This window comes from Cervus elaphus, chromosome 20, assembly GCF_910594005.1.
Source record: "Cervus elaphus chromosome 20, mCerEla1.1, whole genome shotgun sequence".
Taxonomy (NCBI): domain Eukaryota; kingdom Metazoa; phylum Chordata; class Mammalia; order Artiodactyla; family Cervidae; genus Cervus; species Cervus elaphus.
The window spans coordinates 33,014,532-33,137,779 of record NC_057834.1 but is presented as its reverse complement, the minus strand read 5'-3'; the positions used below and the strand labels follow the sequence as shown (position 1 = coordinate 33,137,779).

Sequence of the window (123,248 nt, the reverse complement as noted above, 5' to 3'; positions counted from 1 at the left end):
GTGGCTCCCAGCCAGCGGTGAGCTCAGCGGACTGCCAGAGACAGGCCACACGTGCCTGATGGGGAGCGTCGCTGTCGGGTTCCCCATCAGCCTCGCCTCCCCTCACCTCCTCCCACAGGCGTCACAACTACATTACAACGGCTCTCCTCTACTCCTGCCCCCTCCCCTTTATCCATCGAAGGTGTGGCATTTCCCCCAGTGACTCTCCTGCACGGGGACTTCTGTCGTGGTCTCTGCTTCTCATAACCAATCTCATTGCCCCGGTCTCCCTTCCCTCCAGCCAACCTCCACACTGCTAGACTCCTCCTTCCCTTCAAATTCAAACCTTGCCCCACTCTCTGCTTTCATCCTTTCCTGGATGCCTGGTCACTTACAAGATGAAATGAAAGGATTTAAGCCTCTCTCGATTCAGCCTGCAGTTGACTGTCCATTCTCAGACTCCCTACTCCAAGTCCCCCTCCCGACAGCCACAGTAACTCTCTGCACTTTTCTGAACTCCAGTTCATTTAACATCAAGACTTTTGGTCATATAATTCCTTCCTCCGGGAACATTCTCCTCCATTCCCAGCATACCAGCACCAGCACCCCCAGTATACAAACACATCCTACATGGTGACTTTTGAATTCCTATCAAGACCCACCTCAAATGTCCTGGACACACCCAAGCAGAGGAAATCATGGCTCTCTTTGCGCTGCTTTTATACCCAATACCAACATCTCTTATGGCATTTATCAAACTGTCCTGCAATTCCTTGTCTCTTAGGAAAAAGTTGAAGGTAGAATAAAGTCATTCTGTATCCTCAGTATCAGCACAATACCTAACACATAGTAGGTGCCCAAAGTTTATGTAATGCTCAGTAAATCTATATGTGTATATAAGCACAATATTAAATATAACACATGAAAGCAAATGTCTTGGTCAGTCGTCTGCACCCTGGCCAGGCTCCTCTCTTACTGACTTACCCTCCCACCAAGGGTCTTCCTCCCAGGGCCATCACAGGCTTGTGATTCTTCATCTCAGGGGGAGTGAGGTGCATGTGGGTGTTGAAGGAGCCATGGGCTGAATATTGCAATCACTGAATATGTGCTGGGAGTCAGAGAAGGACAGGGGAAAGTTCCCTTTCCCAGAGAAGGAACCCTCAGATTGCCAAGAAAAACAAGATCATCTCAAGAAAAGATTTTCTGGCCACTTTTTCTTTATTCCCTTAAGTTCATTCAAGTCAGTTTCTATGACTTGCAAGCAAAGGAATTTCATGAATTTACTTGAAAAGCATTACTGGGAAGGAAATGACTGGCTTGAGAGGTTGAGTTGGGGTGGAAAGTCAGTGTTGGCTAGTGGAGCAGGGTGGTGGGAGGGCAGGGGTGGGGTAGCAAAGCTTGAAGAGCTTTCAGGGCCCTTGTAAAAGGACAGAGGTGCCTCCTCTGGTTAGTGACTTTGGTCAGTCTCCTCCCTCCACCCCCCCAAATGAGAAGCTTTGCAGTAAGAAGGGCTCACAGATCACCAGCTTCCTCAGAGGAAGAGACGCACGGAAGTCCCAGCAGGGCCATTCACAGCAGCAAGCGGCCCGGGAGCTGGAGAAGGACGTCTACCCCTGTCCCAGCAGCAGCCAGTACTTCAGGCTTGCTGGAGTGAAGGAGTTGGTCTCCTCTAGGAGCAGAGTGGGCCAATACACAGACGGTGTGAAGAGGAAGTAGAAGATGTGTGGTCTTGGGGCAGTATTTTCCCTACTTGACTATGAAAACAAACTTCCCTCTGTGTGGGCTGAAGGGTGTTCCCTAAGATGCCCAAACCCTAACCCTGGAACCTGTGTTACTTTATATGGCAAAAGAGACTTTACAGACATGATTAAATTAAGAATCTTGAGATGGGGAGGTTATCCTGGATGACTGGATGGACCTGAGATAATCACTAGAGTCCTTGTGGAAGGGACTCAGGAGAAGCCAGAGTCAGAAGAAGGCCATCTGATGGTGTGATGAGAAGTTGATCAGAGACAGAAGATGTTATGAAAATGAAAGTCTCTCAGTCGTGTCCAACTCTTTGTGACGCGATGGACTGTAACCACCAGACTCCTCTGTCCATGGAATTCTCCAGGCAAGAATACTGGCGTGGAAGGCCATTCCCTTCTCCAGGGGATCTTTCCAACCCAGGGATCAAACCAAGGTCTCCCAAATTGCAAGCGGACTCTTTACCATCTGAGCCACCAGGAAAGCACGCTATACCATCAGCTTTTTAACCATGCGGGAAGTGGGCCTTATTTGTATGCTTTAGTAGAGAGCAACTACCTCAGAGTATCGCTATGAGATTTGAATGATTTAATATATAGAATAGTAGTTGCACAATGAACACAGGTCTCTTATGTCTCTAGCATTGGCAGGCTGGTTCTTTACCACTAGTACCACCTGGGAAGCACAATAAATGCTCCCTATTATAAACATCCTTGGATCTCTCAGAGCTGTACTATCCAATGAAAGTGAAATTGTTAGTCCCTCAGTTGTGTCCAACTGTTTGGGACCCCCATGGACTATAGCTCATAGCCTTCCAGGCTCCTCTGTCCATGGAATTCTCCAGGCAAGAATACTGGAATGGGGACTTCCCTGGTGGTCCAGTGGCTAAGACTCCAAGCTCCCAGTGAAAGGGGCCAGGGTTCAATCCCTGGTCAGGGAACTAGATCCCATTTGTCACAACTAAGACCCAGTGCAGCCAAATCATAAATAAATAAAATTATTTTTTTAAAAAAGAAAGAATACTGGAATGGGTAGCTGGAATACTGGAACCCCTTCTCCAGGGGTTCTTCCTGATCTGGGGATTGAACCCGTCTCCTGCATGACAGGCAGTTTCTTTACCATCTGAGCCTCCAGGGAAGCCAAAAACCACATGTGACAACTAAGAACTTGGAATGTGGCTGGTCTGAATTGAGTTATGACACAAGTGTAAAATATACCCAAATTTCAAAGACATGGTACCAAAAACAAAAAAAGTAAAATAATTAAATAATTTTGATATTGATTACAGATTTAAAATGATAATATTATGGATATAGTGGATAAATATAATGTATTATTAAAATTAAATTCACCCATTTCCCTTTCTCTTTACATTCCCTTTATCAAAGTGGCTCTTTGAGACTTTAAATCTCTGTGTGTGGCTTGCATTATGTTTCTACCAAGCAGAGCTCTCTGATTCTCTGAGCCTTGCTGAATGGAACACACAAAAGCAAGCCCGGAACATTCAGGGAAGCCAGTCAAACACACTGACTCCCTGATGAATGCCCCTGGCATTCATCTGCTCCTTCTCTTTTGTATCTTTAGGATGCCGCCCAAGAGACATTCCTGGGAGCATCTTTAATTCTTGACTGCCAGGTCCAGCTAAGCCAACAGAGTAAGTTCAGTTGACCTCAGATGGCTCAGGTCCCTGCCCCAGGGCAGAAGAATGTAACCATCACTTTCTCTTTGAGGCATCCAATGGGCTCAGAGCACCATCTTCCAAAGTGGCTCAGCAGGAGTCTGCTCCCCCCATACCATACACTATTTTTTAATCCCTGCCATCTGTTCCACAGTGTTTCAAGGGGTCATCATTTAGGTGTCTCTTTTGGATAGAAAGTTCAACTCTGTCCAGAAATGGTGCATGGGCCTTACAGCTATTACACCTCAGCAGCCATCAGGAATTCAGCTTGCTTTCCTCTCCTCACCCTCTCCCCAAGAGTGACCCTAGACCAGAAAAAGACCTTCTAGCTCCCTTCTTCAACTGTCCCCAAAAACACACACAGCTGGCTCCCACCTTAGAGGCTCGACTGCCAATCTTTACAGTGATGCTGACGACCTTATCAGTTGCAATTAAGCAACTGAGCTTAGTTGCTCAGTCGTGTCCGACTCTCTGCAACTCTTTGGACTTGTAGCCTGTCCGGCTCCTCTGTCCATGAGATTTTTTAGGCAAGAATACTGGAGTGGGTTACCATTTTCCTCCTCTAAGGAGTCTTCCCAACCCAGGGATCAAACCTGCATCTCCTGTGCCTCCTGCATTGCAGGCAGATTCTTTGCCCACTGAGCCATCGGGGAAAGGATGGCAAAAATAGCAAAACTTAGCAAGCTGCAAGGGCTCCAGAATTTTACTCAGGTCCCACAGCCAGGCCCTGGGTGATGGGGACTCAGGTTGACTCCAGGCCCTGCCCTCATTCCTGAGCATGGAGCTCACCACCCACACCCCACAGGCTCCTTTCCTCAATAAGCTCCTAGCCCACTTCATGGGCCTGCAGAGGCTGCAGGGGCAGATACACAGGGCTACGAGGACAATTTCCCCCAAGAGGTCTCCAGACTCGGTGATGCATGCCTCACAGGTTCTCTGCCCATACCTCGGGATGCTCCTCACAATCCTTATCAAATAGAATGACCATATACCTAGCAATTCTCCTTCTGGGTATATACCCCAAAGAATTGAAAGCAGGGACTCAAACAGATCTTTGTTCACCCACGTTTAGAGCAACTGTGGCATTGTTCACAAGAGCCAAAAGGTAAAAGAAACCCAAATGTCCACCAATAATGAATAGCTAAGCAAAATGTGGTCTGTACACATGATGGAACATTAGTCTTTAAAAAGGAAGCATATTCTGATACTTTCCACAACGTGAATGAAACTTGAGGACATTATGCTAAGTGAAAAAAGCTGGTTATAAGAAGACAGAGACTGTGATTCCACTTATATGGCTAATGTACTTAATGTACAGTAATGTCACTGAACTCTACACTTTAAAAATGATTAAATTCATAAATTTTAAGGTATAGATATCTTGCTACAATCTAAAAATAATACCTCCAACTAAGAGAAAAAATAATCTGTGTTTCTACAACATCTCTAACCAGAGCCAGGTTGTGATCAACATACCCCCAAATTTCCTCACCTTCCCTGGTGAAGAAACCTCCACCAGGGGGCCGCCCAGGCCCCTCTCAGCACTCCCAGGCACTGAGCCCAAGGGTGGGCTTCACTCAGATGTTTTCTCTGTCTCTCACTGGAATTTGTGGGCTGCTTGAGAACACAGATTTTCATGAATACACAGGGGAAGTCTGAAGCTTGGGGCAAGAAGTCTGGGTCAAGGGATGTTTGCAAACACATTTGACTGCACAGTTGACAACAGAGACTTTGTTAGTAATAAAGCTGATATTTTGGGGGTCTTCCTTGGTTGTCCAGTGGTTAAGACTTTGTGTTCCCAATTCCAGGACTGTGGGTTCAATCCCTATTAAGGGAACTAAGATCCCACATGCCACAGGGCACAGCCAAAGTATGCATAGTTGTTGTTGTCTACTTACTAAGTTGTGTCCCCAGGGACTGTAGCCTGCCAGGCTCTTCTGTCCATGCGATTTCCCAGGCAAGCATACTGGAATGACTTGCCATTTCCTTCTCTGGGAATCTTCCTGACCCAGGGATCACACCCACATCTCCTGCATTGCAGGCAGATTCTTTACCACTGAGCCACCAGGGAAGCCTACATAGATCTAGATCTAGATTAGATATGGAGATGGAGATAGAGATATCTATAGATATAGACATAGATAGACACAAAGCTGATTTTTTAATCTTCATCTTCTAGCCACTGATACTCTGACTTGGTTGGTTCAGAACACAAACAGGAAAGAGAGTAATGCTACTCACTGACCACCTAAAATCCCAGCACTGCCAGGATTAGACAGGAGGCCAAGGGGAGCGTTTTCTACAGGATCTAGATTTCAGCAGTCTTAGCTAAGGAAGCTGTATGCTGGTTATCAAGCTATTGTCTCTAGGTTCCAAATCTACCCTTTCGTATTGTGTTGTGATGATGGATACAGGACTTTGGAAATTACGTTCCCTTTGCTGGCTTGCAGCTGTTAGGTTCTGCCAGGAAGGATGCTAGAGAGAGACTGGAAGGCAGGAGTGAGCAAAATGTTCTTCTGATCTGCTCATTCCTCCTGGCAGGTGAGCCCAGCAACAACCCTTCATCCTGGTAGCGGGTCAACCTGTTACAGCTTCTTTCCACACCTCAGAAGTACCAGCCCCAGCCAGACAGCGCCCCTCCTCAGAGGTCTGAACTAGCTCTGCTGCGTCCTTGAAAAACAGGGGTAGTCACGGGGGGGCCTTACTCCAAGGTTAAGGCTCAGCTGTGTGGGCTTCTCCAAGCTTACGGGTCCTGATGACCCTGACCTCATCCCTTATCCCCCAGCAATAGAGGCAGCTGCTTCTGGCACTTGTTTTCTTTCTTACCTCACTGTTTCTGTTTTAAGATATTTATCTATTTATTTTTGGCTGTGCTGGGTCTTCATTGCCGCACACAGACTCTCTCTGGTTGTAACGATCAGGACTACTCTCTAGCCACAGTGCTTGGGCTTCTCATTGTGGTGTCTTCTCTTGTTGTGGAGCGGGAGCTCTAGGGTGCACAGACCTCAGTATCTGCAACTCCTGAGCTCCAGAGCACAGGCTCAATAGTTGTGGTTCACAGGCTCAGGTGCTTCACGGGCTTAGGTGCTTCACAGCACGGGGGATCTTCCCAGATCAGAGATCGAACCTGTGTTCCTGCATTGGCAGATGAGTTCTTTACCACTGAGCCACCAGGGAAGCCCTCATTATTATTGTTTTTTAAACGTTTTTAGTTGTCTAACAACTATTGGAACAATTTCCTATATTTTCTGTTAGAATACCTAGTGTGATTACTGTTTTCCTGACTGGGCCCTGATTGTTTTGGGGGTCAGGGTCTGTGAAGATAGACCTTTAGGGTGACCCTCATGACCCCTGCCCTCTGGTGTCCAGGTCCTGTATAATCTCCTTTTGAGTGTAGGTGGGATGTATGGCTTGCTTCCAATCTGTAGAATATGGCAAATTGAAGGAATTTTTCAGAGGTGATTAAGGTCCTCAAACAGTCGACTTGAGTAAATAAAAAGAGTGACCATCTGAGACGGGCCTAACCTAATCAGGTGAGAGGACCTAAGAGAGGACTAAGCTTCCTCTGAGGTCAGAGAGACTCTCCTGGTTGACTGGATGCAAGTGAAAGTCGCTCAGTTGTGTCCAACTCTTTGCGACCCCATGGACTATATAGTCCATGGAATTCTCCAAGCCAGAATACTGGAGTTCCCTTTTCCAGGGGATCTTCCCAACCCAGGGATTGAACCCAGGTATCCTGCATTGCAGCAGATTCTTTACCAGCTGAGCCAACTGGGAAACCCAAGAATACTGGAGTGGGTAGCCTATCCCTTCTCCAGAGGATCTTCCTGACCCAGGAATTGAGCCAGGGTCTCCTGCATTGCAGGTGGATTCTTTACCAGCTGAGCTACTAGGGAAGCCCTAACTTGATGAAGTCAGAGCTATCTTGAGGCGGCCCATGTGGCAAAGGGCCACTCAGAATGGGGCCCTCAGTCTTACAACCACAAGGCAATGAAATCTGCCAACAAGCGGAATGAGATCAGAAAGTAGCTTTCCATGGTTGACCCTTCAGATGAAAATGCAGCCCAGCTGAAACCTTGATTGCAATCGCGGGAAACCCTGAGCAGAGAACTCTGCTAAGCCACACTTGGACTCCTGACCCACAGAAACCGTGAGCTAATAAATGTATATGTTTTCTTCAGCTGTTCAGAGTATGGCAATCCTTTATGAAGCCTTAGAAAACTAATGCCATGTCTACAGACTCTGTATGAGACAAATTAAACATAGTGTTAAAATTACCCATGAAAATCTTTTAAGAGAGCTGACACTGATAGCTAGATATTTTCTTCTACGTTGGAACTTATGGTACCAGTTGAAGTAGGTGGCTTTCACTTAGGGACCATGTGGTTCCAAAACACATATGCTTTTAAACATGAGAATCACACTCGGCATACTAAGACGCTCACACAAGGAAACAGATTGATGAAAATGAAGCCAGTCTGTGTGTCCCTCTCACCCTCATTCAGTGGTACATATTCATTAAGTAAAAGAGCAGGTGGAAATTGCCTTGCTATGTAAAGTGTTTTCTGGCTCAGTTTACTGTTGAACTTAAGTTCAACAAGTATATAATGTAATTCTCCTTTATTTGAGCTTCTGTGTTTGCATTTTTAACTTAATAAGACATTTGTGTTAAATTTTGGAGAAGCTTTCTTTATAATTTAAGATCCCTCATTTAGCCAAGAGTCTATTGAGTCTGCCAATAACCCATTATTAAGAGAAGTGAAAACCTCTCAAGATGCAGCTGCAGTAGAACAGGAGATGTTTCTTTGGGTCCTCTATGTAAGATGGCCATAAAAGCACTGAGAATGTCCTCTACCTCTACTGGGTCCAGAAATAATGCCAGTAAAAAGTGAAAAAACAGCACCTCTGTTGCAAAAACAATCTGTAGATCTGGGAACTAGGCAAAAGAGATTTTTCGTGTGTTCTTTTAGTGTAGTGCTGAGTGTGGTTTCTATTGATGAGGTTATTTTACAATACTTATGAAGTTAACTTGTAGCTTTTGGTCCACTAAAAATAATGTGAATAGTTGACTGCATAATGGAACAGATGACCCCAAGATTACAGTTTAAAATGTTTTGTATCTAGAACTAATCCAGCAATCTTACCCTAATATTTCTTTATTTAATTGCATATCTTGGAGATCCAAACAGCCCATCCTAAAAGAAATCAGTCCTGAATATTCATTGGAAGGACTGATGCTAAAGCTGAAACTCCAATACTTGGATGCAAAGAACTGACTTGTTTGAAAAGACCCTGATGCTGGGAAAGATTGAAGGTGGGAGGAGAAGGGGATGACAGAGGATGACTTGGTTGGATGGCATCACCGACTCAATGGACATGAGTTTGAGTAAACTCTGGGAGTTGGTGATGGACAGGGAGGCCTGGCGTGCTGCAGTCCATGGGGTCACAAAGAGTTGGACACAACTGAGCAACTGAACGGAACTGAACTGATCTTGGGTTTTTCCTGGTGGTCCAGTGGATAAGACTCCACACTCCCAATGCAAAGAGATCAGGTTTGATCCCTGGTCGGGGAACTAGATCCCACACGTGACAATTAAGCCTGTGTGCCACAACAAAAACCCAGCACAGCCATAATAAATACTAAAATTTTTTTAATTAAAACATTTTATAAAAAATAAATTGAATAGCTATATCTCTATATCATGAGCTCATCTCCTCCTGTGAGAACTCCAAAATTACAGCTCACTGCTAAACAACCATTGACAAAAGAATGTTGGATCCCACACACAAAAAAAAATAACCCATGTCCGAGGACAAAGGAGCCACCCCAGCAAGATGGTAGAATCAAACCCCATACCCGCCAGGGATGCTCAGAGGGCTCAAACAAACCTTGTGCACACCAGAGATCCCACAAAGACCCCACAGACACTGAGACAGAACTGTGTCTGAGTGTCTCCTGCAGAGGTATGGGTCAGGGGCTCTGGGTGCAGCAGACCTGGGTGTGGCATAAGCCCTCTTGGAGGAGGTCACCATTAATCCCACCATAGAGCCACCAGAACTTACACAGGACTGGGGAAACAGACTCTTGGAGGGCACACACAGAACCTTGTGCACCAGGACCCAGGAGGAAGGAGCAGGGACCCCACAAGAGACTGACCCAGACAGGCCCGTGCGGGTCCAGGAGTCCCAGGCAGAGGCGTGGGTTGGCGGCGGCCTGCTGCCGGGTCAGGGGCCCTGAGTGAGGCAGTGTTTACACAGGACACTTTGAAGGAGGTCGCCATTATCTTCATCACCTCCACCATAGTTTGGCCTCAGGTCAAACAACAGGGAGGGGACATAGCCCCACCCATCAACAGAAAATTGGATTAAAGATTTACCGAGCATGGCCCCACCCATCAGAACAAGACCCAGTTTCCCCCTCAGTCAGTCTCTCCCATCAGGAAGCTTCCATAAGCCTCTCATCCTTCTCCATCAGAAGGCAGACAGAAATGAAGACCTGTCTGCAGATTGGTCTGAAGATTGCCTGAAGACAATCACAGAAAACTAACAAATCTGATCACAGGGACCACAGCCTTGTCTAACTCAGTGAAACGATGAGTGATGCCATGTAGGGGCACCCAGGATGGACACATCATGATGGAGAGTTCTGACAAAATGTGGTCCACTGGAGAAGGGGATGGCAAATCACTTCAGTATTCTTGCTTGAGAAACCAATGAGCAGTATGAAAAGGCAAAAAGATAGGACACTAAAAGATGAACTCCCAAGGTTGGTAGGTGCCCGATATACTACTGGAGAGCAGTGGAGAGATAACTCCAGAAAGAATGAAGAGACAGAGTCATAGTGAAAACAACACCCAGTTGTGTATGTGACTGGTGGTGGAAGCAAGGTCCGATGCTGTACAGAGCAATACTGCATAGGAACCTGGAATGTTAGGTCCATGAATCAAGGCAAATTGGAAGTGGTCAAACAGGAGATGGCAAGAGTGAACACCGACATTTTAGGAATCAGCAAACTAAAATGGACTGGAAAGGGTGAATTTAACTCAGCTGACTATTATATCTACTACTATGGGCAAGAATCCCTTAGAAGAAATGGAGCAGTCATCATAGTCAATAAAAGGGTCCAAAATGCAGTACTTGGATGCAATCTCAAAAATGACAAAATGATCTCTATTCGTTTCCAATGCAAACCATTCAATATCACAGTAATCCAAATCTATGTCCCAACCAGTAAAGCTGAGGAAGCTGAAGCTGACCAGTTCTATGAAGACCAACAAGACCTTCTGGAAATAACACCCAAAAAAGATATCCTTTTCATTATAGGGGACTGGAATGCAAAAGTAGGCAGTCAAGAGATACCCAGAGTAACAGGCAAATCTTTCCCAGCATCAGGGTCTTTTCCAATGAGTCAGTTCACATGAGGTGACCAAAGTGTTGGAGTTTCAGCTTCAACATCAGTTCTTCCAATGAATATCCAGGATTGATTTCCTTTAGGACTGACTGGTTTGATCCCCTTGCTGTCCAAGGGACTCTCAAGAGTCTTCTCCAACACCACAGTTCAAAAGCAATTCTTTGGTGCTCAGCTTTCCTTATAGTCCACCTCTCACATCCATCCATGACTACTGGAGAAACCATAGCTTTGACTAGACAGACCTTTGTTGGCAAAGTAATGTCTCTGCTTTTTAATATGCTGTCTAGGTTGGTCATAGCTTTTCTTCCAAGGAGCAAGCATCTTTTAACTTCATGGCTGCAGTCACCATCTGCAGTGATTTTGGAGCCCCAAGAAAATAAAGTCTCACTGTTTCCATTGTTTCCCCATCTATTTGCCATGAAGTGATGGAACCAGATGCCATGATCTTAGTTTTCTGAATGTTGAGCTTTAAGACAACTTTTTCACTCTCCTCTTTCACTTTCATCAAGAGGCTCTTTAGTTCTTCTTCGTTTTCTGCCATGAGGGTGGTGTCATCTGCATATCTGAGGTTATTGATATTTCTCCCGGCAATCTTGATTCCAGCTTGTGCTTCATCCAGCCCAGCGTTTCTCATGATGTACTCTGCATATAAGTTAAATAAGCAGGGTGACAATACACAGCCTTGACATACTCCTTTCCCAATCTGGAACCAGTCTGTTGTTCCATGTCCAGTTCTAACTATTGCTTCTTGACCAGCATACAGATTTCTCAGGAGGCAGGTAAGGTGGTCTGGTATTTCCATCTCTTGGAGAATTTTCCACAGTTTGTTGTGATCCACACAGTCAAAGGCTTTGGCATAGTCAATAAAGCAGAAGTAGATGTTTTTCTGGAACTCTCTTGCTTTTTTGATGATCCAGTGGATGTTGACAATTTGACCTCTGGTTCCTCTTCCTTTTCTAAATCCAGCTTGAACATCTGGAAGTTCACGGTTCACATACTGTTGAGGCCTGGCTTGCAGAATTTTGAGCATTACTTTGCTAGTGTGTGAGATGAGTGCAATTGTGCGGTAGTTTGAACATTCTTTGGAATTGCCTTTCTTTAGGATTGGAGTGAAAACTGACCTTTTCCAGTCCTGTGGCCACTGCTGAGTTTTCCAAATTTGCTGGCATATTGAGTGCAGCACTTACACAGCATCATCTTTTAGGATTTGAAATAGTTCAACTGGAATTCCATCACCTCCACCAGCTTTATTCGTAGTGGTGCTTTCTAAGGCCCACTTGACTTCACATTCCAGGATGTCTGGCTCTAGGTGAGTGGTTTGCCATTCCCTTCTCCAGTGGACCACATTTCGTCAGACCTCTTCACCATGACCCATTTGTCTTGGGTGGCCCTACATGGCATGGCTCATAGTTTCATTGAGTTAAACAAGGCTGTGGTCCATGTGATCAGTTTGATTAGTTTTCTGTGATTGTGGTCTTCATTCTCTCTGGCCTCTGATGGATAAGGATGAGAGGCTTATGGAAGCCTCCTGATGGGAGAGACTGACTGAGGGGGAAACTGGGTCTTGTTCTGATGGAAGGGGCCATGCTCGGTAAATCTTTAATACAGTTTTCTGGTGATGGGGGTGGGATGCTGTGTTCCCTCCTTGTTGTTTGATCTGAGGCCAAACTATGGTGGGGTGATGAACATAATGGCAACCCCTTTCAAAAGGCCCCGTGCACGCATTGCCTCACTCACTGCCCCCGACCCTGCAGCAGGCCACTGCTGACCCAAGCCTCCTCCCATATCCATAAAGGGAAAAAATGCCACCAAATTAAAAATGGGATTTTATAGCCATAGATTAAAACTAAAGATCCAAGATTAACACAGAGAGATTAATATTTTTTTTTTAATCTATGTAAAACCTCATGTCAACTTATTTGCAAATCTAAACAAAATGGTAAATTTATGGGAAAATAAAAAGTATCAAAATTGACTTAAGAGAATGTAGAAGGTCTGAAAAGACTAACAAACAGGGAATAAATTGGGAATCATTGCCAAAGAATCCATCCTCCAAATATGGTAAGTCTAGGTGTAATCCCCAGTGTGAAAAACCGTGTATTTCAAACCAACAGCCAGTTGTTAATGCTAACCAAAAAAATCTACAATATTAATAGTAGATGAAATAGATTTCAAGTCAAAAATCTGACTAAAATAGCACCCAAAAGAGAAAATTACAGACTAGCTTGACTTATGAATATAGATGCAAAAATTCTGAATAAAATATTAGCCAATTAAACGCAGCAGTGTGTTAAAAGAATAATGCACTGTGATCAAGTAGGTTTATTTTTATAAGACTACAAGGACTAAAATTAGAAAATCTATTAATATGTTATTACCCATAGGGAGAAAAATAAAAAGATCAACTCAATAGACACTAAAAAGATCATTTTCTGATATTAGTAGAGAAAAACCTAAATAAACTGGAAATGAAAATAGACTTATTTAATAGAAGGAATATTCATTTCAAACCATTAGCCAATATTGTATTTAAAGGCAAAACTTTAGACTTTCCCAATAAAGTAAGGAATAAGATAATGATAGTTGTTATTGCCATTGTTACAAGACATTGTTGTGGTAGTTTCAACTCTATGCAACAAGACAGAAAAAGTGCATAAATGTGTAAGTATTGAAAAAAGAGAAGTCTTTATTGCAGTTCACATAGTTGTCTACCTGTAAAACCCAAGAATATTGTGGAAATGAACAAAGGCTACCCAAGTGAAAACAATTAGGAGGCTATTTACTCAGAACTTGCCGTAGGAGGGGAATAAATCGCATTCACTCAATTTGGTGGAACTCAAATGCAAGCAGGAAAGATTTATAGTCAAAAAGAGGTGGGAAGGTTTCAAATATGCTTTTATAGAAGATTGTTGGAGTGGGGATGTTGGCTAACTAGCTACATCCTATGTGATTGTTTTGGGGACTGTATTTGTTGGTTGGTCTTTCTCTGGTTGGTCTTGAGCTGGAATTGTAACAGAAATTTGGCCTCTGTACACTGGTACCAAATTAAATTTCGGAGACAGAGTTTTGGGTGAAGTAGAAAAGAATAGCTTTATTGCTTTCCCAGGCAAAGGGGGACACAGTGGACTATGCCCTCAAAACTGTATGTCCTGACCTAGAGGAGGTAGTAATGGTTACAAGAGGAGGGCATGGTCAACTCATGAACATTCTTCTGATTGGTTGGTGATGAGCTAAGTGTGAGTCAGCATCTTCAACCTTCTTGTTCCAACCAGTCTAGGGTCTATGCGCTTGTGGGCAGCATATATTTAAGTTCAGTATCTGCAAAACAGCTCAAAGATACTGCTGTGAGTATTTCTTGAGGGGGAACCAGGACCCTGGCTCATGGTTGCACTATTGTTTCTTTTCTTTTCTTTCTTTTTTTTTGGGGGGGGGTGGGGCACTGTGCAGGGTCTTCATTGCAGGTGCCTGGGAACTTTTCTAGTTGCTGAGTGTGACTTAGTTGCCCCACAGAATGTGGGTGTTAGTTCCCCATGGTGGCAGGTGGTAGTTTAGTCGCTAAGTTGAGTTCGACTCTTTGCAATCCCATGGACTGTAGCTTGCCAGGCTCCTCTGTCCATGGGATTTCCCAGGCAGGAATACTGGAGTGGGTTGCCATTTCCTCCTCCAGGGGATCTTTCTGACCCAGGGCTTAGAACTTGGGTCTCCTACTTGGCAGACAGATTCCTTACCACTGAGCCACCTGGGAAGCCCAAGGATCAAACCATCATCCTCAGCATTGGAAGGTGGATTCTTAACCACTGAACCACCAGGGAAGTCCCATACTATTGTTTCTTGGCTGCTTCTCCCATATCTCTGCATCCCCTCCTTCCCTGAGTAGCAACTGTATGAACGTGCCCTTTGGAACTCACGGAAGGTCATGAAGGCTGAATGAAGCCTATTTCCCACAAACAAGCAACAGGAACACAGAAAATCTTTTGTGTCCAGGAGCCCCACAGGGTCCTGCTCGGTTCAGAATCAGGAGCAAAAATTGGAGGAACTGATCACCACTGATCAAGTCCTGACTGTTCTGGTTTGATTGTTGCAGAGAGTCTGGTTTGACTTCCCAGGTTTCTTGCTACAAAGATCTCGGGTCATAGTGCTGTGATCATACATGGTCTGACCATTTCCACTTGTATACTTAGTTTCTTAATGTGCTCAGTTGCTCAGGCATGTCCAACTCTTTGTGACTCTATAGACTGTAGCCCGCCAGGCTCCTCTGTCCATGGGATTTCCCAGGCAAGAATACTGGAGTGGGTGGCCATTTCTTCCTCCAGGGGGTCTTCCCAACTCCAGGGTCAAACTCACATCTCCTGCATCTTCTGCATTAGCAGGTGGATGCTTTACCATCTAGGAAGCCCTGTTTCTTAATATCAACCAAAAAAATAAATGAAAACTAACCACAAAAGAAGGTAACAAAGTATAGATGGAATCTAGATTTCTGCAACTAGAGTCTCTTGAAGTCAGCAGGCTTCTTGGCTATGTTTCTCTACAATTCAAACAAAACAGTTTGATTCTCCATCCCATGTGGAAAATCCAGCATCCTTCCAATTAAACAATATTGTATTTCTCCTGGTTATGTCTTGCTATAATTCCTAGACTAAACCAGGTTCTTAGTCTCTGCTCTTAACTTGTCTCTCACAACAATTTCGTTTTTTCATCATCTCTTAGCCCCACACTGGACTTTGCCCCTATTTCTTCATTCATCAAAACACTGTAATCCAAGCCTGTTATATACAACAGATTTTTCATCAAAGCAACTGAGAAAATAAGAGGTTTTTTATTGCAGAACAGTGTAAGTGAAAATATTGAAGGCAAGTCTCCATTGTCCTAAAAATGCATTTCCATTCCTCAACGTGGGGATGCTCCTGCTAGCCCTATTCTTCCTTGGGCACCAAGCTATGCTTGTGTCTCCACTGCTTTCTCTCCAGTCCTGCTCCCATTCTGTCTCTAGGCATTCCTCACACTCCTCTCACTTTCCTGTTCTTGGCCCCTCAACTCTTCTTCCAGCCTCCCTGCAGACCCTTGAAATTCTTCCCACTTTGTAATAATGCATTCAGGCCTCTTTGAGTCTAGCCAACCCAAATGATTGGATGGCATCACTGACTCAATAGACATAAGTTTGATCAAACTCCAGGAGATAGTGAAGGAGAGGGAAGCCTGACACGCTGCAGCCCATGGGGTCACAAAGAGCCAGACACGACTCAGTGACTGAACAACAAAACCCAAATTTTTTGTTTGCTATAATTGACTTTCTCAACCAGAAATGCCCATAGAGGCATTTTCTTAAGACATACAACCATGAACCCCAGAGATGAGTTATGACGTTCCCCTAGGAAGCAGAAGTAGCTGAGTTGAATTTTTTAGTCTGTTTTTTTCCTACTCTCTACACAATATAAATTTGCAAAAATCAACTACATTTTAGAATAATAATCCATGGGGTAAGTTCCATTTGCAATGTAAACAGTAAACAAAAAATCAGTAATAAATATAAGAAGTATATGGCAACTCAGCTCATGAACTACAACTACTGAGCCCAAGCTTTAGAGCCTGTAACCCACAACAAGAGAAGCTGCTGCAGTGAGAAGCCTGCACACCACAACTAGAGAGTAGCCGCCCTCACTGCAACTAGAGACGGCCTGTGCGCATCAACAAAGACCCATCAGAGCCAGAAATAAACTAATTAACTTAAAAAGTGTATGAACTGATAGAAGGAAAAATTGTATTGAGGAATATAATAAAAACTTTGAGAGAAATGTACTATATTCCTGGATGGTAAAATCATAAAGGTAACAGTAATTTTACACTAACTTATAAATTTAATGCAATTTTAATCAAAATTCCAAAGGAAATTTTTGCTTTTGAACTGATTTACTTATCAAAAAATGTACCAAGAAGAATAACAGATAAGAATAATTAACAAAATATTTTAAGAGAAGTATCTGCATTGTCACATATTAAAATATGTCACAATGTTAAAATCTAATTTCATAGCCTTGTTACATGAATATGGAGATACCAGTGGAGCCTAATGGAAAGACTCATCAGTTAGAATTAGGTTCACCTGCAATGACCAGTAAAAACAATATAACAACGATGTATACACAACAGAAATTTATTTTTCTCTCCTTTATTAGAAGTCTAAGGGTGAGCAATCCACAGCTGATAGAAAGTCATTAAGATCTCCTCAGACACCAAGACTTTTTCTGTTTTGCTATAATGCTCAACATGTAGCTTCTACTTAAGGTCCAAAATGGCTGCCAGAGCGCTTGTCATCACATTTAGGTTACAGGTGTCAGAAATGAGGAGGAGACCTAAAGAAGAGCATGGCCCTTCTTACTCGGGACATACCCTGAAACTTACAAATAACAGTCCCAGTGTGTCTCAGTGAGCAGAATAAGCCACATGACCACACCCATCAGCAAAGGAGGCTGGGAAACATAGTTTTGATTTAGGGCAATCAGGTATCCAGCTAAATTAGAAAGTTTTATTACAAAAGATGAAGGGGAGAAGGGATATTGGGATGTCTCTTGTAGTGAAGCCCAGACTGACGTACACATGAGCATCTAACATAATCCCTGGAGGAGGGTATGGCAACCCACTCCAGTATTCTTGCCTGGAGAATCCCCAGGGACAGAGGAGCCTGGCGGGCTACAGTCCATGGGGTCACAAAGAGTCGGACACAACTGAGGATTGAGCACAGCACAATGTAGATGTGGCATTTACATCAGGAGAAAAAGATGGATTATTTGATAAAGGGTGCTGAGATATTTGGATAGCCTTTAGGAGAAAAGTTAAACTAAAGTTTCACCTCATTCCTCAAATTCCAAAAGGAATAAAGAATTGAACATTTTAAAAAAATGAAATCATAAAAAGACTAGACAAAAACCTATAATCGTGGGTTTTGAAAAAGTTTAAAAGAACTATAACATCAAATGTAGAATCCATAAAGGAGTAGACAGATTTGACTGCATGAAAATTTAAAATATCACTTGGTCCCAAAGCACTAAAAGTGTTTTAGCCAAAAGTAAAAGCAAGTGACAAATTAGGACAAAATGCCTGCAATATATTAACCAACAAAGAGTTAATATTCTTATTTTATGGGGTCACAAAAATCAATAAAAAAAAGATGAACCCTCTAATAGGCAAAGGATAGAAACAGACAATTCATAAAGGAAAAAAGCAGATGGGCAGAAAAGTGTACAACCTCACAAGTAGTGATCAAAAATGAAAATAAAAATTGTCGTGTGCTCTTTTTTAAAGCTATAAACTGTGAAAAAATATGAAATAATGTTGATACTCAGATTGCAGAAAGATAGTTGGTTTTTTAAAGTAGCATTGCTATTGGAAGTCCACTCATCTCCTCCCGCGAGAGCATCAAAATTTCAACTAGCTATTGAACAAGCATCGACAGGAGGATGCTGGACCCACCAAAAAAAAGGTCCCCCACCTCCAAAGACAAAAAGAAGCTGCAGCAAGATAGTAGGAGGGACATAGTCATGATAAAACCAAATCCAATACCCACTGGGTGGGTGACCCACCAGCTGGAAAACAATAGTACCGAAGAAGTTCTCCCACTGTTGTGAAGGTTTTGAACCCCATGTCAGGCTTCCTCAGCCTGGCGACTGGACAAAGGGAGTGGGAATCCCCGGGGAATCTGCCCTGAAAGGTCAGAGGGCTGGGAGAAACAGAGACACAAACAAAACCTTGCCTGTACCAAGACCCAGAGGAAAGGAGCAGTGACCCCACAGGAGACTGAACCAAAACTACCTCCTGTGGAGCGGGGGCTGGCAGGGAGGGGCTCACCACAGGGATGGGGGCACTGGCAGCGGCCGGCTGGGACGGTCCCCCTTGGTATAAACCCTCTTGGAGTTTGACTTTAACCCTGCCATAGAGCCCACAGACCCCGGAGCCGGGTCACTTCAGACCAGACAACTACCAGGGAAGGAGTGCAACCCCACCAATCAGCAGATAATTGAGTTAAAGCTTTACTGAATAAGGCCTGCCCCCCAGAGCAAGACCCAGTTTGTCCCATCACCAGTCCCTCCCATCAGGAAGCTTACAGAAGCCTCTTAGCCTCATCCATCAGAAGGCAGACAAAAGAAGCAAGAAGCAGCACAGTCTCACATTGGCTAAAATAAAAACCGTATTACAGAAAGGTAATCATGATGAAAAAGCAGAAAGCTGTGTCCCAGATGAAGGGACAAGATAAACCCCCAGAAAAATAACTAAATGACGTGGAGATAGGCAACCTTCCAGAAAAAGAATTCAGAAAAATGATAGTAAAGATGATCCAGGATCTCAGAAAAACAATGGAGAAGATGTAAGAAATGTTTACCAAAGACCTCCAGGAACTAAAGAACAAACAAACAGCGATGAGCAATACACTAGAAGGAATCAATAACAGAATAACTAAGGCAGAAGAACAGATAAATGAGCTGGAGGACAGAATGGTGGAAATCACTGCTGCAGAACAGAATATAGAAAAAAGAATGAAAAAAAAATGAAGATAACCTAAGAGACCTCTGGGACAACATTAGACACACCAACAGTCACATTATAGGGGCCTCAGTAGGAGAAGAGAGAGTGAAAGAACCTGAGAAAACATTTGAAGAGACAATAGCTGAAAACTTCCCTAACATGGGAAAGGAAACAGTCAAACAAGTCCAGGAAGCGCAAAGAGTCCCAGACAGGATAAACCCAAGCAGGAACACACTGATACAGACAGTAATCAAACTGACAAAAATTAAAGGTAAAGATAAAATATTAAAGGCAACAAGAGAAAAATGACAAATAACATACAAGGGAACTCTCATCAGGCTATCAGCTGATGTCTCAACAGAAACTCTACAAACCAGAAAGGAATGGCATGGTATATTTAAAGTGATGAGAGGGAAGAACCTACAACCAAGAATACTCTACCCAGCAAGATTCTCATTTGGATTTGATGGAGAAGTCAAAAGCTTTCAAGGCAAACAAAAGTTAAGAGAATTCAGCAGCACCAAACCAGCTGTACATCAAATGCTAAAGAAACTTCTCTAGGCAGAAAACACTAGAGTAGGAAAAGATCTACAGAAAATAAACCCAAAACCATTAAGAAAACGGTAATAGGATCATACATATCAATCATTACCTTAAATGTAAATGGATTAAATGCAAGAATCAAAAGGCACAGACTGGTTGGGAGGATGAAAACTTGTGCATGTGTGCACTCACCACATCACTCTGCTTAACCCCCCAAATTGTATGTAATTATTTTATGTTGTTAAGTTAATCATTTTCCCATTATGGCTTGCAATTATAATTATCTTTTATTTTGTGTCTGACTATTGATTGTAAAAACTGATAAACATCTTTTACTATTGTGATTATGTAACTATTACTCAGCACAATTGTATCATGATTGGTCAACAACAAAAAAATAATAGAAATCTATATCACCAAAACTGTCATTTAACAGAAAAACCTGTAATCACTTTAAAATCCAGATGGATATCAAAAGTATCTTGAAATTTTTTGAAAAATACAAATGACCAGGTATTGCTTTTTTTTCCTCCAGAGCTCCAGATATATTTCTAATGAACAGTCATGTTTAAAAACAACTGGACTATATGATGATCTTTTATCTAGTTTATCTCACTTTTTCTATTTCATATTCAGTGCTCCCATTTCATTTAGCTTATATTTTCCACTTTCTCCCCCTCTTCTTTTTTTATATTACTTCTCAAGCCTTTATCAAATGTAGTATAAAGCCTCTGTATACATATATGTATAAATAATATGTATAATATATATATTTCAGAAAATAAGAATTTTTGCTTAACTAAAAAATGTATGACATTTTGATTCCAGTTGTTTGACTTAGCATGAATAGAAAGCTAGATTTCTAATTAAAAAATAGATATGCAACAAGCAACAAAGATTTACTGTATAGCACAGGGAACTATAGTCAGTATTTTATAATAACCTATAATGAAAAATAATATCAAAAATAACATGTATATGTATAACTGAATCACCTTGCTATGCACCTGAAACATTGTAAGTCAACTATACGTCAAGAAAATATATATATTAAGAAAAAGAATAAAGTAACATCACTACCTCTTTTGGGGAAGACAATAATGCCAGTCAAATGTTCTGAAATACTTCTCTGGCCCTTGTAAAATCCACTTCTGGGATATAAAGGGGAATGATTAGAGATGTGGTGATGCTGTGGGTACAAGGATGTTTATTACAGGTTATGTATATAGCTTCGGAACAGGGTGTCTACCTAGACCCTGGGGGAATAAACTGTAAGCGCTATTTCACTGCATTCCCGATTGTACCATAATTACTGTGGATTTATTAAATGTTGTCTTGAGTCTTGTCCTTCTTTCAACTGTGCAGCTAATTCTAAAGGGTGCTATAAATATGAGGTTGAGTACCTGGTGATGTGAAAGAGTAATGATATGCAGGCATGCTGTTCAAGTTTTTTGCTCAACGAATAAAGCTGACTACAAAATTCCTCGGGCACAGTATATCCCGGGTCTCCCTAACGTCTGCTCCCAGCCTCCACTCCCAGCTTCTTGGCTCCCTTGCGGCCCCACTTTCCTCCATGCTTCATTTCAACCGAAGCAACCAAACCCCAGGGTGTTGTTAATAGCATGCTTTTACTGGAGGGTTGAGTCATGGAGTACAATTACAGCACAAGGCAAGCAGGAAATCGCTCCACATTTAACATCAGACACTGTCTGCCCCAGGGAATCCCTCACGAGTGTTCCTTCACAGAGTCTACCTTTCTATGCTTTCTGTTCCTCCCCAGCTGCCCTCCTCACACTCCGCAGGCTCACCCCCGCCCCTCACCCTAGTCTCTAACTGCTAGCTTAAGCTTTCCTCCTGTTAGGAGTAATTTATTTGTCTTGCCCTGGAAGGGAGTAGGGTTTAGAGGTGTCCACCACTCACACTTTATACAGACCATTAGGAATGCTTCTAAGTTAAAATAAATCTCCCTTGAATGAAATACCACTTGCAGCAACATGCATGGACCTAGAAAGTGTCATTCTGAGTGAAGAAGGGAGGCAGAGAAGGAGAAATATTGTGTGATCTCCCTTATACACGGAATCTAAGAAGAAATGATGTAAATGAACTTACCTGCAAAATATAGAAAGAGACTCACAGACTTAGAAAATGAATTTATAGTTGCCACAGGAAAGGGATAGTTAGGGAGTCTGGAAAGGTCATGTACACACGACTATATTCAAAATAGATAACCAACAAGGACCTATTGTATAGCACAGGGGACTCTGCTCAATATTATGTGCCAGCATGGATGGGAGGAGAGTTTGGGGGAGAATGGATACGTATGGCTGAGTCCCCACACCGCTCACCTGAAGCTACCACGTCATTGTTAATCGGCCATACCCTAATACAAAATTAAAACTTTTAAGTTTGGGAAAAAAGAAATCTTACTTGAGATGAATTCTATCATCCTTCTAAAGGCAGAAGCAGCTGCAGTCTGTGAATGTATATATATAAATACATGTCTCTTTTTCTAGACACATCCTATTTACATGTGCATATGGTTAGAAAGAAAGACCGAAAAAGTATACTCCAAAATGTTAACAATAGTTCATTCTGATTGTTGGAACTACAAGAGCATTTTCTTTCTTTTTATTTTTACGTTTCGGCTGCGCTGAGTCTTCCTTGCTGTTCGTGGGCTTTCTCTGGTTGTGGCGAGTGGAGGCGCTCCTCTCCAGCAGTGAGCAAGCCCCTCGTGGTGGTGGCTTCTTTCATTGCTGAACACTAGCTCTAGGCCTTCAGTAGTTCATGCTGATGTATTTTTCTAAGTCAGAATTCTGCAATGTATGCATACATTCATTTTATATGTATGAACCTTGTGTTTTTAAATAATCATCTGAAGCAACAAAAAGAATCTTTTGTTACAAAATTTTACTTTTCAAATGTAAATGCCTTCCACATTATCTTAACTTCCTTCAACCTCAATGCTCACCAGTACATTTAAGGGGAAAACAGGTTTATAGACAGCTATTGTTACAGTGTAAACTGTGTATCCCAAAGATGTGAACAGGAAAAGATGAAATAAAAAGCAACCATGAACTGATTTGCAACATTGATCCTTAGGTTCAAAATGTGGATGAAGACTGGGCTGGATTTACACCAACTATTTCCTGGATTTATACCATGGGTTGCCTCACAGCAGTGTTCAATCAGACTTGCAGGCATTTGGCCAGATTCATGGCCCATGAGTTTTCATCAGAGATAAAATTTGGTAAAATCTATCAATCTTGATCTTTAGCTTTATAAAAATACTTGTGTCAGCCATTTGTCTACATAAAGTACATAAGGAACAATGGACTGTTAGGCTGAATCAAATATGTAAATAATATCATATCTGAGGGAGGGCACAGTAAGGTGAATGCATATGTGCTAAGTCACTTCAGCCATCTCCAACTTTTTGCAACCATATGGACTGGAGTCCTCCAGGCTCCTGAGTCCATAGGATTCTTCAAGCAAGAATACTGGAGTGGGTTGCCATGCCCTCCTCCTGGGGATCTTCCCAACACAGGGATTGAACCCACATCTCTTAAGTCTTCTGCATTTGTAGGTGAGTTCTTTACCACTAACTCCACCTGGGAAGCTAAGTTCAATAGTATTCTCCAAATTCATATCAATCTGGAACCTCAAAGTGTGTCCTAAAAATGCGCAGATATAATTAACTCCTCCACTGGTTGTGAATTTAAAAGAGAGTAAGACAAAAAGTGTAGTTAATTAGTAGGAGAGATTACACTAAGGTCCATAGATGCAGGAGGTTCTCATTGGGGTGCTCTCATCATTAAAGAGGAGAGGGGATGTGAATATCATTGAGTTAGAGGAATGAGCACTTGGGCTTTGGCCTGGGTGCCATTTAGTCCCAAACAATATGATATTCCCTTAAAGAAGAGAGCAAGAGGGTACAACTGCACAGCCTTGGCAGCCCTGGCTGGCTGGATGAGAGGGGCTGAGGCCCCAGGGATCAGGATGGATGGGCAACTGAAGATTACCGACTCCCATCAGAGAAGAGAAAGTTCAAGAAGTCTGAAAGGTGTGTTGGTGATGAGAGAGCTGTGTGGATATTGGAGCAGTCTGAGCAGAAGGTCCCCAGCTTTAGGGTCCAGCTAGAACGTGATTAGTATGGTACATGTCTATTTGAAATACTGACCCAAGGGTGCAAGAATCTGACGCACCAACATCACCATCTGCCTTGCCTGTCTCTGCAGAAAAGACTGAATAACTCAGGGTCAGATGCTGTTTTTATATTTAATACATTCTGCATGGAAAGTATTCAGTTCATAAATGATGATAATGCAAAACCTTCTCATCTTCATTGCAGGCAGAGCCAGTAGCCACAGGACCAGGTGGACTGGGTGCCTGACAATGGCAGCACTCGGCCTGGGAGAGATTTACCCCAGGTTCCTAGATTCAGAGACGTTACCTGATTAAGATGGTTCCAACCAAATCTCAGTTAATTGCAATTGAATATGTGGATTATTCCCTTTATGGATCATGAATAGCTTTTTTTTTCTTTTCATTCTAAGCAGATTTGTCCCTATCATCCCAGCAGAAATTTGTGAAATGATGCCTGTGTTCAAGAAACCCAAAATGATTTAATTAGTAACTAAAGAAAAATATAATGCAAGAGGTTAGGGGGAAAAAATCTCCTGGGAAAAAAGCATCTATCTGCTAAAACGAAAAAATAGAGTGCAGTAGTTTAAAATGACAATACTATTACCCTGTTTTTATTACAGCTTTTGATAGAGTAACCCTACTTTCAGAGTGTGCTCCTATTACAATCTGGGTCTTTGAGTCTATGTGACAGAGATAGGCTGGGGCCTATACTGTATTCTCTCTTTCCTGGCTTTGAATGTGGATTCATTCCCTTTCTGTAAAGAAACAGTGCTATTACAGATACCCCCACCTTCCCAACGACCCTCCGGTCTTTCTGAGGAACCTCTCGATTTTACAGGGAGGGTGGCGTGGCTCCCTGTCAGGCATGCTGGCTGTAGACTGCTCTGGCTCTGGGACTCTCTGGGACTAGATATGGTGAGTGAGACCATATCCTTAGGTACAAATTTAGGAACTGCCCCAAACTCAGTAATCAAGAGCAATAACATTTTGATGCAATATTTTTAAAATCTTAAACCAGTGCCCCCCCCTCCAATTCTTTGTGAACAAAATATCAAAATTTGAAGATAGGATCAATATTATCAATTTTTCCTTTGGTTTCCAGGTTCCAACACGGCTCTATTTGTTGTTCAGTTGCTCAGTTCTGTCTGACTCTTTGTGACCCCATGGACTGCCACACACCAGGTTGCCCTGTTCTTCACTGTCTCCTGGAGTTTTGGACTTGCCGGTCTCCATAATCTCAAGAGCCAATTCCTTGTAATAAATCTCTTTCCACATATATCTTTAAATGTCCATATTTATATTTTAATTCTAATAATTACAACATGTGTGGTTTTCTCCATACCTCCAAGCAATTAATTCTGACATGATCTACTCAGAGACAGGTCCCACAAGTCAAGTCCTGAGTTTCATAAGACTGCTCACCCACCCCGCCCACCCCAAGCAGACTTCAGAAAGCAATTGCAGGTCCAGATTGTCACGCATGCTTCTGACCAACCAGCTACAGATTGTGGTTTCCCACAGTTGAGCCTTCCTCAGGCTCAATTTGTTAGTGTGGCTTGCAGAACTCAGCTTCCTCACTACAGTTTATTGCAAAGCATCGAATGCGGAACAGCCAATGGAAGAGATGTGTAGGGCAAAGTATAAGAAAAGGGGCGCTGAGTGTCCATGCCCTCTCTGGGCACCCCTCTCCCCAAACCTCCACGTGTTCACCAAGCTGTAAGTCCTCAGAACCCAATACTTTGGGGGATTGTGGAGGCTTCACTACACGGGCATGGTTGAGTAAATCACTGGCCGCTGATTTTGAATTCAGTCCTCCTCCTTTCTTGCCTCCCTGGAGGTCAGTGAACAGGACTAGAAGGCAACCAGGCCCCATCCTTAGGTTACCTAGGAGTTTTGTTTCATTAACAAAAAGCACCTTTATGTCTCTTCCCACAGGAAATTCCAAGGATTTTAGGAGCTCTGTGCCAGGAACAAGAATGAAGACCAAATATCTATTCCTTATTATAAATCATAATATCAAGGGTCAGGGGGATAAATTAGGAGCTTGGGATTAACAGACACACATTACTATATATAAAATAGATAAACAACAAGGTCCTACTATGTAGCACAGGGAATTAAATTCAATACCTTGTAATAACCTATGATAAAAAAGAATCTTTAACATATATATTATATATATGTGCATATATGACTGGATCACTTTGCTGTACACCAGAAACTAACACAATATTATAAGTCAACTATACTTCAGTTAAAAAAAGAAAATAAAAAACGCATATCACTCATCTCTATTATCTCTCTCTCCTCCGTCTGTCTAGCCACCCTACTGGTTCTGCTTCTCTAGTTAGTTGGAGAACCCCAACTAACACAGATACTTCCCAGGAGCTCTCGTAGGACAGTGCTCCTCTCCATCATGGTGTGATTCTTCAAGGAACACAACTCTCTGCTGGCTCAGATGGTAGAGAGTCTGCCTGCAATGTGGGAGACCCAGGTTCAAGCCCTGGGTCAGGCAAGATCCCCTGGAGGAGGGCATGGCCACCCATCCTAGTCTTCTTGCCTGGAGAACCCCATGGACAGAGGAGTCTTGCAGGCTACAGTCCATGGGGTCACACAGAGTCGGACATGACTGAGCAACTCACACTTGCAACACTAAGATCCCTGAGTGCACAGTCGGGGCTCATTTGCCCCTCACCCTAGCATCTCTAGGGCCTAACTCTGCTTCCGGCTGATCAAGTAGGCTTTGGTAAATATGTATTTGATATCTAATGAATAACTACAGAGCCTGCACTTATGCAGCTCACAGTCTAGTAGGAAAAGATGGCAAATAATGAGACAACTTTAGTGCTCTATGCCAGGGAGTTACTTGCCACCAGAGCTTGGAGGTGCAGCTCCTAACCCAAGCTAAGGGGAAGGAAAAGGTCACAAAAGTCTCTCTGAGGGATGTGACACCTGAGCTGTGCCTTCATGGAAAAATAAGGGTTAATCATGAGAATGAGAGAAGGGAAACGCGCTGGGCAGAGGAACGGTATGGGCAAAGACTTCAGGCCTGAAAGCACGATGGGAAATCGACAAGCCTGACACGAGACCTTCATGCTACTGTGCTTGTGTATCACCCACAGACGTCGGGGGGCGGGGGGCAGCTGTTGACGTAGGCACGACATGCTGACTTTGCGTTTTATTTTTTAAATACCTATTTATATACTTGTCTGCACCAGGTTTTACTTGTGGCACATGAGTTCTTTAGTAGAGGCATGCAAACTCTAAGCTGCTATGGAATCTAGTTCCCTGACCAGGGATCGAACACCCTGGCCCCCTGCATTGGGAGCACGGGGTCTTAGCCAGTGGTCCACCAGGGAAGTCCCAGCTTTGTGCTTTAATCAGGTGCGTGGAAGGCAGATTGCAGCCGGAGAGGGAACGGAGTCCTGGAGCCCAGTTAGAAGTCTTTAAGTCTTTGCCTCACGGTTTAGATGGTGTTAGCAGCAATGCTGAGGAAGACTGATATGAGCTAGGGGCAGAATAGATGGGACTTGGGAACCCAGGGGACATAGGGCAAAAGGAGAAGATGGCTCCAGTCTCTGGGCTGGGCAGCCCTTGGTACCACACCCTGACAGAGGAAATGCAGATGGTGCAAGTGTGAGGTCGTGGGTGGGGGTGGAGGAAGGACTTGAGGGGAGTTGGGAACAAGCTGTGTTTGAAATTTGAGTCACCTGGGAGGGAATTAACATTTGTTGAGCAGTTGCCATATCCCAGCTCCCTTATTGGGTGCTTTCTGTTGATTATCTCAGTTACCATTTATAACTGGCCATCTAAGAGTTGAGGGTGTGGTTTGGAAGCAAGGTCTCACTTTGATCTCCCAACCATACAGAGGTCACGTCTCCATTTCACAGGAGGAAACCGGGAAAGGTCAGGTTCCTTTCCCAAGGCCACACAGCTGAGAAGTAGCCGAGCCAGGACTAGAACAGAGTCTAGAGAGAGTCCCCCGGGAGAGAGCCCCACCTCAGGCTGCCCGCGCAGACAGATAAACCCCACATTGCCAGTTCTGCAGGAGAAATGGCCTGAGGTTCGCTCTGGGGAAAACACAGGACCATGTGGAGTGACTCCCAGTCTCTCCTGTCTGCCCCAAAGGGCGTCGTCTCCAAGACTGAGCCACACCTTCCCTGCTGCCCAGGACCTCTGCTCCAGCTCCGCCTTGCTGTCCTCTGACTTCCATCTTCACTCCCAAGCCTGGATAAACACCAACAGCAATATTCCTCGGAAGACACAGCACTCGGCACAGATGTGGGGCTTACAGGGACCACACAGGGCCGGAACTGGAAATCAGGAAAAAGGTCTCTGAGGAACAGCTGCAGTGATGGAACGGGGGATATTTGTCCTGGGGTTGAGGGGGACTGGGAATCGCCTCCTGGGCTTTTAGGGCTGTGGACAAGTTAGGAGTCCTTCGTCTTCACCCTCTGGGGGCGAAATGTAAACCAGCGGTGACTCTGACCCCCAGAGCCCCCAGCAGAGCCAGGATGGGGCGGGGCGGGGGGCGGAGCCCGAGAGCGTCCTCTGAGCCGGAAGCGGAAACGCGGGGAAGGCGCTCTACGGGACACACCCCTCATAGAAGCGAGGGGTCCGCCCGGAAACCCCAGGGGCCAAGGCAGGGGCGCAGGGATGGTGATCCAGCGTGTACTGGAGAAAACCGCACCTCTTTCACTGAAGGTAGGTGTTTGAAGGGGCCTTATGGGTTCCATTTCTTGTCCAATTCCTCCACTGTGCGGAGGAGAAAAGCAATTCCTTAGAGAACTGAATAGACTTCTCCAAGGCCACTCTGCTGAGAACACAGGCAGGATGAGGCCAAACCCTTCAGAGTTCAGGGTTCTTTTCCTTGAGAAACTTGGATCCTGTGAGGGTAACAGGCCGGAAGGCCAGGGGCCTCCTAACAGAGGAAATAGGCTGCAAGTGTCAGACATTTTCTCTCTCTCTCTCAAGTGGCAGGAGGAAGCAAACTAGTGTTACATTTTTTCCCCTTCTTTATACAAATTTAAAAAGAGGTTTCTCTTAAAATTCTGTGTTGCCATAATGACACCTGGTTCCACCTAATCTTAACTTTTCTCAAACCTTGAGCTAACCAGTACAGCTTTCTTATGGAAATGTTTGTCTTAAGCTATGTTAATGTGCTCCGTATTTACCCCAGACTCTGTTTTGAAGTCTCACCTAAAGACTCAGAACCGACTTGACAAACCAGTATGTTATACATTGTCCTAATCTATGTTAATGAAACTATGTATTTGTATAGAAATCTGCCTTTCTTCAAGATTCATGTCAATCACTTTATGGCCAGGGATGACTCACCTGGTGCCAAGGTTATCTCAAAATGCATCTTGTGGGTGAGGGGCCTGGTGCCATTCTCTGAGTTTTGAGACATTTCCTTTCTTCAATTAGCAGACTGCTAGTAGCTATATAACATCCAGCTAAAGACTAGCTGGGGGGCACTCTTCGTGCCTGCTTCTGATGCCTATGTCAGAAGCTTTCTCTCGCTCCTTTATACTTTAATAAAACTTTATTGCACAAAATCTCTGAGCCGACAAGCCTCGTCTCTGGCCCTGGATTGAATTCTTCTCTAGAGGCCAAGAATCCCGGCATCTTTTGTGGTTCAGCAACTACCTTTCAATCCCTTCCATCCCTCAATCAACTGCTCTGGGCCCTGAGCTCTCAAGCCTGTTGTGTAAGACACCCACCCCCACCCACCACCACCTACCTCCCTGTGAGTCTGGAGTAGGAGAACCCGGACCCAGGGCTGACATTCACTACCATCCTCTGGGGCCTTCCTGGGGACCAGGAAAACAGACACCAAGGGGCCAGACCTTGCTGGGAAAAGGGAAACACGGGCAGTGAGTGGTGATTCAGGCGATTAAAGTTCTAAGCAAATCACATGCCACACAGAACTAAGGCCTAGGGCACGTGGGTGGCTGGCTGTTCGACCCCTCCCTGGTCACATGGCCCAGCCTCTGAGTCTGTGGCCTCCGTGACAAAGGTGTCCTTGCCCTTCCTGGGAGCTTGTACTCCTGATTCTGACCACCTTGGGGTCTGCTGTTCCCTTCTGCTCGTCCCCAAATCAGGCTGGCACCACACCTCCCGGGCCCCTGCCCCGCCCTTCCTCAGCGGCTTGGCCCATGGGCACCAGGCCTTGCACTGCAAACGGCTCCCTGACCACCGGTCCCACCAACCCTCTCACCTGCCCAACGCCACCCGGGAGGTCAGCTATTTGTATTTCACTGGGGGAGAAGGGGAAACTATTTGAGGATCCCTGGTGCTTCAGATGGTAAAGACTCTGCCTGCTAGGCAGGAGACCTGGGTTTGATCCCTGGGCCAGGAAGATCCCCTGGAGAAGGGAATGACAACCTACTCCAGTATTCTTGTCTGGAGAATTCCACGGACAGAGGAGCCTGGTGGGCTACTGACTGCAAAGAGTCAGACACGACTGAGCGACTAACACTTCGGGCGGGTCCCAGCGCTTGTGAACCAGACTAAAGACAATGGGCATCAGAAAAGCGAAACAAGGGTGAGTGTGTCCAGGAGGGTTCTGAGGTGACTGAGCGGTGACTTATCATTTCCTACTTGAAATCACCTTCTAACAGGCTCCCCTGCCTCCAGCTCCCATCTCCTCACCTCTCCCAGACTCAATCTTTGTGTAATTCAAATCTGGCTGTGTCTCTCCCTTGAGGAAATCTTGCAATAATTTCCCGCCTGTTAGCAGGGGAATCCTGGCTCTCGGGCACCAACCTGAAGCCCTCATCTCTCCATGAGAGATGGGGATTCTCAATCCCCACCTGGGACCCTAAGCCTGGCCTTACCCGGGGCTGGCGGGCCCCAGCACTCTGCGTTTTATGGCACAGGGCCTCACACGCCCTTCCTGCCTTCCCACCTGGCTGGCCCCTCTCACCCTTCGAGACTCACCTTCCCAGCGAGGCCGGCCCTGGTCTGTCCGGCACATGCCTCACAGCTCCCGCCAGCCCTCTGGGCAGACCTCTAGCCCAGCATTTGTCACTGTGTGCCAATGGTCTATTTGCTTTTCCCCCCTCCCTTTGAGCGTCTTAAAGGCAGGGACCATATATTATTCATCTGTGTACCCAGGCCTGGCTCCATAAAGGCTGAAAGATGAATCCATAAATGAACATAGAAATGAATGCGGTAGTAACACCTCCCCTTACGTCCCACCAGAGCCAGCCCAATGAAGGGATCAAGGAGAGGCCAGAGGGTGAGCGCCGCCTTGGTGACCCCTGTGGTCGAATAACCACCGCTTAATCCTGGGACCCTGACATGACAGATGGACGCTGTTTGCCACACACCATCAGGATCACAGTGTTTCATCGGTTGGGAGGGGCTGCTGGAGCTGGCCCAGCGCCACCTGGTGGAAAGAATCTCCACTGCACTCCCCACCCAGGAACCCAGCAACCCTCCTCCACCCCACTCCCCCCAACAACTCCCAACCCCTCTTAGGGGAAAGCCCTTGAAGACCCCAGCTCTGGATTGGCGGCCCAGAGGGTACAGGGGCCACCCCCAGAAGGTCAGGCCATAGGGCGTAGGGTGTCAGACCACAGTGTCACTGTCTGGGGAGAGAAAGCTGAAAACGGCCTTCCTCTCTCGCCCACAGCAAAAGGTTCTCTACATTAACCATCAAGGCCTGCAATTCACCCGGGGGGTGATCTCCTGTATCCTGGAGGTCCAGGTAGAGACATCCTCCTGGAAATCTCAGAACTGCTCCAACGGTTACTGCCCAGGGAGGGAAATGTTGATTCAAGCGACTGATTTTCCTGAAACACAATTCTCCTTGCCCCATGCCCCCCACCCCCAATCTGTATGAGAGGAAATCAAGGCATTAAATCTGTGGCTGAGAAGTTACAAAACCGCTTATATTTATTTATTAAGTGACGTTTTAACTGCATTAACAGAATCATTAATTAAGCACATCATTTGTTTAAGTTTTACAAACTTGTTCTGAATTATTTTTGTAAGCCGAACAAATAAGATAAAAATTAAAATTTAAAATGAACTACCTGGCATGTTGAATTATTAGGTGAAGAGTTGTTTTGTATTTCATCAGCTTTATAAATTCACATGGTGACATATCAAGTTTCCCCAACTAGGGAGGGATACACCTGTAAAAGATTAGGACCAGCATGTCTTGTTTTACATAAATAATTGTATTGTGTTCTGAAATTGTGAAACTTAATCAGAAAACTACTTAGTCTCTTAAGTCCTTGTTCCCACATTTTTAAAATGAAAGCTTGGACTAGTCTGTAGTTTTCAAATGATTTTAGCTATGAAAACACTTTTATCAAGTGAAATAATCATAGCTAATAAGACAGATAATCCTTGTGGTTTCACATTGCATCCTCACAACACTGTGTGATCAGTGTCCTTACATAGAAGCTGAAGATACCGAGGCCAGAAGAGGTTAAGCGATATACTCAAGATCACAGAGCTAACCACAGAGCCAGAATTCAAACCCAGTTCTGTCAACTTCAGATCTCATGTTCTTTAATCATTTGAAGCCCTCTCTGTGAAGTAAGGAAGGGGACTCTGCTGATTGAAAGGAAGGTGGGGGCTCTCCAGCGCCTCACTAACTCTACTTCTCATCCTAGGAGTTCAGTTTAGGAAATATATGTTTTTTTCCTTAAAAAAAAAAAAAAGAAGAAGAATTTCAGCGAAAAGTTTAGCCTTTATATCTGGTCGAATAATTTTTTTTTCATGATGATTAAAACCGATCTTAAAATTCTCATAGTTCTCTTTGGTCATCTGGTCTCAGTCTGCCTTCTTCAATAGACTCAGGGATTCCCAGGAGTCTGTAGATCCACAATTAAGAAATTCAAGTACTAACCTAAAGGGTGGAATGGGGTGGGAGCTGGGAGAGAGGTTCAAGAGGAAGGGGACATATGTATACCTATGGCTGATTCATACTGATGTATGGCACAAACCAACACAATATGGTAAAGCAATTATCCTTCAAGTGAGAGTTGGGCCATAAAGAAGGCTGAGCACTGACAGTCAATGCTTTCCAACTGTGGTATTGGAGAAGACGCTTGAGAGCCCCTTGGACTGCAAGGAGATCAAACCAGTCCATCCTAAAGGAGATCAACCTTGAATATTCATTGGAAGGACTGATGCTGAAACTGAAGTTCCAATACTTTGGGCCACCTGCTGTGAAGAGCTGACTCATTGGAAAAGACCCTGATGCTGGGAAAGATTGAGGGCAGGGGGAGAAGGTGGCAGCCTAGGATGAGATGGTTAGATAACGTCACTGACTCAATGAACAAGAGTTTGAGCAAACTCCAGGAGGTAGAGAAGGATAGGGAAGCCTGGAGTGCTGCAGTCCATGGGGTCTCAAAGACACAACTTGGCAACTGAACAACAGCAAAGAAATTCAAGTATTGATAAAATTCAGTTCAGTTCAGTCGCTCAGTCGTGTCCAACTCTTTGCGACATAGAAGTTAAAATTCAAGGGGAACCCATATACACAATAATATGGAATATAGTGCCATCTACTGGTACATCATGGTATTGCACTCAACTTCCTCTTAACAGGACATAAAAGAAGCAAGGGGCTAAACACTACCCTGTTGCAGGTATATATTGAAATAGGAGAAATTCCTGCTATACTGAGAGCAAGGGAGAGATAGTAGAATTTCCCAGTAGTTAAAATCTCAAGTTATGGGCCTGGATTTGCCATCAATAGCTGTATAGACTTGGTTACGTCCCTTGGTGCCTTGGACAAGAACTCACCTTGGATCATGCAGGCTTTGCCGTTTTGCCCTCAAAGCATAAGGACACCTAAAGGGACCGTGCCAGAGAGGCAGAGCCTAAAGAGTGTGGCTCATCTCCTCCTCTGTAATGCAGGCTCTTGTTTTTTTATCTCTTCATATGCTAATTTTAGAAATAATATTCTATCCTCAAAAAGAATTTCACAGCTCTTTTCAAAAGTTTCTCAAAATTCTCTTTCTACTATAAAGACCTGGCCAACCTCTGTGAGCATTTACTGGGCCTACCACATTTTAAGGTCTTGTGTAATTCTTTCCGAGTACAACATAGGAGACCCAGCCCCCTTCTCCTGAAGAACTTACAATATGATTGAGGAATAAAACAAGCACATCATCTGCTCCTTCCTTAACTAAGCATTTTTGTCAAACCAATTGGGATATTTTTTTTCCATGTGATCATATTTCTGATTTTATAACACTAGTCAGTGAGAGAGAGAATTCTTTTTATAGTCAATCTTGCTGGAAGGCATCTTTGCTATAAAACCAGTGTTTCAGGAGTCTCTTGGGAAGAAACTGTGATGGAGTCGAGATCCACTGTCATCGCTATGTAACAGTGTTCCTTCTCATGGGAAGTGCCTCAGATTACGAGACTTTACAGGTATTATCTGCTGTAAGCAAAGTACATAAGGCTCTGAGGGTCCCAGCCCAGACAACAGGCTATATATCTGCAACAAAGGAAGACATAGATATCTTCGGATTTTCCATTCATCTTCATTTAATAATCAAGTTGCTTGATTTTTTTAAACATTTCTATTAAGGAATGGACTTGCCTGGTGGCTCAATGGCTTCCCTGGTGACCTTCCAATGCAGGAGACACAGATTCGATCCCTGGGTCAGGAAGACCCCCAGAGAAGCAAATGCAACCCATTCCAGTATTCTCGTTTGAGAAATCCCATGGACAAAGGAGAGTAGCAGGCTACAGTCCATGGGGTCGCAAAACAGGCTGGCACAATTTAGCAACTAAACATCAACAACAATTATGGGAAAAGGAGTAGTATATTCCTCAATAATCCAAAGAAGGTAATACTACCATCATGAATTATTAGTATTGATAAAGTATATTGGCCCAGGAGTTGTTCTAAGAGCATTAACTCGTTTTATCATCACAACATCCCTAAAAAGTACATTTTATTCTTATCATTTTACAGAGGAGGAATCTGAGTCTCAGAGTCATTAAATAACAAGGCAGTTATCATTGTTTGACACCACGGATCCAGACTTTCTGCCCTTGAGGAAGTTATAAAAGGGAGTCAGACTCGCTCCGCCCACTCCCCAGTTGATGGGTCACTTTCAAGACCTTGTTGCGGACCCACTCCTGCACGCGCTCTGGGTTCCAGTATCATGTGGACAGACAAAGAATCCCAGCTTCTTTCCTCTCTGGGGCCAGTAGTGGCACAGGAGTGCCTGAATATTGTTTGGCATTGTATTCAGTAAGGAAAAGCACATTTAAAAAGAGAAAATCAAGTTCTTCTGACCTGTCTCTGGCTGTAAGCATCTTGTATAAATCTATATTTGATAAGATTAGGTTGATCAAATCTAATCTTCCTTTAAGTCAGAAACAAAGGAGGATTATCCAATCCTTCCCTGAGGGGGTTGGCCCCCCAGATTGATATTAAAGGCAAAAAGATGAGAGTTTCAAGATTCCAACAGGCATTTTAAAAAAACCAATTCCTTTTCTTTCCCCTTTTTCCTCTAGCCAAGAAAGTACAAGAAGTACTTGACTATAACATGTGTAGTTATCAGATTTTGGTTGAAGATGAAGTTCTCTTTTCAAGTATCTTAGAACTCTATAAGACCGCCTTCCCTATTCTACCCTACCCCTGGTCTTGCAAGGAAGAAGACCTCCAGACCATAGGCAAGTCCCGTGGGCAGAAAGGGATAACTCTTAAAGGAAAGTGTTCTTGCCTTTTAATTATCTTCCCAAGAGCAGGAATGATCAGCTGGAAGCTCCCAGTCATAACTCACTGACATCTTAGCCCAGCTGAATAGACAGGTCTGCTCTGATAGATATATTATGCAGCAAGCAAAGAACAAAGAGACTCTTCTCGCAGGAATGTCAGCATGACTGTGTGTTTTCATCCTTTCTTGTAATATGTATAATTTATCTTCTTTTGGAAAGGTACATATAAATTTTAATGCAACTTGCTAAAGAATAATAAACAAAGTCACAGTTCACTACTCCCATTCGTTTCTCAGGAGAAAGAGGAAAATCTTAACTGTATGATGAGTATTACGGGGACTTCAGGCCAATAAAGGGGAATTTAACCAGAGATCTCCCCAGAGGGAAGGCATCTCTGATTTGTTAGGTCCTTAAGACAATAAAAAATATCTGTGTGATGACAAGACAGTCTCATCCTTCACACACTGACTGAAAAGCACTAGGTAACATTGAACAAAGAGGCACGTACCTCAGGATTTCAGGATTAGCAACATGTATTCCCCTTAACAGCAAAAGAAAAACACCAGGCACAGAATTTCTGGAAATGAAGAGTATTAAGGACATTGTCCAACCTCCCATCCAGTGTATTTCTCCCTCCCACAATAGCCTTGGCATGTGGCCAGTCCCCGATTTGTTGTCCAGAAGCTAAGAGGAAAAGACCATCTAATTCAACGTTAGAGACAAATGCTTATCTCCTGGGAGGCTATAAATTGCAGGCAGCCTTCGGGGCAGGAACCTGCTGAATAGGCTACGATTTTCACAAAGCAGTGGGTCAGAAAACAGAAGCTGCCTACCCCTCTCTGCCCTCCAAGCTGGGCTCTTGGAGACCTCACAGATGCACAGCAGGCCCACCTTTCAGTCTGAGAGGCAATGCAAGTGACGTAAGTGGTGTTTCCAGTGCAAAAATGACAGTCCGAGTCAATACACTTAACACTGTCCCTTCATAATTCCCAGGTGAAGTGACTTGCAGGGCAGAAGAGGACAAACCGTCTACGTCTCAGAGCGACTCGGACCAGAGGAGAGTGAGTCTAGCGTTTTGAACAAAGAGGAACAAATGCTAGTAGGACTAGCATTTTGTGGAGGGTGGTGCAAATGGGAACCCCACCGCCGCCTCAAAAAGGGGACAGGTACTGGGGTCCCCAAGGAGCGGCAGGCAGCCAAAGGTCCACCTGAGGCTTGTTTGAGGCACAGAAGGCGTGAGAAGTGGCGCAGCGGTGCTGGTGATGTCTGGGGCCACCATGCTACTTGGAGGGAGTTTAGGCTGTCCCACCTGCCTCAGTGTCCAGAGGGAGCCCTGGAGTCAGGTGAGACTGGCTGCCCGTGGCCACTTCTTACCGTCACACACCGTGAGATTTCTAAGGTGATAAAATCGACTAAATAAAAACTTGTTTCCTTTGCTGAGACTGAAAGACTTCAATAGGGACACATAACCTCGAACAGAACATCTATCATCTCCTTTTCTGGACAAGCACCCATCTTCCTCTGTGAGGATAAGAACACAGGGGGAAATTACCAGATGTAGAAATAAAAGGGCCCATATGAGGAATGCCAGGCAAGTTTAATAAAAGAAGGTTTATATGGATACATTCTAGCAAAGATTGAATGTCAAAGATAGAGAAAAGGGGTCTGTAGCTATCTGGGTAGAAAGCAAAACCAACAGGCTATTTATACTGAAAAGTAGAAGATTTCTGCTTTGGAAGGTTAAATGCAAAAATGTCATTCAGTAGCAGAACAGATAATTCATTTGTATAATGGAAGATGATACAACAGGGAAAATAAAGTGTGCTTCAGCTATGCCCTCAGCACCAAGGAATCACACTCATAAAACTGGGCTAAAAGGTGTCATTAAAATACAGTGTTGTTTTTGGTGGTGATGTGCTCAGTCGTGTCCAACTCTGTGAGACCCCATGGACTGTAGCCCACCAGGCTCCTCTGTCCATGGAATATCCCAGGCAAGAATACCGGAGTGGGTTGCCATTTCCTTCTCCAGGGCATCTTCCAGACTCAGGGATTGAAACCTAGTCTCTTGTGTCTCCTACATCGGCAGGTACCACTGTGCCACTTCGTAGAAAAACAGTACGGTTCTATACATGTAAAGGTTAAAAGTAGTCAATCTAAACATTGTATTATTAAGGATGCAAATCTAAGAGGTTAAACTATAAACAAAAAAGTGAGATTACACTAACTCAAAATTCAGGAGTTCATTGCGGAAGAAGTAGAGAGATGCTAATGGAAACTTCCAGGTGTTGGTGAAGTTCTATTTCTCAGGCCAGTGGTGGCTGCACTGGCGTTTGCTGTCTTATCATCCTTTAAATTGTACAAATCCATGTTATGCACTATTCAGTGGGCTTCCCAGGAGGCTCAGCAGTAAAGAATCTGCCTGACAATGCAGGAGACAACAGACACAAGTTCAGTCCCTGGGTGGGAAAGATCCCCTGGAGGAGGAAATGGCAACCCACTCCAGTATTTTTGCCTGGAAAATTCCACGGACAGAGGAGGCTGGGCGGGCTACATGGGATTGCAAAGAGTCAGACACAACTGAGCACACACGCACATATATATAATGTTGCAAATGAAAATTAGGACAGAGACATCTCAAATAGAAAATGAAATGCATAAAGGAAAAATTAACTTTTTTAAGATTTAAAGAATGTACTAGTTAATGCAATTTTAAAAAATTAAACATGGGCAGAAATAGGAATATCATATAAAGTATATTTTTAGAAAAAAATCTCACCAAAAAGAGAAAGAGAGGAAGATTACAATGGATGAATCTCATTTGTGAAAAATAGATGCAAAATTCCCAATAGGTCTTTTTAAAAATAGGATATTAGACTAAGAGGTATATTATTAAGGCTTATCAGGTACTGTTAGGTATTGTTAGACTTCACAATAAAAATATGCACATAGTTTGACACTGGAACATCTTATATTAAATTCAGAGAAAAATCTCAGGATAATATCAGGAGATGCCAAAAAGTCATTCAATTAAATTCAACAAAAATTAATTTAAAATTAAATATTAATAAAAAAATTCAAGTGCCAGAGAACTATAAAAATATACATCTTTGAAGTCAAACACTAGGGGCATTCCTATTAAAATTCGGTATAATATAAAGATGTCTGTTATCATGACTGTTACATTATTAGGAAGTTTTAGGCAAGTAAGTAAAAAGAATAAAGAAGCATACATGTTGGAAAAGAAAAGACAATTACAATGTTTTGCATGATGATATAGTTATTTGAAAAATCAAGAAAATTAACTGAAAAAAAAAGATTAGTACTAATGAGAGAGTTCTTGAGATGTGTCTAATTGCAAAATAAATACACAAAACTTAATAGCAATGATCACAACCTCAAAGGCCTTCAGGCAGACAGCAAAAATGAATGATGCAGACTGGTGGGGATCTTCCGGGACTATAGGAGGCAGCAGCTTCTCAGCGCCCATACATTTACATCAAGAGAAAAAATGACCACAGAGCTGATAGATATTCTGATTTTTTAAGAAGTTTCATAAAATTATGTTTTTGTATAAAAGTTTTCTGATTTTATATGTAGATAACTAATTCAAAAATTACATGAACTAAAATATATCCACAGGCTAGATATGACCAGGAGCCTCCAGTGTGCAATTTTTGATCAGTATTTTGCTATTATAACTACTCTGCAAATAGAATGGAGGGAAATGTGAAATGGGACAAACACTGATTAATTTTTCAATAGCTCACCTTTTGAAATAAAACTAAATTTCTTCTTATATCACACCAAATAAAGGCTAGAGGGTAAAGATTTAAATGTAAAATATGAAGCTAGACAAGTACTGGAAAAAATATATAACTGAATATTTATATAATCTTGGGGTGGGGAGGTCTTTCTAAAAATAACAACAATATAGAAATTATAAAAGGAAAAAAACTGACCTTGATTACATACAGTTTTTAAACATTTCAGTTCTCAAAAAATAAAAGGCTGGTGGCAGACTAGGAAAAATATTTAAAACACAAAAGATCAATATCCCTTACATAGAAAAACGGATTGTACAAATCAATAACAAGCACCTTCAGAAAATATCAAGCATAGGCTGTGGAAAAGTAATTTGCAAAATAAGAAATGCCAATAGCCAATGAATATATTGTAATGTCCCATGTCACTAATTAAAGAAATACAAATAAAGCCAGTGACTCAATGCCATTGTCCCCTATCAACTTGTAAAAGGTTTTTAAAAATATCTTTTAATTTTCTTATTTATTTGACTTAGTTGCACCATGCGGGATATAGTTCCCTAAGCAGGGATTGAGCCCCCAGGCTGCTTGCACTGGGAGTACGGAGTCTTGGCCACTGGACTCCCAGGGAAGTCCCTGACAAAGGTTGTTTTTTTGATTGTTTTTGAGGTCCAGTGTTGACAAAGACATTTATCATTGGTAGAAGTATCTTTGAATACAGCTTATAGAACAATTTGACAGTATGGGTCAGAATGCTTTAACTCAGCAAGTCCATTGCTGGAAGTTTAGTCTAAGGAAATAAGAATATATACAAGGATTTAGTTGCAAGGATGCTATTGTTGATATAATGTGTGTGTGTGTTCAGTTGCTCAGTTGTGTCCAGCTCTTTGCACCCCGTGGACTACAGCCTGACAGGCTCCTCTGCCCATGTTAATGTAATAGCAGAACCCAAAAACAAACAAACAAATAAACAGGACAATGCGAACTCTAATGGAGAAATACCTAAATGACTACATTCATAGCGGGAGATGCTTGGCAGTCAGTTGAAAGTCTGAAGAAGTCTTGAAAAATATTTATTCTTATTGAAAGACATTCACAATACATTGCTGAGGATTTTTAAATTTTATTTTTAATTACATTTAAAACAAATAAAATTAAGTCTATTTTTATTTCTAAATTAGTGGGACTCCAAACTCTGCAGTTGTATATACAAGGATCAGAAAGAATATATCCCAAGATATCAACAGAAGTTCTTACAATGGTCATCTCTGGATTGTGGAGATATGATTATTGTGTTCCAAATCTCCATTTTTAATATTTTGTTTTTGTTTTTCTGTAATGAACATTTTGTCTTGATAACAAGGAGGAAAGCTTTATTTTTAAATAAAAAATAAGGAAAGCTGGGGGTACCAGGTAGACTAACTGATTATTATAGTTACTTAGCTATAAGTATTAGAAGGAACTAGATAGAGTTCACATAGTTTAGTTTGCTCTGCATGTGTACATAAACATGTATACTGAATATAATCAGGCTCACCTTTCGACTCATGTTTTGCTTGGACTGCTTTTAAAATAAAGTCATTTGCTAAACCCTGGTAAAGAGAGCCACCCCAGAAATATGCAAAATGCAATAAGAGAGTTTAGGCAGGATTTAATTTAATCTGAAAAATTAAAATTTTATTGCAAATACTCCACAAAATGGATTTTCTACATGTGGTTTATTAGAGTTGCTTATAAGTACCTGGTTTAGCCACAGTAACTTAATGGACTCTAGACAAATATTTACAGGCCCAGAGAGAGGTTTATTGGCAGACTTGGCCTTCCTGCCAGGCTTAACAGTGAATTCCTGCCAACCCTTCAAACACACATAAAGAAGCTAGAAAGATTCTGCCAGTGATTTAGGCAAGGAAAAGTGTGGAGCTGTGAAGGGTCTGACATTTACTAGATGAATCTGGAGTGTATTCATAAACAATGCGAGTATCCAAAATAAACCGAGTGGTACATGTTACCCTGCAAACTAAAGCCCTGCACTTTAAAAACAAAACGGCGTTTCTCTGAGCTCACCGGCCACTCCCTGCCTCTTTTGCCCATCGCTGCCCAGCTAGACTTTCGAAAGTGACTGCCAGGGCTCGGCCTTAAGTGCCTCCCACGTGACCTCATCCCACCTCTTGTTTTAGGTAAAGTCTGTAATCTGGTGGCTCCCAGACATACATCCAGCTGCCCACATGCTTCCCCACTAAGACATCTGACCCCTCAAACTTGACACGATATCATTCAATTTCCAACTCCATCTTCCTCCCTAAATCTGCTCCTTTTCTGTCTTTGCAGCTCAGTGAAGGGTATTACTGGGCTTCCCAGATGGAGCGAACAGTAAAGAACCTTCCTGCCAATGCAGGAGACATAAGAGACACAGGTTCAGTCCCTGGGTTGGGAAGATTCCCTGGAGGAGGGCACAGCCACCCACTCCAGTACTCTTGCCTGGATAATCCCATGGATAGACGAGCCTGAAGGGCTACAGTCCATAGGGTCTCAAAGAGTCGGACAGGACTGAAGCAGCAGCTCACACATACGCAAAGGGCATTACTGGCCTCTTACTGCTCAAGCCAAAAGCTTAAGAAACATTTGGATCAATTTCATCAGCAAGTCCTGTCAATTCTCTCTCCAAAGCACAAAACTACACGCTGAATATATCTCCTTCTCACCCTCTCCAGTACTACCCCCTTGATTAAAGCCACCGTTGCCTCTCAGCTAGATTACTGCAATAACCTCCAAGTTGAACTTTCTAGAACTCATTCTCCATCGCCAAACTGAACTTTTAAATGTAATTTATATGCGCTTAAATCCCTCCAGTGACTTTCTATTGCACCCAGGAAGAAAAAACCCTAACTTCCCACCACTGCCCACAACTTTGATGAATGCCTTTCCTCTACTCCCCATTCCTTGCAAATTATTCTTTAGCCACAAGAGCCTTCTTTCTATTTCTGGGATTCCAAGTTCATCCTACCCGAGGGCCATTGCACATTTTGTTTCCTCTGGCTCAAACTTCTCCCACCCAATTCCCACCCCATTCCCATTCATTCATTTTAAAAACAGTAAGAAATGAAGAATATGCCCTGACAGAAAGCAACAAAATTCCGTAAAGCAATTATCCTTCATAAAAAAATAAATTAAAGAAAAAGAATCAGCACGGAGGGCACACAGTATGTCGCTGGCGAGCAGAAGACCCGGGTACTTGTCTCCCATTATTTTCAAGGTACGACACCCACTCCAAACCAACAGTGATCATAGCAGCCAGCAACCACCGAGGAGATGCTCTGACTCACAGCCTCCCCTTCTGTAGGATGGGCACCAACAGCTAGCTTCTCTCTTGGAAATTTAAACCCTGGACACAGAGACCTAGAGAGTGGAGGTCTCAATGGAGCTGGCCACCTCCTCTGGAGGCCCCCAGACTACCCCATTTCTTGTGTTCCCAGATTCTGTTCTTCAGTTCTCTCCTTGGAATTTATGAACTACTCAGTACTCTTCAAATAAGTCCCTTGGCTAACCTTTGTTTCCATAACGTACAACTGAAATGAACTTTGACTAAAATAATGAAGGACTCCATCTTAATTACCTAGACTGCTTCCTAGAACTCAGCTTCACAGAATCCTTCTTTTACAGATGACTATTGGCTAATCCAGGGCTTCCCCCGTGGTGCTAGTGGTAAAGAACCTGCCTGCCAATACAGGAGACATAAGAGATGTGGGTTCGATCCCTGCATCAGGAGGATCCCCTGGAGTAGGAAATGGCAACCCGCACCAGTATTCTTGCCTGGAAAATACCATGGATAAAGGAACCTGGCGGACTACAGTCCATGGGGTTGCAAAGAGTTGGACACAACTGAGCAACTGAGCACAGATGGATAGATGATTGGCTAACCCAGGGCATCCTTGGAACCAAAAATCAGCATTGATGTTGGCATAAGTGATAAGTGAAAGTCGCTCAGTTGTGTCCAACTCTTTGTGACTGCATGGACTAAACAGTCCATGGAATTCTCCAGGCCAGGATACTGGCGTGGGTAGCCTTTCCTTTCTCCAGGGGATCTTCCCAACCCAGGGATCGAACCCACGTCTCCCGAATTGCGGGCAGATTCTTTACCAGCTGAGCCACAAGGGAAGCCTGATGTTGGCATATTTGGGCAATTTAATAGTCATTTTGTCCCCTCCGACTGATATATACGCACACACTCCTGAAGTCTCTCCAGGTCCTCTTTGTCCAGCATCCTTGAGGATGAACTTGTTCTGCTTTGATGTTTGCTCACAGCTCAGCTCATCTCTGCAGTGCATGTTTGTACATGTACATGAAAGGGCCTCATGCAAACACAGCAATAAATCCGAACTCTGAGAAGGAAACCTCTCTCTTCTAGGAGGAATTTACTTCCCTTCCCTTTCCTGAGTTAATCTTCTATTTCATTTTCCCCAGCAGTTACATTTTCATCACCAAGACTGTGAGCTTCACTTTTTGGGGTTTAAGGACTTTTGATGAGGGCTACCTACTTTTTCACAAATAAATACACACTCCCCACACAAGCACACACAATCTTGCATGCAACAAAAAGCTCTTGGATTCTTGATTGAGAATCGCTTCACTAGGAACAGTACTTCTGTGACCTTCTAGAACCCCATACACACACATACACACACACACACCACTAATTCCCCCCTTTCTCTACCAGTGACTCATCTACACCTCTGCTGTCAGAGATACTGATAAATTAAATGTGGTTCCTCGCTTCTAGAGTTTATTCTGCTGGTGGAGGAAAAAAAACAAAACACCCAAATCGTCCTTAGATTATAGGCAGTTAAATTTATGAGTCATCAGAAGCTTCCCCCATTAGAATACTTCCCCAGGACAAACATTTAAAAATTTCCTAGATTACAGTTCATCTCACACAAGTTACATTTTAAATGCTTTCCTTCACAGGGAAGCACTCTTGGACTCTGAGATTAGGAAACAGACAGGTTTTATCAGTAGCACACTTATCAAGAGTTTCTTAGATGGGTTATTTCCTGGGAAGATTATCACAGTAATTAATCTCATCCATTTTTCATTGTCAGTTTCAGAAGGTGACATTTTTGGCCCTGGTCCCAGATTCTAGAGATGTTGTCAGTTTGGAACCTGCAGCTTCCTATATACTGACTCTGCCTTCTAATTAGAGCTTAGAAAACGTTGGTGTTTTCTGGGTTGCCTTCTACAAGCTAAATTAGAGTCTGCTAAGGACAAGAAAAAGTGGAGAAGAGAAGATGGAGAGAGGAAAGACTGGATGAATGCATTAAAGAAAGAACGGAAAAACAAGAGGCCGATCAGATGAGTCTTTTTTTTTTCTTGTAAAAGCCACTGGCTCCTGATTGGCCTCAAGCCCCTAAGGTGTCTCTTCACCCAGTTAGCCTCCCGGTAGAGGCATTTACTTTGTATGATTACTCGTTTTTGAATAGAGTCAACACAGTATAGAGGGGTTTCTCAACCTCTGCTCTGCCGACGTCTGGGGCCAGAACGTCTTTGTTGTCAGGGCTGTCCTGCGCACTGTAGGAGGTTTATCTGCATTCCTGCTCTGTACCCTCTAGATGCCAGTAACAAGTCCTGGTTGTGGCCACTAAAAATGTCCCCAGAGTGGGGAGCAAAATCACCCCTGGTTGAGAATCACTCAATAGAGGAAAGTTGCAGACTCAGATTTAGGTTCCAATTCTAGCTCCATCCTTAACAAGTCTATGACCTTAAAAAACAAACAAACAAAATAATATTTACTTGAGCCTATTTTCTTTTTAAAAGAATTTATTTACTTATTTGTCTGCACCGGGTATTAGTTGCAGCATGCGGGATCTTTAGAGGTGATACCTGGGGCCTCGGCATTCCCTGACTAGGGATGGAACGAGGGCCCCCGGCATCGGGCGCAGAGCCTCAGCCGCTGGTCCACCAGGGACGTCCCTGGGCCTGTTTGCAGGTCAGCAAATGCTTATCTCAAAAAGTTGTTTTGAGAATTAAATGAAATGTGTGAAAAGCATATATTATCATTATCATTATTATTGAGCTCCCAACAGGTGTTTAGTAAGCATCTGTTCCCTCCCCATTCCAGCTTCATGTATTTAACAAATATTTATTGAGAATGTATGCTGTATGCTAAGGATACAAGCACAGGACAATTCCTGTCCTCCAGGAGGTAACCCACTCTGAAAGGAGATAATACTGCAGGTTTGTACATGTACATGAAAGGGCATATGGACATATATTATAATGGTATAATATGATACTAGACCAAGTGCAATAATAATGTTTACCAAATCTTACAACTCTGTTCCTATTTTTCTTTGTTTTCTTACTAATTAATGTCTCTGTATATACTCACCTTGCATGCCTCCTGGTAGACAAAGGGGCCCGCGAGTTGGGTCTTAAAAAATGAGTGACAGTTCATCTGAAGAACAGGAGAAGCACATGTGGCAGAGAAAGAGAAAGAGCAAGGGCAAAGGCTTAATAGTGTGGTGATTTCAGAAAACTAAGCATCATTCAGCAGGTAGAGAGAGGCTGAGTAGAAGAAATTGGCCCAAGATGGAGGATGCTACAGAATTTAGACTTCCTCTTGCCGGTCACGCACAGAGTCCTCTAGGATGCTTTTATCAGGATGGTGACAGGATCAGTCTGCTTTGGAAAGCATGCTCTGGCAGCAGTCGGGAGGATAAATGAGAGGCGCGGTGGAGGGCGGGAGAGATGGGATCCGCGAGGACCAGTCAGGAGCCATCGATTCCAGATGAGAGATAATGAGGACCTGAACTGTAGAATCGGCAGTGACAATGGCGAGATGCCAGCAGGCTCCAGGGACATTAAAAGGGACAGCTGACAGGATTCAGTGACTGATTAGATGGGAAGGCAGGCAGCAAGTGAAGAAGAAGGAATAGGAGGTGATTGTAAGATTCTAGCTTAGAAAATTAGGTGGATAGACGGCATTTATAAATGACAGGCACCCAGAAACGGCTCCCTTCCTTTTTCTCAGCTGGGCAAAGAAGCTCACTATCCCTGGTTCCCACGTGACAGATTCATGTACAACTCAATTCAACAGACCCAGGAGGGGATGTGGCACCCACCACAGCTCCATGACATGGCTTACTCCTGTTTGGTTTTTCTTGGTCCTGGGAACACCCCAGGAAAATAACATCAATAACTAAGGAATAATCACTGTCCCTGGGGAACTCAGTCTAGGTGGCTCAGACACACAAGTGGGAAGGTACTGTACAATGCTATCTACACTATATAATAGGGGTGCTGAATCAGAGGATGTTTCACGAAGGTCATTGTTAAACTGAACAGGAACTGGTGGGAGAGACAAGGGGATGAGAAGAACGTTTTGGCCAAAGAAATGGCAGATGAAGAGGCGTGAAGAAGTGGTGTGGTTTGGTATGCCTGCAGGGTGGGTTGAGGCCCAAGAGGAAGCTGGAATCATAGGCCAGGGCCACATCATAAAAGGTCTGTGAGCTAAGCTAAGGATAATCTAAAGTATAACTAATCACTGAGTGACTTAAGCAAGGGAGTTTCAAAGAAAGCCCCCAATATTTACTCAGTATTAAAGGAAAACAGGTACAGTAACAAACATCTCAGTACCTAGTGCTAAAAGATAAACTGACGCAATTGATTTTTTTAAGCTTATGTGAGCAAAAATTGATTCAAATTGGGCAGCATCAAACTGGATGTGGCTAAGAGCAGTCTCCCTACAGGAACTAGGGGAAAGACTTTTACAGGGAAGAAGCAGAAGCAGAGCAAGGAAATTATGTGATTGGCTATAGCTCAAGGCATTGCGTTATTTGGAAAAAACCTACTTAGTTGTCCGTAAACTAGTTTTCCTTAGGTTTCGGTTTGAGAGGGTAAGGCTTTCTTTACAGGCTTAGGTTTTAGCTTGCTCATGCAGGCTGCTAAGGTTTTAGAACCACCTTAGTTAAATGGTCTCCTTGTTTAACTAATTTAACATTAATATGCACCATGTTCTGTGCTAGCTTTGTTCAGTGGATGGATTAGTGAAGCGCTCCCAATTACTTTATATGTGTTTGCTCTTGCCATTGTCACACTGAATTATAATCACCTTTCCATCTGTGTCCTCTGTGAGACACTGTGAGCTCCTTGAAGCGAGGAATGTTGTCATAACCATCCTCACACCCCCAGCCTAGCTGAGTGCATGGAACAAAGCAAGATCAAAGCATGGAACAAAACAAATTCAGGGAAAATTTACTAAATGAGTGAATGCTCTGTTGGACAACTTTTTCCCAAACTTCTACCTTCTAGAGTCCACATCTAAATGATAAGAGTAGTACAGAGAGAGGAGTGGTAACTTCAGCTCTGGAAGATGTGGGTTCTGGTCCTATCTTATATACTAACTCTGACCTTGGGCATATATTCTGAGCCTTAGGGTTCTCATCTGTGAAAATAGATTCAAGAAAATCCTCATGTCTCAAAATAACATGTGAAGGTACTTTGTAACACTTCTCAGATTAGTTTTTATATATATATATATTTTATCATCCTTACAAATTAACATGTAATCAAAAGTCAGGAAAAACAGATAGAGCTCAAAATCATTCTATTACAGGCCAATAAAAATACTAATGTTAATTGTATTTCTCAACTAGCATTCATGTTCTACTGGATACTGTGCATTCAATTCTGGTTCATCCTTGCATACTCCCATCCACTATACCGTCCTTCCTGCTGTTCTTTAAACCTGCCAAGCTCTTTCCTATCTCAGTGGCCTTCCCCTCAGCAAGGGACACTCTTCCTCAGAGAGCCTCATGAATGCTAGGTCTTTGCTTCCTTCAGGTCTCTGCTCAAATGCCACCGCAAGATGCCATCTCCAACCACTTTATCTAAGATAGCACCCCTACTTCTCCTTACTTCTTTCTTAGCTTGCTTAATTTTTCTTTGTGACAATCTCCACAGTCGTGTGTTTGCTTATTCTTTGCCTCCCATGAAATTGTAAGCTCCGTGAAGACAGTCTTTGCCTCACTCACTCAGAGATGCATCTACATTGCTTAGAACAATGTCTGGCACATAAAAGATACTTGGGGCCTTTTGTTACATGAACAGCATTTGGTAAATAAGTGAAGTTTCTCACTGTAATCACCTGTCATCATATGGAATTAAGAAGGACTTGTAAAATACAGAATTAGAACCAGAACTCTTTTCACTAATAAGCCGTTTGGTCTTGGAAAGTCACATGCTTCTTAGCCTCTATTTTCTTATCTGTAAAATGGAAATAGTAAAATACCTTCTACTGCCTCATTTTACAAATCACAGAATTGTTGTGGAACTTAATGAGGTCTCATATAGAATTAACTGTATTAATGTTTCTATCTTTACTGTTAACTCTTCAAGAGCATGGACCCTGTCTTACTCATCTATTATTAGACTTGGCATAGGCCTGGATCTATAAATAATCACCAAAAGGATGGAGAGCAAAGGTTAAAAACTCCCTTTGTGAAATCACTGAGCTTCAAATATTCCAACTACAAATTATCTTTAAATAGTCACTATGTCATTTCATCTTATATAGCAGACATAACAATTAGCAAACTGTCTGAGCAGCTAGAAATATTCCCATTTTGTCTGGTTTTTGTTCAGGATAATGAATATGAATGCTTGTTTTGACTAAATGAATGGTTCTCCTGGATCAGCACTGAAAAAATGCTTGCGCTATTACTCTGATGATTCTCATCTAGACAGAGGACATGTGCTTCCATTAACATAACGCCAACCCTTGAATGACCCCTCAACACAATGGATAAAAGAAGTGCTGTGTAACTTAGGGGCTAAAGCCAAATCTCCAATGTGTAGTGTCAGCCAAGGTATGACACGAACGCACAAATACAAAACTGTCAGGTCAGAACCAGAAATCTGAAAAACCTGTGCATACATTCTCACATATAATTATTATCTTCTCAGAGAACCAGATCAAATAGAAGGGCAAACATGTGGCTCAGCAAATCAACTTGTTAGACCAGGCTATGGAGGGAAAGGACATTACAAAGTCAGCAGTAACAAAGAAATTATACAATTTGGTGAGAGGGTTTGGATGTGGGAAGGGGTTACTAAAGGTCTGGAATTACTAAAGTTGGGGAATGACAGAAACTTTTGCCCAACTGCAAGAGAACTGCCCCTCAAACAAATACATAAAAGAGTAAGGACAAATTGATTGGCAAGGCAACTGTTTAAGAGTAGTGCTGAGTTTCATTTATTTTGCCAGAATCTCCACCTGTTGCATCTGGACGCTGGAAAATTCCAAAGCCTAATACACTGGAAAGGTTATGACATGTAGTCTGGCAAAATGTGCTTCAAACTCTAGCCCTGTAATTTATTTGTAAGCCATTTAATCTTTGAGCTTCTTCATTCATCTATAAGATGGAAGTACAAATATCAATTCTAAAGTGTTGCTGTGAAAATTAAATGAAACCATATATGGCAGAATAGGTACCCCGAATCATTTAGCCATGAAAAGCCAGAGCTTATCATCAAGATATAAAATCAGTTAATCACTTGTTGGAAGAGAGAAGCAGATATCAAGAATCTACACAGGGGGAATTCCCTGGCAGCCTAATGGTTAGGATTCTGGCTTTCACTGTCGTGATCCAGGTGCAATCTCTGATCAGAGAACTGAGATCCCTCAAGGCTCATGGCCCAGCCAAAAAATCTAAACATGTAATCTTTTATTTGGAAAACTTATTAGGGATGATTACTGCCCTGCATTTTCTTAGGAGGAAGACAGAAAGATTTGCACAAAATTGTTTGGTTGACTTTGATAAAAGGTATATCCTTTAGTTCTCACTTTGCTTTCGAGAACAGGGAACGATCCAGACTTCCTAATTATGGATTATTTATCATCTCTTTCAGGGAATCTTTGAGATCCAAGAATGTCTATTCTTTAAAATTAAACACAAAATAATTGGAGAAATTTGAAAATGGACAGGATGCAAAATTATATAACCATATAATAGTTTTATAGGAAGAGTATTTTTACACAGTGCATGCTGATGTACTTAGTGTTAAAGTTCAATGATGTTTTCAACCTTGTGTGGTTCAGGAAAAAATTGTATGTAAATAAAACAAACATAGCAAAATGTCAGTTGTTGAACTTAGATATGGTAGGCATATGGGTAATGTTTAAAACTGTTCATGGTAAAGCACTGGGGATGGGGGGCGGAAACAAACAAGAAATTGCATTTAAGGACTGTCCCACATGAAATTTTCCATCTTTTCCATTTCTACTCATTGCACAGATGGTTGAGGTAAGGGTGGTACAACAGAAAACAGTTTTGGAGAAGTAATACATTCAGTAATATATTCAACAAGTGAACTAACTAAAATACAAGTTCTGCAAAGCTTTTGAAATAATGTTATGTCACTTAGAGTCATTCAGAAAAGTGATGAGAAGTCAGTAACTGAAGAATATGGTTTTAAGAAAGAGGTCCTTTCCAATGGACCTAATTCAGGGACTTTATCTAGGGATATTTAGGACCACATTTGGAAGACATTAAGGCAACCACAGAAGAAAATAAGTCATGCAGTCCCTCTGTTTAGAACACAGACCATCTTGAGACGCATCCTTCATATGTTAATAATTAATGTTTATCTAGAAATGGATATATTGATCTTAAAGGGTGGCATAAGAACAAAAAGTATCATATAGGAAAAAAGCCAAAGTGCTATTCAATTTTAAAGTGTTACAATAGGATTAATAAAGAAACCAAAGGACTCACATGAAAAGAAGACAAGAAATTTTACAAAACCAAAAAACAAAAACAAATGAAAAAAATGTAAAAGCCCAAGAGACCAAATAAGATCTTTTCTTGAGTTAATGTACTAAATGTCTTATAGCATAAAAGAACACTTTCAGCATCTTCTAAGAAATGCCTGTAGTTCTTTGGTAGAGAATTTCTTATAAAGCAGGATTTGCTGATGAAATTCCCTCCAAAATCCCAACAGAACCCCACTGATTTCTAAGAAAGTTAAGGTAATTTAAAATGTGAAAAATGTTTACTCTTATGATGCATTTATAATGTGAGCATTCATATGATAGAGTATTATTTAGCCATTTCAATTTAAGTATGAAGAGTAACGCACAACAAAGAATGTTAAAGTAAAAAAGGAGTAAGTAAATACACTTGTGACTATTAAAAATACCAAAAAACCAATTATATTGAGATGTTGGAAATCTATTTCTGATCCCCTTTCCCTCCCAGTCCTACCAGAAAAAATTTTTTTTTTTTAATTATTATTATAAAATGATGAAGAAAAAAAAAAGTAAGACTGCCGTGGCTGGAAGGCCACTATTGAACAGTCACATACAAATGTTAACGTTGCATATGAGACCAAATGTTACAAGAAAGGGCTCTGTCCTCAACAATTAATTCTCTCAGTTACTTTCTTCCAAACAGCAACCCATGCAAAGTCACCCATTCTCCCCTTCTTCTTTTTTTTTTTTTTTTTTTTAAATATTTATTTGGCTCCATTCTGCCAGGTCTTAGCTTCAGCACATGGGACCTTTAGTTGTGGCATGTGGGATCTAGCTCCCTGGCCAGGGATTAAACTCAGACCCCCTGCATTGGGAGCACAGAGTCTTATCCACTGAACCACCAGAGAAGTCCTCTCCCCTTCCTTTTAATGGTGGGTTGTAAAAGGTATCCATCTAAGAAGTGCTGCCAGCAATAGCATTCTTAATTATGACCTGTCTACAGACATCTTATTTTCAGACTTTTTTAGGCCTGAACTGACATGAAATACACTACTTCCTCTGCAGTTTTTTGGTTTTAGTGAAAGAACAATGTTGTCACATTACTCATCTTTTACCATCAAAATCATAAAACCAAACTCACTCATTGCTAATACATTTAGAGTGTTAGGGAGTTCCCAAACTAGATGGGTTGTTTTTTTTTTAGCTTGCTTGTTTTAAACTCACAAAGCATTTTTTCCTAGAAAATTAAGAGTAATAAGGAAAATGCATCTGGCTACTAAAGCCCATTTTCACAATCTCTCCCTCAATTTCCTGGTCTAAAATACTAATGGCTATTAGAATGCTTCTTACACTTTCTAGGAGCCTCCTATGCAGGTCTTCATTTCTATCATGAAATTTTCATAAGTGAGGTATTTTTAAGCTGGTAAATGCCTATTAACGATTTATTTTTTTACCACCTAAAATCTCTAATCATTTTAACAACACTGATAATACTTGATTAACTTATATTCCGTATAGTTCTGTATAGTTCTGTATATGTATATATGTATACATATACATATATGTATATAGTTCTGTATATTCTGTATAGTTATAATCTTTTCTAGTAATTAGAAAATTAAAAACAAAGAGACAAAAGAGAGTTCTAAAATGTCCTAACAGTATGTGACCTCAAACATCAAAAGCAAGATGCTATTTTAAAATGTTGAGAAGTTTAAAGATGAATTAATTTATCTTTTTAAAATATTTGTTTATTTATATTCATTTGGCTGCACTGGGTCTTATTTGCAGCATGCGAGATCTTCACTCTTTTGTTGCAGCACATGGGCTTAACTGTTCCGTGGCATGTGGGATCTCAGTTCCTTGACCAGGGATCAAACCCAAGTCCCCTGCATTGCAACGTGGATTCTTTACCACTGGACTACCAGGGAAGTCCCAAGACGGATGAATTTAAATTCAATCCATTTTGTATAAAACCAAATAGTAAATAACACCACTAGAATTAAGTGCTGAAAAACTAAGTTATAAAGCAAATACATGAAACCTGACTATAATTTATTTTCTTTGGATTCTTTATCTTCTAAGCCCCCACTTTTAATACAGAATTAACTTTCCCAACCTCAGTAGTATTACTTAACACTTTATATCTAAAAGCTGTACTTTAGGAACATTTTGAGTTTTCACAGTTATCAGGAAAGCCTTAGAACAAAAAAGTGTGGGATAAAAGACAGTTTCAGACAGTACCACAGTATAACTGTAACAAATACTGGCTTAGATTTCATCTCTTGACTGTATTCCCCTATCCTTTCTACAAAAACCTTTTAGCATCTGATTATTTCATTAGCCCTTCCATTTTCAAACAAGTAATCTTTACTTCCCATCATGTCCCAGATGAATGAGTCCTGAGATTTCCCAAAGGGTGAAACTCAATTATTGAGCTCCCTCTATAAGTAAGGCAAACATTCATTAAAATTTGTTGGAATAGTTTTATGCTCCAAACTGGACTTTCACTAGAGTGCTTAGGATGTTCAAAAAACACATTTCTCCAAAGCTCTCTCTGATCCATTCAGGACAATCAGAATCCAAGTCACAGAAGGATTGGAGCATATCAGTCATATTTGGTTCTGTCTGTCAGGGGTTCCTCCTTGTAATGGGAAATGATTTGAATGAGGATGGAACAGTTGATAAGGAGGAAGAACAAACCGGCTAACCAGATAAACAGAAAGGTGTTCTTTCCTTGAAACTCAAGAACATAAGCAGGAGCCAGCCATAAGGCCTGCCCGATGAACCATAACATCAGGAGAACCACAGCTCTTCTCCAAGGTATTCTCACTAGTGGCATCACAAGGGGCAGGAGGCAGAGGTACCAAAGAAAGTACTGGGAGGTGCAGACTTTGTTAAATGTCACAAAAATTGACGTATGAAGAAAACAACAAAAGACAAGGTCTCTGTAATATGCGAAAGACACTGCTGAAAGTAAGATGAACTGCGGCAGGAATGCGGCAATTCCCAGGGAAAAACTCCACTTGCTCTCTGCGGTCAAATACAACATGTAGAAGTATGGAGAGAAGTTGTGTCGGATATCTCGCCTGGTCAGGTGATAAAGGTAGGTGTGCTCCAAAAATTCCCAACCATATCTGTAATAAAAACCGAAGCTCAGGGCAAAAAACGTGAGTCCAGCAACTGCTACGAAGAGCAGCACAGCCCGATGACACAACCTTTTCAGGAATTCGTACAAACGAGCCTGGAAAGAATATCGGGATTGACGGAGGCCTTCGTCACTGTCGCGTTCCGGAAGCAAGTGGAGGGCAATGGGAAGGATATAGGTCACCGGATACATCTTCAGGTGCACTGCGAAACCATAGAATACAGCGGCACACGCGACGAGTCTTTTTTCTATTAGGTACAGGGTCATAAGCACCAGGGAGGCGACAATCGAGTCCGCATTGCCTCGGCTGGACACCGCCATAGGTAGGGGATTAAGAAGCCAAAAGACACAGTACCCGCAAGCCTGGCGGCGACCCAGCCCCTTAAGAAGCAGTAGCTGGTATAGGAGGAAGGCGGTGAAGAGGTCGAAGCTGATGAAGAGAAACTTTCCAAACAGTTCATTGAGATAGATGTTGGGAGTGAGTAGCCACCCCAACAGGGGAGTGTATCGGTATGTCGCCCTGAGGTAAGGGGAGCGCCCCTCCGTGACGAAACGCGCGGCGTCCGTGAAGACCTGGTAGTCGATGTCTGTATACCTCACTAGCAAGGTCCGGTCCTGGAAGACCCCATAGAAAACCAGGGCCACTCGGGCAAGGAAAGCCACAACAAATACCCCGGCGGGGGGCACCCGCAGATTCAGGAACTTCTCTCCCCAGTGTGTGGTCGGGCTCATGATCTGACGGCACCACAGCAGCGCAGTGTCCAGCTCTCAAACTGCCCTGGAATGTCTAACAGTCGCTTCGGTTCCTCGCTTCAGATGGCCCGCACATCTATCACCTAGGCGGCCAACCCACAGCAACTTCCGCTTGACCACTTCCGTCAGGAAGATCCGCCCCCGGCCTGCTTCCGGTCCCATACCAGGGGCTGGGTTCTCAGGGGTCCCTGCGGGAGAACTGCTTTCTTCTGCATTGGCTGTCTCGTTTCCGCTCCTTCTCCGGCGAAGGCGGGATTTCCGGTCCCTGGGGTAGGCGACTTCCGCTTGCCGGTGGCTCCTGGTGGACTTTTTACAGAGCTGGAAGTGTGTTATTTGTCGGTGGCAGTGTACTTCCCCCGACTCAACTCCAGTTGGGAGAGACTGACTTCTAGAGCGGAGCGAACTTCAAGCCACGTCCCTCTGGCCTGGGCGGGAGACCCGAAGGTGAAAAAAATAGGAGTGAAGGAAAAATAAACCTGTGATGATTTCCCACGCTTTCTCTCTCCTGCTCCAGGGTAATTCGGGGGCCGGGGGCCGGGGGGCGGGAGTGAGGCGGGTTGTGGGCTACCAGAGAGCCGAGCTGGGATGCATTGGAAGGAGGCCCAAAGTGTGTGCAATATTTGGGACATACTTATGTTTTGAAATTATTGTTTATCTAAATTTGAATTGAACTGGTCAGCCTGTATACTATCCGACAACGCTTGGTGGGGGAACGGGAAGGGAGGACGGGAAGCTTCGTAGGGTTCCTAAAATATGTCATGCCCTCATACTTCAGTGTCATTGTATTTGCTGTTCTTTTCTGTCAACGTTGCCGTCTCCTCTCCAGTCAGGACTTATCCCTTCAAGCTTCAGCTCATGTGTTAACTCCTGAAAGCATATCCTGGCTCTCAGCTCACTTTTTCATCAGGCAGTGTGATTTAGATTGCCATTCCGCTAAGTGAGGATAGACGGGCAGAGGCCAAGGAGCTCTAAGTTCTAGAAAACCATTCACACAGAAGCTCCTGCTCCTCTCTGCTGTCCAGTAATATAGCATTTGTCAGTGATAGTTGTTTTTTGGTTTCATTTTCCTAGTTTTCTGTCAGGTCACTTTGAGTTCTTTGAGAATAGAGATTATGTTGTTCTTTTCTGTACCTCAGCGAATATCACATTACCAGACTTAAGGCATTCGGTACACGTTGAATTGATTTTCCAGGTTACCCATACCAGAACCTCTGGAGTGGCATCTTTGGGGATGCTTCCAACTCCCAGTCCTTTTCTCTTTAAAATATCCTTTATTTCAAGTTCTACCCGCTTCACCCATCCCACTCCAAAACCCTGTTCCCATGAATTTCTCACCCAGGACTCTAACTCATGATCTCTTGCCCTTCTGTGGGCACTTATTGAACTTATAGTCTGCACTTTGGAATTTCGTCATTTATTTTATGTTGTATTCATAACCCTTTCAATGAGATTGCAGGGTTTTTGAGGTTAGGGGTTATATCTTATCCTTAATTTTTTAAAATTACTCATAACTTATTACAGTCTTAGGTACATGGTACATGTTCAGTAAATGCTGACTTTCTTGACTTTACAGATTGATCCTACTTCCTAGGGGAATTAACATAAGGAAAGTAGATGACTCCATCTAGTCTGAACATGCAGCCCCCAGGATTACCCTCCATTCATCCCTCATACAGTTTACATTTATTCTTTGGATGAACTGTCTTAATCTCACACAGCCTGTATTCATATTCTGATATCCCTTTGTCATTATCTGTGCCTTAGTATAAATATACACCTTATATTAATAGTTACTTAAAAATTTTTTTGGTTGTGCTGGGTCTTCGTTGCTGCGTGAGCTTTTCTCTAGTTGTGGAGAGCAGCGGCTACTCTCTAGTTGCACTGCGCAGGCTTCTCATTGTGATGGTTTCTCTTTTTGCAGAACACAGGCTCTAGGGCACATGGACTTCATTCAGTATTTGTGGGATCTTCCCAGATCAGGAATGGAACCTGTGTCTTCTGCATTGGTAGGCAGATTTTTTACCACTGAGCCACCAGGGAAGTCCCAATAATTAATTTTAACCTTTTTTTTTTGCAATTAAGTAGCCATAAATACAATAGCACCATTCAAATAATAATGATGATTTCTAATAGCCAACTTTGTTGACAACTTATTTGCAATATGTCCATTGTCATGCTAAATACTTAACTATGTGAGGTAGATAGTCCCACATTCACAAATGAAGAAATCAAGGCTTATGGAGGTTAAGTAATATTCCTCAGTCACATAGTCAGCTAGTGGCAGAGCTGGAACTCAAAAGCAGATGGCCCAGAGTATTCTTACTGTGTGGCTAACCTGCAAATAGAATGTTAATTATGATATCTAATTTCCCCCTCTGCCTCCCTTCATTGATCTCTTGTTTGAATCTTTCTGATATTTTCTCTCACTGTGATTTATCTCTGTTATTCTTTTCCTTTGCCAGTGAAAGATAAGTGAGGGTTGGTCCCAGAAGGTAGAGGATGTGGGAGGTAGATGTCTGAGGATTAACTTAGTTAATCCTCCAGAGGGAGAAAGGGGTTCCTTTGGTTGGGTTGGTTTAGATAGTGTGGCAGAAAGGCCTCAACCAGTTTGTCTGTATAGAACTTAACCTAGTAAACACATAAAAGGCACCAAATTTGGGAAATTGAGAAAACAGTAAACAACTAATCAGAAGAAACTAAGTTTGGATCAAAGCGAGATGTATATAGTGTTTGTGGGACTTAAGAAGGGAGTAGGTTAGGGAAGGCTAATTCTAGACAACATTACTATTTCTGGGTGAGACAGAAGTATCATGGCACTAAGGACCCTATATTGAGCTTTTTGCATTGGGCATAGGAGTTGTGTCTTCTCACTTCTCCCTGAAAAAGCTACATTTTTTCAAATGCTCCACTGTTCATTACCTCTTGAACTAGTACTTACAATCCTTCCTGAAGTTCTCCCTTCTATTGTCTGTCTCTTTGTTTCCAGTTTTTTAGAACTAGTGGCTAGGGAAAACACGCACACATGCATACCTCAGCCCTAGCATCCTTAGTGAGGATCTTGGCCTTGGTTACTGTGCTGTGTATGCTCTCATTAGCTTTTTAGGTCCACTCTCTGTCTATTTTTCCCTGTTCTTTCAGCATCACATAGTTTCCCTTGCCCCCTGGTTTCTCATTAGAATAGGCCAGTGGCAGGCATTAGCAGAACTTTGGCAGTGGCATGAGTTCTCTGCCTAAGGCCAAGGCTCCTGCTAAAATTATAGCCCTCTCCCTTGGCTACAACTCTCACCAGCTTTCAATGACAGTCCCTTCAGATTTAAGACTAGTGATTGCAGCCATGAAATTAAAGGACACTTACTCCTTGGAAGGAAAGTTATGACCAACCTAGACAGCATATTAAAAGCAGACACATTACTTTGCCAGGAAAGGTCCGTCTAGTCAAGGCTATGGTTTTTCCAGTGGTCATGTATGGATGTGAGAGTTGGACTGTGAAGAAAGCTGAGCGCTGAAGAATTGATGCTTTTGAACTGTGGTGTTGGAGAAGACTCTTGAGAGTCCCTTGGACTGCAAGGAGATACAACCAGTCCATCCTAAAGGAGAGCAGTCCTGAGTGTTCATTGGAAGGACTGATGTTAAATAAAGCTGAAACTCCAATACTTTGGCCACCTCATGCGAAGAATTGACTCATTGGAAAAGACCCTGATGCTGGGAGGGATTGGGGGCAGGAGGAGACGGGGATGACAGAGGATGAGATGGCTGGATGGTATCACCGACTCGATGGACATGAGTCTGAGTAAACTCCGGGAGTTGGTGATGGACAGGGAGGCCTGGCATGCTGTGATTCATGGGGTCGCAAAGAGTCAGACACGTCTGAGCAACTGAACTGAACTGAAAGGCTTCCTTAGAGAAGGGCGTGGCAACCCAGTCCAGTATTCTTGCCTGGACAATCCCATGGACAGAGGAGCCTGGCAGGGTACAGTCCATAGGGTCAAAAAGAGTTGGACATGACTGAAGCAACTTAGCAGGCACACACACAGTCTTCCTACTGTTCCAAGTCCCTGGGTGCTTCACCAGCCCTGACCCTTCCCATACCTTTGCAGATAATCTCTTCGTTAAATCATGTCCAGTTAGCCCTTTGAGTGTAAGCATCTGCTTCCTGCTGGTGCCTTAATTCAATTCCCTTCTTTTTTTGTCTAGATCTTGCTTATATGTCCTGCTTTGTAATTTCTTTTGAGTCTGTCTCTAATTCTTCTTGTGCTCAGCATCCTGCACCTTAGTCCAGACTTCACCAGCTCAATTTAATAACAGTATTGACACTTGTATTACACTAGTACCTGTGGCAGTTACCTTTCCCCTAAGGTTTTACAAGTCTCTTAACTGGTTTAGTGTCTCCTGGTTCTCAATTCTGCTGCCAGATTGTTATTCATAAACAGTATTTTAATTAGATGCTTTCCTTTCTCAAACATCTTCAATGGCTCCCAAGCCTGTAGAAAAAAATAGTAAACTATTTAACCTGATATTAAATCCTTCCATTATCTTGTGTTTTAAACCTATTCACTGAGAAAGCCCTCTATTCTAGGGTATTTTTTATAATATAATTTTTAGTTTATATTGGGGTACAGCTAATTTACACTGTTGTGCTAGTTCCAAGTGTACAGCAAAGTGGCTCATTTATACACACACACACATATTTTTTTCATTCTTTTTCAGATTCTTTTTCCATGTAGGTTACTTCAGAATATTGAGTACAGCTCCTTGTGCTATACAGTAGGTCCTTGTTGATTATATCTTAGGTTTATTAACCATTCCTCCAATATGCCTTTTGCTTTCTTAACTGTGATGCTTTTTTCATGCTGTCCTCCCTACAGAGGTTCCTGTCTCTCCTCACTTACTTATGTACTGCTTGTCTTTCAGTGCAAGCGCAGACCTGTCTGCCTCTTCTTTCCATCCTTCCTTCTCCAGCTTTGAGCATCACACATGCGGGTGGGCTTCCCAGAGGGCACTGGTGGTAAAGAACGCACCTGCCAATGCAGGAGACGCAGTTCAATCTCTGGGTCAGGGAGATCGCCTGGAAAAGGAATGGCAACCCACTCCAGTGTCCTTACCTGGAGAAGCCCATGGACAGAGGAGCCTAGAGGGCTACGGTCCATGGGGTCGCAAAGACTTGGACATGACTGAAGCGACTTAGCTCGCACGCATGCGTGCAGGTGCAGTGCCAGATGCCCGGCTGCACTGGTGACTCAACACTGACAAGGATCCCAGTTAAAGTCACATGGCACTTCAGGTCTAGTGAGTGAGGCAGATGTTAGTCAGGTGACGGACAAGCAGCAAAATTGCCGCTGGGACAGGTGTGATGAAAGGAATGCATGATGCACTCACAGCTTTTAACAGGTTTGTCTCCTGAGAGTGAGCATGCGAGTCGGCAAGCAGTACGGAGAGTTCCCAGAAGGAACAGCAGGTACAAAGTCAGAAAAAACTGTGTACCTTGATGGTATGTATCGTGTCTTGTTTGCCTCTTGGATGGTACGTTTCTTGTAATAGGAACTCAGTTTTTGCTGACTTTTCTTCAGTCCTATGTCAGATGTGTTTTAACCACACCACTTTGATACCATCCCTTGCCTAGTGCCCATCCTTGGGGAATGTTTCCCACAGAGATCTCACTGTTAAGAATATATTGTTAACGGTGTATCTGGCCCTAATGTATGCTACTTGTTATTTTATCTTTTTTTCTTCACAAGTTGGCAAGTTTCTTCAAATGTTATGGGTCTGTATATTTCATATATCTTATATATCTTTCCTGTATGTGTGCATGCATGAAGTCACTTCAGTTTTGTCTCTTTGTGACCCTATGGACTGTAGCCCATCAGACTCCATTGTTCCTGGCATTCTCCAGACAAGAATACTGGAGTGGGTTGCCATGCCCTCCTCCAGGGGATCTTCCCAACCCCAGGGATCAAATCAGAGTCTCTTATATCCCCTGCATTGGAGGTGGGTTCTTTACTTCTAGTACCAGCTGAGAAGCCCCATGTCCCATGACTCATCCCTAAAACCTAGTGTTTCCTAAATGTTGTAGATAAGTATTTAGTGATGATGGTAAGAGGCCCAGTCTTCTCCCTCTGTCCTTCCTTTTCTGGGGAACAAGAGTCAGTAACCATGGGGATCTGTTTTTTCAATTCAGGACTGGATATTAACAGCCAAGCCTTTTTCAGGCTATTGATAGATAAGCATAGAAGAGAAACCCATTTCTTTGAGAATTGGGGCAAGAAATACCTAATGATTAAATGAATAGGCATATAGAGCCTTGAGGGTATATAAGGAACTACTCCATGGTAGCATGGCAGGGAAGTTGGGTTCATGATCATTGGCTAAAAGGGGCGATGCCTGGGTTCCAAAGCAACTTCACTTGCCTGGATTAAGCTGAGACAGTTTTCAGATTTCTTGGTCTTAACTTTTTTGTAATCCTTTTAAAACTGATTGTAAAAGGTATCTGCTAGAGGATCCTAAAGTTAATGAGGGGAGGTGTGGGAAAGGAGTTGGGGGACTGATGGTAACACTAAAGGAGAAAGACCTGACCATGTCAGCGGCTCTTCCAGCACAGCCCAGCTCCACCCTTCTTTCCCAAAGGAAGGCCGGTGAGTTCAGGCCTTAATAAACAGGATTGGTTTTGATTTCTAAAAGAAGCTGGAGCGAAGAACAGAGATTCAGCCATTTTATTTAGTAATAGTAACTTGTTCTGAACAGACATAAAATAAACCAAAAAAAAACCCACATATTTTTCCTAGGTACGTTTGACCTGGTTTAGTCTTCAATGCAGTGAATGGAAAAACCACCCCTAGATATTTCTGATTTCAATAGAGTTGGCCATGACTGAGCCTGAAGCCCAGGCTAACTTTACAGCAAAGGTAGTGTGTTATGTTATGTTACAAATAATCAAGGTTACCTAGCAAGGGTAAAGGACCAGGGTAGCAGCCTTGGGAGGGGGCAGTGTCCTTAACTTGTAGCAGTGGTATAACTGGCTTCTTTTCTCTGCTCAGGTCTCAGAGAGAAATCCCTGATGGTCTTACTAGCTGAGGTTGGGTTAAGGGGTTAGGCAGGTAATGAGGTGAAGCACAGAGTAGGGATTTCAGAAGCCTCTCCCATCAAAGCTAAAGCACCATGCCCTGCCCCATGCATAGATGCTGGAATTGGGACTCTTCCAGCACAGAAGGCATTCTCTTTGGGCTGCTTGCAGCCACACAGAAAGCTGGGCCTCTGCCTTGAGAATATCTCGGGTCCAGCAGCTCTTTAGTCCTGGAATTTAGATTCCAGGCTTGAGGCTTCCCTTTAGTGCCTCTGACACACGGAAGTGCTCAGCTTCTCAGTTTAATAGCCGTCACCTCCTGGGGCTGGAGCTGCAGGTGCCCCACCCCATGACAGCAGGGAAATGGCGAGGGGAACAGGATTTTTAAGTGCCTCAGGACACCAGGCATGCAAGCACACAGGCTGCATGGCAGACGGCCCCAGATTTCCATGGATGGAGGTCTCCCCTCCTCCTGGTCCTCTCAGCAGCACAGGGTTTACCGGGAGCCTCAGTGGATACCTCTTTATTCTGAAGAGCAACTTCCACCCTTCCCTTTCCCATCATCAAACCTGAAAGCCTTTGTCAGGCTTTGCATGTTGAAATCAGGATCACTGGCTGTAAGTTCTGGGAACCTGGGAAGTCCTACCCACCCACCCCCAAACCAGAGCAAGATATCTGCCCCCATGCTGAGCTCTTTGAATACTTTCTTTCTGTACATTCTGTATATTTGGTCCTATATACATCTATATACATCTCTCTATGTGTGTGTGTGTATGTATATGTGTGTATACATATATATTATCTCTGTTTCTCTTTCTTAGATAAATCTTTCATTTATTTATCATAGCTTAATTCCCCGAGCCTCCACCTACTTCTTGTCTGCTAGCCCAAGTAAGACTCAAGGGTTTCATCGATTTCACTAGGTCCCCCCAGTACCACCCTTTCTCATCTTTGCATCCTGAGTATCCTCCCACATGAGTCATGTTACCCATCCTCTGAAATCTCCTCCCTTAAGATCTGTGCCCACTGCTGTCCTGGCAGTCTAAGTCCATGGTTGGTGTGGTCAGGGATCCCATTGCTCACCAGACATGGCTGCTTCTAAAGCTTGCCTGATAGCCTGAAAGATGATTTCAGCTCAGAGGGCTGAGTCTAGAAAACCACTTAGGGTTGAGGGCAAGGGAGTGTTGTTCTCTGATGGGGCTTATAAGCCAGGTTATATCAAAAGGATGGTTTAAAGTGCAATTTAGAGCAAAGTCAGGGATTGTGCAGGAAAATCACAAAGGGTAACTCAGAAAGTGTTCCATTTTGTTATCCAAGAATCTGAGGAGTCTGGAGGCTTGGAATAGACAGTGAGGGAATGGGGAGACAGCATTTCTCTCAGGAGGGAAGCAACTGTGCAGAAGAAACTAGATGGGGGATAATTTGCAAATAGATAAGAAGATACACACACACAATGCAGTGCTCTTTGCCCTTATACGTTGAAAGAAATCAGGTGAGTCAAACATGGAATAAAGTGTAGAGCCCAGAAGGTGACTGTTTGCCTTCTATTTTCTGTCTCAGATTTTCAAGTTTGTTCTGGTTCTTGTTTGCTTGAGAGCTAGGGAGTAATGGGGGGAGTTTACAGTAAGTGGAGAATGAAGGGTTAGTTGAATTCAAGGAGAGATCAATATAAGAGGATCTTGGGCAGTTGCAGTAAATGACAACCATGGGTCCACTCTCCAAATTTTGTGGGTTTCTCTGTAAGGCTCTGTACACAGATGCAAATGCACATTCTGTATAAGTGTGTAGTGTATAACAATTGTGTGTGTGTGCGTTAGTTGCTGTAGCCTGCCAGGCTCCTCTGTCCATAGGATTCTCCAGGCAGGAATACTGGAGTGGGTTGCCAGTTCCTTCTTGAGATCTTCCTGATCCAGGGATCAAACCTGGGTCTCCCATATTGCAGGCAGATTCTTTATCATCTAGGCCATCAGGGAAACCCATAACAATTGGCTGGTCTACCTTAAATAAATTGCCACTTGATTCATACATTGACTCTATGCAAATCCATCTGGGGTGGGGGAGAGTATTCCTTGGTACCTAAATGAGAACAGGGAGCACTCTTGGGATTTGGAGCTTTAGAGAAAGTTCTGGCATCCATACACCCTTCCTGACCTCATACCACAGTCCCCATCAGGGAACAAGGAATGGCCTGAGTCTGATCTCGTAAAACATGCCTTTTAACTTGCCTGAAACTGGCGTCATGGCAGAGGAGAGAAGAGAGGAGACTGATACTCGTTTTATACTGTCTCGGGAATGGCTGAGGGAGACCATAGTTATTTGATCAGGAGGTGTAATTTCCTCCCCTCCCAGCACTGCCTAACAGAATAGCTGGCACTTTTCAGAAGGCACTGGGAGGGGTCATGGTGAATCGTGTCTGCCAGCCACAGAGTTCTGCCTCTGCTCAGACCTTAGCAGAGCCACGCCGATTCCCATAAGCTGTGTACAGCAGCCTGAAAATCTGAGAATGTTTCCTCCCATTTGGCGGGTTGGTTTAACTCCTGAAACTCTGTGCCCTGTGAATCTAGTTTTAGTCAAGCATCAGTGTTAAGAGAGGAAGGCCCTTGCATTTTCCCTCCCTTCCTTCAGAGCTGGGGTTAAGGGGAGAGTGGGCTGGGCAGGAAAGAATCAGGGAAGCCAGGGACAGTGTAATCAGGAACATTATTTCCAGACCTTTCTATGAGGCCTGGGCATTGGACTTTTTCCAGGGGAATGAATTGGGGCGGGTCATCACTTTATGGGAAACAGGTCTGCCTGGAGGATAGGTTCCAGGCTTTAAACAGCAGCTCTGCGTTAATCACCCCACAGTGAAGAATTCAGTATTCAGGTTGGGTTCAGGTGTGGAGGTTGTGTCTTTATGCTTTATAGTCCCTGGGAGTAGAGGGCATCTGTATAGGAACTGGGTATCCAAAGAGAGGGTCCAGTTTAGAAACTAGAAAGAAGAGAACCGTGGGAACCAAGGTCCTAGGTTAGAGTCAGGAGTTGCCAACAGAAAGTAAACTACACCATGAAAAACCCTGGCTTCTCTCCACAGGTTTTGGTAGAGAAAAATTATTCTGGGGACCTATATTTCTGAGGGCACATACCCCATCAGAGAGAGTCTTGCCTTAGATAACATGGTAAGTGGGAAGATAGAGAGGGCGGGGGCTCCAGCCTCAAAGTACCAGACATTGGTGGTAGTGGGAGGTGGGGGGGAGTCAATTCATCCAGCTGCACGGCCCTCCTAATGTGAGTCTCCAAGCATGGCTGAGGCCTTCTAAGCCACTTCAGCCTAATCTTCCCTCTCCTTCCCCCATCCTGGCTTAAGGGAGTTGTGCATCTTGGGGCCAAAGTGGGGTGAGGTGAAGGGAGGAAAAACGTGGACTCCAGGTGGCCTCTGGGATAAAGAGGAAGTAGAGAAGGATGCTTCTGGGGCTCCCCAGTAAGCCTGGGTAACAAACATCCCTCACCCAGGAGCCACAAGAAGAAGAGAAACCAGAGGGATGGGGAGGTGGGACTCCAAGCCATCAGACATTGCTGATGCGCACGCTGACGGCACTGCCCTCCTTCTCAGCCTGCTCCCTTAACGACTCCTCCAACTTGAGCTTTTCAGGGTCTCCATAGCGTACAGTGCTGTCACGGAGGCCGCTTGGAGAGGCTACTTTCACCACTTGGTCAAAAAGGCTGAAGTCTGCTATGTATTTGCCGCTGGCGGACAGCGAGATGGCGGGTATGAACTCATAGCCCCAGAGGATCTCCTCCGGCAGGTAGGAGGTGCGCACCTGGCAGGTGGCACTGGTGGACTCCACTGTCCCGCTCAGGATCAGCACCAGCTCGAAGTCGCCCTCACCACTGCGGAGGGGCAGGTCTTTCAAGGGACTGGTCTCATCCACCACGTGGTAGAAAGTAAGGGGGAGGATGAGGAAGGGGCTGTCAGAGGCTGTATCCACCTGGAAAGTCACATTGACCTGGTTGAGGCGGATGTTCTCACCCTCCTTGGTCTGGTGGGTCTGAAGCAGTTTGCCTGTCACCTGGCAGCCAATGAGGAGGCTCTTACGCATGTTGGCCACTCGGATCATAAGGCAGGGCTTCCCATTGTGGGCGGCTACGACTGCATGCTGGCTGAAACGGATGGTCTCCGCCCGCTTCTTGGGCCGGGCAATCTTTGCCAGGAAGGTACCTGTGATGAAGATTTCCAGGATGGTGGTGAGCACCAGCTGGGCAATAAGAAGCACAATGGCCAGTGGGCACTCCTCACTGATGTAGCGGAAGCCATAGCCAATGGTGGTCTGGGACTCGAGGGAGAAGAGGAAGGCCCCGGTGAGCGTGTGCACCTGTACCACGCAGGGGGTGTGGTTGGCCGGGGGGCCCAGCTCCAGCAGGTCCCCATGGGCCACGGCTACCAGATACCACACGACACCAAAGAGGAACCAGGTGCCTGCGAAGGTAGCAGAGAAGAGCAGAAGCTTGTAGCGCCACTGCATGTCAATGAAGGTGGTCCACAGGTCCTTGAGGTAGAGGAAGCGCTTGTCCGCGATGTGCTCCATCCTCACGTTGCTGCGACCATCTTTTGTGAGGACTCTCCTCCTCCGGATCCCTGGGCCCATCAGGGGCCGACTTTCCGTCTGAGTGGTCTGGCTGTAATACACCTTGGCAACCGAAGCCATCTGCAGAGAGCAAGGCAGCATAATGAGAGTTACGGCAGAAGTCCAGCCGACTCCCAGCCACCCCCTTCCCAATGGGAAGGAAGAAGAAGTATTCATTTCAGTGCCACTGATCTGTTCTCTTATTAGCAAATGTTTACTGAGCACTTGCAACATGCCAGACCCTATAGTGCAAGGTGCTGGAAGGTCAAAAATGAATCTGACAGCAACCTTGCTCTCCAAGAATTCACAGCCTAGTAAGAAAGATACTTGTTCAGCAAAGCAAACAATTGCAATATAGTCTGATATTTTTAATTCTTAGGAGAGGCAGAGAAGAAAAAGCAGTAAGTTCCCAGTTCCTTGAAGGTGGGAGTGGGACTAAAGAGGGCTCTACTGGTCTCCTTTTACCACAAAACTGGTTCTGTGAAGATCCCTAATTCTGAAATAGGATCCCTCTCTACCATCTTGAATGACACAAGCAAGAAAGACTATCCTATTGTTATCCTTCCAGGTCAGTCCCCCTGAACACACACATGCCCTTAGTTTCTCCATTCTCTCCCCATCCTCCACGTCAGTGCTCACTGGTGATACTAAAATACTCTTCTGGCTGAGAAGATAGCAGAAACTACCAGTTCTTCCACCCCTGAAGATGTTCTCTAAGCACCCAGCCCATTTCACTATTTATTATTATTGTCGTTATCATTATCATCATCATCTTTTTGCATTATCTAGGTTTGGGTCTGCAGTGGTGTCAGAAAGAGCATAGACAAAAAAAAAAAAAAAGAGCATAGACAGAACTGAGCAAAAGTAAACAAGCGATGGGGTAGGAAAAACATCAAACTGAAGCCTCCTGGCAGCACTGGGCCATTTTCCCAAGGACTGGAGAAATGCCAGATTGCAGGTGGCAAAACTGTCTTGACTGAGTGAAGTAGGAGAGTTGGGAGTGTATATTAGCTTGTAACTATGTGTGCTCAAGTTCAGATTCAGGAATGCTGTTTCTCCTGATAGTAGAAAGTGGGACAGGGCTCTGAAATAGGAGACAACTCATTTAACACAAGGTGCTTGGCACCTCTGCCCAAGGAATAACTTGTACTTTTCCAGCAGAGAAAGAATTATAATAAATTGAGTCCTTGGACTTGAGATCTGCCAGCCAGACCTTCTGGGAAGGAGCAGCTGATCTCTGGGGAGCTTGTTTCTTCTTGGAGAACACAGAGAGGCTCATCACATTCTCCATTCTCAGAAGTCTGTCCCATTGCTTTTTAGCCTTCTGCACACTGCCCCTTGGCCTTATTTCCATGGCCTTATTGCTGGAAAACTCTAAATTATCTAGGCCCATTCATATATTCACCCAGCCAGTCAGTTCAGTTGCTCGTTGTGTCCGACTCTGCGAACCCATGAACTACAGCACACCAGGCTTCCCCGTCCATTGCCAACTCCCGGAGATTGCTCAAACTCGAGTTTGAGGCAGTGATGCCACCCAACCACTTCTTCCTCTGTTGTCCCCTTGTCTTCCTACTTTTCAGTCTTTCCCAGCATCAGAGTCTTTTCCAAGGAGTCAGTTCTTTGCATCAGGTGGCCAAAGTATTGGAGCTTCACCCAAGTAGACACAAAGTTGGAACCAATAGACAAGAATCCAAGAATATTCAGAGACAACCAGCAGTGCATTTTATACTGCCCACCTGGAACTCATCCACGTGGGACTCCTCAGCCAGACATGGCTGTTTTGGAGAAGGAGACCCTGTAATTCTGAAGTTTGAAAAATTCTTATTTAGGGCCCAGGTAAAGCCCCATTCAGTACTCAGTAGTAGTAATATTAATAAAAGAATCAGTCACCACAAAACTTGCATCTCTGTACCATTCACAGTTTACATGTTAGCATGCTTCTCATTTGACCCTCAAACTCTTGAAAGAAGTGAAACTTCTATAGAAGATTTTAAAGAACAGGGGAATCTAATACAGGTTCTAGAGAACAGAAGGAGTGCTAGAAAGTTGTGGATGAGTGAGCATGATTTTAATTTTCAAAAAAAGTTTAAGTGCATTTCACAAACTACAAAGAGGGAGACCATAGACAAGACTCTAGAATGGAACATTAAGATAGTGAATACTTGGGCAGGATTGGGGAAAGGCACTTACCAGTAGGACCCACCATGGGGTTACTCAGAACAAGTCAAATGACACTAACCTAATTTTCTTCTTTGACAAGGTTACTAATTTGGCACATCAGAGAAATGCAATAGAGAAAGTGCTTCTAAGCAAGATTTTTTTTTTTTTTTACAAGATCTCTCGTTATGTCCTTGGGGATAGAGACAAATGAACAAAATGCTTCTCTAATTGGGTGACTTAAAAATAAAAAATCAGTGTTACTGGTGAGTGGATCATGAGAGCCTGAAATAAGCTTTCTAATGATGTACCAGAGAGCTTTATCTTTGGTCTTGCCCTTAGTCAATGTTCTTAACACTAATTTTGTTCAAAAATATAGAACACATGGCATCGATTATGCACAGAGCTGGGACAGATCGAAAAGAAGCCAGAGGAGTGGGCCAAATATAACAAAAAGGATAAACATCGGATTACATATTTGGGTCCAAAAATTACCTGAGCAAGTTCTGCAATTGGAAAGATGTGATTTCATAAGCAGAACCATGAAAATAAATGTACCCATTTTAGCAGAAAGTAATCCAATGTGAGTTACTTATGTGTTTTGGTTGCCAAAACAGTGTGATTGTGAGTTCCTTGAGTTGAACTAAAGTATCTAGAATAAGGATTCAGTTGAGTCTGCTCTGTTCATCTCACATCTGCAGTATTGAGTCTCAAGGAACAATCAGGATATGAGGGTCTTCAGAACCAAATCACATGAGAAGTGGTTGAAGGTAATGGAGACATTTACTTGGGAGAAGAGGCAATCTGAGGGATATGAAGGCTATGTGAGAATATTTAGTTTGAATGCGCTGCCATGTGAACATAAGTTTGAATTTGAGCTCCAAGGGGAACAACCGGGACCACTGAGTTTAAACCATCAAGAAAAAGATAAACTGCCAAGAAAAAGATTCCAGATTGATATGAAGAACATTGTAACAAGTGTAGAAAGAGCATCTCAAAAGGTAGAGAGTACCCTGTTGCTGGAAGTGTTCGACACCAGGCAGGATGAGAACTTTACAGAGATTCCATAGAGGAGGTTAGAGCTTCGGATGGGAGGTTCAAAGAGTGTCTTTAAGTTTCTGACTACATTCATAAAAGATCAAGACGCCTGCCTCCTCCCTGTCTCTATCCCCTCCCTTTATACCATGACATCCAGGGATCCTGCACAGAAGCCCTTGGCTTGTGCTGAGGAGAGACCCTGTATAATCTGGGGAAACGGAAGCTCTTGGGGCTCAAGGAAGGTCTTGCTTATTGTTCCCAACGTAATAGTCTATGATTATGTATCATTTGGGGGCTTCCCTTGTGGCTCAGTTGGTAAAGAATCCGCCTGCAATGCAGGAGGCCTGGGTTCGATCCCTGGGTTGGGAAGACCCCCTGGAGAAGGGAAAGGCTACCCACTCCAGTATTCTGGCCCCATGGCCTGGAGCCATGGGGTTGCAAAGAGTCAGACACGACTGAGCAACTTTCACTTCACTTCATATATCATTTTACAGTTTATGAGATGTGTAATTTGACCCCCACACCATGAGGTAAGTAGGAAACGCATCATTAGAAACTAAGGTTCAGAGACATTTGCTCCAAGTGGATTTGGAGCCAGAACCCAAGTCTTCTGGCTCCAGAACTTTTAAATTGCAGCAGCTGCTTCCATCTATCCCACGTTCATGCTCACCGTCTCATGTCCTCAGCAGGTGCCTCTGTAGTTTCCTGTATGGAGGAGCACAGCTGAGACAGAGAACGGGGCCCAGAGCTCCCAGAGGCCAGTGCTAAGACTGCAGAGTCTTGGGCAGTGGAGGTTTTGGCTACTGGCTAGTTGTGACTGCCGCCTCCAACTGTGGGCCTGCTGTTGCCAGCCTTTGTGTCTGTCTCCTCCAGCTGTTACATGCTGCTCCCAGCTACTGCGCTACCTCCCACAGCCAGGCAGCTTTGTTCTCCACAGTAGTGAGAGTCAGAAGCGTATAAACAAATCTGCTACACTCCACCCCCAGGACCGGCTGGGCCCCTGAGAAGGGGGCAGCATAGAGTTCTGGAAACAATTTGTTGCTGCCCCACATGAAACATACATTACTGTCTCCTCTAGAGGGTGCTGTTTCCCCCAGAACAGTCCCAGCCAGATATCAGGGACAGTAGCTGAAGAATTCTGAAAACAAAAGCAGGCTCTCAGCTGTCAGACACAATCACCTTCTTTCTACTCCAAAAATTAAGCTAATGAGTCCCTAAAACAAAGGCCAGTCACACCTACAGTGATGTCCGGCGCGTTCCCTCAGCAAACACCTCTCCCTCCTGGTCCACACCTACAGATGGATCTCAGCTTTATTTCTTTATCTAAGAGCTCATGAGTCATTCATTCTCTAGAATAGATTTATCAGAGTCTTTCTTGAGTACAGGACTGCTCTGCAGTACGCACGCTCCTCCTGTGATTAAAACTGACTCCTGGCTCCCCATTGCTCTGAGCACAACATTCAAGGCTCTTCGTGATTTGGTCCCTGCCTCCTCCTTGGCTTTGGTCTGGCCACTTTTCTGCTCATACCCTAGACTCCAGCTCCATAAAGCCCCTCACATCTACCTTTACCTTTGGATCTGCTTTTGCTCTGGCCCACTCCTTGCCCACCAGGATGATGACCTTCAGCTTATCTTTCAAAACTCACTCAAGTGTTAGTTGCCCCCTTGGAAGCCTGCCTGACTGTTGAAAAAACAGTTCATCTCCACCTCCCCGCCTCCAGCAAGAGTTGACTAACATAGTTTGTACACATTTCCTATTTTCAAACATCATGGTGTTTTGCAACGGTTTGTTTACAATTGTTTGCCATCTGTGAGTTCTGAATTTAAGGCCACAGACTGCACATCACCTGTTTCACTAGTACTGACTGCTGTTTGTTAAGTAAGTCTGAGTAAAAGGATGACTAGAACCCTGATTTGGACAAACGGAGGCCTGGGTCAGGGCTGCAGCCGTGGTCTCCCTCATAGGGACCCAAGTTTACATGTGCGTAGATGTTTACAAATTCTTTTTGCAAAAGGTGGGATAGAGCAAGCCCCAGGCACAGGTCCCAGCTCCCTCTGGATCTGCGGTTACCTTTTCAAGAGGATGAAGGAGGAGAACAAGCCTGTACACAGCTGTGGGCATTGGGGAGGACTGTGCCAAACTGCGTGACCAGAAAGGATACTTCAGCCCCCTCCCTGAGGGAGTGGAGGAGGGGCAGGTTAGAACTGCGTTCCTGTCAGGCTAGGGGTGGGGTGGGCAGGGAAGCAGCCCTGAGCAAAGAGCTTCGTCTGTCCTCTCTGTGGCAAGAGCAACCTGGATGAAGCAGCTTTGGGATACGAATCCTAAATGCATCCATTTCCACGTGTGAATGAATTCTCTTTCTTCTACTTCTGCCCCGCTTTGGTTTCCTAAATAGTTAAAACAGTGCCAGGACTTCCCTGGTGGTCCAGTGGTTAAGACTTCATGCTCCAGCAAAGGAAACCCTCAGAATGGGAGAAAATAATTGCAGATGAAACAACTGATAAAGGATTAATCTCCAAAATATACGAGCAGCTCATGTAGCTCAATACCAGGAAGACAAACAACCCAATCAAAAAAATGGGTGGAAGACCTAAACAGACATGTCTCCAAAGTAGACATACAGATGGCCAACAAACACATGAAAAGATGCTCAACATCACTCATTGTTAGAGAAATGCAAATAAAAAACTGCAATAAGGTATCACCTCATACCAATCAGAATGGCCATTACTAAAAAATCTACAAACAAATGCTGGAGAGGATGAGGAGAAAAGGAAACCCTCTTGCATGGTTGGTGGGAATGTAAATTGATACAGCCGCTATGGAGAACAACATGAAGATTCCTTAAAATAAACGAGGAATAGAACTACCATATGACCCAGCAATCCCTCTTCTGGCCATACAGCCTGTGAAAATCGTAGCTGAAAGGGGCACGTGTATCCCAATGTTCATCGCAGCACTTATTTACAATAGCTAGGACAGAGAAGCAGCCTAGATGTCCATTGACAGATGAGTGGATACAGAAATTGTGGCACATATATACAACAGAATGTTACTCAGCTTTTTAAAAAGTACGCATTTTGGAGAAGAAGTGGCGACCCACTCCAATATTCTTGCCTGGAGAATCCCATGGATGGAGGAACCTGGTGGGCTACAGTCCATGGGGTCGCAAAGAGTCGGATAGGACTGAGCGACTTCACTTTCACTTTCACTTTCAACCCTCAGCTGAGAAGACTTTCAGCTCTTGTGTTTGCTATTGATTGTTTTCTTGAATTCTTAAAGACCTGTGACCATATTTTTTTTTTAAGTTGCCTGTTTTCTAATTGCATCACTTTACACACTGTTGTCTAATAATATGTGGTATTTAGAATGCCTTCTTAATTATTTTGGGCAGCCATTGCCTGTATTTTCTTAGCACCTCCTTGGTTTTCTTACATGAACTCATCTGACAGGGAAATGCAGCTTTTTTGTTCGCCCTCTCTGCATACTGGACCACCTGAGTCAGTGTTCTAACTCATCCCTGATGGTCTCTGAGCTACTGTTCTACCAGACTCGGCAGTTATGTGCTTCAGGAATTTTTCAGTAGAATTGGTCCTATTAGGAGACTCTTGGTGTCACCTTTGTTATCTTAAAAGCTGGTCCCTTCGCTGAGGCTCTTAATTTTTTGAAAACTTGATGCAATTTCAGCTGAAAAAAATTGGCAAGGCTATTTTAAAAATTGAGGGAAGCCATTTAAGAAGTTGAAAAGTAATCACAAACAACATTGGGTAGTTGTGACTTTCAGTTCTGTATCAGTTGAATTTTTGTGCTCTTTTCCCTGTGTATGTGGTGGTTCTATTTTTCTCCAATAAAACTTTTTATTTAAAAAAAAAAAAAGTACGCATTTGAGTCAGTCGTAATAGGTGGATGAACCTATAGTCTATTGTACAGACTGAAGTAAGTCAGAAAGACGAATACTGTATATTAAGCATATATATAGAATCTATAAAGATGGTACTGATAAACCTATTTTCAGGGCACCAGTGGAGATGCAGACATAGGGAACAGACTTGTGGACACGGTGTGGGAGGGAGAGGATGAGCTGAATTGATAGAGTAGCATGGAAACATATACATCACCATATCTAAACTAGATACCCAGTGGGAATTCGCTGTGTAACAAAGGGAGCTCAACCCAGTGCTCCCTGACAACCAAGAAGGCTGGCAGGAAGCTCCAGGAGGAAGAGGACATATGTACACCTGTGGCTGGCTCATGTTGATTTATGGCAGAAACCAGCGCAATATTGGAAAGCAAATACCTTGCAATAAAAATTTTTTTTTTAAAAAGACTCCGTACTCCCAGTGTAAGTGGCACAGGTTTGATCCCTGGTCAGGGAATTAAGATCCTGCATGCATGGCGCAGCCAAAAAACTTTTTTTAACAGTGCCATAACCTCCAAGATAACTGCATTGAAAATGTTTCATAACATCTCAAAGTCTGGTCCTTTCTCATCCCAATATTCATCAGGTGCCACATGCTGTGGATTTGTTACTTGTGTCTCTTCCCCCTCATCTCATTGCCTGAGTTCAGGTCCTTAACACCTTTTGTCTGAATCATCAGCCTCCTCCTCATCTCCTGTCTCTATTCTTTCTGTCCCCAAATCCTCCCTCCACTGCTGCTGGCTCACACTTCCGAAGCTGCGCCTCTGATCACGCCTCAGCGCACATGCACCCACGACTTCACACAGCACTTGTACCCTCATGGCATTCCTAGGAGGTGTTCAGGTTACAATCCTTGCTTTATGAATGAGGAAACTGAAGCTACGGGAGATGACGGGACTGCTAAATTGAGGTCTTTGGCCTCCCAAACCTCTCTGCTTCCAAACCCCATTTGTCATTGTACTATAACTATCTCAGATCCTCCTCAGCTCTATCCCTTCTACTCTTGGTTTAGGTTTGACAGATGATGTGTCCCCTAGGTATCAAATAGAGGCCAAACTCAGTCTGGAGCATTCGCAGAGTCTGCTTTTGTACCTTCTTTCCAGCGTTATTTCCTGCCTCTTCTGTCCTTGGTAAACTTCAGACAAACCAGCAGTCCGCTGCTCCCTGCTGTACACCCCCAGGCTTTCCTGCCTTCAAGGGATTGTTCACGCTCTTGTCACTTCCTGGACTCCCTTTCTCCTTGTCTTTATATAGCCGAGATATCTTTCAGAGCCCATTTCAAATGACTGCTCTTCCATGAGGACTTCTCTGACCCCCAGAGCCTTAAGTAAAGCCTCTGAAGAAAAAAAAAAAAAAAAAAAAAATATATATATATATATATGTGTGTGTGTGTATATTTATATTCCATCTATATCTTCTACTGCAATCTACTTGGTATAACATGTGTCTTCTACTACAAAGAAGCTTATTGAAATGAGGATTCAGGTATAACATATCTCGATTAGCCTGACGTATGATTAACACAATGTATGACGCACAGTAGGTACTCAAGAAGTAGTTTATGAGTGAATAAATGAGTAGGAGGGTTCTCCCAAGTCACTCCAGCCACAGCGGCCAATGTAAGCATACTGAGAATCATCCCCCACGAGGACTCGGACATATGGAAGCTCTCTGCCTGGGTACAACAGATGGAACTTCACGCTGGTTCAGGGTCTCGCTCCCTCTGGGGCCTTCTCACTCCCCATTCTTGTTTGTATCTTCTTTTGATTTTTCTTATGATGATTTTTCTCTTTCCTGTATCCACTGAAACGCCAATAACTAACTATTAGCACTATTAGATATGCAAACAAACCACACACCCTCATCTGTAATGATGCACCCACTGCGTGGGAGTATGTATGCAGTCTCAGGTGTGTGTTCATGCATTTATACAATGAACGTTTACTAGGTGCGGATTCTAAACGGGACACTCAAATTATGGAGGTAAGTTGGATATAGATTCTAGCCTTGAGGACCTTACAATCAAATAAGGGAGATGACCACAAAGCAGGCAAGATGTGGTAAGCACCACAAGGCGGGGGAGGATCCGAGACGTCCTGGGGGACTCTGCAAAGGGAAGGTGACAGCTTAGCTCAAGGCGACGGAGCTGGAAAGACAACAAGGCACTGGGCTAATTTGTTGGGGATATTTTAATGTTATATAATTTCTATTATCCTCATTTTTTACCAGGAAACATAATCAGTAAGTAACAAGCAAGAGTTGAGATTTTTCCTCCACACCTGACTGTTTCACCCAGGGGAGAGTATGTTATAGATAAAGGTGGCACTGGGACTGAGCCTGAAGGCAAGATCTGGACCCTTAGAGATTGGAGTTTGGGGGTGGGGGTCAAAGAGAAGGCCCCTCAGGGAAGGGAGCAGTAGGAACAATAGGTATAGCATTGAGGAGATCCAGGGCCAGCGGGGAGAGGAGCCAGTCATTTTGGTTGAAGTGTTGACAGCACATGAGACTTGAGGGGACAAGTGGGAAAACAGCGATGGGCTCTGATCCCATAACTCTCCTGCCATGTGGTCAGCTTCATGGATTTAAAGGTTGGGCTGTCAGAATGCGGGGCAAGAGCCACACTGCATGGGTATCGAGCCCCGCGCCTCCCACAGGGGTCAGATGCAGGGACCTGGTCCCCTCCCTGTGGTGCACGCCCACTCACAGAGCCCCCCGGGGAGTCTTCTCTTCTGACCACGGAGTACTTCCTCTTCCTGACGGCTGCTTCAGGGAAACAGGAGAGAGAATGAGGGCAACTATCCTTTCCTGAATGCCTAGTTTAGACCAGCACGTCACATTTCATCTTTGCAGCAACTCTGGGGAACAGAGTTTTGTTTTGTTTCTTTTTTTTTTTTTTAAGGTGTTTTTTTTTTTTTCTTTTGAATGTGGACCATTTTTAAAGTCTTTATTGAATTTCTTACAATATTGCTTCTGTTTTATGTCTTGGTTTTTTGGCCACAAGGCATGTGGAATCTAAACTCCCCAACCAGGGATCAAACACACACCTCCTGTGTTGGAAGGCGAAATCGTAACCACTGGACTGCCCAGGATGTCCCGGGCAGAATTTCCATTCTTCAGTTACTTATGGAACTGGGGTTCAAGGAGCCCAGGTGACCCAATATATAAGTAGCAGAGCTGAGACTAGTATCTAGTTCTGGCTGCATTACAAAGTTCTCTCCACTATAGCTTCAGGCTAACATTACAGTGAACTTGCCTTTGCTGAGCAAATTTCACGCTCAACACCCAGAGAAGACGGACACCTGGAGCAGGATGGGGGCTCGCGGGAGCCAGCCAGGGGTGAAGAAAGCACAGCCGTCACCCAGGGTGCGTCCGAGGGTCGGTGGTCATGCTCTTTGTTGTGTGACTGCTCCGTCCTCGTGTTCCTTCTAGGTTTGCACGACAGGTCTTTATCCTCCGCATTCCTCCCCTTGTACCCTGCTCCCAACTCTCTTCTCATCTCTTCTATCATCTGCACTGCCCTGCTCATATTTCACACTGGCTGTTTTACCAAGATGTGTCTCCCCTGGTCTGTCCTCCTTTTCACCTTCCTCTTTGTCTTTTCATTCCCCCTACATCTATCTGGCCCATCCATTCTTCTCCTCCAAGTTTCTTCTGCCTCCTGTCTTGCATCCTGGACATGTGATTTTGGAAGATGGTGATATGGAGGAATATTCTGTGTGTGTGTGTGTGTGTGAGTCACTCAGTTGTGTCCCACTCTTTGCGACCCCATGGACTGTAGCCCACCAGGTTCCTCTGTCCATGGGATTCTCCAGGCAAGAATACTGGAGTGGTTAGCCATTCCCTTCTCCAGGGGATCTTCCCAACCCAGGGATCAAACCCAGGTCTCCTGCATTGCAGGTGGATTCTTTACTGTCTGAGCCACCGGGGAAGCCCGAGGGAATACTATGCTATCCATCAAATCACAGCTCGACCTCCAAAATCTGCGTCACACTGTATCCCCACCCATATCCCAAAGCCAAGGTGCCCATGTTAGTAGAGGCATTCTGAGCCCCACAACCTCCCAGCCGCCCTATTTCTTCCCTCCAGAAATGGCTTCTTGATGCAGGGATTTGGAAATGGGGTCAGAGAGGGAGGCAGTTTCTAGGAAGATAGGAAGAGTTCCCACTATCCGATTATTTTAGGTTTGAAGGTACAGGAATACCTGAACCATTCACAGTGGGGTACAGATAATGAATGGGGGGCTAGAAACAGGAAGTCATAGTGCCAGCTCACTCTGTCCCAACAACTGCCCATCATGCTCAGGCGCTATGCGCTGGGAGAGCCCTATGCACAAACAGTGGGGTTGTGAGCATGATCGGCCTCAGAGCTGGAGGCTGGGCAGGTCTCCAAGCCCATACACATCTTAGACAGCTGAGTTAGGTGTGTGTCTGAGCCTAGCATCCTGGAGACGGAGCAAGGGTATCAGGAACTCATAGGTAGGCAGTGGGCTGGACTGGGAACAAGAGCTTTCGGTACCTGCCTCAACTCTGCCTCTAACTAACAGTGATCTTGGGTAGGTATTTAAACTTCTTTGGCCATTATTTCCTTAATTGTGGGGAAAAGGGCATCAGATTAGCTCCATACTTCTCAAACTAGGGTGCCAGGAGGTGCTCAAAGCCACCGGATTAAATTTAACATACCTTCCTAAGATATCAATTTCACTCAAGGATTCTGAGGGGAAATCTTATTTTACTATTAAACATAGTTAATATTACACAGTTAAGTGTTAGTCGCTCAGTCATGTCCAACTCTTTGCGACCCATGGACTGTAGCCTGCCAGCCTCCTCTGTCCATGGGATTCTCCAGGCAAGAATACTGGAGAAGGTCCCTTCTCCAGGGGATTTTCCCAACCCAGGGATTGAACCCAGGTCTCCTGCATCGCAGGCAAATTCTTTACTGTCTGAGCCACCAGGGAAGCCCCAATATTCAACAAACAATGTAAAACGGAGTAGAGAGAAACTTTTATATAATTTAAAAGACAAATCAGATTTCAAGGATATCCACGGTGTGGGAGCTTATGACCCACCCCTATATCTTCTGGGATAAAATTCCTTCTGCCTTTTAGTACCTGTTGCTGGGTCAATTTGGGATGCACTGTGCCTGAGAGTTATCAAGGTCATGTCCTGCTTTAAAAGTCCAGGTCCAGCCTGAGCCCCTCCCGGTACAGATGGGTCCTATCCCTCCCACGGGCCTTGGTGGAGACAGGAGACTACCGCTTAGCCTCCTCTCACCAACCATATTATCTCTGTTTTGGATACCAGCTCCAACTTGAATAGCGACCTTGGAGGCCTCCAGGAGGAGATCAGCTGCACAGTGGGGACTGAAAAGAGGCATTTCTAGGCTTCCAAGTGTTCTCAATGTGAGCGAGGGGAAGAGAGGAGAAAGGAGACGGTGTCAAGGAAGGCCTGGAAGAAAAGCACTCAGGATTATGTAAGCCCTCAAGGTTGGGAGAAGAATGGAGTTGGGTTTGGGGTTCTTTTGAAAGTTGATGTCTTTGTTCATTAATCTTCCTCCTGTCCTGCCCCAAAGAAAATAAACAAATAGAAACCGAGCCAGACGCACACAAATCTTGAGGTGGGAAAAAAAAGGGCCGTGTGTGTGTCCGGGGCCTGCCTTGACAGCTGAGTCACTGCAGGCTCTGCCTCCCACCCTCCTGTCTCCTTCCCCTTCCCTCCCATCCTCTAGCCTTGGCCTGACACAAGGCCCTGGCCCAAGGAAGAATAGGCTTTTCTTCCCTTGTGTCAACGTTTGGAAAGTTCTCATAGTCTGATCAAAAGAAAGGATAAAAGCCTTCAAAGCATTTCCTGGGAGCCTGTGACCTCCATCTGGCCCTTCTGACCCTCCATGTGCTTTCCGGTCAAAAGAGGGAGGAACACAGAGATGGAGCCATGTCAGATGTTCTCCTCTGTCCAGACGCCACCCCAGCCAGTGTGGGCTGATTAGGACCACAGCCCCTTCCTCCGCCCCATTCCCTGGCAGTGACTTCTGTCCCATAGGAGAAGGGAAGAGTGTTCCTGCAAAGAACTACCGGGGCGGGGGGAGGGGGGATGGCTCCTCGGGGACCTCCTTCCCCAGCTGGAGAGGGAGATGACTTCCTGGCACGTGCAGCCGGTGACGACTGCCTCTTTGATGCACCTGCCTCCCCTTGCCCCCGGCGTGTGCTCCCTCTGTGAGTCACCACCCGGCCATAGCGTCTGCCCCTACCCATTGTGTGGGGCCGCAGGGCGGCACATCCTGGCCTGTGTGAGGAGCTTGGCACCACGCGGAGTTCAGCTGAGGACAAAGGATGCACCAGTGCCTCCTCAGCCCCAGCTCCAGCCATCCCGGGAGCCTCCCGGCCTGGCCCCGTCTGGGCCCTCACCTCAGAAGAGCGTCTCAGAGATATTAACCCACCCCTCCTCATCTCGAGTGAAGCACCAGAAAAATCAGGCGCTAAGACACAGCTGAGGCGCTCAGAAGCAATGGCATTAATACAAATAGCATCTGTTGTCATTGTTATTTCATTGTCATCGGTAAGACCTGAGGCACCGAAAAGGTCCCCAAGGACACTGGGGGAGGTTTCAGAGGAGCCGGGCTGGCGATGACCAAGGGGTTGGTTCATGTGTCAGCCTGCCCTGACTCTTTAATCAGTCACCACCTGGCCTGGGTTCCTGAGCTTCCCCATAGAACCCAACTGATCCTCAATGATACTAGTTGAGAGGATCACCCTAGTTTGGAAGTTAGAAGTATTCTTCCAGACAGAGGCCCCCTGGGAGAGTTCACCCCCATGCCCAGCTGCACTTAGCATAGAGGGTGCTGGTAAGACTACAGATGGCTGGAGGGGAGCAGAAGAGATGAGAGGGCTCCGCGAATTCAAGCTTCACCAGGTTACCTGCCCCCGACAGCCCGCCGCGGTCTGTGCTGAAGCGCACCTTCCCACCACCAGGGGGCAGGGCACCCCAGCCCCAGGAGACTGCCTGTGCCCAGGGCAGCTGGGCTGCTCCTGCTCCGGCCACCCTACCTCCACCCCAGCTCACTCCTTTTACGATTAGCTTAAACCATACGAAATTACCCATTTTTTAAAATGTCAGCAATCTCAAGTGGGCCAACCTATTAATATTTAATAACAATAAAAACAAGAGCACCAGTCTCCTTCACACTACCAGGCTCTGCGTTCTGCAAAGCATGTTAGAAGCAATTTCACTTGATCCTCACAGTAAGCTGGGTGGCAGCTAGAGCTCCAGGAAGCTGTCTCCAAGGTCACAGCTGAATTTCCAGTCATCAAACCCAAGGGCGTTTTCTCAGCCCTTGACCCCAGCAGTCTCTGCATCATGTGAGACTGATGACCAGCCTGTCCGTTCCGGACACTCTCTCCTTTGACTCTCCTTTGACTCTCAACTGCGATGTGATGGAGATCCACTGATCTGGAGACCTTGATTAGCTCTTAGTAGCTCTGCCATGTCTAGGCTTTGGGATTTGGGGAAAATCACTTAAACTGTTTGAGTTTCCTTCTCCTTTATCTGCAAAAAAAAAAGGGTCTAATGATACCAACCTCACCAGGGCATTGGGAGAGTTAGATAAGCACACAGGTGTACCTAGCGCACTGGATGGGTCAGTACAGACTGTGGAGGGTCTCACCATCACTCTCTGAGGTGGTCCTCCAGGCTCTCTCCTCCCTCTCTCTTTTCTTCTTCTTCTTTTTTTAATTTTTTTTGGCCGCACAGTACGGCTTGTGGCATCTTAGTTCCCTGACCAGGGATTGAACCAGCATACCCTGCATTAGAAGCGCAGAGTCTTAACCACTGGACCACCAGGGAAATCCCATCTCCCTATCTCTTTACATCTGGCCCATCTCTCTTGCTGTGGCCTCTTGCTGACCCTGACTTACTGATGTTTCTCAGGGATCCTCCTTGGTTCTCATCTCTAACCACTCTGCTCCCATTTCCTCGGCTGTTTCAGCCACTCCCTCGGATCTCCCCTCACCTCTGCCCCCTAGGTCCAACCCTTACAGGCTCCCTCTAACTGGAGGTAACAGTTTTACCAGGTCTCTTCTGTGCTTCCCCTCTTGTTCGCAGAATCACCACCCATTCAGTGCCCAAGTTGCAAACTTAGAGTCACCCTCTGTTTCTCTCCTGCCCGCCCCCCACCCCCAGCGGCTCACTAGGTCTTATCAATTCTGCCTTTGTGGGCTTCTCTCCATCTCCTCTGAGGCTGCCCAAGTTCTCTTTCACCTGAAACACTGCAATGACCTTCTGTCTCCCCACCCCCAGCCTCGCCTCCCTCACCCCCACCATCTCAGCCGCAGCAGCGCCTTTTGACAACAGTTACATCCCATCACTCTGGCTTTCCATCCTCAAGGAGTTCCACAGCTTCTGCAATAAAACCCAAACGTCTAGACATAGCATTCTGAATCCTTCCCCATCTGATGCCACCCTGATTTTCACAGCCTCTCCCTCTGGTTCTTTTACCCTTTGGACCTCATATTCTAGCCATACAGAACTGCCATTGGCTCTTCAAATGCAGCCTGCACCCCACTTGCACAGCCCCCAATCTTTTATCAAGCAGGCCCCTCCACCAAGAATGCCCTCTAGATGCCCTCTACATTCCTGGGACGTTTTACCACATCATCTGTTTAGTACTCCCCTGTCCTTGAGAGATGGTGAGCTCTTTGAAGGCAGAGGCTATATCTTAGTTCTCTTTTAAGCAGGTGCCTTTGACCTTCACCTAACTGATTAGTATGGGGAAAGGACTTAGACATGAAACTATGGTCTGACTCCTGGCTGGGGATGCCAACCATACTGCAGGTGGGCCGTCACTTACTCCACCCCCCGCCCTTCAAAGATATCACCAGTTCATCACAGTCCATTTTTTTTCTCACTGAGCCTCAGAATCTTTCTCAACATGGTGATACAGAGAGCCATTTTCCAATGCAGTTAGCCTTACAAATGAAACCTGTTTGTTATCTTGGCAGGTCTGAGTCACAGCCAGAGGTCCCTATCTACTCTTCTTTCCCACTATTTGCCATCCTGGTCTGTGCCATTTACCAGGCATGGGAACTCCAATCAATCTCCTCATCTCTCTAGGGCTCCATTTCCGCACCTAAGGAGGCAATAAAACTTTCCATTGTGTGGTTGGGATTACAGGAGTTAGTCTGTGAGATCTCTAAGGCCCTTATGTAAATATAAGGTATTATTATTAGCCTACTTTGCAGATGAAAGAAAAATATCTACCAAATTAGAGAAACGAAGGCTCAGAGAGGTAAAGTAACTTGCTGACGTTTATATAATGGCAAAGCTGGACCCTCTGTTCTCCAAGTCCCGTGGACCTTTACTCACGGTGCCTCTCCACGCCCCCTCGGGCTTGACGGTGCTCCAGCTCCCCCTTTCTTATTTGTCCTTTCTCCCGGGTAACAGTGCTTCATGAAGTAGGACTTACTACAGCCCTGGAATTGGAGGAGGCTTTCAGCCCACCTCCTTCATCCTGCTTCCCTATAATTCCCAAGGTGAAGCTCCCTCCAAACCCATTCACCCTGCCAAACGGTAGGAAAGGTGTTCAGTGAGGGATGCCCAATAGAATCCAGTTCCTCCATCATGCCCTGCAGCCCCTGGCCCTCCTGCTCCCCACCCCCCACCCCAGCCTTGATGGCTCCAGGCAGCTGGCAGGCTGCTCAGAGCCCAGGATGAGGGGTAAAGCACACAGCTGTTTCAAAAGGCATCTCTGAAGAGAGCACACTGGATTTCAGTTAAGTTCCTTATGTCTTCACCTGAAATTGCTACCCTCTCATGGGGGCAAGTGAAGTACCAGGCTCTACCAAAATCTATAAGGACTACAAAGTGTGGCCAGGGGGACATCTTAACAGAAACTGAGAATTTTCCTGGTGTGCAGACTACAGATGAGCAGGAAGTTGTCAAGAAGGGTGTGCAGATCCTTGTGATTGGCCAGGGAATGACTGAGGCCTGGAAGGTACTCCCATTAACTGTGGAGTACCTCAGGAAACAAGGCACTGAGGTGCGGGTCCAAAGGACGATAATGCCTTGGTTACCCAAGGTGTCAGGGCGGAAGTGGTCTCCATTCCCCCTGCTGATGGAGCTTTAAAAGAATAAGTCACTAAGCAATGATAAAACAAATTCTGTTTGAAATTTTTTAAAGAGCCCAGGATGCCAGGCCCCAGGAGATAAGGTTTTTGGGGTGGAGGCCAGGGAGCCACTGAGCTGCCAGCAGGTCTGGGATGCCAGAGAGAGGCCAGGCTGATGGGACTGGCTTCTTAGGGTCCTGGGACCAGTGCGACTTCCCACCTGAGAGATAACAGGGAGGCTGACCACCTCCTGGCTGCGGGTCCCCTTCTCGGTCCCCTTTCCTGTCTGGGACCTTAGACACTGTGCGGCTAGTGAGGAGGGAGGCCTTGGGCCCAGTCGGTGGAGGCTCCAAGAGGCAATGTAGGCAGCAGAGGAGGCATGAGCGTCACCCCCAGTGTGGAAGCATCCTCAGGAGACGCTGCCAGAGGGGCCCTTTTATCTGTTCCACTCCCAGGAAGGATCATGCTCACCGTCCCAGTCAAGAGAATCATTTCTTTTATTTTAAATTATTTATTTATTTGGAAGCTCTGGGTCTTAGCTGCAGCATGTGGAATCTAGTTCCCAGACAAAGGATGGAACCTGGGCCTCCCTGCATTGGAAGCATGGAGTCTTAGCCACTAGACTATCAAGAAAGTCCCAGAAGAATCATTTCTGAACTGCTTCCTGACCAGTGCAGTGTTCATCTTTGTAACCTCCTCAGTGCCTAGTACAGAGCTTTGGCTAAGTAGTTCTTGGCTTTAAAAGAACCCATAGGATTGATATTGTACATTTCTTTTCCCTCCCTCAGGCTCCATTTTTGGCGTGTGACCTGCTTCATCCTTGGGAAGTCCTTCCTCCGAGTTTCCCATGACAGCGTCAGCTTTTGCACAGTGGAGGGCACTGACTCGGTCTCCCCATCAGCCTTTACTCCAGGCTGAAGGCCTGTCTTCTGTCTAGCTTCCCTCTGTGCTCACCCCGCACTACCCTCAGCCCACCTCCACCAACACTCTCACGTCTCTATATGATGAGGGGGCAGTGCGGCAGCCAAGGTCCACCGTGGGTACACAGGGAGCCTCAATGCAAGGAATCCAGAGCCTTCAGCAGAAAGCAGACCTTTCTTTGATGGTGGGAAAGGAGAGAGGCAGAAAACTCCAGACCTGGACCCCAGGCTGGTCCCAAGTCAGATAGCTGGGGGCCAGAGCTTCTCCCTGGACCAACCAGGTCCTCTTGGGGAGCCCAGTGCTTCCGTGTACCCACATGACCAAAGACAAGAGGACTGAGCTTGGGAAAAAGAAAAGTAGGAAAAGGAAGATGCAACAGAAGTGGCGGGACCCCAACTCACAAGCTCCTAGGATTCCAGGCAGGTCAGAGTGTGTCGTGAGCTGCCCTCTGCTGCCCTCTCCAGCATCAGTGTTCTTGGCCCCCCACGTGCCCCTCACACACGGCCTCTGTCCTCCAGCCACACTGAGCTTCTCCCAGAGCCTGAATGGGCCATGCTCTTTCTCACCGACAGTTCTCGGCAAACAGCGGGGCCTCTTCGGTGAAGCTCCCTTCCTCTCCCCACACCCCTTGGTCGCTCTCTACCCCTCCCACAAGCCTCAGTGTGGATGTCAGTTTCTCTGGGAAGCCCTTCTGGGTGCCCGCAGCCTCAGGTGAGTTGCTGCCCCTCGTCTGTGCTCCCGTGTGCCGTGGACTTCCCCGCCTCGGTCCTTACGATGAGCCAGGCCATGTGCTGCGTGTTCGCACGCTGCATCGTCCTGTATCCTCCCTGGGAGCTGGGTGATGCCATTGCCCTCATATGAATGGGCGGAGCCAGACTCGCCCAGGAGGGCCACTAGTGAGGAGGAGGTGACCGCAAGGTGAACCCAGGCCCTCTGAAACCGAGGTCTGTGCTTTTCCTCTGACCGCTGTACCGTCACGGCGTGTCGGCGCTGGGAGGCCCCCACGGTCACCTTGTCCAATCCCCTCATCCCACCGAAGAGGAAGCCAAGTCCCAGAAAAGCTGAGTAACTTTCCCACAGTCACAGAGCTGGCTTGTAGCACCAGAATCAGACAATGACCCGGGCTTTCTTCATCCCAGCCTCTCTCTTCCTACAAGATCCTTCCTTGATCCTCGGGTCCAGAAGGGCCAACCTGGGAGCATTAGCCACTGAGGTCTTGCCCCCCAACCACAGCCCCAGCCCAGGGTGTGCAGTGCGCCATCAGCAGGCCTCAGGAGCCTAATCCAAACCCTAACCCGCCCTCCCCCAACAGCAGCTGGCCCAGAGATAGACCAAGAAGAGCTGGAAGAAACAGCAAGTGGGGGGCCCATTAGGAGAGGGCAGATCCAACAACACTCTCTGAAGGGTTTGTGGAGCTGATCAAGAGAGTTTCTCTGAGACAGCTAGAAATCACGCGGCCCGCAGGGGCTCTGAGCCCCTTTGAAACTGTCTCCTAGACCTCCCACCTCTGTTCAATAGGAGACTTAACCAGGCCTCTCTTTCTCCTCAAGGGGAGTGGGTCCTCCACCTTTCTTCATCCTTCCCCTTTGCCTAGTAATCTCTTACACCCAGGAAGTGCTTCCCGTTAAGTCAAAATTGACCTGCTGCTGCCTGAACAATTTCCTCTTTATTTTTACCCTCAATGGAGATGGAAACCCATAGGTACGCTGTGCCTCTGATGTGTATTCAGGAAACTGATCCACCTTCCCCGACGAGTGCCCTCGCCACTCCCTTTCCTTCTCAGGTTTTGAGCATGAACAACAATCCCTGACCCTCTTACAGAGAAACCTAGGGAAGGTCTACTGTCACCCTGGGAGGGAATCTCTCCATCCTTCCCCCACTGTCCACTTAGCCCTCATCCACAGTCCTTGTCTGAGTAGAAGTTCGGGGGCAGGGTGGCACGAAGATACTGACTAGACGCAGAACTAGATTCCGAGGTGGCTTCCCCCCATCCCTCCTCTGAGGCAGAGTGCTGCCGGACGGGCTGAAGTTGTATTTTGGCCAGGCCCCCTTCTCCAGTGGGGAGCATTTGAAGGAGCACTTGGAGATGGAAGAACCAGAGAATAAAGACTGGGGCAGAGTGTTCATGCATGGAGGAAGACAGAGGAATCATGCAGCTTAAGCTGAATCTGGTAGCCAGTCGGGAAGCATCCAAGATGAGCAGTGGGGTAAGGAATAGAAGGGTCCTACTGGTAAAGATTTCACCAGCAATGCAGGAGACCTGGCTTTGATCCCAGATCTGAGCCACCAGGAAAGCCCATGAAAACTGGAGTGCATAGACAATCCCTTCTCCAGGGGATTTTCCTGACCCAGGAATCACACCAGGGTCTCCTGCATTGCAGGCAGATTCTCTACCAGCTGAGCTACCAGGAAAGCCCATAGATCCTTATACAGACGTAGGATATTAACAGGGAAGGTCAGAGTCAGGTGTCACGAACTTAAAATTAATACAGATCTCAATCCCTAAACCCTAGACAAGAAGGCCATGTGGCTTCTCTCCCCAGTGATCCAATCAGCAGAGGGGAGTGGGGCTCACTGGAAGGCAACAAATGAAAGGAGGTAGACCCACCCTGCCCAGAGGCAGTCAGCGATCAAGGTGACCTTTTGAAGTTCTTTCTAGACTGAGAAACCCATTTAAGCTTCTTGTACCTTTTTTCCCCCTCTACCACCCATCCCAAAATGCCCTTCCCAACGAAGATGGGCAAAAGATGGCTCTGATAGAATTCCACATGGAGTAGGTTATCCAAGGAAGTCAAGAGGCAGGCAGTGCGCGTGTGAACTCAGACCTTTCAGTCATGTCCGGCTCTTTGCGGCCCCACGGACTGTAGCCTGTCAGACTCTTCTGTCCATGGGATTTTCCCAGCAAGAGTACTGGAGTGGGTTGCCATGCCCTCCTCCAGGGAATCTTCCTGGCCCAGGGATCAAACCCGAGTCTCCTGGGTCTCCTGCATTGCAGGTGGATTTATATCACCAAGCCAACCAGGGAGCCCCTAGGCAGACAGTGACCAACAACCCCCACCCGCCCCCCAAAAAAATCCAGGCAGCAAGAAACCTCCGTGCCAGAATACAGTCCCAGTCTTGCCACCTGGATATATCACGCCGCCTGGTCAGAGCCTTACCGTAAAATAGGAAGATAATAATGATGCCGTCTACCTCACAGGGCTGTAAGAGGCTGTGACCCGGAGTGCCCTGGGCAGGCGCAAAGGTGGTCGCCCTGGGTCTGGGCGGCTTGGGGTTAATCTTTCCCACATTGCTCCATTCAGCGTTTGGCGGAGCTCTGGGCCGGGGGGTCCTGGGCCCACCAAACCTCTCTGTGGGCAGTGAGATGAGGGGAGCCTGTTCAGAGTTCAGCGGAGGCGGCGTCTGTGGTTAACATATAAGCAGGAGCGGTCTGGAGCAGTGGGACATTTCCCGCCTCAGGGCTACATTCTTGAAGTCACAAGTGCAAACTTGTTATAACCTGTGTTGGAGCAGCAGGGGGCAGCGAGGGCACGGTGGGGGGCGGGGGACTGGCGCTGAGCTGCCCGAGGCTGGTGGAAGGGGCGCAGGGCAGGTGGAGGGCGGGTGGGTCGGTGTGCCTGAGTCGCCCTGCTGGGTCCAGGCGCCGCCTCCGCTCAGACGTGCGGACCAGAGCGTGTGTGGGGCCGCATGCAAGAGCGTGCGCCTGTGTGTCTCTGCATATATGAGCCTCGTGGTGGAAGGGGGAGGAGAGGCGGGCAGCCACCGGCCGCGGTGCCTGGGCATGTGGAGCCAAGGAGTGGGCAGGCTGCGTGCCCCTTCCCCTGGGCCGGCCTCATGGAACCTGAATTCCAAGTCGGTCCAGAGACTGCCGGGCCCCGCCCCCTGGGAGCCGGGGCCACTCCCTGCCGGGTGCCCATCTCCCCAGCCTGCCCAGGGAAGGGGGGGTCGCCTCCTGCCCATCCCCCCCGGCCTTGGGCTCATTCCCCCGCGCTCACTGGGCCCTCCGGACACTGGGGTGGGTGGGGGTGGGGGTGGGGGGAGGCTCTGAAAGCAGGTGACTGTTTGGGGGAACTCGGGGACAGAGCCCCCATTGTGCCCGCCCCGGAGCCGCCTCAATGGAGCTCCCGGGCACAAAGGGGCTTTGACAATGGGCAGGACATTAGTATGCAGGGCCAGCCCCTCGGCCCTCTCCCAGTCCCACAGCCCAGGGGAGGGGGGGCGCTGCTGCCAGCCTCGTGGGTGGAGGCAGGGGATGGGGCAGGGCTGAGACTGTAGAGATCTTAGCCCCCAAGGGCTCCCCTGGGGGCACTGCCCAGGAGACAGGGGAAGGAGACTAGCCCAGGGCCCCCAAACCTGCCACTTGTCAGGACTCTCCAAGTGGAAAAAGCCAGGGGGACTGGGAGGAGGAGGGGCAGTGCCGTGGAAGACCAGGATCCTTCCGCCCAGGCTGGACTCTTGAAGAAGCACGTGCGCAGTCTGAGCCCACCCACTTTTGGCCTCAGTTTTCCCATCTATTCAAGGGAACTGTGTGGGTGGGAGAGGCAAAACCAAGCAATAGGCAGCAAGGTCTCAAACCTCAGTCTGCCATGTCTCAGAGTCTCCAGGCTGCACGTGGGTCCTGACCGTCCAGAATCCTGCTCAGGGTGTGTGCCTGGAGTTCGGGGTGTTTAGGCTTCAGACAAGGTAGTGCCTACGGCTCAGCCCAGGGGGATCTGGCTGATAGAGGAAGAGCCGGAACTAGCTCCCCTCCACCCCTGCCCCCACCAGCATATGTTTGTCTGTCTCCCCCTCTGCCTCATCCCCTTTCCCAGGCTGTGGGAAGAGGCTTCTCCTCCTGGCCAGGGACCACCCCCCAGTCCCTCCCCGGCCTCCACTAGCACCTTCAGCACCATCCCTGCCTTCCCAAGGTGCGTGCACTGCCTGTGGCCCACAGGACAAAGGGCAGGGTTGGAGCAACGCAGAAAGTCACCCTAGGGCTGGGAGATGGAGAGGGAGTGATGCTCGGGAAAGGGCTGCAGGCAGAGAGTAGGAAAAGGGACGCCACGGAGGAGCAGTGTTGCTGACTACAGACTCCCTCTGCCCTGGGTCAGGAACCCACAGGAGAGAGGGTTGGGGCCAGTTTACAGAAGTGCTCCGGGCAAGGCACAATGGAAAACCGGGGCTGAGGAATGCCTTCTCCTGGCTTGCTTTCTCCTTCTGCAGTTGCTGTTGATGCCAGGAGGTCCTCCCCACTATCCGCCTTCCTGCTCTGCCCTTAGCCATGGATGGCACACTTGGGATTGCTGGGGGAAAGGTAAGGTCTGCTCCCCTCTCTGAGGATCTTGAGTTTTTTCCCTCCACTGAAACAGTCTGAGGGGGAGAGTGCAGGACTAAGAGTTAGGACTCCTGGGTTCAGGCCCAACAACCCTGTTAACTTTTTCTGGGACCTCACACAAATCACTTTTTCTGTCTGGTTCAAGAAGCCCACATCTGCAACATGGGAAAGGTCAGTTCTGCATCACCCTGCCTTCTGGGCCCATGGGCAGTGGATTCAGGGACAAGGCTCTGGGATTTACTAAGAGCTCATATTATTCAGCATTATGTTAGGCCCTTTTCTAGCCTTACATCATCTAATTCTCAACAATTCTAAAAACTAGACACTATTTAAAAGTTCCATTTTATAGACAAGACAACTGAAGCCCAGAGATGTTAATAATTTGCCCAGGGTTGTACAACTAGCAAGTGATAGAACTGAGATTAAAGCTCAGTAGGTAGTCTGTCTCCAGAGCCCATGTGATGAATCACTATCCCATACTGCCTCCCTAGTGAAAATATTCAGAAGACCATGGGCAGCTGAGAGAAATCAGCCAGGATATTCAGATCACCGAGGGCTTTTCCAAACCTATCTTCGTAATAATGCTAATATGTCATTTGCTTTTTTTTTTCATTTTCATTTTCCATGGGTGTTCAGTAGAATTTTCCAGAATCAATGTGATATTGTAACATATTGAATGCAGAAGCAGATATGAGATACCAGCTGTCTTCTGTGAAGCCAGATATCACACAGATTGGAGACAGGGAGACAGTGCCACTTACTAAACTTTTGTTTTTAAATATAGCTATTTTTCATTAAAAATATGTCATTAAAGTTGACATCCAAAACAGGTTGATTGTTAATTTTGAATGAATTAATACATATTTTAAGTTTGCTCTCCTTTCTAACCTATCAGCAGATATAATCCACATGAACAAAACTCAATAATTTTTAAGATGTGAAGGGAGTCCTGAAATCAACAAGTTTGAGAACAACCTCCCTAGACACAGACATCCTTACCTTCTCCTCTTGCCATTGCCTGTGTCTTTTTTTTTCTTTTTTTTAAAGCAGATCAACCAGGGAAATTTAGATGTAGGGAAAAGGTCTTGGGGTTAGAACTAGGATGAGGGGTGAAGCTGAGTATATAATGCTAAAAGGTCAGGCTTAACCCCACTTGAGAACTATCTCCACATGTCTCCTAGCCTGCAAGCTCCCGCCCAGAGGTATGCTCAAGAACACGGGCCTGTCTCAGGTTGGATTCTGGTCTCTGCCCCTTTTGCAATCCAGATGCCCACTGACAAGTCCAACATCAGGCAGAGGCAGACAGACCTTCCTGGTGAGGAGAGAAAACTTCTGTGGATACCCATGTGGATTTTTGTGTTTGGGCCGGCAATGCTTAATTTGCTGCCTATAATCTTAGGATGAAACTGTCTCCACAGGATGGGGAGCTTTGTAGGAGATAAATGTCTCTGGCAGTTCCCAGGAGAATTGGATAATAGGGTCTTATGTATACCCTAGTCTGGGCTTCCCAGGTGGCACTAGTGGATAGAACCTGCCTGCCAATGCAGGAGATGTAAGAGATGCAGGTTTGATCCCTGGGTCAGGGAGATCCCCTGGAGGAGGGCATGACAACCCACTCTAGTATTCTTGACAGGGTTGGACATGACTAAAGTGACTTAGCATGCACGAATGTGCACCCTAGTCTAGGACACTCCTAAGCTTCTAAAGCCTTAAAAGTCAGGATCCTCACCTAGAATTAGCAACCAGAAAGACTTTAACCTAGAATGAAGCTGGTCAGTAGGCACTCTGTGCCCTGGGGTAGAGGGATCCGGGAAGGGAAAAGATGCGCTTGCTTCAGGGAGTCCACAATCTGACAAGGGTGTAGGCCCCTCCCTAGAGGAGCCCCCGTTATTGAAGGAGACAGGATGTCCCCTCCAATATTACCACTGCCCAGGTTGTCCTGGGCAAAGTCACAGACACAAAGGACAAGGGACAGGCAGGATGCTGACACGAAGGGGTACAAAATGATAGAGCAGATAGGGAAATAGGAGGATGGAGATTTGCAGGAGGGGCAAGGTTAAGATCCATAGGTCTATGTGAGAGCCCAAGGTGGAAGGGTGTGGCTCGGGGACTGCCGTGGGATATGCTCCCCCAGTACAAGGTCTGAATAGATTGGGGTCCCTAAAGAGGGGGTGCTGGAGGGGATAGGAGAAAGGCTGGTATAAAACAGCTTGAAGACTGTGATTGGGAACTTTAGTCTGAAAACCAATAGAGATGTCTGGGTAGGAAAGGGGCAAGGTAAAACTGATGCTTCATGATGACAATTTCAGGGATGATTCCATGAAGTTAAGGGAGAGAATCAAGGAGAAAGAAAGGCGGGAGTCAGGAAAGTCGTAAGGAGGCTGCTGTAGGCACCCAGGCTAGTGGGATGGACAGGCTGATCAGGGACAGGGAAGAGGTCGGCTCACACACCTGAAAGGAGTTGTGGGGGTGGGGGGAAATGGGCAGGGAGGGGACAGGCAGAGCCATGGGGGGACCAGGGTGAGATGTGGGGACAGGAAGAAGCTGCCATCTTTGGCTGGAAGAAATAAGTTGCCCAGAGTGGGGAAAGACACTATTTTAGGGAAGTTTAACAGCTCAGTTACATTTATCATGTCTTGAGTTGAACACAGGACATCTGCTTGGTGAAAACTTACGGAAAGAAAGGGCCAGGGACGTGGAGACCCAGGCTCTGGCTGTGGCCAGACTGTTGGAATGAAGAAAGGAAGCTCATCTTAAACAACTTGATAATTCTCCCTCCTTTCCAAAGTCTAGAAGGGTGGAGAGATAGAGTCCCAGGACAGACCTCAGAAAAAGCCCCAAGGAAGGGCTCTGGCAGGCCCAGGAGCCAGGCAAGATAATGGAGTAGAAAGAGTCACATAAGTGGGAGAACCACGACAACCAACAACTGTATCTTTTTAGTTTTCACTTGTTCAGCACCATTCCAGGCCCTTTACAAATACTGAGTCTCTTAATCTACAACTATAATTTTTGGCCCCATTGTAAGGATGAGGAAACGTGTAGCTACGAAGCGGCAGAAGACGGATAGTAAACCCAGGAAGTCTGACTCCAAGACTGTGCTCCTAACACTATGCCTCTGCCTCTCAGGCAACAGAAATGCACCCTGGGACTCACTGTGGGTCACACCTTCCTTCCAGAAGAGGCCTCTTGACCTGTTACAGTAATCCCTGCATGTCTCTGAGTTTCACAACTCCCCTCACAAGCCTTAATGGTGGGCTTTTTTTTTGTTCGGGAGCTTTTTTGTTTTTGCTAGAGTCCACAAGGTGGTCTCCCTCTCTTTTCCAAACTCCATTTCAGATCTCTTTCCTTCTATGGACATGCTTCCTGAAATCTAGCCTAAGTCCTTCAAGTTGCAGCCCCAACCCTTCCCCCAGGTCTTCTGCCATTGGCCACATCCACTCCTTCAATACTACACCTTTTCAGGGACCTGAAGTGCTAATTAAGCCTTCTCAAGCCCATGCTTCTCCAGCCTCCTTCTCCAGGCCACCATTTCAGTTCTCACTTCTCTCTTGCATTCCAGAGCCAACCCCTCCCTTCTCCCCACAACCTCAAATCCAGCTCCCAGCTGGCTGACTCCCACGGGAGAGTTTTTCCCATAATCCCTTTCTCTCTGCCCTTTCAAGGTTCTGATGGTGGGAGGGGATGCAGAGGGGCCATGCAGATGCACTGTCTCCATGAAAATGTGGCAACACCTATAATAAACTTGGATGAAGGAGGAAAAGCATTGAACACTGCCTATGGAAGAGAAGGGGTGATATGGTAAACTCAGAAAGCTCTGATTTCCAAGAGCTGCCCCTTCCAACCACCCTTCACTGGGTGCTAAAACAGTTGGATTCCAGATCTCCCATCTCTCTCATCTTTCTGCAGTTTCATCTTAACAGTGTGCCTTGGACTCTCCCTTCTCTCTGCCCCTTCCAGGGCCTCACCATCGTCCTGGACAGCTTGGCCTCAACCGGGACTGTAGCACTGACCAGTCAGGCAAGAGAAGAATCTAGGCTGGCTGGGGAGGGGATTGAGAGTGGAAGTTTCTTCGTTCTGTCCTAAATAAGCCTTGGCAGGAAAGCTGAGGGGCTCTGTGGCCCAACATCTCTTTCCCTCCCCACCAATGCCAGGGGGTTCAGCCTACCTTCCATCTTGTGTGCAGAAACCAAACATTTTACTAAAAGGTGCAAGAGGCCGTTTCTCCTTTTTGTACAAGTGGGTCTTTCTGCATGACTCACTCCCCCACCCAGAGCCCTAAACCCCTTATTCCATCAGTCCCAGCGTGGCCCTAGAGGATTTCATTGGTGTCCCAGTCTTTCTGGTCCCTAGGGAGGGAGGGGAAGGAGGCCCCTGGGTCTTATGCCAGGCCCTTCCCTTCTAGCCCAAGCCAGTGTGCACAGAGGTGCAGGCGCAGAGATGGGGCACCCACCGTCCAGTGGGGCACAGGGACGAGGTGGGAGATGCCAGGGGCCTGACAACTAGCCCTCCCACACAAACAGATGTGTCCACAGACTGCATGTGGGGCAATGTTGGGGAGACAGATTTTTTCCCGCAGAGTAGGGGGCAGCAGTGGGATTCTGCATTGAACCACAGAAGGGATGAGACCATAACCCCCCCCCCACCCCAGTGGAGTCATTGCCATTTGATACCCACTGAGACAAGTTGGCTGCTCCGCTCAGGGTGGAGGGTGGGGGGACGGCTCAGAAAACAGCGGCTCCTTTCAGGACCTAGGTTGGCAAGGGCTTTGGGAGGCTGGACTGGCCCAGATCACCCCCAACACCCCCTCTCTCCCTCCCGCGCCACCACCACCAAAGGACTGGAGGGTGGCGAAAAGGAGTTGGCACTGCCTGGGCCGTGCTATTGCCTCTCTAGCCCAGCCCTGGCCCCCTCCTTGGCATGACGCCTTCCCTCCCTCGCCTCCCTCATTTCTTCCTCCCTGAAGAACTAACTATAAACCAGGACACCTGGTTCCTTCTACACTTGGTCCCTAGTACCCTGCTTATACTGTGAGGAATTAACAAGCCTGCCCCTCAGCACAGGATGGTGCCCACCATCATGCCAGGAACATAGAACAGAAATCCTTGGAGACTAGGGAGACAGTTTCAAGATGAAACTAAATGGAACTCAGTGGTAGCTGCTGGTCTCTCCTCAAACTGGTTTTCTGATACCCACCCCAAGCCCCCCTCATTCCTAAACAAGTGTCACTCCTGACAGGACACCAAATCTCTCATCGTCATCTCCCTCCCACCCAGAAATGCCTAAAGCAGTCCTGGTGAGGAAAAAAAAAAAAAATTCAAGCACCACAACCAAGGCAGACAGGCTAAAAATCTTTAGCCAGAATGTGTATCAATAAGTAACAGCATCAGGCTTTAAGCCTAGGCCTCCTTTGGGGTCCAAATTTGTATTGGTTTCTTCACCACCCCACTTTCCCAACTGTCTCACTCTGCAGAAGGAAGGGGGTTATTAACAGGGAGGTATGTCTTGAAATGGGAGGCAAGTTGGAGTGGAGGGAAGAAATTGAGTGGGCAGGGGGGCCCCTGTCATACCAAGTTACTATGACTCCCTAATCGGAGCAGTAGTTACACATACAGCTTTCTTCCGCTGTGTGAGCTGTGTGTGGGTGAAACTACGTGTCACAGCATGGGGACGGGGAAAGGGGCTGGGCATGGGAGTGGGAGTAACCTGATGATCCTGGGAAAAGGGGGCGCTGTCTGGAGTGCCTGTGGGGCGTGCATGGTTAGATGTGGTAGTTACTGTATTAGTTGGAAGGCTGTGATGCAACTGCAGGTCTGCCCAATAGGAAGGGGTATTAGGAAAGCCCCTTCCTGGGCTGAAAGCGCTGAGGTGACCAGCTTAGGTAAATTTCCCTTCTTGGAGAGCCCTTCCCAGACGCCCAAGGTGGGAGGCTAAGGAATAGGGCTGTACCACTGAGGCCAGTCAGGGTGGGGACCCAGGGACTGGGGGCCCCGGTATCTCCGGAGAGTGAGGTAAACAGGACCCGGGCCTAGGCGGCGGCACTCTTTCATTAGGGCCAGGGTCTTACCTTGGGTCCAGGGTGGAATGGCCCCTCGGATGGGCAGCGGGACAGACGGACGGACGGGGCGGGCGGGCGTGAGGAACGGAGCTGCGCGACCGGCAGGGCCAGGACTCTTAAACCCGGAGCTGGGATCAGATAAGGGCTGGTCCAGGGGCCGGGGCTGGGGTCGGGCCGGCCGGGGGCAGAGCTGGGCCGGGCCGGGCCGCCCCCTCCCTCCGCAGCGCAGAGCCAAACTTTGCGTGAATGGAGGGACCTGGAGGGGCCGGGCGGGCGGGGGCGGGGGGCTCCGGACAGGCCAATGGGAACGTGGAGCGCCAGGCCCGAGCCGCCGGGATTGGAGGGGCCTGGGCAGGGGGCGGGGCATGTGGAGCAACGAAGCGGAGCCCCAGACAGCTGGAGGAACCGGGCAGAGAGCAACACCCGAAGACAGAGACCCAGACAGACTCGGGAGAAAGAGATGGAGAGACGATAGGCGAAGCGATAGAAGCCGAGCTGGCAAGGTGACAGAGGAAAAGAGAAGGAAGAAAAAGGAGGCGGTCGTGTCAGGGATGGGGAACAGGAGCGGGAGCTGGCGGGGGCGGGCCTGGGGCCGAGTTAATGAGGTGGAAATGAATTCAGCACCCGCCCAGTGGCCCGACAGGCAGCGCCGAAGGGGCGGGCTCCGGGGTCTACCCGGCTATATCCCTCGGCACCATTTCCACGCTGTTTGCGGTTTTCTAAGCGCTGCGAAATGCGCAGACATCATTCCCACCTGCAGTGGCTTGGTTTGAGAGAAGACAGAACACGCAGCCCTAGTGCCTGGGAGGTGCTGGAGGCTGCAGAAAGGGAAAGAGCTCTCTACTTAGGAGGTCTTAGGTGGGAGGACAGACTTCCGATAAGGTCCCTAAAGAATGCAGAGGATTCAGGTACTAGGAGATGATGGGGAGGGAATTTAAGGCAGAGACAACTGCATTCACACAGTTCTGGCAGGACAGGAAAATACAAGTAGGCTTGCGAAAGAAACAGCGACAAAGTGGTCCATCTTGGACTGGAATATAGGGTGGTGGTTCTCAACCATATCATCACAAAGGACTTATTTAATTATCTGAATCCATGTTTTGAGAGGTTTTTCTCCACAATCTCGCATTCTTGGCATGTATTAAGAAAGAAATAATTTATTTCCCCATTTCTATACATTATAGATATTTAACTACTAATCAGTAAACAGTATTATCATATTGAGTTGATATACATCTTGGGGGGAGAAAAGGAAAGAAACTTGAAATTTTAGCTTAGTTCAACCTTCTAAACACCCTATAATGGATAAATGTCCAAACAGCCCCCATGGTGGGGGGTGCGGGGGCGGAGGGGGTTGTACTGGGCTGAAGGTAAGCACCCCAGGTATAGTGATTGTGGTGAGGGAAGATCTGGACCAAATATAGAGCTGTGCCCATTCATGGTCAGCTCTGAAGGCGGTGGAGAGCAATGAAGGTGTCTTGAGCAGGGGGGAGACAAAGCTATAGCAGAATTTTAGGGAGGTTAATCTGGAGGTGAGCAGAATGGTGACTCAAGAGGAAATCTGGGAGCAATCCTAGCCTCTTCCTGAGCAAAAAGGCGGGTCAGGAGGTAACCTGACAACAATTCTAGATTTTTCCTGAACAAGAAAGGTGACTCAAGATGAAACCTGGCAGCAATCCTAGACTCTTTCTTCACCTCCCTTATCTAGGCATTGCATCTACTTTCTAAATCCCATAAATCCCACTCCCTTCCTCTCTAGCTCATCATCCTGCCAGTGGTCCAGGACCCCATCACCTCTCACCAGGATTACTGCAGCAGCCTTCCAACACCCACCTTTAGTCATTCTCCTCTCTAATAATCCTTCAAATCATGAAATCCTTCTTTTAAAAAGAAACGCCAATGTCTCTGAAACACAAATCTGACTGTTTCACTTCCCAGTTTAAGCTTTCAATGACTGCCCATTATCTATAAATCAAGTCCAAATTCATAACCATGGAACAGAAGGCCTCTTATGACCTGGACCACTCCAGTCTCATCTTCTTCCACTGCCCCTACATCCCAACATACAGTTTCTGCCTCCAATACTCAAGGTTTAGTCTTATGTTCTCTTTCCATGTCCTGCCCCTGGAGCCTTCATCACTTACATGGCTCCAACTATGTTTCCTGAGTTATACCCAGATCTCTGTCTTTAGTCTTAGGCTGTCTTCAGAGGGTTACCTCCACAATTCCAGTTCCTTGCTGGGGATTTCCACTCTTAATTGGACAGGCACCAAATTGAACTCATCATCTTCCACCCCAAGTGTGACACTTCTCATGACTTCCGTCCTTACTCTGTGTTTCTCCCGGTCAATCATAATAAAAAGTTAGAAGTCATCTTCATTCTTCACCCTTACCCTGTGCTCCATCCATTGGCAGGTCAACTAAATTCTGTCATGTCTCCCTTTGGCCTATTTCTCTAGGATATTCTTTTTCATTTCATGGCCACTTTTATGGTCAGGAAGATCCCTAGCAGCCTAGGACTTTGACCCGCCCTTCACCTTTCCCTCCAGTCTCAAAGGAAGAGGCAGCCTGTATTCACCCTGTGTCCTTGGATCAAAACCCGAAACTGGTGGCCCTTGCTAACAGGTCATAGCCCAAACTCGCTAGCTTGACGCTTAGAGTACTCCTCTGAGGAGTTGGGGGAGGAAGAGTCAAAGAGCAGAAGCAGAAAGAGATACCCAGTGGTGAAGAAGTCTCTGGAGAAGTTCCTTACAAATGGTCTTCACTTCTGTGTAGTTCAGAAAAGTCATTCACTGAAACTCAAAGTGTGGCAGGACTGGACAGTTAGAAAGCATTTAGAAGCTCTAGAATGGCAGGTGTGTGGAGACGGTAGAAAGTGCACAGATAGCTTGAATGGCATTGTTAAGTTTTCCATTTTAAAATAGTGATTTAAATAGAAGTTTTGTTCTTTTATGTTTTATATAATTATAGAGATATCTATTATGTATATTGCTTTTTGCATAGTCAGTTTTTAATTTTTGTCTTGTTACAAAAGAGAAGTCTCAAAACAGTCACTAGGAGCCCAATATGGAATCAATAGTAAAGGCATAGGAAATTCATATTTGTGAGTGTTCACTATGCAAGATACACATATTACTTGAGATGGGAAAACAGAGAGGTTTGGCAGCTCACCTATGGTAACATAGCAGAAAATGTTAGATTTGGAATTTGAATCCACATATGTTGGACTCCAAAGTTTGTCTCAAGGTAATGCTAGAGTGAATTTGCGTGGTTGAAACTTAAATTCATCACTATGAGCACACGTTGGTATGAGAAATTTGCCAGGGTTGCAAAGTCCAGTGTTTCCCAATTTGGGGAACCGTCTTCCTTTGAGGATCTCCCCCCCACCCCATTCCTCACTTTAGCAAGTTCTGTCTTTCTTATTTTCAATGACTTCTTTCCAACTCACTCCTTCCAATTTCGGCCTCATCTCCTCTTTTATCTCATCCATAATAGGGCAGGAGCTTCCTCAGAGCACAGAGGACAGCAGAGATGAGAAGGCTGTCTGGGGAGGAGAATCCACAAGTGGCAGCAGAATGAGGGGCTCCTGCTGGGAAAAGCCAGGGGACAGAAGGACGAGGGAACCTGCAGGTCAGGAGGCATGAGAGGCTCAGAGCAGACAACACGTTACAGTCACCTGGAAATAGCAGATGTTGGCAATGCTCTCCACAGGATGCCAAGGGGCATTTTAGTGTTCAGGCCCCACAAGGCTGAACAATTTCCATTAGTACTAGGGTGCCTACTAACTGGATAATTCAGACCACAGAGGAGAAAGCCAAGAGAGAGACTGAGTCTTCCCCCTCACCCCCAGTCATGAATGGATTCATTATTTAGATATACCACTTCCTTTCAGTAAATGAGATATGCACAAACTCACATTTATAAGACATAAGTTACGGGATGCTTAATCACATTACCAGAGTGCTCTTCCCAGAATCTCTTTAACTAGGTGGTTCCTCTTGTGCTGGTCAGTCGCTCAGCTGTGTCTTGACTCTGCGCAGCACCATGGACTGCAGCACTCCAGGCTCTTCTGTCCTCCACTGTCTCCTGGAATTTACTCAAATTCTTGTCCGTTGAGTCAGTGATGCTATCTAACCATCTCATCCTCTGCCACCCCCCTCTCCTTTTGCCTTCAATCTTTCCTAACATCAGGGTCTTTTCCAATGAGTTGGCTCTTCACATCAGGTGGCCAAAGTATTGGAGCTTTGGCTTCAGCATCAGTCCTTCCAATGAATATTCAGGATTAATTTCCTTTAGGAATGACTGGCTTGATCTCCTTGCAGTCCAAGGGACTCTCAAGAGTCCTCTACAGTGCCACAATTTGAAGAATGAAGTCTTCAGCACTCAGCCTTCTTTATGGTCCAACTCACATCCATACATGACTACTGGAAAAACCATAACTTCGACTATACGGACCTTTGTTGGCAAAGTGATGTCTCTACTTTTTAATACACTGTCTAGGTTTGTCGTAGCTTTCCTACTAAGGAGCAGGAGTCTTTTAATTTCATGGATGCAATCACCATTCACAATGGAAACAGTGGAAGACTTTATTTTCTTGGGCTCCAAAATCACTGTAGATGGTGAAATTCATCATGGTGAATTTCATGACTGCAGCCATGAAATTAAAAGATGCTTGCTCCTTGAAAGAAAAGCTATGACAAACCTAGACAGCATATTAAAAAGCAGAGACATTACTTTGCCGACAGAGGTCCATCTAATCAAAGCTATGGTTTTTCTGGTACTCACGCATGCAAGTAAGAGTTGGACCATAAAGAAGGCTGAGTGCCGAAGAATTGATGCTTTTGAACTGTGGTGTTGGAAAAGACTCTTGAGAGTCCCTTGGACAGCAAGGAGATCAAACCAGTCAATCCTAAAAGAAATTAATCCTGAATAGTCATTAGAAGGACTGATGCTGAAACTGAAGCTCCAATACTTTGGCCCCCTGATGCAAACAACCGACTCATGTCCCTGATGCTGGGAAAGATTGAAGGCAGTAGAAGGGGATGACAGGATGAGATGTTTGGATGGCATCACTGACTCAATGGACATGAGTTTGAGCCAGCTCTGGGAGATGGTGAAGGACAGGGAAGCCTGGAGTGCTGCAGTCCAGGGGGGTCACAAAGCATCGGACACGACTGAGCAACTGAATGATGATCACCACCCTCAGTGATTTCGGAGCCCAAGAAAATAAAATCTGTCACTAGTACTTTTCTTTTTTTTTTTGAATGAGGACCTTTCTAACTGGTCCAGTGGAAAGAAATTCTATTAACACCCAATGTACTGCAATAGGAGGGAGGCAACAGGGAATAAAGGGACAACCAGGGACCAGGAGCCAGGAAGCCCGGATCTTAGTCCTGTCTATTCTCTTGGGACCCATCTCTTACCTGTAAAGTGAGGACTAATTCTGGACTACCTCTAAATGCCTTGACTTTTAAATCCTGGTCTACTTCCACCCAGTCCTATAAAGCAAGATAGACCTGTGTATGAGAAGGCTCTGATCCTCTTGCTCTCTTGAACTCAGCCAGAAGACAGCAAAGCCCTCAGCTTCAGAAGCCCACTGTGGCTCCATCTGCTTGGATCTGTGCTCCACTTCGCCCCACTTCACTCTAAATCTCCAGCCACATGCACTCCGGCAAACATGTGCTCCCTCACCTCTGAATTTTCTAGGGCCTCATCTCCCTTCAATTTATAGAAATTGTTATAATCTATCTGATTGCCCTCCTTGCTCCATTAAGCTCATATCCTCAACCATCTCCTGTATTCTCCATCTTGCTTCTTCTCCCACTTCCAGCCTTTTACCCAAGAAGTTTCATGATATTGCTCAAGGAAACCTTCCCAGATTGGTTGATCCCAAGGCTGCCACATACAGTTGCACAGTCTGTGGACTGCACAAAGGCACCTGCTGAGGGGGCAAACTGAGGACCAGCATTCAGTTTGCCTTTTGTTGCATCATAGCTCAGAGCAGTGTTTCCTGGAGGGACTCCCGTTTTTATTCTTTTAACTCCAAAGTACCACTTGCTACATGCCATAAGGAGTACATCTGCCCAGAGAGGGTTCCTTTTTGCGATTTTGTACTAAGGTTCTTTATAGACCAGCAATGTGGCCCCAGCTGTGACCCTCCTGCCCTCAATATTTTCCAGTTCCAAACCCAATCTCCCATCATCACACTATACTGACATATTTAATTGGTTCCTTGTAAAGTTGTTTTCTTCATCCTATAATACTGAGAGCTGGGATCTTGCCTATGTTTCTTCCTCCTGGTACCTGAGAAAATGTTTTTTTCCCTTGCTCTGTTCAAGTTCAATGATAAACAAAGAGTTGAGGTTAGATACCAGGTAAAATCCAGGACCAGAAGGGTCTGCAAAGCAGGGCTGGGGGTTGTGGGCTTCTCCTTTGTCAGCAAGGCTAAGCTCAGGCAGCCCAGACTGAGGCAGGGGGCTGGCTGATACAGCTTCTGGGGGCCCTGTCAGCCCCGCCATCGCCCCCTCCAGGAAACGGGGCCCGTCTTGTGCAAACACGTTCTTGCTCAGGAGTCTGGTTTCTTCTCCCTGAGCTCCTGGCACAGTGGAACCAACGTGAGTGGCTGCTTGGCAGGACAGAGAAGGGCAGGCTAGCAGGCCCAAGGCTCAGGTGACAGGGCTAGGCCCAAGAGACAGGGATGCTGACGGGGGCTTTAGCTGCCCTCCTGATGCCAATCTCAGGCTGAAAACTCGATATTTCCTCTTAGAACAAGAAACACAGGCGAGAGGGCTAGGAGATGAGGGCAGTGTACCAGGAGTGCCCCCTGCAGGTCTCACTAGGTGGCACTAGAACTGGAGAAGGTGGCACTGGGTGGGCGGGGATTTCAGGAGATGCCTGGGCGGAGGGTAATGAGGAGCAGAAGGAAGACCATAGCTAACATCTTCCAGGTGGCGCGAGTGGTAAAGACTTCCCTCGTGGCTCAGCCGGTAAGGAGTCTGCCTGCAGTGCAGGAGACCCGGGTTTGATCCCTGGGTCAGGAAGATCCCATGGAAGAGGGCATGGCAACCCACTCCAATATTCTTGCCTGGAGAATCCCATGGACAGAGGAGCCTGGCAGGCTGCAGTTCATGAGGTCACAACAAATCAGACACGACTGAGCAATTCAGTGGTAAAGAACCCACCTGCCAAAGCAGGAGACATAAAAGGCACAGGTTTTTCCCTGGGTCAGGAAGATCCCCTGGAGGAGGGCATGGCAACCAACTCCATGGAGCATCCCATGCACAGAGGAGCTGACAGAGTCAGACATGACTGAGGCGTCCTAGCACACACACGCTCATTGAGTACTTACCACATGCCAGTCACCGCCTCATGTAGTCCTCACGACAACCTCCCCAGAGATGAGTAACACAGCTGTTCTCAGTTCTTGGATGAAGAAACTGTTCAGAGAGGTTAAGAAACTTGCTCACAGTGACCCAGCTCCTAAGGGACAGAGTGGGGACCTGAATCCAGTACTCTGCCTCCTGAGACTGCATTATTTAGCACTCCCTTTTCCACCTTGCCAAGCCACTTCAGGAACGTCTAACTGGCCAGTATCCATTTCTACATCTTCTTACTCCTTTAGCTGGGAGTTGGTAGCCAAAAAAAAGAGAATAATTTAACTCACTGTTGCAACTTTAAGGTAGCTGGAGAATTGATCAACACCTAGGCTATAATAATACTGATAACAGCAACATTTGGCATTTGCCTACTGCTCTGTGCTTTTAATTATTTCCCTGGGGAAAGTGAACATTAAAGTATTTCCATTCCTCCAATTTTTTTCCTGATTTTTTTTTTTATCAGTGCTCCTGAAGCTATGTCTTTACAGTTATGATCAATGAATAAGAATACTTTGGGGATTCCCTTTTGGTCCAGGGGTTAGGACTCCACACTTCCATTGCCCAGGGCACAGATTTGATCCCTAGTGGGGCTTCCCTGGTGGTTCAGACAGTAAATAATCTGCCTGCAATGCAGGAGACCTGGGTTCAATCCCTGGGTTGGGAAGATCTGGAGGAGGGCATGGCAACCCACTCCAGTATTCTTGCCTGGAGAATCCCCATGAACAGAGAAGCCTGGCAGGCTACAGTCCATGGGGTCGCAAAGAGTCGGACATGACTGAGTGACTCAGCCCAGCACAGGGAACTAGGATCCCACAAGCTGAGTTGGTGGCCAAAAAAGAGAATACTTTCATGTTCTGGTTTTATGTCACAGGCTGCCTACATGCATGTTTACATATATGAACACAGTAACTGCTTATATTGCTTTGCCATAGATGTTGCATTACCAAGGGAGTGGAGCGTTGAGATGTGACACAGATGTGTGAGTGTGACCCCGTCTCTGCAAATATCCAACTCTGTGACATTCAGTAAACCATTTAATCTTTCTCAGTTTTAGTTCTCTCATCCATAAATAGAGAAAATAGTACTTATCTCACAGGGTATCACCCAGGGTTTTAAATGAGGTGTGTCTCGCTCAGAGCTGAGACTCAAAGAATCCTTAGTAGTGGTGTCAGTATTCTGTGCTTATGTGTCTCTCTCCCAAGCAACCGTGTGCTCCTGGTGGGCAGGGACTTATTTCTGTAACTGCTCCCACCCAGCCCATTACCTGGCACTTGGGCTCCATAAAAGTTTGTTGAATGAAGAGTTAGTAAGCCCTAACCTAGCCTTTTCTGTTGGACATCTGGGCTGTTTCTAGAGCTTTCACTGTTAACAAACTATACTTCAAAGCCCTTCTATTTACATTGCCTCATTCAATCTGTACACCCTGTGAAGTAGGTGGAAAGGCTATTTATACATATCCATGTCCCGTGAAAGAGGGAACAACGGTGGCTGACTGAAATGATTCCTGTGGGTCACATCACAAATCAGTGACAAAGGTTAGAACCCCTGACCCTACCTCCCTTCCTTGGGTGGATCTCTTTTCTTTCTGACTACCGACTTCTGGATCAGAGTGGCCTCTCCAAAAATGAAGACTGTGATGGGGGGCCTGACCAAGAGCCTGACTTGAACCCAGGAAACTGCCTCATGAAATCATATTACTCAGCACCGCCTTTTCCATCTTGCCAGGCCATTCCAGGAACTTCAAACCTTCCAGCACCCAGAAGCCCGACTGGAGGTAAATCCCCAGGAAACGAAATGCCTAATTCCCAAACACATCAGGGCTTGTATTTTCTCAGAGCAAGGAGCTTCTTAGGAAAGAGCCAGCATGCCAGCTTTTCTTCTTCTTTTTTTTTTTTTCTGAGGGGGTGAGGAGGCGAGCATTGAGTTGTCCAGGAGGAGGGACTTTGGTTAAAAATAGCTATGGCGTGTGGATCAGCCTCTAGTGGTACCCAGGACTGGGGAGGGGAGGGGGATGCTCTAGAGCTGTCGCCAGACTGGTTGCTGTGGAAACAGGAGAGGAGCAGGGGAGCCTGGGAAGTGGGGATGACACAGATAGCAAGTCCTAGTCAGAGCTGCCGCTACATTTAGGAGAAACAGCAGTGCTTGCGGCTCCCACCCTCCAAGGGTGCTTGGGGTGAGGGGGAGGCGGTGTCAGGGGCATGGACGCTACCCCCCAGGGGTCTCTGCTGCCGGCTACTCTCCTCTCCACACGCTGTGAGTTGAGTTGCGGGGGACTTGGGTTTGGGCCCCTATTTCCAAGGCAAGTGGGGATTTGGGAAAAGCTGGTTCCTGAGGGAGTTTTCATCAGATCCCCTTCCAAAAAATAAGCCCCCTTGCAGGCCAGCACTCTCAAGTGGGAGAAAGGGAAATTCAGCAGAATGCAGCACTGGGGTCTTCTGAAAAGGGGACACAGCATGCACATTAAATAAGGAGGAACAGGCTGGAGGAACAGGACTCTTCGGAGGGAAGCTGCAGAAATTGAGTCTTTGCTCCTGGGATGGAGGCAATCATTTCACACCTTTCCTGCCCCATTGAGAAAAATGCAGCCCCCACTTAAGGAAGATAGGAGACAGAACACAATCAAAATGAGGCTCATCTAGATCCCCAGGGCAATGGAGGATGAGAGAGTTCTGGGGACTATCAGACTCTGGGGTTTCTTTCTCACACCTGGGCAGAGAAATCTGCCTAAGCAAGCAGCTTGGGGGTCAGATGACCTAAGACCTTGAGAGAACATCTGAAAGCCCACCTGGACGGAAGCTGGAATAAGTGGGCTCAGGTACTTTTCTGCAGGACCTGTGATCTCTAAGCCAATCAGTGCTTGGAGATCACTTCTCAAGGATATCCTGGGCTGCAGGGAGAGAAAGGGACACTCACCACTGGGGGAGGGGAAGACCCTAACCTGCCATTGCACTGGGACTCCTGGACGTGTCCCCGATTCCTCCTGAAAAATAAATATAGGGGATGCCCCCAAGCTCCAAGCCATCTTGTTTTGGTTTTCCCTCCTGCCCTCTACCCCAGCAACACACACAAACCACATATAAACCCACACACACCCACAACCTCCAAAGATCTACAGAACACTTCACTCCAGAACTTAAATTCAAGAGTGCTGGCTTTGGAGTTACATATCCAGGCAGTTTCTCCCCAGGACCTGGTCAAATGTCCAGACCATCTGTGGTCCTTATGTCACACTCTTCCCGTCCACCACTCTACTACAACCAGTCCAGGATTCCTTGGAGTGGGAGAAGAGGATGATTCCCAGGAAGAAGGGAAGGTTGAAAAGCCTTGAATCTTTATTCTTAACCTTTCCTCATATGGGTCATACCTCTTAGAGGTCCCTAGATGGCTATGGAAGGGCTCTGGGTCTCTCTCTCTCAGGGCAGATTGCAGTCCAGAGAGCTGCTCACAGGGAAGAATTTAAAGCAAAATCAGGTAGGCTTCTCTTGGAATGTGAGATCTGGGACATATGGAGGGGGGCTGTTGTGAGGATAGTAGAGGGAGGTGGGAGGCTGGGGTGGGGAGAGAACTGAAGGGAGGAGAGAGGTAAATGCTGGTGCTTCGATCACTTATCTGAGTTAATGGCTCATCAAGAGCAGGTTGCTAGAGGCTTACAAGCCTGACCTTGATGAACTTTGTGCTTCTTTTACCCCGGCTGTCCGTGTTGATCTCACACCCTCCGACCCTCCTGCCCATTTGCAGGCTGTCTCCACTGTGGAAATAACCCAGGGGAAATGGGGCTAACACTACAGCTGCAATGACCAGCGTCAGTCCTCAGGGAGAATTCTCAGTGGGAATTTCCTAAGGTGGGAATGTTCAACCTTTGCCCACTGGAGATCTTTCACTCGCTTTCCACCACTTTCATTTCTCCTTTGTAAGCTTCTTGAGAGGAAGAGGATGTGCGGGGAGGGGCGGTGGGTAGAGTAAGCAAGGTCCAAGGAGGGAGGAATGGGCAAGACTTTCTGGGTCTGTCTCCTGGTGAATGGTAAAAGAACCTGGTTAGCTGCCAGGCTGAAGGTGGAGATCAGGGATAAGGGGACTGCCTGACTTTAGCCTGGGTGGGGTGGAAGTGGGAGCCCTTTGGGCAGGGAGGGCTCTGCACTGGGGAGGAAGATGAACCACCTGCTTTCAAGAAGCTCACAGTGTACAGATCTCAGGAAAGTCCCTCCTTGCCCAGGGCCTTTTGCCTGGGGGTGGCCGTGAGGTGCTATACAGCCCAGTTAGAGGCGGTGGGACCAAGATCTCTGTTACCACGCCTCACCCTTTCCCTCTAAACTAATCAGTCACGCAGAGTGCGATCTAGTTCATACACCCTATCCCACCGGATCCTCACGAGTTTGTGAGCTGCGGGTGGGGCCAGGGAGAGCTGTGTGTATCGATCGTTCCCATTCTACCGATGCGGCCAGCCGAGGCTAAGAGGCAGCAAGGGGCTCGCACAGGGCCACCGGCCCCTGCGCGCAGGCCCGGACGTCTCGGTCTCTCCGGCGGGGTCCGCTAATACGGCCCACCTCTCAGCCCCTCCAGGCCCCGCGCCGCCGCCCGGGCCGTGACCTCGCCGCCCGTGGCCGCGGCCATGGCGCAGGAGAACGCCGCCTTCTCGCCGGGCCCGGAGGAGCCGCCGCGGCGCCGCGGCCGCCAGCGCTACGTGGAAAAGGACGGGCGCTGCAACGTGCAGCACGGCAACGTGCGCGAGACCTACCGCTACCTGACCGACCTGTTCACCACGCTCGTGGACCTGCAGTGGCGCCTGAGCCTGCTCTTCTTCGTGCTGGCCTACGCGCTCACCTGGCTCTTCTTCGGCGCCATCTGGTGGCTGATCGCCTACGGCCGCGGCGACCTGGAGCACCTGGAGGACACGGCGTGGACCCCGTGCGTCAACAACCTCAACGGCTTCGTGGCCGCCTTCCTCTTCTCCATCGAGACGGAGACCACCATCGGCTACGGGCACCGCGTCATCACCGACCAGTGCCCCGAAGGCATCGTGCTGCTGCTGCTGCAGGCCATCCTGGGCTCCATGGTGAACGCCTTCATGGTGGGCTGCATGTTCGTCAAGATCTCGCAGCCCAACAAGCGCGCCGCCACGCTCGTCTTCTCCTCGCACGCCGTGGTGTCGCTGCGCGACGGGCGCCTCTGCCTCATGTTCCGGGTGGGCGACCTGCGGTCATCGCACATCGTCGAGGCCTCCATCCGCGCCAAGCTCATCCGCTCGCGCCAGACGCTGGAGGGCGAGTTCATCCCGCTGCACCAGACCGACCTCAGCGTGGGCTTCGACACGGGCGACGACCGCCTCTTCCTCGTCTCGCCTCTCGTCATCAGCCACGAGATCGACGCCGCCAGTCCCTTCTGGGAGGCGTCGCGCCGCGCCCTCGAGAGGGACGACTTCGAGATCGTGGTCATCCTCGAGGGCATGGTGGAAGCCACGGGTGCGCGGGGACCCGAGGAGGAGGAGCAGGGGAGGGGAGCGGGTGGGCGGGGAACTGGACCGAGAGGAGCCAGGGCGGACGAAGCAGGGGGCGAGGAGGGATGGAGGGACTGGTAGAGAATGGATGGAGAGGCTGGTAGAGGACGAGAGAGGCTGAGGTGAGATTCGGGACCTGGGCTGGGAGAGGTGTGTGAACAGAGTGATCCCCTGGAGCCGAGAAAAAGCAGGAATTCTCCGAAATAGTCCTGTCAGGGGCCCTGGCTGAGAGGTGCAAATAGGGGGAGAGGGGAAAGTAACGACAGTAGCCAAGCCAGTGGTTACTCCTCGCCCTGCACGGTTCCAAAGCACTTTACCCCTCTGAGCTCATTTAATCCAAGCCCCATGAAGGAGCCCGCTGAGGTTCTCATTTTTTTTTGCTCATTTTTCAGGGAGCAGGATGCCCCAGGGAGAAGTTAAGTTGTCCACAGTCCCAGGCTAAGTAAGCAGTGGACGCGGGCAGTCTGGCTTCAGTGTTTAGGGTGCAGAGTAGGAAGGGAGATTTAGGTTTGCGATCTTTCTCAATACTGAGAGGTCCAGGCTTCTGGAATTTGAGGGTGAAGGTTTTCCATGACCTGAGTTATTCCTACTCTGAACCTTAAGGAGAGGTTGATAGCTGCTCGCAGCTCTACCTGGGTTTCCCAATCCATCAAAAGACTCAGTCTCCAGTGATAAAGAAAACAGATGACCTGAACATTTCGAGCCCCTTTCCAGGAGGAACTGGCAATGTACCTGTAATGTCAGAGCTTTCAACTCAGGCCTACACAGTGAAACGTTTGGGAGCAGGTAGGACAAGAGCAGTGTAGCAGGACCAGCAAATGAGTCCTTTGATACTTGAGATCTAGAAGAGGGAAAGGGTACTTCCCTGGCAGTTCGGCAGTTAAGACTCTGAGCTGCCAATGCAGGAGGTGGGGGCTCGATCCCTGGTCTGGGAACTAAGATCCTGTATGCTTTGGTGGGGCCCAAAACATTTTTTTTTTTTTTTAATGCGGATAGAAATGGGAGGAGAAGATTGCAAGTGGATAACCAAAGGCCCAGCAGGTGGCCCTGTGGCTCCTGCCTGTGTTGTCCCCTGCTGGCTTATCCTAGGTTGGTGCCAGCAAACACACTTCACCCTGAGCCTGTACCGCTGTCTGCCTCAGTCTTCCTCACTCCTTCCCCCACACCGTACCCCGACCCCCGTTCCTCTCCCTCCCCCCACTCACCCTGCTTCCTTTCCTCTCATCTCACCAGCTGGCACTCTTGCTGGTACCTGGGAAATCCCTGCCCAACCCTCTTCTCATGTACCGCCAGCCCCTCACCCTCTTCCTCGAACTCCCTCTCTCCAGGGTCACTTTTGCTTCATCTTCCCCTCCTCTCCTGGACATTTCCTATGCCAGCCAAAGCAACAGAGAATACCAATGTCCCCAGACTGGCTCAAGGCAGGGCTTTCAGTGTTAAGAGCCAGTCTCTGGTCAGCTAATGTTCACTCTTCTGTTCCCCTTTGTTCGAAGGTAGATATGAACTGAGGGGGGTGTGAGAGACCCCGAGTAGAAGGAGAAGCATTTGCCGCAGTGGCTGTGCCCACCCCATGGGGAAAACAGGCCACGCGGCCATGGCAAGGAGTACAGGGGAGGGGGAGGAGAGAGGGAGGGGAGCTTGTCGGATTTTTCTAGGGAGACAAGGTTGGAAAGGATGGTAATATTTTGGGTGAGACAGTCAGCATCCAAAATGCTTCTGAAAAGCAAGTATAATGAGCCAAAAACCCAACAAGATGACATTTAAAAGGAATAAATATAAAGTTCTAGATTTAGGCTTTAAAAAAATCACTTATGTAAGCACAGCATGGAAGAGCTCTGGTGAAAAAAGAACTGGGGGTTTTAGTTGGCCACAGGCAATGTGACACAGCTTCCCAAAATGTTTATATAATGTAATCTTGGGCCCTATTAGCTATAGAATCATGGGCAGAAGGAGAGGCAGTGAGCCCTCTCTTATGCATGCAGCAGGCCACAGTTGGAGTATTTATCACACTCAAAGTGCTTAAAGCATCCTCCTTGGCCATTCTGGTTTGCAGTCAAGAAAGTAAAATTTTTGGAAGCCAGGTCACAGGAATGGTGAAGGGAGACAGATATTCAGTCTGAAAGAGAGAAGACATGAAACCTGAGACTCCTGCTTCCAGTTACTTGAAGGGGTGTCATAAAGCAGAGGAATGAAACTAAGGGAAGCTGATTTGGGCTCTGTATAAAGAACAACTCAAAAATTAGAGCTATTACACAAAAGAGGGGATTCCTTGTGAGGTGGTGAGGTCTTAATCCTAGGAGGTAATCAAGTGCAATCTAAATGCACATTATTGAGAATGCTCCAGTGGGGTACCCTGTATGGAGAGGCAAGTTGGACTAGATGATCCCCAAGGTCAGTCTCAAGGCTAAGCTTCTCTGATTGGCATCTCCGACGGAGGGGAAGGGAGAATGCGGGCCAGAGATGAAGCGGGCGGGGCGGGGCGGGGGGGTACAAGAATTGGGAAGGAAGAGAAAGTAGACTGGACCAAAGGGGGTTTCGGGCCCTTGAGGAGGGCTACAGGGAAGAGTTTTAGGAACAGGGTTGTGGAATGATACAGGAGAGGTAAGGCTGGAGCTGGGATCTCCTTGACCTATGCCCCTCCCCCCAGGAATGACATGCCAAGCTCGGAGCTCCTACCTGGTGGATGAGGTGCTATGGGGCCACCGCTTCACCTCAGTGCTGACCCTGGAGGATGGCTTCTACGAAGTAGACTATGCCAGCTTCCACGAGACCTTTGAGGTGCCCACACCTTCCTGCAGCGCCCGGGAGCTGGCCGAGGCCGCGGCCCGACTGGACGCCCATCTCTACTGGTCCATCCCCAGCCGGCTGGACGAGAAGGTGGAGGAGGAGGGGGCTGGAGAAGGGGCAGGAGAGGGGGCTGGAGAGGAGGCAGGAGAGGGGGCGGGCGAAGGGGCTGGGGTTGACAAAGAGCAGAATGGCTGCCTGCCACCCCCAGAGAGTGAGTCCAAGGTATGACCAGATTCCTCCAGACCCCTGTGGCAGGGCCAGACACAGGTACCTGGGGAGCTGAGTATCGCAGGTGGAGAAGGAGTCCGGCAAGGTCCTTATGAATGCACCAAAGCTGGAGAGCCGCCTCAGAATCTCAGGTCTGGGATCCAACTGGGATGGCAGAGATCCTGACTTCAGGAGAATGAAGGGTGGGGATGGGTGAACTTACCCAGCCTGTCTGTGTTTGACCTTCCTGTCTGTTCATGGGTGGATGGATGGACAGAAGGATGGGCCTGTGTGAGCTGGATGAGAAGGTGCTAGCAGAGAGAGACAGCCGGTGGATAGATAAGTGGGCCGACAGGCTGGTGGTGCGCTCAGGGCTGCTGCTAACTCACAGAGCGTCTTTGTGCAAATTCTAAAAAGGCACCCTTTTCCTTTAGACTGACACCACCCTAAACCAGGGTGCATGGTTTGGGGAGCAGATGTGGGCTGGATTTTAGTCCCCACTCTTCTCCTCAGCCAGCCTCTCCGAGTCTGGCGCATCTGTCTCATTGGACACAGCAGCCCAAGCTGACCCAGGGAAGAGAAGGCTGGAAGGAGGCAGGCAGAGAGGAAGAGGCTGTCCTCCCGCCTCCACCCGCACCACCGTGACAGGCTGGGAGGGAGGCTGAAAGGCTGTGGGGGCAGCTCAGTAGGGTGAGAATGAGCTCGTCCACGATGCAGGGAAACCAACTGTAGGTAAGATGCCAGAGCTGGGGCCCTGGGGCCCTGGGGCTGGGCCTGGGAAAGGCAAAGCGGGGCCGACCACCTTCTAATAGCAGAGTGAGCTCTCACAAGTGCCCCTGCAGAGGCGGGAGGGGAGAGCAGGGCTGTGAAGGCAGGAACCAGGGGAGGCATGGAGCTCGTGAGTTCACTAGAGCTGGGACCCGGGGCCCGCAGGAAACCGGAGTCAGTCTTGGGGTACAGTGAGAGGGAGTCATTCACATGGCTACTGGGTGCCAGCTGGGTCCGGAGCACTGACCCGGGCATGTGTGGGGAGGATGGTCAGAGATCCGATTCCTATTCTGGGAATACAGCGCAGGCACGTGGGAAAGACAGAGACATATGCCTTTGGCAACTGTTTCAAACCAAGAACCTGGGCGATCTCTCTGAGTAAGGGTGGGCGGGCTCGGTGATCAGAAAGCCAAGGACTGAGTCAGACCTGGAGGGTGACCTGAGCCAGCATTTGTGAACTTGGGTGGGCATCGGGGCCAACCTGGAGGGCTCGGGGACACAGATGGTTGAACCCCACTCCCGGAGTTTCGGACACAGTAAGTCTGGGGCAGAGACTAAAACTCTGCATTTCTAACGCATCCCGGGTCCTGATGCCAGAACAGGGACCATGCTTTGAGAAGCCCTTCCCCAAGCAGACTGAGGGGTTCTGTCAGGAAGTGGGCATCAAGCTGAGGAGTAGTTGAGGATCCTTGGGAAGGAGACTGAAATATAACAGGTGGAGAATTGTGGTGGGGGGAAAGGGGACCCTGAAACCCAGGCTGAAGAGTTTAACTCTGGACCCAGGGACTCACCCGTCAGTGAAAATGGGGCGGCAACAAGCTAGAGATGGGGTTTGGTGAAGATGAGTAGGCATAATAGAGAGAGCAAAGCAGCTGGGAGGGCTTCAGGGGGGTCCTGGGGAGGCAATGGGAACTGGAAGAGGAAGGGTGTCAGTGACAGAGGATGGAATCCCACGTGGGACTTGAAGTAGGCTTAAACGTGGGAGGTGTGAGAGAGCGGCGAGAGTCCAAATATCTGGATGTGGCCTGCCGTTTGCCCAGCTGGGACAGGAGCCCCTGCAGACAAGTTCCCATGCTGCGTGCACCCCCTTCCTGGCCTCATCCCAGTCACCAGGGAGGCCCTCCATCCCAGGGTGATGAAGGGAGAGGAGCAGCGAGTCAAGAAGGGGCAGAGGTGGGGGGACCTGTGGGTGGGAGAGGCGTGTACGCACACGCAAGCACACCATCCTCAGCGTTGACCCCAGCCCTTGGCCCTGGCTGCATCCCACTCCTGAACTTTAATAAAAGTCTGAACTCCTTGGGGTGGGAGCACCCCAGTGCGCTGCATTCCAGGCTGCGAAGCTGGGGTCCTGTGAGCCGCTGTGCCTCCTGGAAGCAGGACAAAGCCATACCAGCTCAGAGAGGACGTCTTTGCCTCAGATCAGGGTCACCTGGGTCACCATCAGTCAAAGATGAGGTCCCTGCACCCTGGCATCAGTCGTTCGCAAAAAAACAAATGCTGGGGGATGGAATGGGGTGCGCTTTTGGTTCAGTTTGCTGAAACAGCTGGAGTCTGGATAGAAGGGAGGGGACTGTTGGTGTCCACACTTGCTCACACGGTAGTTCACCCACTAAAAATGAAGCCACTGCAGAGAACTGAGGCTGGATGGAAGGCGCCAAGACCCTGCCACCCCTCTCCTCACACTGAGCCACCACTCAGGGCCCCACTGTGTGCAGTGCGGGGAGTCTGGAGACCTGGGTTCCAGTCCTGACGCTGTCACTACTTCGTTCTATGACTCCGGGCAAGTCGCGTCACTTTTCTGGGCCTCAGTTTCCCCATCTGTAAAAACAACACTTGGCAAACTGATAATGCTCAATAAACGTTTAAATCACTGAGTTGAAAGAGATCAGAGAATCCTTAGGCAGAGACAAATTTAGGGAGCCCCAAGGGCGTGGGAGGGGGTGGGGGGCGGCAGCCAGGAGCAGGGGGTTTTGGGGGCTCCTCTGAGTGCTGTCCTCCTGCCACCAGGCGGCTGTGTTCGGGGGCTTCCATTCTGCTGCTGTCAGACTGGATAATGAAGATCAGGAGGGAAAGGCTGAGGCCCCAGGGCGTGGGGGGAGGAGGCAGGTCCAAGATGAGCCTGACCAAGAGACTGAGATTGTGGAGTGGCCCAGGAACTCAGCAAAGGGGGCGCTGGGCCCTGGAAGCCCCTGCCCCGCAACCTGGGAGAAGTCTGGGGCGGAGGCTGTGCTCAGCTGGAACTCACCCCTCTTCCTCCCTTTTTGCCCCCAGCAAGAATCCCAACAGGAATCGGCTCTGCGCTGACAGCTCGGACAGCAGATGGGACCCAGGTGTCCCCTCCTGGGGTGGGTGGCATGGCCCACGGAGGCCAGATGGTGTTTGTAGCGGAAGAGCAGCCCGGGTTGTCCAGAAGAGGCTGTCAGCCCCCAGCAGCCTCCCTGCCACCTGTCCCAGCCCCCACGGCAGGGAAGACACAGCCAGCCCAGATTTTATAAAACAAGTTTATTCACATTTTAGAAAAACTAATTCTAGGACAGGGGATTGCCTCCCTTTGGGCTGGGTATGAGATCATGAACAGAAGGCCAGAGGGAGGAGCTTGGGAAGGAAGGAGTCGGGGGTGGGGGGCCACGTCCCCTACTCTGGGTGGGAGTCAGTCAAATAAATTAAAGGGAGAGCAGGCAGAGGGAGAGGGTATTCAGACACCAGAGGCAGGCTTGCAGCTGGGCTGGAAGACAGTCACACCTGCAAGAACAGGAGGGCGTGAAGAGGGGGCTAGGGAGAGGGTGACTCCCTCCTGGCCCTCGCCAGGGTCCCGCAGAGCTGAGAGGGGCTGGGTAGGACCAGGGAGGGAGGATTGGGGAAGACAGGGCTGGGGGTTCTCACCCCTCACCTGGGGTGTGAGGCATCACCGTTTCCGCAGCCTCTTCATGAAACAGCAGGTGATGGAGCCGAGGATGGTGGCACCGATGACTAGGGCAACCCCTGCGCCCACCAGCAGGGGCACAAACAGAGTGTCCAGGGCTGGGTGAGAGAGGACGGCGCTGCTCAGCCTGGGGTGTCACTGCTCTCCACCCACAGCCCCACCCGTTTGCCAGCACCTTCTGTCAAGCTGTCCACACCAGCTCCTCCCCCACACACAGTCTTCTGCCGGCTCCCTGCCCTCTCTGCACTGAAGCCAGCACCCACCACCAGGACACTGCAGCAGCTGGAGGCCGAAAGCTGGACTTTTGGAGCAGAAAGAGGGACCAGAGGGACAGCTAGTGGGAGGATCAGATGCAAAGGAGAAGACAAGAGCTGGGGATGGGGGGAGGCCTGAGCGAGGAGGAGGGCGGCCGTCACTCACCATGTGTGTATGGGTAGACGGTGACAGGCCCCGAGCGGGCACTGCCCGCCTGGTACCAGCTGTAGTCGGCGTGCTGCACCCAGGCGCTGGGGGCGCAATGGTACACGCCCTCGTCCTCAGGCCCCAAGCCGTGCAGCCTCAGCCGATGGCTTCGGGGCCCCACCAGCTCCACACTGACAGGGCCTCCGCCAGGCCGGACCCCCAGCTCCGCCACGCCGTCCTGACCCACTCCGCCCACCAGCTGGGCAGGGGCAGAGCTCAGCTCGCCCTCCTCCGGCCGCTCCACCCACCAGCTGGCAGCAAGCCGCAGCCCAGGGGGGCCGCCCCGCACCGAGATGTTGCAGAGCAGGGAGGCCGTCTCCCCGCGGTACACGGCGCCTCCCGCCAGCCAGGCCACAGCCTCCAGCACCACACCTGCACAACAGAGATCAGAAGGTGAAAGGTCAGGGCACATGGGGTCAGGACCCCTGTCTAAACGACCCCCCAGAAACTCATTGTTCCCACAATCCTAGAAGAGGAGTGTGAGACAGACGTGGAGGCAGCTGATGGAGAGGGAGAGCACTGAAACACACGGTAGTTTCTACAGACACTGAGTCCTGCCCAGGGCCCAGCCTGCCCCTCTCACCTTCTTCCCGGACGTGCACGGGGAGGGGCCGGGAGCGGGCACTGGCGGCTTCGCGAAGCCGGGCCCCAGACCCTCGGACGTAGGCCTTGGCTAGGCAGCGGTAGGTGCCCGCGTCCCCAGGCCGGGCAGCCTCCAGCCGTAGCCGATAGGTTCGGGAAGCCACCTTCTCCATGGCAATGTGCCGGCCCTCGTAGCCGGGGCCCAGGCTGCCCACTCCCTCCGTGTCCAACTGGGCCACCAGGCGGCCGGGCCCCGGTGCCCCTGCGGGCGCCATCTCCCAGCCCACGGAGTACGCGGCGTGACGGCCTGGTGGGGGCAAGGCCCCCGAGACGTTGCACAGAAGCTCCAAGGGCTCCCCGGGGCCGATCCGACGCTCCCCAGGCCCGACCGTCACTGCCAGCTGGCTGGCTGAAACACAGCGGGGAAGGGGTGTCAGGGAGCCAGCAGAGGGTCCTCCCTGACAGCAGGAAACTTCCACCCGTCTCCCCGACCCAGGGGCCCTCAGCCGTGGCCCTCCCATCTCCACACCTGTTTCTGAGCAGAGAAAACCCATCACGGGTACAGATGCTAAGGGGAAGCAATGCTAACGAGACTGCTCACTGGAGGGAAGGGGGGCTCCCAGGTCTCGGACCATGGCCCTCTAGTGTCCCTGAGATACTCTGGCTCCCAGCTGGCACTGGGGGACCCCGGGCACTCACCCAGCGTCTGAACGTCCACGTGCGCCAGCACAGCCCTCTTCTCTGCGATCTGGGCCCAGCTGCCATCCGGATCCTGAATCCACTCGGCGGCAGTGCAGTGGTAGGTGCCCGCGTCGTCCGCCTGGGCACCGCCCAGCACCATGCGGTACCGCTCGGACCCCTCCTTGTCCAGCCGCAGCTCCCCGGCCGCCAGCCGCGCGGCGTAGGGCGCCCCGGCGTCCACCGCCAGGTCGGGCCGCAGCCCCACCACTTCCTGCAGAGTCGCCCGCCCCACAGGCGCCTCGGGCACGGCTCGCCCAAAGGACACGGCCAGGTGCGTGTGTTTCTGCGTGCTGGTCCTCGCCAGGCAGCCCAGTGCCAGCTCCTGCCCCTCATGCACTGTGAGGCGAGGGGGGTGACGTCGGGGCCTGGCGGCCTCGGGGCCCCGGGGGGCTCGCAGACACCTGCAGCAAGTCTGGAAGAACTGGAGAGAGCAGGTGGAGTGAGGGGGGGGGGGGGGCTGTGGACCTGTGTGAGCTGTTTTCTACCTACAACTTATTTCCCTAAATAGACCGTGAGATCCTAGAAGGCAGAGACTTCGTGTTGTATCATTCCTTCTGTAACCCAGCGGTGTCAAGCACAGTGCTGGGCACACAACAGGCACACAATAAATACTTGCTGAGTTTCATAGAACCAGCCCATCGCCTACTCACCCTTATGTTTGAGGCTGACCCCTGTTTGAAATACTCAGCAGAGTGGCTCTGTCTTCCTTTTCGGAAGACAAAGAAACTTCAGAGAGCAAGAAAGTCACGTGGTCTCCCCTGTCCTACCCTGCCCCTACATTCCCCACTCCTCCCCGAGATCTGGATCCTGAAAGCTCCAGGAACGGAGTCTGTTCACGCTATGGGGCTCCCTACCCTACCAGGGAGTGGAAAGCTTCAGGACACTTCCCCTCTCCCAAGAGCTGTGCTTATTCACTCAGTCATGTCTGACCCTGTGTGACCCCATGGACTGTAGCCCGCCAGGCTCCTCTGTCCACGAGGACTCTCCAGGCAAGAAGACTGGAGTGGGTTGCCATGCTCTCCTCAATAAGAGCAGTGGACTGGAATGAAGAGTTCTGGGTTAGAGTCCCAGGCCAGTCACTAATGTGCACAAAGTCAAATGAGGGGAACTCCTTGGACCTCAAGTTCCTCTTAAGTTCCTGCCAACCCTGACTTTCTGCCTTTTGGGAGACTGTGGCCCCACCCCCTCTCAGGGCCCAGTACCTCTCAGTTCCACTTTGCCGCTGTAGCTGCCCAGGTAGCGGGCATCAGTGGAGGGTGTGTAGCATTCGTAAATGCCAGCATCCTGGGCCTGCAGGCGGGAGATCTTGAGCACCACGGCATCGCCCTGCAGACGCTGCACCTGAACGTCACCAGCTGCCACTCGGGGCCCAAAGACGGCATAGGAGAACCGGGCGTCCCTGGTGCTGATGATGCCCAGGGCGGCCTCTGGGGCCTCAGGCCTGTATAGGAACCACTCGAAGTCCTGCTGGGCAGAACCCTCATAGCCACTGACATTGCAGGAGATGGAGATGGCGGTGCCAGCCACGCGGTACAGAGGCCCCTGAGGGACCAGCACTTCCCGGGCACAGCACCCAATTCCTATGGGGAAGGACGAAGTCAGGGATGCCTGGGTCCTCACTGCATCCCCCCGGCACCCACATCATCCTTGCTGCCTGCTTGTGAAAGGAAAGGAAACCTGAGGAAACTCAGTGTACAGCTTGGGCCCCATTCTGAGAATCAGGAAAGGAGGCTGGGAGGTAAGACACCTGAGTCTCAAGGAGGTGGTGGGAGACAGCCAGGTTAGCCTCAGAACCCAGAAACATCCCTGTTCCTGGCAGGCCAGAGCAGAGCACCTAAGTGCAAGGAGTGTGTCTGCTTTCTGATTTAACCATTCCTTGATTCCAGCTGTACCCTCCCCTTGTTACCCCACTCTCCTGTCTGCGGACCAGTTGAGCCTTCTAGCTAAGGGATCCTGAGACCCCTCCTTTGTTTAAAAGGAGCTGGAAAAACTTTGATCAGAAGGGCTGGTTGGCCCAGCTGTGTCACCTGGGCCAGGGGACTCCAGACAATGGAGCCACTGGCGGGGCAGGAGAGGGTACAGGCCCAGTCAGTTCTCACCACACCATCCCTCCCCCGTCTCCAGCTGTGTCATGAGCTCACTGCTTCTCCGCCCCCTGGGGCTGCCGAGGCAGCTGAGGCTCACGGGGCAAGAACTAGCCTCTGCCCTGGGCTCTGGGGGCAGAGGCTCCCCTCCCCCACCCGTGCCTGCCAACCTTCCCGAAGGCCCAGCTGACACACAGTCCTCCCCCCACCCGACCCCACCACTGCCTAAACAAAAGCCTTAATTTGCATATAGCCTGCTTCATTTACATACTGCTCCCTTTCCACCCGCCCCCAGGGTTGTCCCCTCCCATCTTTCTCTCCTCAGAGAGGCCAAAACTCTTCTTCACCCCATCCTCACCCCTAGCCTGCCCTCAAAGAGTAGCCTTGTGGCCTTGGAGGGCTCAGCCTCTTCTCTCCTTCTGTCTTTCCACAGCCCCAAACCACAGAATCTCAGGACATAAGGAGGGCTGGGTCAACTCTCTACCTCCATCTTACAGATGAGAAAGGTAAGGTATGAGAAGTAGAATGTCTTGGCCAAGTTCCTCCTATCCTTGGCTGGCCCCCACGTGCCCCTGCAGAGGGACAAAGCCAGGGAGGCAATGGGGACAGACAAGGAGCGGCCTGAGGGCAATGGCCTCACCCAGCAGAGCATCACTCCAGGGACATACCCCAGCCTTTCTGCAGGGGCGGGAGGAAAACACCTAGTCTGTAGTCAGACAGTCCTCCAGAAGCCCTCCCGGTAACTGTCTTCTCCCTGCGGCTGAGTCATGGGGAGAACTCGTGGTCGCTCGGTTACAGCACAGGCTGGGAGGTGGAAGTCGAGTTCCAGCCCCATGCCCATCCCCGGCTGTACTGTGTGGACTAGCTCCTTCCACGCTACACTGGAGGAGAGCTAGAAGCTTCCACTCTGACAGGGAGAGAGCCTGTGACTCAGAAGGGCCCTGCCCCAGGGCGTTTCATAATCAGCGTGATGGAGCTGACACCTTCCCTGCCCTCAGGGCAGACTCTGCTCAGGAGGGCCCCCTCCCATCTTCCTGGCTCCACAACTGCTGATGCTCGGAGATCCCCATGGGAAAGTCACCCTCACCGCCTTGGGAAACCAGCTGCCAGGCAGCTCTCTCCCCAGCCAGGCCCCCTCCTCTGTGTTAGCAGAGAAGGAAAGGAAAGCAAAGAGACCTGCTTCGGGTCTCTCTGGTGTGGGTTCAAATCCAGGCCCCAACACTCAATGTGTTCTCTGGGGCAAGTTATTTCATTTTCCTCACCTTCAAAATGAGAGTAAGTGTCCACATCCAGGGCACTCAGATCCCACAGACTCTCTTATCTCTCTGCACCACACTTACCCTGGGTTCCTCTCTGCGCCACGCTGCCCACTGGGGAAAAGAGGCCCAGTGCTAAGTAACCGGGGCCCAGAGCTCCCTCCTCTGTATGTCCTCCTGCCTCCCAGCTGGGGCCCCAAGGAGAGGACTCATTCTAGTCCCACGGGGCCCGGGGACCTATGCAGCACAGGGAGGCCACTTGGCTCTGAGATGGAGCGCTGGTCTGGAAACAGGCGGCCGGGGCTACGTCAGCCTCTGCCTTAATGATGGCAGCTCCAAATCCGGGCACCAAAGCCACCCCCTCGCAGCCCTGTGTTCCGATTTCAAGGGTTGCAGTCTCCTGAGTCTGTGTAGGCAGTCACTGTCCCATCCTCCTCCCCAGGCCAGCCCTGCAGGGAGCCCCCCAGTTCACACCCCAAACATCGCCGTTGTCACTGCCCTCATGCATCCACGCAGCAGTGGTCCAGACAGCCCACCGCGAACACCCACCACAACAGACACAGTGTGCTTGGGGACCTCAGCATCAGTCTCCAGGGAGCCTGGTTTCTCCTGAGGCAGGGAGGCTGGGACTAAGGGGGTGTGACAGCTGGTGGGAGGCTACAGAGACAGTGCTATCTGAGAGACCCGGTCCAGGGTGAGACTGAGATGTCAGATAATGAAGTTGGAGAGGGGGGTGCAATTAGGGGAGACTTACTTCAAAAGATCGTGGGCAGAACGGGCCCCTGGGCCTCCAGCCAACTCGGGCGATTATGAAGATGGCCAGGCACTGCCCACGCAGGGCGGGTACCTAAGGCCGGGCCTGAAGCTGAGCGTGAGGCAGACAGGAGTCGCAGCGCCCCCAGGACCTGAGTGTGCCAGCAGGGAAGCGGGACCCGGCCCCCGGAGGCCTGGCGGTCCCTGCGGACCGCCCTCTGGTGGGTCCGCACTGTGTCCCAGCCTAGGGCCTAGAACCGGGGAGCTCACCACCCCCAAGACTGGCTAGGCCGGCGGCCACAGAGGGCAGCTGGGCGCCAGGCCCGGGAAGGCTGGAGGCGCCGCTGAGAGAGAAGGGGCTACCAGGGGCTCCAAAATGCTGGGGAGACGGCAGGGCTGAACAACACATAGCAGGCACCTGCCGGGCGGGGCTGGGAGCCGGGGCGAGGGGCCGGGCTTACCCAGCATTAACAGCAGCGGCAGCGGCAGCGGCGGCGGCAACTTGGGACCGAGGGCGCCCATCCTGCACAGCCGGCTCTGGGAAGGCTCTGGGGGGCGGCGTGGGCTCTGGGTGACCAGGGGTTCGGGGGGCGCATGCCCGGGTGGGGGTCACGAAGCGGAGCTGCGAGGCGTGGGTGCGCGGAGCGGAGCTGAGCTAAGCGGGAGCAGCCAAGTCCCCGCCCTCTTCCCTCCTCCCTCTTCCCTCCTCCTCGCCACCTCCTACTGCTTTCCCTCCCGCCTTGGCTACTAGGAAGACCGTTCCCGCCCCGCCTTGCCCCGACCCCGCCCAGCCTTGCCCAGGCCCCGCCCCGGCCCTAGGCTGCTGGCCCCTGTCTGGCCCCGCCCCGGTCCCCAACTCCGCCCCAACCCCTTCCGACCCTGGCCCCGCTCGGGTCCCCGGGTTTGTCCCGACGGGGTCCTGGACCTCGGCCCCGGCTCCGCCTGCCCCAGTCTCCACCCCGACCTCAGCCTAGGCCCAGCCCGGGTGCGGCTCGGGTACTCGGCTCCGCCCAGGCCGGCCCAGGCCGGCCCAGGCCCGCCCCCCTGAGCCCTAGCTCCGCCCCGGCCCCGGTCCGCGGGCGGGAGGCACCGGAGCTTGGCCAAGTCCCCACAAGCTCCGCAGAGTGCACAGGTGCCCTGCTCCTTCCGGGTTTTCTCTGCGCGTTAGATGCTAGGGCCCCGGGATGAGCGAGGTGGCTGTGCCTTCGCTCTTAGAACCTGGCTGTTTGCTCTGGACCTCTAAGCCTCGCCGCAAATCCTGCTGAAACGGGAAAGGGCGGGATCTAGGCCTTGCGGAACTAGGAGGATCTGAGCTGAAGGGCGCTACCGGGCTCCACTGGGTCACTGATGACCTGTTTGCCACCCCCTCGGGGCAGAACAAGAGGAAAAGAGTTAGGAGGCTGGGCCGTCTGGGTGCCGTCACTTCCTGGCCGGCGATCCTGGTCAAGTTGCTTAACATCCTTCCACTTTTCTTGCTGGAAAATTGAAATGATGACATCCACCCCAAAGGATTTTTGTGACAATTGAGATAATG

The 123,248-nt window shown here is 47.5% G+C and overlaps 4 protein-coding genes, 1 long non-coding RNA gene and 1 pseudogene across 9 annotated transcripts; 2 read left to right on the top strand and 4 right to left on the bottom strand.

Moving 5' to 3' along the window:
• Positions 1-26,447: 26,447 nt before the first annotated feature.
• On the bottom strand, positions 26,448-31,004 carry LOC122677868. Its single transcript, XR_006335943.1, has 3 exons — positions 30,960-31,004; positions 29,761-29,870; positions 26,448-28,330 (listed from the first exon to the last, which is right to left on the bottom strand). It is a non-coding gene; the product is annotated as an uncharacterized LOC122677868 (long non-coding RNA).
• A 22,254-nt stretch (positions 31,005-53,258) lies between these two features.
• PIGM (phosphatidylinositol glycan anchor biosynthesis class M) lies at positions 53,259-55,353 on the bottom strand. The gene has a single exon (XM_043876446.1). It carries the CDS (start codon positions 55,102-55,104, stop codon positions 53,833-53,835), a length of 1,272 nt encoding a protein of 423 aa, XP_043732381.1. The 5' UTR covers positions 55,105-55,353; the 3' UTR covers positions 53,259-53,832.
• Positions 55,354-55,388: 35 nt separating this feature from the next.
• On the top strand, positions 55,389-114,787 carry KCNJ9 (potassium inwardly rectifying channel subfamily J member 9). 4 transcript variants are annotated; one of them, XM_043876448.1, is made up of 8 exons: positions 55,389-55,640; positions 79,199-79,367; positions 84,780-85,623; positions 90,115-90,205; positions 105,383-105,431; positions 107,396-107,499; positions 108,209-109,116; positions 111,799-114,787. In XM_043876448.1, the coding sequence occupies exons 7-8, from the start codon at positions 108,267-108,269 to the stop codon at positions 112,164-112,166; spliced, it is 1,218 nt and encodes a 405-aa protein (XP_043732383.1). In that variant the 5' UTR covers positions 55,389-55,640; positions 79,199-79,367; positions 84,780-85,623; positions 90,115-90,205; positions 105,383-105,431; positions 107,396-107,499; positions 108,209-108,266; the 3' UTR covers positions 112,167-114,787. The 4 variants fall into 4 exon arrangements, with proteins under 4 accessions (XP_043732383.1, XP_043732385.1, XP_043732382.1 ...); XM_043876450.1 differs by lacking the exons at positions 55,389-55,640; positions 79,199-79,367; positions 84,780-85,623; positions 90,115-90,205; positions 105,383-105,431 and adding exons at positions 105,550-105,910; positions 107,075-107,128; XM_043876447.1 differs by lacking the exons at positions 55,389-55,640; positions 79,199-79,367; positions 84,780-85,623; ... (1 more) ...; positions 105,383-105,431; positions 107,396-107,499 and adding an exon at positions 105,551-105,910.
• On the bottom strand, positions 61,820-96,698 carry KCNJ10 (potassium inwardly rectifying channel subfamily J member 10). Of its 2 annotated transcripts, none has more exons than XM_043876452.1 (2): positions 96,291-96,698; positions 61,820-66,864 (listed from the first exon to the last, which is right to left on the bottom strand). In XM_043876452.1, exon 2 carries the CDS (start codon positions 66,862-66,864, stop codon positions 65,725-65,727), a length of 1,140 nt encoding a protein of 379 aa, XP_043732387.1. In that variant the 5' UTR covers positions 96,291-96,698; the 3' UTR covers positions 61,820-65,724. The 2 variants fall into 2 exon arrangements, with proteins under 2 accessions (XP_043732387.1, XP_043732388.1); XM_043876453.1 differs by lacking the exon at positions 96,291-96,698 and adding an exon at positions 88,071-88,217 and having other exon boundaries at positions 65,060-66,864.
• On the top strand, positions 83,670-86,702 carry LOC122676418 (annotated as a pseudogene).
• A 608-nt stretch (positions 114,788-115,395) lies between the features above and the next one.
• IGSF8 (immunoglobulin superfamily member 8) lies at positions 115,396-122,420 on the bottom strand. Its single transcript, XM_043876445.1, is given in 8 exon segments — positions 115,396-115,655; positions 115,804-115,934; positions 116,257-116,670; positions 116,882-117,289; positions 117,580-117,973; positions 117,975-118,042; positions 118,824-119,201; positions 122,176-122,420. Coding segments are annotated over 7 exon segments (1,839 nt in total). The 5' UTR covers positions 122,237-122,420; the 3' UTR covers positions 115,396-115,655; positions 115,804-115,818.
• Positions 122,421-123,248: the final 828 nt, after the last annotated feature.

Bases quoted from the DNA above. Each gene is read 5' to 3' on its own strand.
- PIGM (XM_043876446.1), bottom strand. From the start codon at position 55,104: ATGAGCCCGACCACACACTGGGGAGAGAAGTTCCTGAATCTGCGGGTG.
- KCNJ10 (XM_043876452.1), bottom strand. From the start codon at position 66,864: ATGGCTTCGGTTGCCAAGGTGTATTACAGCCAGACCACTCAGACGGAA.
- KCNJ9 (XM_043876448.1), top strand. From the start codon at position 108,267: ATGGCGCAGGAGAACGCCGCCTTCTCGCCGGGCCCGGAGGAGCCGCCG. The intron at 109,117-111,798 runs GTGCGCGGGGAC...CCCTCCCCCCAG, and splicing joins GGGCATGGTGGAAGCCACGG to GAATGACATGCCAAGCTCGG.